Source organism: Leptidea sinapis, chromosome Z (assembly GCF_905404315.1).
Source record: "Leptidea sinapis chromosome Z, ilLepSina1.1, whole genome shotgun sequence".
In the NCBI taxonomy this organism is placed as follows: Eukaryota; Metazoa; Arthropoda; class Insecta; order Lepidoptera; family Pieridae; genus Leptidea; species Leptidea sinapis.
This window is the reverse complement of record NC_066312.1, coordinates 22,786,579-22,908,055: the sequence shown is the minus strand read 5'-3', so window position 1 is coordinate 22,908,055 and position 121,477 is coordinate 22,786,579. Positions and strand designations below refer to the sequence as shown.

The window sequence follows — 121,477 nt, the reverse complement described above, 5'->3', positions numbered from 1 at the left end:
ATTGAAGTTTTTTGTGTTTCGCATATAGTTTCCGGACGATTTGGTCAACCTAATACCTATTTTAGTTTGTGTCATTCTACTGTCTTTATTTGTGTCATACAAGTACCTACCTAATAATACAATGTTTAGAAATGTAGGTATTGCAAACCAAATTAAAATAAAACAATTTTAAAACTAGTGCTATAATTATTTAGGATCTTAACGAGGTCGGCACTGCCTAATTGCCTAAATGGAATGCGTGCCCCTGTTTGTGGCATCAAGGAACTACAACTTTGTCATAAGATTTGTACTTGATCATGTCATTAGTTACATAATTATTGTGGAACACAGGGCTTCCATTGCTGTTCTTGGAATCATCTCCAGCAGTCAGCAGTATCTTCAAACCGATACAAGTTAGGGGATAACCTTAGAACTTAGAGAGTATACATTCCCTATGTCAAAGACCGCCAGCGCAAGACCTCTTCTATTGTGAACATCTATGGGCATTGGCATATTGACATTCCATCAGGTGGAAGTAACTCGCTAGGTTGTCTTTTCTAATAAAAAGGGGGATTTAAATGAAACATAAAACTTGGTGGTTGGATGATGTTTATTTACTTTTCATTGTTTCAGCGAAATATTCCTACACAAACGAAATTCCAAAAGTGCCGAGCTGTTAATAATTTACGTAAGTGAAAATATTCATAAATAAATTAAATTAACAATAATATTTATTCGTTGCATCATATTTATTTACTTTTCCACTCAAGACTGATATTAGACTTACAGGTGGTGATAAGTGACTGTTACACCAAAATTTTGCTTTATAAAATTAAAAAAAAATTACAAATGTGTTGTGAATTTGACACCGGTTATCTTACGTGAGCAGAAATATTTTGAAATAACTGGGTTGTAGACTTAGATTAAGAAATGGTATCCGCTGCGCTCCAACTAGATACCGCAGGCGTAGTCGCAAAGTGCGGCAACTAATACGACGCCCAAGAGGGCGTTTTCAAGCCAGTTTCGAACAATGTGTTCAACGTCAAACATTGTTCGAAACTAGCTCGAATGCCACTTGTTCTGTTAAACCTTACTAATAATTAACACTAAAATGCCGGGTTGCGTAGTAAAACTTTGTTAAAAATAATACTACAAGAAATAAGAAAGACACAGGAATCACAAAAATTGGTATTATGCAATTAAGTAAGTATTATGCATTTTATTAATTTCAATGAAAAATAAGAAGAAGCGTATGTTACAAGATTATAAAGATGCCACTGAGTGTTAAGATGCCACGCACACGAGCATCTAATAGTTGCCGTAATAAAAAAAGCTATTGTTCTTAGGTAGTGCGGTATCTAGTTGGAGCGCTGCGGTGACCAATCCTAAATATTTTTTTTCCCAGTGCGATTGCTATGATATACTTGAAAAGATTAATAGATGTGCTATTAACAGAAAAGAGACCGACCATTTCGAAAAAAATATAGCAAGGTAATCATTTTAATTTGTAATAAACAAAATTTTAATATATTTGATCATACAGTTGTTAAGTGTTAAAAATAAATAGTTTGTATTACTCATGCGGGAAAAGTAGTGGATATCTTAGCGGTCGCTGTTGCGGTTGAAAAAGGGCCGTGTGCCCATTTGAAAATTATGTGCGTCCATTGATTTGAAAATTCTTTAATATCATAATTATTGCAGTTGTATATTTCCAGTGTACATTAAAACCTAAAAAAACAAGTAATAACAGTACTAACACGTTTTTAACAGATATCGCCTGTATTACAAATACTATTTACAGGAATTTAAAATTACAAATACTTAATGTATATATACTTAATTATTATAAATAACAAACAGGTAACTTATATAATTATATGTATGCTTCAGTTGAGTGAGAAATGAGAATCAGGTTTGTAAACAACAGTGCTACGCAAGAGTGGACGATCCGTCGTTGTCACTCACATGCCACCAGCACCCTAGGTATCTTCTGCATACGGGCGATAATAGCTCGCGAACAACGCAGACAGTGCTTCGTTGTTCGTAACTGCACGAGTAGATGTGCCTGTTGAGTGATGACTCATAACTAGACAAGTCCAGTTGAGTAAGTGTTGGGGTTAAATATTTCGTATTTATCGATAAGGGGGCGTCCATAAATTACGTGAGGTGTTTTTTTGAATTTCCTGTATGGTGAGATGTCGTGAGATTTTATTCAACCCCCTCCCCCCATCCCCCAATCTCACGTGAGATTTTGTGGGTTTCTTACGTAAACGCGTTGGATTGTTATTGTAAAAAGAAAAAAGAAATTGGTTCGTGCTTTTATTTACGACTAGTTAAGACTAGTAATCAATATTGCTAAGAGTTATAAGTGTTAAAAAAAATTAACAATAGAATACTTTAATCGTAACTACTGTGATTAAAAAAGGAATATCTACTCTAATTCAGTCCATGGAGAATCATGCGCGGTCTCAAGAGAGACTATTGGAACCAACATGTCCATATGATTAAATGAATGCAAATAGTATAATTTTTTTTGTTTCAATCAGAAAAAAATTGCGTGATATTTGCCGAGACCCCCCTCTCTCCAACGTAAGATTAGATGAGATTTGACTCGACCCCCTCCCTCCCTCAAACATCTCACGTAATTTATGGACGCCCCCTAATGTTTAATTTTTTTGATTTTTTTTCTAATGTTTAATTAATTAACTTTTTTTTTGGTTGCACCTACCTATGCTGGTGTTGTGTATGCGGCGTGTGCCTACGCAATATGTTTAATTAAACGACAGTGCGTCTCGAGCAAGCAGTTGTTTCACTCGTGTCCTCATACTTAACAGCTGGTAATTAACTAATTATTGTTTTTAGTATTGATGTGTAGGTAAAAATTTTGTGAAACTTTGTGTATATAATAATATACGTTAGGCAAGCCAATATTGTTACATAATTTAGTGAGATTTCTAAACATTGGGGTATCGTATGAATATTTACCGCTTTATTCTGGATAACTCGTAGCTTTTTAAAATTGGTATTACATGTACTGCTCCATACGGGACATGCGTAGGTTATACAGGGACAGACTAGGGTGCGATAAATACTTATTTTAGTTTGGCTGCTTAGACAAGATTTTCTGTTGAAGACTGGAATTAAAGCGTTTATGGCCTTTATACCTTTTTCGCAAAATCTTGAAGTGTTCGCTGTCCAGTTGAGTGTTTTATCTAAGGTAATACCTAAGTATTTAACAGACTTGCTCCAAGGAATTTGGTAGTCATCGACCTTAATTTGACGTGTAGGTAGTTTGCGTTTTCTAGTGAAAAGTATCGCTTCTATTTTTGACGTGTTTATTTTAAGTTTCCATCTTTTGAAATAGGCAAAAAGTAGGTCTATTGATAATTGGAGCCGGCTAACTATTAAATCTATATCGTTTGATGAGGTAAAGGACGCTGTATCATCAGCAAAGCATGCGATGTTTGTGTGGTTTTGTATGGGGATGTCATTCCAAAGATAAGAAACAGATAAGGTCCCAGGATGGAGCCCTGAGGGACTCCCAGCAGGTACAGATTTTGGAGATGAAGAGTTTTCACCAACATGAACTAAAAAATGTCTTTCAGTCAAGTACTATTTTATTAAGTTCGCAAGCATAATTGGAGTATCTAGGCTAATCAGTTTACTCTGCAATAAGTCCAGTAGGAACATTCCAGTCGACTTCTTTAGATTTAAGTTGTGTGACACATATTCAGTAACCCGCGATAGTTGTTGAACAGTTGAGTGACCTCTCCGGAAACCAAATCTAGTCTCTATCTATCTCAGTGTCAATATAAAGAAAAGGCCAACATGAGTAAATGGTATTGGTAACTAATTATTTTAGATACTTTACACGTCTAGAATCTAGATAGAGCCTATTATTATATGTAATAAGTATATAATATGAAATAACACGGGGCCATTCTCGATCAACAGTCTTGCAACGGTCATCAAACTGAAACTAAACTACAACTGCTGTTAAAAATAGAACATTGTAACGATTCAATTATCTGTTAATACGGCTCTTAACGTCCCACCTCTTGGGACATTACCCCGAACCTACCACACTCACCCTGAACCTTCGAATGGTCCAAAACTAGTCAGTACCGACACCGACAAAAACGTGAGTAAAGTCATATTAACATATAATAATTTAATAATGACTCACGAAAGTTTTCATAATTTAATTGTAACGATTCGTCACATTTTGAGCTCCACGATGTTTTGGAAATGGTTGGTCTCCTTTATATTCTTATTAATGATAGGGTTGAAAAATAAATCGATTTAAATCATTTTTTGCATCAAAACAATCGAAATATGCGTATTTGGATGCACCACAATAAAATTCACTATTGTTGCTATAGTATTATTGCGTTCCGCAGGCTATTTATTTGGTTCCCAAGAGTTTGTTCTGAGAGTTTGATAGACAATAGGTACTTATACTAGCTCTACACACATCTTAAGATAAGAAACATGAATACTTATAATTATGTAAGTAATAACTATGCAAACACCTTATATTCTCCTTATTTATTTATTATATGTTAATATCTGACCCAGCAGATGTTGTATTGCCATCAAAAGTAATAAAAAAAGTAATTAAAATATTTGGGGTATAAAAAATTGATGACGACCGATTCTCAGACCAACCAAATATATAAAATGTATGTTATTACAATTACATTCGTATGACATCTTGCAACCCTATTGCGGATCCGTTTCCATCAGAACAGAATAATATAAAAATCGCGATATAAAAATAAGTTTAGATCGTAGATGGGTGAAAATTTGAAGTTGTATGTATTTTTTAACGAAACGAAAACATAAAAAAAATATTTAGGGGTGGGTCACCCTTATCATTTTGGGGTATGAAAAATCTCAGACCTACCCGGTAGGCACATAAAATTTTATACAATTCGGCTTAGCCGTTTCGGAGGAGTTTGGTAAGAAACACGGGACACGAGAAATTTAAATATAAGATAAATAATTAAGGAGAAATACTTTAGTAGTACGACCTTAATATATAACAACAATTAATACCTGAACACCAATATCACATATTTTTTTATAATTTTTTTTAAATTTTTACTATGCGAGAAACCGTGTATCCTAATAATTATTGTTATGCTATCTTAAGCTAAAAACATTGGTATATAGATACATAATAGACGGACATTTTACGACACCGATATCACATCTATTTTTGAGCTTTTATAATTTTTTTTAGTTTTTTTTTATTTTATTTTTTTATTCACACTTACTTATTTTAAGAACTGTTAGGCTATAGACATTCAATAGTTACTTTTCAGGAATAACTCTATTTATTTTAATTTTCTATTAATATTTATATTTAGCTGCTGTCGTCAGGTAAGTCGATGTAGATCGATTGACGGATAAAAATAATACAACACCATTATAATGCGGCATTGAACAAGCTCGACATTTTAAATGTACCCAAAATTTATAATATTATACATAATCTCTTTGCGTTCTAGGTGCACTATTTTAGGAAGAAACCAAATTTGAACCATTTTCAGACTTACTTAACCACTAAATTGTATTTAATAATTATAATAAATTAATTGATTTGAAGCTACCTACTTAAAATACTTTGTACAAAATAAAGTAATGCATAAATTAAAAGGTATAACCATTATTCTCAAAGTTAATTCGTTTAGAATTCTTTTTGACGTCATTTCTAACGAGCGATAATTGTTTCCGTAGTCACCGTAGGTGGTAGTGGTAGCTTCGAAAACAAATATCGCTCTGAGTAAGTAGAAGAAGAAGCGGCGCAAGGAACTGTACCAGTATTCTTTTTTTGCGCTCTTTTTAATGAAATATACAAAAACTAACATAAAACACAATATATTAAACTAACATACAGCATAATATGTTAATACTGTATTTATTGCGGTAAGAGCAGCGGTGGGTGTGGCTGAAAACCTAAAGTGGCAAAAATATGCATTACTCGGTGATGGAGACATATTTCTTCCTTTTGAGGGAGATTTTCTCTTGGAGAAGGTGGGTCCTTGGGGTTCATCAACAGCAAAATTTATGAAAGAGTTGTCCAGGTAGATTTGACATGTGATGCAAGGTCTAGAATAAACCTCTTTTTGAGGATTTATTTGGCGGCATAGAGAGGTAACTTTGCCAGCATCACAGGCACCTTACCTCCTGACTGCTATTTAAATGATTTTTTTTATGGAATAGGAGGAAAAACGAGCGTACGGGTCACCTGGTCACCTGGTCACCTGGTCACCGCCGCCCACATTCTCTTGTAACACCATAGGAATCACAGGAGCGTTGCCGGTCTTTAAGGAAGGTGTTCGTGCTTTTTTTGAAGGTACCCATGACGTATCGTCCCGGAAACACCGCACAACGAAGCTTATTCCACAGCTTTGTAGTAGGTGGAAGAAAGCTCCTTGAAAACCGCACTGCGGAGGATCGCCACACATCCAGATGGTGGGAATGATATCCTAACTTGTGGCGTGTCGTGCGAAGGTGGAATTCGGCGGCAGGAATAAGGTTAAATAGCTCTTTGGAACACTCCCTTTAAGTTGGAGTGAATTCCCCTGATGTTACAAGAGTCCACATTAAGCATGGAGCGGGGTGCCGTGGTGTTACTGCCCTGTTCATCCTTTGACATGCGCCGTAATGTGCCCTCCCCAGAATACGAAGGGCAGCCCGAGCGAGAATGCTCGGGGAGGGATTCTCCGGCTCTAGTAGAGCCGGTACCCTCCTGGAGTAATATCTCTTGTAGGACCACTTTCATAATCTTGTTGGAAGGGGGGGGGATGGCCAAAACACGACAACGACAACGACGACACGAAACATAGCGGCACTAGGCCGCTTCTTAACGCCGGTGTTCTGTGCGAGTGTGGTAAGTAACCCGGATGTGTCTGCCCCGATTGTGCTGACGTCATAAGACGGCAGCGTGACTCTCCCACTTTTAAAAAACCCGTAGTCGCCTACCACCTATCGCTATTTATTTAATGTAAATCATTATATATTTATTATAATATGTAAAATATTATACATCAATATTAAGATTATTCCTGAAAAGTGATTATTAAAAAAATTATTTTTTATTTATCTTCATCTCTAGCTCTTCAACCTTCTTTCTTAAGTCTTTAACCGTGCTCCTTAGGATGTTTACAGAGTCTTGCAGATCTTCAAGCATAAACTCATTTTCTTTCAACTGATCAGCAAGGTTAGCTTTTCCAATATCTCTCCGAACGCGATTATTTTCTAAATCAAAATTGTCATGACAAGTTTTGCAGTCCATCCAGTAGCGAAGGTCAATCTTTGGTAGATCATCACAGGACATAAGCCCTTCTTGAATTTCAGGAAGTACAAACACATTCTGGTTTATTGTATCAATATTGTCAGCATTGTCACAAATAATGCGAGCTAAGTTAGTCTTAAGTTTGAGTTCCCTCAGCTGATCTGATTTGAAGGTTGAAGGATTTTCATACCAGAAGCGATCACCACTTCGTAAACGTTGAAATTGTTCAATAAGGAGACACCGGAACAAAGGTCCAACCATACCACCCTCTACTTGATCTTCTAATATACCACCAACCCATACGTCGATATTAAACACGGAACCATATAGGTCTTTCAGCTTAGCTCTAACAGATGGATCCGATATTTCATTGGCTAAGTCATCGAAACTGTTGACCTCTGTCATATTACAAAAATCACGCCATTTAGTGTAAGCAGGGATACCATGATCACGCCCTCTTTGTATGTTCATGGCTGCTAAATCAAGAGCTACAGCGTGAGCAGAGTAAAACAGTTTTTCAGTGAGTTCAGAGTTTAAATTTTGCGTGGGTGTCTTGAGTTTCGCTGGAGTTACAAACATACCTCTCAGTAATGGATCCACTCCTCCTTCATCAACTAATCTCCAAGGAGAAAAGAAAGCATCACGTAACAATAAATGACCTTGAGGAATCGTTTCAAAGTTTTCGTCATAGCGGTTGAGAATCGGATTAATAATAGAATGACCAAATCTAAGCGCTGCTGTAGCAAATACGTTTGATATAGAAGGATTCAAATATGGGTCATACCCAGTATATTCCCCTAATAAAGAATATCCTTCGCGGCCCAGAATTATCGGTAACCAATGTCTATACGTTATGATTTGCATTTCTGCCCCCACTATCTTTCTAGCCTCTTGGTATAGTCGGTCCCCATCCCAGAAAGGATTTAATGTCTTTAACTCGGTAGCAATTCGATTGTGCTCCCGCATAAAGATAGTATGCATCACAGCAAGTCCGATTTGCTCATTGGCTCTAATATCTCCGGCAACAAAGCAACTTCGAGTACTTTCTTCAAGATTTAGCCTACAGTCCATTGCATTCAAGCCAGTTGTAGGTAAAAGTGGCTTGCGACCCGGAAATTTGGCCCCTACTCGCAGAGTACCATTGTCGTTTGTCAAATCACGTAAATCTTCAGCGATGTTTTTTTCATAACCATAAACCTGGGACGCATCAATAAATGAAGTTAATTGATTGATTTGTTCTCTTGCTTGAAGATTTTCAAATAAAACTGAAGTCATTCCTGAGCCACAAACAGCACTTGTCCTAATAAAATCAATACAACGACGATTTGTTATTCGGAGATCACCTTGTGGTACTTCAATGGGAAAACAAGGTGGTGCATAGTCACAAGTCTTTTTACAGTCAACCCCATCCCATGTTTGTGAGCTTACTGACGGGAGCGCATGATCTAAGTCGTGATCTAACCACTGACCCCATTGCATTAACATGTGGGTGTAATACTCACTCTGAGTTATATTCTTCGTTGTTATCACCGTTGTTGACACTAAACGCGAACTTGGCAATGTATATCCATTATATTTATGATTTACGTTCCATCCTATTGGCTGACTAAAACCGTTTTCGTATTGTGCAAACAGTATACGTCTAAAAGCGGTCAAGGAAGAACCCCATGTTGGAGACTCAAGGTTATTGCAGCTACCGTCAATGCTTCGATATTTAGTATGATAGCACATATCTGAGCAATCTTTAGCTTCTCTATGTACTACGCATCCAGATAAAGTTGCAATCACGTCCAAAAGTTTTTTGGAAAGAAAATTTTCATAATTAAATTGTCCATCAACTGTAACATTTAAGTCATTCACCATATACTCTCGTATAATGTATAATGCTCTGTCATAGATATCCGCCGCTTTTGCAATGTCCCGAGCAGATGCGTCAGGAAATCTAGAAATTCGATATAACTCATGGAAACTAGTACCTCTACGCTTATTATTAAATAATTCTTCAACAGTTCGAGCTATAGCTTGATCAACATCTCGGGTGGCTTGAGTTAAGGCTATATTGATATATTCTTCACCAGGTACTACACGATTTTTTACTGTCAAAAATGCAGCCGCAGTATCACGCCCATATTCATTGTGAACCGAGCATTCATAACTACCACTATCAGCTAACGTAATATTTTTGATAACTAAGCTACCAATTATTGTTATAGAAAAGCGATCATTCGTAGTAAGTCTGTTCCCATTTTTTCTCCATTCCACATTACCAGGTGGCTCACTCTCATATTCGCATGGTAGCTGTACAGACGTTTCCTCGAAAGCATCTAAATCTTCTGGGCGTAGCACAATTTTAGGAACAATGATTTTATTTTGTTCCACCTTTAGAAAAGCAGATATTTCCGTAAGACCTTCTGAATTCTCTGCTCTGCAGTGATAAATTCCGTCATCATCTCCACTGATTTCTGTTATTGTTAAATTTTGATTGTTATCGCTTAAAATGATGCTTTCGTCTGGAGGCAGAATCATGGTGTTTCTATACCAAGTAATTTGTGGTTTTGGCACTCCTCTAGCCGTACAAGTAAAATATACTGTATCTCCAAGAGCAGCTGTTTGATCCTTTGGTACCATTATAAACGCAGGAGGAACTGTAACAAAAATTTATATAGAAAATGGAACTGAAATAATATTTTTAATTATTAGTTAAATCACCTTACCCATTACTTCGAGGCTGCCTGAAGATGAAATTTTACCAAGTATGTTCTCGGCTTCGCATGTATAGTTCCCACTATCGTTAAAGTCAACGTTTTCTATAAAAATGGAACCATTGTGACGCATGGTGACTCGATCAGAGAGAAGCATTTTTTCTCCATTGAATAACCAAGAAATGTGGGGCTCTGGATTTCCGCGTGCAGTGCAGTCAAACCTTACTAAAGGTTGGTTGATGCGAACTTCTTGCTTGCGAGGTAAAATTGTGAAAATTGGAAAACCTGTAACAATAAATATTCACATTACGATATAAATTTTACTACTGAATGATTAAATTTAATATTGTTCACCAAGGGGAGAGAGTTTGCGATTGCTAACGGGTATTGAGTTTAAAAGCACTAGACGAAGTGGGCGGCCTCCATACATCTGGGTAGTGGATTCGATATTTTCTCCCTCGTAATAAATGCTATATAATACAACCACGAAGAAATAAAAAATGAATAAATAATATTTTGAAATAAACAGCAAATATTAATTTGAAAAGTTGGATGCACAAAGCTATTTAGTCTTTTAGATATACTTTATAAATAATTAAGACTGACTGGCTGACACGTAGTTCGTTTATAAATGCTTGTCCAATAAAGTTCTTCAAACTATTAAATACACAAACATCAAAACAAATGAACAACGCGTTAAAAATGGTTTTCCGTACAATTTTTCCGCCCACATATTAACGTATAATAAGTGACGCAATTTTGGCTTAATAATATAATATAAAACATAAACGGCCTTCCAAATAAACTTGCTATAAGGTTATACCTGATAATAAACCAAGAATATGCAAAATGTTGACTGTATCGCTGACAACATTGTCAAAACAATGATTATTCTGAAGTTTACCGAATGTCAAGCAGCTTTGAAAGTAAACGCGGGAAATTTATACGTACGAATAAACCAATCATAAGCATAATATCTGTTTGTAAACTATTTGCATATTCTTGGATTATTCTCAGAAAACTATAATAACTTTAAATCGAGTTGCTTTGTAAAGCCGATTATTTAATTTGACACAGTGTAAATAATCACCATCTTTTTTTTCTTGGCTATGAACCATCATTTTTGCTGGTTTCGATCGTACTTCTCCAACTGAATTTTTTGCTTTACATTCAAAAATTCCAATATCATTTTCATCAGCTTCATGGACCATAAGCGATCCGTTTTCCATTATTTCATATCTTGATCTTTCAAGAGAAACAACAGTAGCATCACGGTACCAAATAATTTCAGGGGCAGGTTCTCCAGTTGCCGAACATACGAACAAAGCATTCTGCCCAAAATCCACAAGTATGTCTTCCGGTTCTTTTTGGAATTCGGGTTTTTCTGAAAATATAAAAAGATTAACTTACATACTCTTAAAAACTCTTATCATTTGCCCTACTATTCATTTATATTACTGAAAATAATATACCTTTATTGAATTGATTATTTGAAGATACCTAGAAAATACTTATTTCACTAAAAACTAAAATTCTATGATGGCATATGTTCAACGCTCCCTGGTACGAAATATGCACAAATCAAAGCCCCCCAGTACTCAATCAAAAACGAACACTGACTCAAATGAGACCCTGCAAGATGAGCAAGCAAATAAAAAACGATCCAAACGCCTAAGGCGAAATAGCTCCCCTATTAAAAAGTATTTAATTGATTATATCACGCTTGAACTATCTAATATTAACTTAATGCAATCCTTGTCCACTCAAACTACATTACTGTCAAAACTAGTCGGAAATATGGATGCCTTGAAGAAATAGAATGCTGAAATTCAAAAATCTAACCAAGATATACATAAAATAAACGAAGATTTTAAGAAATCTATTTCTTTTATGAATATTCAAATTGAACTCCTTAAAAATGAAGTTAAGGTTTTGAAAAAGAGCGGCAACAACAACAATATATTACAGAACTAGAGCGTAAACTTCTAGATACTGATCACAAATCTGGCTCGTCTTGTATCGAAATACGTAATATTCCACCACTTGAACAAGAAAGTGTTAGTAAGCTTAATGATCTCTTATGTAATATAAGTCAAGCAGTCGTATTACCGATTTCCCCAGGTGACCTTCGTGATGTGTGCTGTTCCTAGAAAAACATCCACTACGCGACCTATTATTGTGGAATTTTCCACAGTACTAAGAAAACAGCAGTTGCTATCCTTTGTACGAAAATTCAATAACCAATAATTGGCTAGTGATAAATTAAACAATAAGCTGATTGGCCTCCCTGGGAATCAGAAACGTGTGTACATAGAAGAACAAATACCATCAAGAACTAAAAAACTTTATCTCCAAGCCAGAGAATTTCGTAAGAAGAACAAATACGCTTTCTGTTGGTGCTCTAATATTTTCCTCCGGAAAAAAGAAGGAGATAAACAAATCATAATAAGATCAGAGCAGTGTCTAGTAGATTTGCAGAAAAATATATTGTGACTTTTGTTAATAAAATTTCAAACGGACACTTTTAATTTTAAATCTAGTATTTTCAATATTATTAATGTTAAATTGCTACTGTGTAATAACAACTCACACATACACTACATACACAATATAACATATCCCACAACTTAATCTACTGACATTCAAAACACACAATCTTAATCTCAAGTTAGTATTATGTTAGGTAGAAAGTCAATATCATTTTATACCAATAAGTTACATGTGTATAGCTACACTCCAACTACTCTCACATACGCCACACAACAAAAGCACTCTCATATGCATGTTCATATTATATACTAAAATGGCCACACATAGAACATCTGTGCCTTATGACTACCATTCACAATTAACTCACTATGGATAGTTTAAATAATCTGCACGAATTAGATGAAATACAAACTGCAACCTCAATTAAATGTGATATTCAAGATCTATCTAAAAATGTAAGTAGTTCCCACAATAAGTTATATATTATTACTCAAAACATTAGAAGTATATACAAGAACATTGATGACATCCAGTCAACGTTGTCGCAACTTAGCTTTGAAGTTGATATTATAATCCTAACTGAATGCAGGCTAAATTTAGCTAAACCAATCCCTCTTATGACAAATTATACTTCCTATCATGCAGTTAGACTACTTAATCAGAATGATGGAGTGGTGATTTATGTAAAAAGTAACCTGCAGGTCCAAATACTAGAATTAGCTCTTTTTGAAGCAACTGGACTTCAGATTGTGACCTCTAATTATACTTTACTTGGTATTTATCGATCCCCATCCTACAACAAAGCTGATAACTTTATTTCTTCCCTCAATTCCTGTCTTGAATCTATCACGCATCACAGAAAAATATTTATTCTAGGCGACATAAATATTGACCTTATACCTACTCAGACTGGAAAAGCCCATGAACGTAGGAATAGACTTGAATATTTAAATGTACTATCTTTTCATGGTCTCTTACCGGGCCATACTACATCCACGAGAGAGAATAGCTACATGTCATTCTCAAACTACAAAGAACGAAAATAAAGCTTATGTACTTGTACTAAATACTACAGAAACAGACCACAACATGGTGGTGTTGACTATATCGAGCACATATGAAAAAGAGTCAACACGCAAGATTAAAACTACTACTGATTTTAATAAAGCATATCGCACCCTTATATCCACAGACGTTACTAAATTAAATATATTTTATGACCCTAATTTATTTTCAAATTCTTTAGTAGAAATGATCAAATCTGTCTAAGTGTGTATCTATCCAAGTAAACACTAAACTCTCAGTGATATCGCACACTAAAAGAATATTGAAGCCATTGATAACGCCTGGAGTTTTGCGATGCATCAAACTTCGAAACAATATGCACATTAAACTGAGATTAAACCTACAGACACTTATTCTAAAATTAACCTACAAACGTTTCCGAAATTATTGCACTAATCTCATAAAGAAGCTTAAAATAAAATACAACAAAGATGAAATAAATAAGTCCCTAAGATACCCTAGAGCTCTCTGGAGTAGTATAAATGAAATAACTCATTATAAGCCTCCTAAAACTAAAATCATCGAGCTACTTAATATTACTCCTGACCCACAAAAACTCAGTAAATCTGATTAATAGACTCTTTGTTGAAAATGGACAAAAGCTAGCTAAAACAATTATTGAGCAAACTGGCTCCTACCAAAGTCCTTCTATACATCATTTTCATTAATCTTCTTTTGTACTATTTGATACTGATACTGAAGAGATTAACAGCATACTTATAAGTCTTGACTCTAGAAGCGCTCCTGGCTGGGACGGAATTTCAACGAACTCTCTAAAGATTACTTGATTCCACTTATTACAAGATTGGCTAATCTCTGCTTTAAATCATGAATTTTTCCTTCCTCTCTAAAGCGTTCCATTGTTACTCCTGTGTACAAGAGTGGGACTAAAACTGATGTAAACAATTATAGACCTATCTCTGTATTGTCTGCTATTTCAAAAATAATAGAAAAATTAATTAACAATAGACTTCTTAAATACTTCACAGCACAATGGAAAATGTGAAATCTGGCGTACCGCAGGGCAGTGTCCTTGGCCCGACACTCTTTTTAATCTATATTAACAACCTATGTAACCTCCAGATCGACGGGGCGAGTATATTCACTTATGCTGACGACACAGCCATTGTTTTCTCTGGTATCTCGTGGGAAGCCGTACAGAGGAAGGCTGACGTGGGCCTTGAAAGAGTCTCAAATTGGCTAAACCAAAATCTATTGTCACTCAATATATCAAAAACAAACTATTTATTTTTCTCTCCACATGACAGATACAAGCCCGTTCAAGACTTCTATATCAGAATCAATTCATGCTCCAACCCACACGAATTGAATTGTAACTGTCCCTCCATAGAAAAGGTGAATTGTACCAAATATCTCGGCATCATTTTATTTGATTTATTTATTTATACTTTAATAAAACGGCGTAAGCCAATTACAATATTAAAGTAAGAATTAATTACAAACTAGACATATTACACAAATAATAGTTAATAAATACAAAGTTTACTGTAAATAACTAACAATTAATTAACATCCAGATACCGTTCATCCATTCCTCTCACAAAAACGCAACTATATAAACTTCGCGAGATAGTTGATTCGTATCATCAGTTTCGAAGTAGGTGTCATCCGTGCCTTGGGAATCATTTCCGACGGGGTTCTTCTTTCGAATTGTTATATTTGAGCTATCCATGCTGCTAGTAAAGTTGCTCAAATAAATGAAATGAAAAAGAAAATAGAATAAAAAACAAAAAAAAATGAAGATTCCGGTGGCTCGATCGCCAAACTCCGCGTATCAAGGTGTTACAACTAAACGATTGAGCTAACCGTGATTGCTCATGATGGCTCGTGTTTGACTAAAGGTTAAGTTGGCATTCATAACCAGGATGAGAAAACTTATGTGAATTTTTTAATCTCTGCGGCACGTTATGAATAACACAGTGCTTAATAAAATATACATTGCCTTGGCTCAATCAGTGATCATCTACTGCATCCCGGTATGGGGCGGTGCAACTAAGATAAGCCTCTTAGAATTGGAAAGAGCTCAAAGATCACTTCTCAAGGTCATGTACTTCAAACCATTAAGATTTCAACGACTGTTTCGCTCTATTTGGCTTGTAATCTTTTGAAAATTAGGAAACTTTATGTTCTTAACATCATTTCAGCCGTCCACAGGTCACTTCCGCTAGATTACGCCAAATTGATCAGTAGAAGAAATAATAAAGTAGCTCCCACCATTACTGTTCGCACTACTTTTGCTGAACGACAGTTTAGCTGTCAATCAGTGTACTTATATAATAAAATAAATCGTGTCTTAAATATATATCCTATGACATTACATCTATGCAGAAAAGCTTTAAATAATTGGCTAACTTGTCTTGCTTATGATGAAGTGTAAATCTTCTGATCAGACTGACATGACAAACACACGCATTGTATAGATGGATCCAATTAAAGGTCCAATTCAAACCCACATGCACATACTCACTCACTCACTCACTCACACACACACACACACACACACACACACACAATTAATTAAATTGTAAAATTTGGTTTTAAATCATTTCTGTTTATTTCTATATTGTTTACTAAATAAAATGTATTTGCTAAGGAAGTTGCGGCATATTCCCAATACAAGTGTCCTAAGACAACTTACTGGGAAGACTCAACCACTAAAAAAATGTATATGTAATCTTTGAAATAAACGAATTTTATTTATTTATTCATTGTACAGGGTATGCATTGAATTGTTTAATATTTTAAGTAAACCACTTACTGCATTGAAAATCCGATTCTTTCATAGCGGCTAAAGGCATCCCTGCAGCTCCCGAAGGCTCATAACAAGTTGCTGCTACCGTCATAACGCTGTGTTCGTTAATCATTTTAACAAACCAAACCATGGAGCAGTCGCATTTTAGAGCATTGCTATCCAATCTAAGCTTTTGGAGTTTTGGTAAACCACTGAATGAACCCAGTGGAATTGTCTTCAGGTTGTTGTGGTGAAGAAACCTGAAAAAAAAAAGAATTTTGTAAGAAAATACAAAGTTTATAATTTTGAGTTGTTCTTTAATTATTGTCATTGGCAGTGCCGCAGCCGTTTGTGGGAAGAGCAATTTCATTTAAATTACAACTGGTACATACAGTACTTACTACATTTTAGTATAAGAAAGAATTAGGGAATTTCATAAAATTTTACTAAAATTTTCAATTTAAATATTTATTCAGCTAATGAGAGGGTCACAGTTCGTTTATAGCTGTCTGTTTGTTTGTTTTAACAAAAATTTATTTATTTTAAAAAATATTATTATTTTTATTTAATTTTGTTTTCTTTATTAGGGATGATATTAAACAGTTGTTAAAATAATTATTAATCACTAAATTACAAAATGTATAAAATTAATAATTGTGAAACCCACACAGTTAGGTAAGTGTTACACGATTATTACTTACAGGCGTTCCAGTTGAGGTAAGTTTGAAAATGTCAGAGGGTCAAAAGAGTGTATTTCATTGACGTGCAAATACCTGAAATAGAGAAATATTTTCTACGTTAGTTATTGTTGTAGAAAAATTTTTTTAAATGATTTTCTGGACAACTAATTAAAAAGACTATTAAATCTCAAATTAACAGTCACTAAATGAGGTTGTATTATAATATACACTATTCAGATCTTTCAGTGTGTTTGAATGTAACATACACAGCAAATGAACAGGCCTTCTCATTTTAACCACCAGCTTGGAACGTTCGACATATCTAAATATAGCTAGAGATGCACTGACCCAATAATAAAAATCGAGATCCATTACGTGAATAGTAGTAATCCATTTGAACTACAACAGCCATTTAAATATATACATTTTACAGTAATTTTACGTCAGCTGGTGCATGGTGTGACATGTAGCTCTAATAAGAAATCTTTGTAGAGCTGGTGAGAAGGTTCATTCACAATGAATTTATAACATGATGTATTCTATCTACAATACAGTGTTGTTATGTATTAAAGAAACACATAAGTTAGTAGCGCACTTATTCCGTGATTCGAAAGCCACCTAATTGGGGCGTATTTTGACACTTAGTAAGATACCTATGTTTAGACATAGTTTGATAGTGACAAGAACTATTGTGTTCTTTTGCAAGGTCTTTAATTAAACAATTATATCTTTAGCTATCGCTAAATAATCAAATTAATTGTTATTTTGAGTGAGGACTGTGTGTATTGCGCCCAGTGGAAGTATGTTCATTCCCTCTTTAAATCTGTAGGATTTACTTACAACCACATTTTTGTGTATTTTTGTGATAAATTATAGGTATAATATAGACACTGACTTCAATTTTACCATTTTTGTAATGTTTGTCTGTCTGTCTGTCTACCCTCTTATAACTCAAAAATGGCCGGTGGAAAAGTCTTTTCGTAATTTCGTATATGTGTATAAATTTGTAATAAAATCACTTTGCCTGTAATATTTGAATCAGTTGCTGGTTTCGATGACATTAACATGTTTACTTTTAAATAAAATTAAACAAATTAGTATAATGGTGGTTCCACTATGTTTCAATTATATTTCTTTCTGTCCAGCTGAGTAAAACCTCATGAAGAAATTTGATCTATTCTGAAGTTTTTTTATGAAAAAGGAAAAATGCAGCACTAGCCGTAAAAAAATTGCAAAGTTTTAAGACTAAATGTAGTGTAATATTAAATATTTTGAGTTCTAACTTGCATTGTTATCTTTTCAACGCTTGTAACAACCAACCGGGGCTCAACAAAAAAAAGCAGAATAAAATATAAAGTTTTTTGACCTTGAATAAAATATAAAGTTTTTGACCTTGAAAAAGACAATTATATCATTATCTCATAAGTATGGCTCAAAATGATCTCGATCCATTTTATGATTTGACTTATATTTTGGAATGGAGAGAAGTATTATTGGAGATCACAGGGGTATATCACCATTGGATACGATTTCATGTAGGTGGGTAATGACCCACCTACATGAATTCAGTGCACAGCATCCCCATAATTACCTAACACCAAAACAATGGTGTACATTGACGAATTAGGTGGTATAGTATTGCGTATCATATTTATATATATGGTAATGTTTTCTATAAGTGTTTATTTTTGTCAATACAGTTATTTCTGTTAATCTGCACAATGTTTTTTCTTCACCCAAGTTTGATCAGGAGAGCAATTTATTGCGCGATAAATTTTCAAGTCACAAGATGATTACCCATATTATTATCAATACTTTTCTGCATTGACTCTCTACTATTGAAAAGACTTTCAAAAACGTAAATTAAAAGTTGTCTCTTTATTTAGTAAAGCAGGTATGTTCAGCAAGATTAAATAAAAACTAAACATACGATGCTTAAAACAAATCCTCACAAATATCCCAATCAATTCGTCATAGAAATACGTCAAAAACAAAGTTTATATTTTAAAGTGAAAACTTCATTAGCATCGTTGTGATTTGAAAGTCGATGAAACGAAAAAGTGACAGTAAAGCGAGACAAGCACATGAATTCATAAGATTTAACGTGGGAGAAAATGAGAAAGGAAGCAGTGTACACAGTGTTTTGGTACCAGGCGATCATAGTTGAAGAAGAGATTTTCTTATCTATAACGCGAGTATACCTTAATATATTCTGACGTTATGCGCGCGACGTATTACTTACTACCTACACCAGGAGAACATAAATATGGTAGCGATGATAGTAATGTTTTTCATAGCTGTGAAATCATGTGTCATCCTAGCAACATGTATCAGGACTTCATATGCAGTTTAGACGTTCATGCACAAAGCAGGTTTCACTTCTGAGATGTGCACCTTATACGCACACATTCTTTTTTAATTTCATACACAAGTTCTATAAGGGTCCAATAATTTAGAGGATTGAGGAAGAAACTTATCGGAAACAAGAATACATAGCCTTTGAAAAATGTTGAAACATTAATAACTCAAGATAAAAGTACTCACAATTGCTGCAAATATTGCATTCCCTGGAATACTCCCGATTCAATACTTGTGATTTTGTTCCGGTATAAGTACAGGTACTTCACACGTCGGACCCCATAGAACATGCCATTACGTAATTCCGTGAGCTTGTTGTCGTTTAGCAGAAGTGATCTGAGTTTGTAGAGATGACTGAAGATCCCTGGAGCAATGTCATAGATGCGGTTGGCGTGTAAGTCCCTGAAAATAAAAATATATTAATTTCTAAACTGTTGTAACAAACAAGTTAGGTAGGATGCGATGTTGTACTGGTAACCTCGAACTGCAGGATAAGGTTGTGTCAAGAACTCCTTTAGCGAAACAACGAAGTCAAATCATTTCTATTTCATAAACCAAATATTTTGATAAAGTCAAATATTTTTAGAATTGAATAATAATTTTATTTGAGTTAAAATTAAACCTTATAACTTTATTTACAATACTAGGATTACATTAAATTTAAACTATCATTACGGTACCAAGAATACTGCCAGCATTTCCACGTTGAATAGCTAGGCTGATCTGTTGACCGAAATAGCTGCAAGCGCTTGGGTTTCCAGTAACCCTATTGAGGTGAGAAGATGATAGTACTTTGTACATTCTCCGCGCCTCTGGGCCCCACAGGCCAAGTGTATCGACACCAAACAGCACAAAGATGTAAGACTCATTGAGACCCACATATTTGCGTTGTTTGCTGTCTTCGGTAGTCGAAGCAGCAGTCCCAGCACCATCTAACGCCACTTGGACATTTTTACAATTTAAATAGAACAATGTATTCTCTATACTGCTAAAGCCAGTATAGTTTGACTACTAAGCCACAGAGTTTTGGATTCAAATCCCGCTAGGTGCAAACGTTCTATGATATTTTTTTAAGTTTCTACTGCATGGATGTTTGTATACGTATTAATGTATGTACTATGCAAATATTGTATTAATTATATTGTATTTCAAGTTGTTTAGTTAGAATTATAGCTTTTGACTGGCAATACACAAAGATTCAATAACCGACTCCTGAAATACTCACATACCTGACTAGATCACGTTTATTTTACTCTCAGATGGGGCACAATACATTGATTTCAATAATTCAATATCCATCATATTACGCTATTCACGCATTGGTGGTGTTTCGGGCAAAGTATAAAAATAACATCGGATTAGAGAATCTCCTGGTTTCTCCCATTCATCACTGTCTAACTCGTAGAAAATCTATCATCTAATTGTTTTCGCATATTATATTATTCATACACTTATCGAATTGCTGGTTCTGACTAAAACGTACATGATCCGGAAAACTTAGGAAAAATCTAAAAACATTAAAGTCTTTCTTAGATCATTATTATTATTACTAAAGGTACTCTCAATATTATATATTTGATGCCGATAGTTGCCGTTTCCATAATTTTGACTATAAAATTGGATCGAAATGTCGGCTTCAGACATACAAGGTGGGCCAAACGAAATCACCCTATTGGAAGATGCTCTCATTTTTGCAAATGGCCGCCAATATCAAAATTGTTTTGACATTTATGGACTAGACAGATGCAGAATACAAGTGAACAAGCCATGGAACAGTACACTCCCCAAGAACGTGGAATAATTGAGACAATTTTTTTGCGTAACAATTCGTCTGTGGTGTTGGCGCATCGCGAATTCCTTCGCTGAATCCCCGGCCGTCTGACCGCGACTGGGCAAACACTGCGCCATTTGGCCACCAAACTTGAAGAGTATGAGACCACACGAGACGTTGCAAGAGTGGGCGGCCCCGGAGCGCCCGTTCTGCCGAGAATATCGCCGCTGTTGCCGAGGATGTCGTGTAGTCGCCGGAAAAATCGACCAGACGCCGTGCCACGCAATTCGCCATCAGCCGGACGTCCCTAAGGCGAATTTTGGTCAAAGACCTGTGCATGTTCCCGTGCAAAGTCCAGTCCGTGCATCAGCTGCTGCTTGCTGACCGCCAAACCTGCGTAACCTTCGCCCAATCCATCCTCAATCTCCAAGAAGAAGTGGACGATTTTTCGACCAAAATCATAATGAGCGATGAGGCTCATTTCCACCTCCGCGTGTACGAGAACGATTTTACCGTTTCAGACTTTTTAGTGGGGTTTTTGGAAGTCCCGTGTTATCGAGAACAAGCCCGATACTCTAGAAGCCCTCAAGGACAACATTTGACACGAGTTCGAGAGTCTGTCGCCCGAAGTTCTCGCTGAAATGATAAAAAATGCCATAAAACGAGCCCGTTTGGCCAATTGTGACGGCGCCCATTTGGCCGATATCATCTTCTCGACTTGACCACTACAATTCTAAAGGTTCAAATAAACATAATCAAAAACAGAATCGAAGTTTTTCATTTAGAAAAAAAAGGGAGCCAAACAACATCGGATGACTTCTTTTGGCCCACCCTGTATTAAAATATCGTTAGATCATGTTATTCATCACTTTTAAATATGTATAGGAAACGGGCCAGGTACTCGTAGCCATCATTCCTGAATTTATTAGAAATTAGCACTCCCTTATCTGGACTATTTTAACTGCAAACTAGTAAATTTTCAAGGACTAAGTTTCTAAGCAATACGGCGATACTGAGATTCTGAATTCTCTCAGAGACAGCAGTGGGTACCTAGCGATGGCAACATTGCATAAATTGATAGATTTCTGGCCAGAAATTTTATAAGCCAATAATTCAAAAACGAAAGGTGTGCAATTTAAATGGAACTATTTTCAAGCTATTGGTTAAACTTCATTAAATAACATTTTTGTAAATAATTTGATAGTAATTTAATATTTTAGGTAGTTTAAGTAAAACCTGACCTAAGTAGACCTGAGAAGAACGGGCGCAACAAACTCAGCGGGCTTTTTATTTCATCGAAAAAATATGTTTACAAAGTAATACTGTACAATTAAACTTATTATTTAAAGCCTGAGGGCGGTCACTGCATTCCCAATCTGTGGTATCATTAAGGAAGTCATTTATGTTATAGTAACCTTTACCACACAAACGTTTGTTAAAAATTCTTTTGAATAACGTAATACTTTTGTTAGGAATAGGAATATTTATTTGTTGTCATTATAATAATGAGGAAGTAACTGTTTGTAAAAATATAAATATTTATACATTTAAGTATGGGGAAGTTTCTTCCCATTTTATATGAATATTTAAAACAATTTTCCTTAAGTCTATTTTCATTAAATTACAGAATAAATGTTTCATTTTATTCGACGTCGCCATCTTAGGCATCTTGTGGGTAGTGACAACATCCCTCCCGTTGCCGTAGAAATTTTGAGACTTTTGATAAAAAAAAAATGTGAGAAGTAGTTATGGCAATCCTCTCTTGATGTTTCTCAGAAATAGTATATAACAGTTAAATTATAAGTATTGCCCGTGTAATGAGTTTGTTGCGCCCATTCTTCTCAGGCCTGAGGCAATCATTTTAGAATGGGTGGTAGTTTTTTTCACTATCAATAAGTGGTGTCACATCCTATTTTGAATAAAAATATTTGAATTTGAATAATACAATTAATAAATTGATTACGTAATGTATGGCGCGGGGAAAGAGGTGCGCCGGCAAAACGGTTGCAAAACTCAGTTTTCGCTTATATAGTATACGGCTTCTTAAGCAAATTTTTGGACCAACTTTTGTTACCAAGTAAAGAAACAATATTGTGATGAAAGTAGACTTGATTTTTTGTGATATTTTCATGGACGTATTTTAAATTATGTTACGCTATTTTTTATTACGTAGTTTGTTATTTCCCATAATCTAGCCAGCATCGTGTGCAAAGGAGCCTCCCACTGGTATGGTAAACTATAAAGGGGATCAGTCATGCGTGGCTAACTTTTAACAACTTACGACAGTTAGAGTAGATTCCACTTCCTTTAAGCTGTATAGAACTCCATTAGAGATGTTTTCCTCTCTTATACGCTTTGCTTATCTCACGTCACGTTACGGTTACGCTTATTGAACTGTCATGTCGTCTTTGATTATAACAAAACAATATACGAATATATCACTGACCTGTATAATTACCACTGGACAGGCTGTTACATATGTTTGACAGCAAATTTTTTGTGGCTACTTGATGCGCCACTCGCGAGCGTCCAGAGAACTAATTTTGACGTATAATACAAATTGTTGCGAAGGAACGTACAATACTCTGAAGTATTTTTGCATTTTTAAATTAATTTTGTTCGTTTTCTGTGTTATTTATACTTCAAGAATCAAGGTATAATAAACTACACGTTATTTTTGTAAATTTTTTCTGTCGATGTTTGCTGTGGTTTGTCATCACTAGTTTTAGTACCGCAGACTCTCGCTACATGGCCAACAGCGCCAAAATGGCGAATATCAACTCCACTGAACTTCAAGATATTGACACTTAAATTAATATATAACACTGGACTGGCGGCTGTCAAAGTGCTTTTGTGCCTGTTTGATATTCGCCATTTTGGCGCTGTTGGCCATGTAGCGAGAGTCTGCGGTACTAAAACTAGTGATGACAAACCACAGCAAACATCGACAGAAAAAATTTACAAAAATAACGTGTAGTTTATTATACCTTGATTCTTGAAGTATAAATAACACAGAAAACGAACAAAATTAATTTAAAAATGCAAAAATACTTCAGAGTATTGTACGTTCCTTCGCAACAATTTGTATTATACGTCAAAATTAGTTCTCTGGACGCTCGCGAGTGGCGCATCAAGTAGCCACAAAAAATTTGCTGTCAAACATATGTAACAGCCTGTCCAGTGGTAATTATACAGGTCAGTGATATATTCGTATCAGGGATGTTGCAGATGCCGATATTTTCACATCCGCGGATACGGATGCGGATGCGGAGTTTAGCAGGCTCACATCCGCGGATGCAGATGCGGATGCGGATGTATAAGATATTATGTAAATAAAGTCTATCCATGAAGAATTAAAACAATGACAACGTAATTATTAACATTTTTATTGTAATCAAACATAATTAAGTACTTATTTTTATGTTAAAAATATAAGTCATGTATAATGTAACTGAACACCTTCTGTTTTTTATATCAGTAGTTGAATTTAAAAATAGGAGCATTATACTTGATGAAGAGTAGTATTGCCGCCTTTTCTGGTTCTAGTCTGTTACGCAGAGGTTCGTAAATTAATCCCGCGCTACTAAATAGTTGTTCGCTAGGAACACTGCCCGGTGGAGCAGATAAAAATCTTCGTACTATCGGCGATAATACCTTGAATTCCCCTCGATGTACACTCCACCAGTTTAAAGGATTTTCACTCACATTTATTCTTTTTTTAGTACGGTAAGCAAGTAACTCTTTTTTTAATACAGCTTCAACGCTACTATTTTCTGGCTCATCTTGACTTTCGTCTTCACTCGACGAATCTAACATCATAGCCAGGTCGTTTTTTAAGCATGGCTTTTTGTTGAAACCTGAAGTCCCTGGTCCTAGTTGTTCTGTTTCATTTTCCATGCAATCAGTTATTTTAGCCCTTTTGGCATTGGTATTAACTGATTCAAAATTGTCATTCTCAATATTTATCATTTTTAAAATGTCATCTTTAATCTTTTCTTCAGTCACCGGAGTGAAAAATTTGTGCTTATAGCGAGGATCTAAGTAGGTAGCGATGGTATATAAATTGTTTTCTCCCAAGCTAGAAAACTTTGTAGAAAGTTCGTTTTTCAAAGTCGTTACAGCCTGACGAATCGGATCAAACTCTTGCGATCTTGTTAAATATAAATAGTCATCAACTTTTTTTTCAAGCATTTGTATTATCGGTATCACAGATGAAATAAGAGCAGAAGAGCTGCTCAGTTCCCGTGTTGCTTCCTCAAAAGGTCCCAGTAATTGAATGAAACTTTCAATCATTTTCCATTCTTCTGGTAGAATAGGGTCAATTTCATTATCATTCATGTAAAGGCTCAGAGCATCCTTTATCTTTGAAAAACGCTCGAACATGTAGAATGTACTGTTCCATCGTGTTACACAATCTTGAAACACTTTCAGGTGCGGTTGATTCAGTCTGTCCTGAATTGATTGCAGTTGTTTCTGGGCAATGGTAGAGTGATTGAAATGGGTCGTAATTCTCTTACATTTTTGTTTTAGTATTTTTATGTTTTCTTGAGAACCTAAACAACTACGGATAGCCAGTTGTATCTTGTGAACAGTACAGTCTATATCATTTAATGCTGCTAATCGCGCGGCTCGTTTCATATTAGACCCTTCATCTCTGATTAGGCAATGCAGTTGTTGTTTTTTAATGTTCCATTCAGAAAGCATGTTACTGAATTTTTCAGCAACTATGTCACCAGTGTGACGGCCGTCAAATGTCTCACATTTCAATATTATCGATGATCTATCAAAGTTTTCTGCAATTCCATGGCAAGTCAGGCTAAGCAAAGAAGCGTTTGAGCTAGGATCCGACCAAATGTCAGACGTAAACGACATGTTATCAAAATTTTCGATTAATCCTTTAACTTTTTGAGCCACTTTGCTATATAATTCCTTGCATACAAAATCTGTAAAAAAATTGCGTCCCCTAAAGTTATATCTTGGTGCTAATTCTTGCATCAGTCTACGAAAACCTAGCCCTTCAACAAAATTAAACGGCAAATTTTGAAGTGCAATCATTTCTCCAATGAGTTTATCAATTTTTTTAGAATTCAAGTTATTGACGTCCCACTTCTTTTCTTTTAGAACCATTTCCTCTAATGAAAGTTGTTTCTTTGATTCTTGCAGAGGAGTGGTAACTTTATCTGAAAAATACACAAATAAATAAAAATTTTCGTTGTAAAAAACTATTTACTTAAAAGTAATTAAAAAGTGAGGACATTTTAAAACACCAGAAAACCTTTCTATCAAATGTCCAACTTATATTGCAAAAAATAAAAATAAAAGGAGTTTATTCCTTATAAATATTTATAAGAAGGAAGGATCCCTAATGTTTTCTGGCATTAACATTAAATATAGCGTGAAGCTAAACTACACTAAAAAGAAAAGGTACACTTTTTGATAGTGATAAAATTTTTGCAATCAGCCGAATAGTTTTTGAGTTAAGTAATTCACTATTCATATTTTAATATCATATTAAAAATATACATTTATGTACAGGTTGTTTTATTTTGAAACAATAAAAAAGTAGATAAATGAATTACATATATTAGTCTTTTTACAACTGACGTTTTATATGACAGCAAATAACTATAATATTGAGTGGAAACTTAGCCAATAAACCACAACTAAAACTATTCTTTTATTAAACTAACCAAACAATGCCTCAAGTAAATATTAATTAATTAAAACTATTAATTATGAAACTTACTTGCGTCAGATTTCATCTGTTGTAATTTTTTTTCTTTACTAATGTTCTCAAATGTAGAAAATTCTTCTGAGTGCATCGACTTAAGATGGTTTTTTAAAGACGACGTGGTGCGGCCCTTGCGAGAGTAGCTTTTTTTGCATATTTTACAATCAGCTTTATCCTGGTCTTCTTTATTTGGTTCAAAATAATCCCATACATTACTTTTGGTCGGTGGTGACATTGTTGACTAAATAGTTAGATAGATAAACTATCAATAACGGGAATCACACTGGAAAAATAACGAATTTCGTCATAAAACGATATTTTTTCCTACAATAAAACGTATTACCGGCGTAATATAATAGAAGTTACCCTGTGATCTTATGGATATTAGTCTTAAATAATATAAAGTTTTCTTGTAAACTCTTCTTATTTACACACTGTATCACAATAACATTAAAAATACCTATTTATCTTTATGATACGATAAGTAGTTCACTTTCACTTCACAACGCAAACAAACACGTATTTATTCACTTCCACTTGCAAGGAAAGGAACAAACAAATGATGCACTAGCGAAAACAAACAAACGTGTCGAATCTTGTCACTAATTTCTTCGCTCCCATTGGTTATTGTCACGTGCGACCGGCACGCGTCAATCACCGGCCCCGCCCAATTTCTTTCTTGTCGCTACTTGTATAATATTCGCATCCGCATGAACATTCGCATTGATTAATGCGGATGCGGAAGCAGATGCAGATGTCCAAAACAATGCGGATGTTCCGCATTTGCGGATGCAGATGCGAATGTTCGCAACATCCCTGATTCGTATATTGTTTTGTTATAATCAAAGACGACATGACAGTTCAATAAGCGTAACCGTAACGTGACGTGAGATAAGCAAAGCGTATAAGAGAGGAAAACATCTCTAATGGAGTTCTATACAGCTTAAAGGAAGTGGAATCTACTCTAACTGTCGTAAGTTGTTAAAAGTTAGCCACGCATGACTGATCCCCTTTATAGTTTACCATACCAGTGGGAGGCTCCTTTGCACACGATGCTGGCTAGATTATGGGAAATAACAAACTACGTAATAAAAAATAGCGTAACATAATTTAAAATACGTCCATGAAAATATCACAAAAAATCAAGTCTACTTTCATCACAATATTGTTTCTTTACTTGGTAACAAAAGTTGGTCCAAAAATTTGCTTAAGAAGCCGTATACTATATAAGCGAAAACTGAGTTTTGCAACCGTTTTGCCGGCGCACCTCTTTCCCCGCGCCATACATTACGTAATCAATTTATTAATTGTATTATTCAAATTCAAATATTTTTATTCAAAATAGGATGTGACACCACTTATTGATAGTGAAAAAAACTACCACCCATTCTAAAATGATTGCCTCAGGCCTGAGAAGAATGGGCGCAACAAACTCATTACACGGGCAATACTTATAATTTAACTGTTATATACTATTTCTGAGAAACATCAAGAGAGGATTGCCATAACTACTTCTCACATTTTTTTTTTATCAAAAGTCTCAAAATTTCTACGGCAACGGGAGGGATGTTGTCACTACCCACAAGATGCCTAAGATGGCGACGTCGAATAAAATGAAACATTTATTCTGTAATTTAATGAAAATAGACTTAAGAAAAATTGTTTTAAATATTCATATAAAATGGGAAGAAACTTCCCCATACTTAAATGTATAAATATTTATATTTTTACAAACAGTTACTTCCTCATTATTATAATGACAACAAATAAATATTCCTATTCCTAACAAAAGTATTACGTTATTCAAAAGAATTTTTAACAAACGTTTGTGTGGTAAAGGTTACTATAACATAAATGACTTCCTTAATGATACCACAGATTGGGAATGCAGTGACCGCCCTCAGGCTTTAAATAATAAGTTTAATTGTACAGTATTACTTTGTAAACATATTTTTTCGATGAAATAAAAAGCCCGCTGAGTTTGTTGCGCCCGTTCTTCTCAGGTCTGAGGCATTCATTTTGGAATGGGTGGTAGTTTTTGAATTTCAATAAGTGATGTCACATCCTATTTTGAATAAAAATATTTGAATTTGAATTTGAATATTTCTATTGTGATTCAGATTTTATATATATTTATATACAAGAATTACTCGTTTAATGATATAAGATTAGTTCGTAAAATAGTTTGTCATTTGCAAGTCACACTTCATTTGCTCGACCACTTAAGTTTCTGCGCTTTTTAAATATAACAGCATTCATATAATTCGTGACTCAATTAAAACATCAGCAGTAACTGAAGCTTTATTGTTCGTTGAGTAATTCAACCGTTTTAACATAGTGCAATGAAAATTAAATCGCGTAGTAATATTTTTTGAGAAAATCGAAAACCCTTTTGAAAATTCTATGAATACACAATTCATATGAAATAATTTATCATACACCAATTTTGAGAAAATCGTTAAGAATTGATCAATAAATAAAAAAATCATCCAAGGAAATACAGATGCGAGAAATGTTTAATCAATATTTTCGTTTAAGTTTTTATTACTTTATCTCGATATACTTTGCTGGTATTTTTATGTCACAAAAGGCAAACGGATAAATGGTAGAAAACAAAAAACAGTTTATATCTGCCTTCATACGTCTATAACCAAAAAACAGACAAAAACGAAATTTAATCTTAACTTTATTTTTTATGTTTTTTATAAAACTTTTTGTACAATATATTATCTAGGCGCCTATTTCTACCGTGAAGCAGTTTACTGTGTTTCGGTTTGAAGGGCGCCGTAGCAAGTGAAAATACTGGGCAAATGTGACTTAAAATCTTAAGTCTCAAGGTGACGAGCGCAATTGTAGTGCCGCTCAGAATTTTTGTGTTTTTCAAGAATCCTAAAAATAATGGGCAGGGCTAATAAAATATATGGAAGAGCGGGTTATTCTGACTCAGATTTTGTCACCTAAAAAAAGGTTAAAAGCCTAAAAAAAACCTAAAAACCAATTATATTATCACGTACTACTTTTGGTACCAACAAAGAAATTTGAATTTGATATAGCATATATTTCGTTATGGCATGTGTAATGGAATGAGCAATGAGCCCAATTTATATAAAGCAGCATCTTCTCCCCATAGCGATAGCCCCACAGCGATAGCCTCCGACAATAAAATATTTTAGTCGCAATCATATGACTGCACAACTCCGCACAAAACTTGATCCTGACAAATATATTCATTTACTACCTGACCCGACCGACGCTGTTCTATCAACAGAAAAACATGTGATTGGAAAATTTCTGATTCGGGATTAACGTAGAGTTTTCTTTCTTCCACGTACTACTAAGCTTTCTTGTGCGGTGTGTCCGGGACGATACGACATGGGTACCTTCAAAAAAGCGCATGCACCTTAAAGTCCGGCAACGATCCTGTGATTCCTCTGGTGTTGCAAGAGATTGTGGACGGAGGTGTTCACTTAACACCAGGTGACCCGTACGCTCGTTTGTCCTCCTATTCCATACAAAAAACGTAAAGTAAAGCCATTGGAAATAATATGTAATCTTTAATTTAATTAGATAAAAATGAAACAAAAACGTATTTATGATTGATCACACCCTTTAACTACCGTTTCTTGTTTGTGGTAGGCAAGACAGCGCGGGGTAGATCGCATCAAGCGATATCAAGATTAGGTAGGTATTCCTAATATATATTATCGCGTAGCAACGCTTCGACGTACATGACGAGAGTTGTCATACTTGAAGGCATTAATTTCGACAGCTCCGTCAGCAATACTCGCTTAGCGGAAGTGTTGACTTCAGACGCTGTAGACCCGGGTTCGATACATCTTCCAGTGTATGGATTTTTTTGGGTTTTGTAAAATTGATGGAATTTTTTAGTAAAATTTAAATTTAAAGATGGAATGTGAGAACCATTTTGAAACTAGAACAGATCCGAGGGTATAAGCCGTACTAAGCGTGGCCTACGGCAGTTTTACTTCAGACTCAAAATTGAAAAGGGAAAAGAAGAAATAGTGAAAAGTGGAAAGTAATTACGAAGAAAGAAGAAGAAGGAGATAGAAGAGAACTAGTGTTCGGTGCGGTATAAGGAATACTGTAGTATTTGTGATAACAGCTTTTAAATTACCGTTTATTGCCAATTTCTTAAAGTATTAAAATGGATATAGTATGTCATCCATAAGAGACAGTCATATGACACGTGTAATATAACCCGTACACCGATAATAAGATACATAATTCCCCGATACATTATATTGTTATATTGCACAGTGTTTTCGTTAAAAGCTCCAAGACGGATAAGTTTTTTCCGACACCTTCAACAAATATCGATACTGAACATTAAAAGTGTGCAAAAACTTAACAAATAAAACATTTCTTTACAACCAGTCTATCCATTGTTGAAAACAGCATGAAAATCGGTGCAGTAGTTTTTAAGTTTATCGCGGACAGACAGACGCGACGTACGACTATGTTTTATAATATGTTGTGTTTCTGATAGTTACACTAACAACACATCATTATACAATAACAATTATTATAGTATCAACATAAGACATAGTACAATAAGACATTCCTTAACAGTGATAATACCCTACTCACATCATTTGAACTGAAATACCTCCAACAGAATAAGTACACTACTGTTTTAGAGCAGAAAATTAATATCCCATACAATAAGAAAACAATGTAATAATCGACTGTTTTATAAGCATTGCCAATAATTTATTATAAGAAAAACTATTTCAGTTTGATGCAAATTATATAAAGCTCGCAATTTCAATAAATGTTAATGAAAGTTCTTGAATTTAATAATAACACACTCAGCACAACATCAAAGCTTTACAATATTAGCTAGGATACCTTTGATATGAACTTTCCGATCAAATACTAGGTATTCCGATTAAATTCTATAACTTCGTCGAGCCAGTCAGAACTCAGATTTCCACTACATTAAGTTTAATAACAAGCAGTTGCTTGTACCCGTCTATTGCGTAAAATTGGACGAGCAAGTTTCACTGATAAACGTTTATTATTATTTGTACATATTATTTAGATTTTCTGAAAAATTGATGTAAACACATATTATTTCTACGGTTGGCAACAGTTTATTTACTTAATCGTAGTTTTGTATTGGGATCTCAAATTTCGACAAGTCTTGAGTGCAAATACATAAGTATTAGCAATTTTTTTGAAAGAAAAACCACAAGTATCAACAAACTCACATTGTGGTCAACTAATTGGTAGCATGCATATTGGCCATTTTTATGAAAATTACGGATGAGATAAGCGCGTTCAGCTGTGATAATTGATACGCCCTGCCCATTTCAATGCAATGCAGTCCGATTAGAATTCTTGAAAGCTCCAAAAATTCTGAGCGGCTCTACAATTGCGCTCGTCACTTTCAGACATAAGATGTTAAGTGTCATTTGCCCAGTTATTTCACTAGCTACGGTGCCCTTCAGACCGAAATACAGTTATACCCATAATCTAGCCGGCATCCTGTGCAAAGGAGAATCCCACTGGTGAAGTGTTGTTACTAAAATAAAATTGTGTGTAATGTAATGTTAAGGACAGTAAAGTGACGAGATTCACGCAATAGCTGATTATGTTATATGATATATCCCGCATCGACCCTTAATTTTGGTTCAAATTAATACGTAAGTGTCCATCCCTGTGGTTCAAATAAAGTTTGTATAAGTCATATTGCATACAAATACGATAACATAGAGCGGTCTGGAGTTAGGAACCCAAAAAAAAAATTTTTTTTTTGTGTTTAATTTTAATGCTATTTTTTATTAGATATAAGTTCTCAAGTAATCCTCAAGACGGCACTAAAGTGCGTAAAGTTTGCGAATGTTCCACCGGAAAAACAAAATCTATGCTGTTCTCTTTAAAAAAAACTATATAAACAACACACTTAGAATGTGCAAATTTCTATCCCGAGAGATTTTATAAGACGAGCTAGAGCAACGAGCTTCTGTGAAATGTGATGAATACTGGAATAAGAGTAAACATGAAATGAAAGTGACTCTAATTTCATGATACCTTGCAGTAGAAAACATCCTCCCGGAAAATTAGGTACTTAATGAATTAATTGATAAACAAGATCGAAAAATTCAATACTTACTTCATATTTGTAGATCTAATTAAAAAATAAATAAAACCGCATTACATCTTACCACAAATTGAACTCTACAATCAAAAGTACACAAAAGTGAAATATAAGTCTGTGGAAAATCTACAGAAACAAAATAAACAGTAATAAAATAAAATGTATATTTTATTTTTGCATGTGTATAAAGTTTTATAAATATTGTCGAAGGGCTTGAAAATACTGACAACGAAAATGTTTATACTCTTTAATATTTAAGAACTGGACATACCTAATTCCAAAACAAAATTTTTAATCTATACTACTATTATAAAGCTGCAGTGTTTGTTTGTTTGTTTGAACGCGCTAATCTCTAGTACTACTGGTCCGATTTGAATGATTCTTTCAGTGTTGGGTAGTCCATTTATCGAGGAAGGCTATTGGCTATGTTTTTTTTGAAAATTAGGGATCCGTAATAAAATTGCTATTTTGTAACACAAGGTGTAAAATCGAAAACCTATTTTTGCGTGCGTTGCAAAAACTATTGACAATAGAACAAAATGATGTACAGGCTATAATATAGGCAATATTTTATTACTTATAAAACTATCGCGTGAATTATAATTTATATGGCAAAACAACGTTTGCCGGGTCAGCTATTTAATTGATAAATAGTTATATAAAAAATATAGTAGTAAAATAAATAATGTCATTCCCAGGGGTTAGTATTAAATCGAAATGTTATCTATTATCTATTCTTTAATAGAGGTTATAGAAACAGTATTGATATTTATGGTGTTATATCGGCATCATAGAGAAGTCTCGTCCAAGTTTGCAATCAGCAAAGGAATTTACGAGGCCTAAATTAGACTGCTTCAAATATGACAAGGGGGATTCAATTAATCTGGCTTTGACTTTGTCTAGTCCTATTTGCCATTTCAAATGGCAATAAAATAGTTACATCTGATAGCTTTATGGAACGGATCGAACAAAGAAAAAATAGTGCCATAGTTTTTAGCTTAAAATAGGTTTCTGTGCCGTAATATGAGAGCATTATTGTGTTTCAGTTTAATTTAGTGTACAACTTTTGTCTAAACGTGACGAGCGCAATTGCGATAGCGCTTACAGGTTTGGGTTCAAACAAAAAACGTGGAAAAAGTGGAATTTTGCTGAATGATTGTGTGAATAACTTGGGATTTGAACCCCAAATATGTGACAGAAATAATAAGATACCCTGCCAAGTATTATACATTTTATTTGAGTTACATAAATTTCATCACATTCAAGTTGATTTTGAGAATCGTTGAAAACCGCTAAAGGTTTCTCCTAATTTATCTAATCCAAAATAATGAAAAGTGTTTCAAAATATGTATATTACAGGTAATTTAGGCACAAGTCAAGTTTTTAAATATCATCAAATTAAGGAGTAAATAATTAAAATGAACTTGACTCTCGTCTGCGCTTTTAGTATAACATGTTATTTCTTTTAATTCTTTTACAACCTCAGTTCAAGTTATACCTCTTTGCAATTCCTTAAGAGGCTATGTTTGTTGACAACCATGTATAAGCTCCTTTTCTACCCTTAATTGGCAATTACGTACTGAAATAATTGTTATTATTATTAATTGTTGTATGTACGTTGTGTTGTGTTAGTAGTAACATCTTCTTATTTAGTTAATAATCATCCAGTTATTGTGTTTATTCCAAAATAGCGTTAATATCCTGACTTTTAATAATAAGATGGACAATATTAGTCTGTTGAAAAAAGAGCCTTATTTGTAGTCGTATAATTATGATGTGTAACATCTGACATGTTATCTTACTCTTTAGTCGATATTTTTTTATACGGAATAACAACATCATCACTTATTTAACATTCAATGAGTTTTAGCTTAGACCATTTAAACGTCTAGACAGTAGTGATAACGTCGAAAAAGATTGAGTTTAGAGTTAACCTATATTTTGAACAATTCACGCACATGTCATACAAATCGCGAGTGTAAGACGTAGCTTTTCAGGCACACTAAACTAATATTCCTGGCCTGTTTTCATCGGTTGTCTAGCGGCAAGAGACTTTATTTAGACGTATAAATTATCTAAGCACTAATATTATAATGACCATAAAAGATGTACATATCACTCAGTTTGGTAAAATTAGTAAATTTTGTAAAACATACTACAACTTAATAACAATAATGGTTATGAGATCAACTAAAGTAATTTAATTTTTCTATTTATATTATACTTTTCATTGTGAATATATTCTGCGCTAGATTATTATTACATCTCTACAAATTATACATTAATATTTAACATTAAGAAAATATTATAAGCTTGGTTATTTTTTTATAATTTGAAATAGCAGAAAATGAATATCACCCGTGTATTTTTTTTAAATCCAGGAACCTTTTTTAACAGCGAGGGGAATTTAGCCATAACTTCACTTACAAAAAATAGTTTTAGCGCTATTGCAATACGCGTCTTGCAAGTCGATAGCAAGTAGCGAACTCCGTAATGAGTTCAAATTCAAATAATTTTATTCCAAATAGGATTTAAAATACGTCAAAAACTACCCATACAATCGAAATAATAGTGTGCGTTAGACCCAATAAGAACGGGCGCAAGAAACTCAGCGGGCTTTTTTTTATAAAATTAAGGATTACAATGTAATATCGCTACCAATAAAAGACTTACTAACTTGATTTAACCGAGTAGTAGGCATAACAAGTTTATGTTTGTTCTTCAAGTTAATATTATAAGTGTCGCAATACCACCTTTTCTTTAATTATTATTTTTTGAAGTCATCAATCTAAACATGTGAAAATTGTAATTTTGAGATAATTCAGATTATGATTAAAGGTGCGATGTGAAAGAGCATGCAGGGCATGGACCCTAAGATAGTTGTGTTTCCTGTATTCATACTGTATTTGTTTAGAAATTTAATTAAAATTTTCAATAGTTTTATTTTATTTTTACATGTACCGACGGTGTATATGTTTTTAAATTTATCTTAAAGGCAACTACAATTAGACCAACAACTAGAGATTATTCAATTGAAACAATGACTACTTTTAATGTAACATTACTTATATTTAATACTTTATATCTATCTTAAAGGTTGCATTTTTATGCATTTATATTTGTAGGTTTGGGAGTTAAAGTAAATCCAAATTATCTGGGTTCAAAATACAAAACTTAAATTTGAAAAATGTATCAATATTTAAGATTTACGTCTTTTGTTAAATAATTTTGGGGCAAGTCGAGGTGTGGAGGATGATAAAGTTAAAGAAAATATAGTGCTAATTTGTGGCTAGATTAACCAATTGAAATATATTGAAATAGAATATGTTTATATATGCAGTAGCATATTTTAACTCCATAATATCTTGCAGTTACATATTTATTATAATGTAACGGGTGGCAGTGAACATGTAGAGTAATAGCTGTGGTAAAATAGCCTTAACACATGGTCGGATTTGGTACGGCCGGACCATCGGATGGCCCGGTGGGTCACTGTGTGCCTGCACCAATTGGTGCAGTGCAAATCCAGTGTCGTTCTAGATCCGACCCAAACGATAGTAATAATAATTTTGTGCGGTGAACATTAATAACATACCATCGGACGTGGTCCGCTACCGGACCACGTCTAATGATTCAGCCATACCAAATCCGATCATGTATTTACAGCTTAAGATTAATTCTAGCCCCGAGCGACACAGCTCGGATGTCTGACACATACAGCGACACTCAGCCGGGGGCCGGGATCAGTCTCGTACAACGTATCTCATGTTATGATATGAAATACAATCGTTGTAATATCCGACAAACCCAATAAATAATAATAATAATATTGACACACTTTAACACAAATTATCTTCCCCAAATTAGACATAGCCTGTGCTATCGGTTGCAAGACAACGATATATTTAATACAATATACTTAAACATACATAAATAAATACAAACATCCATGCCTCGGAAACAAACATCCATATTCATTATGTAAATGTGTGCACCTACCGGGGTTCAAACCCGGGACCTCTAGCTTTGTAGGCAGGGTCGCTAACCACCGTGTGGGTGGTTATTATTATTTAAACAATATGTTGAAGTAATGTTTTTTTTTAACCATAAATGTTTTATTTATTTCATGTTATCCTTATTTTTAATTATTTTATAACGATTGCCTATTAATTAATTTGGTTACTATGCAAAATTTCAATGTCATGATTTGAATTGAATTCTGTAAACTTTTTTCCATCGAGAAAATATTTTGTTATCCTATTTCTTTAGAGTGATGCTTTATACTGTTGATATAACTCAGGAAGGGTGCGCTCTGAATGGTGGTATCTCTATCACAAAAGGGCATTTCAAAGATTTTTTTTTTTCAAATAAATATGTTCATATTTAATACTGAAAAATTTATTTACTGTGTGTTATATCAAAATTACACCTCTTCACATGCTCGAAGGAATTTATTACACGAATATTAATTAATATTTAAATTGCTTCCTATTGCATATTTTCGAAACGGATGGACTGGTATTTCCGGGAGTTATTTAGCCTTCGTTTATTTCAGAAAATGAGCAAAGGTGCAGCACTATAAAAAAACTAATGAATTTATAATCAATATGCTATTCAATGGCTTTAACCACAGAACAGGTGAAACAAAAGACATAATAGTTTGTATATTTATATCAATTTTATAGGTTTACTAGATTTTGTAATTTATTTATTGGTTTCAAAGATTTTTCACGGAACCCCACTTCATTTGATGCTGTTCCTTTTTTTTAAGAAAATAAGGGAAGGCACGAGCAGGTCGTTCAGCTGATGTTAAATGATACGCTCTGCCCATAACATTGCAGTGCCGATCAGGATTATTGAAAAACCGAAAAATTCTGAGCGGCACTACAACCGCGCTCGTTACATTAAGACATAAGATGTAAAGTGTCATTTGCCCAGTAATTTCAATAGCTACGGCACCCGAAACTCAGTAATGCTCACAATGCTTCACGGCAGAAATAGGCGCGTTTGTGGTTCCCATAATCTTGCCGGCATCCGGTGCGAAGGAGCCTCCCACTACTCCCAAAGTAAACTCCCACTTTCTTGCCTTCTTCTGTTGATGTTGTTAAAAATCCCACTCAAATCGGATAAACGAAACCAACATTCATATCATATTATTACATAATTAATACAGAACAACTAAAAACCCGATTTAATATTTTGGTATTATTGCCAAATGCAAAAATACTAAAATCTTTTATCTTTTGCTAAAATAATGAACAATTGTCGGACTACTCGTTCACTCCTGCAATTGAATCACGATTGTCGCTGTGTTCGAAAATTTCAATTACAAATCCGTTTTCATGTTGTCGAGCTACGTACTCGTTCACTCTTCGAACAGGTTCACACAGATGTAATAGTGGCTGTTCTCGCAATTTTCAATTACAACATCCGTATTCAAATTGTCATTTGATATTGCTGTATTGCTTTGAGCGAGTCCTCGTTATGAAGTACTGAAATATCGAAATGAGACTGTGTTTGGATGGATTTCAAAGCTCGGACGGTGCCATTAGGATCGTAGTTAGTACAAGAATAGAAACGCGTTTTGTGCATTTTATGTAAATTCATTCATTTCAAAATTAAAACCATTCATCGTATATAAACTGCATTAATTTGCACACAGTTAAACACAAAACTGTATAATACTGCCTCTCTTTGAGTATTTTCCGGTTCAAAATAATGAGACTTAGTACTGAAATGGTAAGACTTAGTAATCAGTAATGAATTTAGTATTCAATTTTAAATCTATGCGAGTTAATGTTATGCCTTGACTTTATACAAGTCGTATATGTACGACATGTTCATACTTAATTACTTCAACATATTTACACATAATATATTAAATGTAAGTCTCTTTTTAGAGTGATGAATTTTAGTCAAATATCATTTTGACGTTTACAAATTTCTTTTATAAAAGTACTAGCTGACCCGAAACGCTGTGCTTTCAATAAAAATATATTAAAATGGATATAGTATGTTCTCCTTAATAGATAGATATATGCCATAGCGGACTGTTATGTAGACCTATTTAAGATTCCACAATTCCACCATACTTTATTATGCTATATCTCAAAGGGTTTAGGCAACACTTTCGTTGAAAGGTCCCAGACAGCTTATTTTTTTTCCGACAACTTCAACAAATACCTTTCATATATACAAAACAAAAACATCGAACATACAGACAGACAGACACAGCGGAAGACATTGTTTTATAATATGTTGTGATAATACTATCCAATTAAAAATATATAAATTGTAACCAAAAACATTTTAGTGTGACTTTTTTGGTCTCATGTACATAATACAACATTACTTATAATTGTTTGGCTGTTACCTTAATATTCCTTACATAGTTCGATAGTGCAGAATGTTTTAATACTTATTCTAAGAATATGAGTTGTATACGAGTACACCAGCGAGATAACTGCGACCATGATCTACGGATGTATTTGGACTCGACACTGATAAGGTTTGAGGTCATGTTAAAAAGTGTTATGTATCATTTCGGGGCAAGATATAAATAGTTTAGTTGTCAAATGATTTAATAATATTATAGTTTCATAATACAGCGAGGCCGCAGGCAGATACGTTAAATACTTTTATCTGTCATATTTTATGCGGCCACGACGAGTAATATAAGTATATACTTTATTAAGTCTTTAAAAAAGTCTATTATACTCTATGGCCTAAAAACATTGTTTACGTATGGTAAACAATGTTTTTTTACTCCGAACTATAATGTCGTCAAAAAAGCACAGTTATTTTAGGCGCCAAAGACAATTAAAATCTAGGTTAGGGTTCATAGAAATATTATTTAGTACATATTACATACATAACATTGTCAGCGATAGAAGTTTGTATAGAAATTGCAATTCACGCGTCCCAATATAAGGCGATAAGAATGACTTATCGGGTATATTGGGACGCGTGAATTGCTTCAGATTATTGACAGCTTATTACTGACAGTAGAAGGTAGTAATTTCTTTTAATGTCTCTATCTGTAGATAGTATATTGGGAACGGCCGAGTGGAATGCAGTAAATTTACAAATTGATTTCCAGACAGTTAAATTTCAAGCAAGTTTTGTGTCGTATAATTAGTCTGTGCCAACATTCTGAGGCTGAGAGCTATAGGGCGTACTTAGAGTTTGCTCAGACTTTAGTTACTTAAAACTTTGCCGAGTTTTATAAAACGCGAACGTCACTTTTTCATTGGGCTGTCTTTGCTTAAGCTCAGAATTATTTCAGCTGTCAAAGGACTTGAAAAACGAAATCAAAGTTTGTGCTAAGCTCACACTCATATAAGATTTACGTAAGTATAATATTTTTATAAGGGACGAGATGAGCTGGACTTCAGCTGATGGTAATTTATACGCATTGCCCATTACAAAGAAGTGCCGCTGAGGATTTTTGAAATACCCCAAAAATTCTGAATGGCACTACAATTGCGCTCGTCACCTTGAGACATAAGATGTTAAGTCTGATTTGTCCAGTAATTTCACTAGCTACGGCGCCCTTCAGACCGAAACTCAATAATGGTTACATATAACTGCTTCAAAATGAGCCTCCCACTGGTGAACTGTGACTGATGCCTATGCTCTCCTGACACAAAAGAGAAAGCCAAAACATCTTCAACAGTGCACCTTGTTCAGAGTGAACGGTTGCGTCAATTATTTTACGTCGTTGCTGACTCGACGATAATTGTAAAATAGAGGATTATATCATTGAGCATCTTGCATCAGTGACCTTTATTTTGAGAGATTGTACAAAAGAGATCTTGTTCCTGTCACCAATTGCCAGCACTGATCCCGATAAGTCCCGTCCATCTTCATTACAATTCCATTAAACGTTATATCTAGCGCTACTAAGCCTCCATCTTTGTAACATTTTTTATTTTATAGATAATTTCGTAAATTATATTATATAAGTAAATTATGTAAGCATATTTTAAAATATAATTACAATATTCTTACAAGATTAACCAAAAACTAAAATGAATCATAATTTAAAATAATTTTAGATATTATTAATTCCTCGTTAATAAACAACTGATCGTAAACCGTCAATATGGTGTCAGTCTACGTGGACATCTTACGAAGCTGACAACATCACTTTCAATGGCCAAACTTGTTCTCTGATTGCCGTCACCAGATGAAACATATTTCCTCTGCATTATTTAAGTTTTCAGCACTTTCTGCCACTCTACCTTTATGACATCGATTTGCTTCGAAACTAACAGCTATAATGACACCAGAGTCCTACCACGATTCCAGAGAATCAATAATACATTAACAGTTCGCCTAAATTAATTATTTGAAAACAAGCTGCATTTACCTTTAAGTCCTTGTGAAATATGAAATATAAATAAAGTCTATGTGAAATTAATAGCCCGTTACTCAAATATCATCATAAATTTCCAATAACTGGCAATGAATAAATACATTCCATTTATTATGAAATTGCATATTACAGTCCCTTTCAGCTTTGACTTATTAACTTGTGTAATTAACGAAAATATGTGTTTGAGTGATCTGTTAGCGCAGCGTAGCATAATGAATAAATTGCTCATCCGACCAGAAGCAATGCTTATAACAATAATATAAGTATTACAAACTATTATTCGCCCACGGAATTATCTGCGTGGACATTAGATAAATGTAAAATCAAAATACTATGATCGTACGATGCTGAATATTTCACATATTTCTTGAAGTCAATATTGGCCATAACTGCCGATTTATTTTGTACTGATTTTTTTTTATATATATATTGTGTTATCAGTAAAAAATTTTTATTAGTCACTAGCTGACCCGACAGACGCTGATCAGTCATTAGAAAAAAAACTATGCAAGAATTCGGGAATAATGTACTCTCATAAAAACAAAAAAGTACTTTTGAATGATATTATAATATTTTACTACATGAATGATATGAGATATAATATGATCAATATCGTATTTGTGTAAACAGCTTTTATATAACCGCTTTATAATTGTAATTGTTTTCGCTGAAAGCTCCCAGACGGCGCATTTTTTTCCGACACCTATAATATATACGTACAAAATATCGTAACAAATTATATATTAAAATCCACTCCGAGAATAACGCTATCAATTGGTCTGAACAACATAAAAATCAGTGCTGTACTCTTTGAGTCTATCGCGAACAGACAGACAGACAGACGCCGCGAATGACTTTATTTTATAATATGTAGTGATAGTGATTCTATTCATCTTTAACTAGAACTATACACAGGCTTCATTCATCGTGTTGCTCTACTGCTACCGTAAAGATGTATTATGTCTTACATTTAAGCAAAAGCTGCTAAAACTATATACAATATGGTTTATAGGCTTCCGACTAAGGCCATGTCGCTTAAGTCTTTTCAGATTTAGGTGGTCTTCGTACGCCAAATATTTGTGAAGGCATAAAATATATAGAACACAAAGTATTTCATTGTCGGTCGTAATCAGTCTGATAGCCAGCCACTATTTAGGTTGGTATGTGAGAGTATAAGTAATGACAAAATGATGATGCTTTGTCAAAGGCATTCTTCATCTAAATCTAAAAATTAGGTCAAATGTCTAGATTTATTCGTCGCGTGCTGCTGCGTTATTTAACAGTGATGTCTGATATTATGTATAGCTACAAAGCGCGAGTTTATACAGTAAAAGAGAGATAATAGAAATGTTTTCAATGTAAATCCCTATTATGACTATTATGAAATGTGACTATAATAATATGTCAAGGTGACGAGCGCAGTTGTAGTGTCCCTCAGAATTTTGGGTTTTTCAAGAATCCTGAGCAGCAGAATGCAGTAAGCATTGTAATGGGCAAGGCGTTACTACTACTACTACCATCAGCTGAACGTCCTGCTCGTCTTGTCCCTTATTGTCATAAAAAAATTACTCATACCCGCACGAGAAGACACAAATAATTGTATAAATTCAAATTCTGTACAAAAAGGCTCGGAAACAACGCGGTCATGACCTACCATCAAATGACCCGAATCTACGATCTTTCTCGTTTACTTTTACATTTTCTCTCTCTTCTTTTCTCTCTCAGTGCGCTATTTGTTTCCGAAGCTATAGTAGTGTCTAGTATATTAGAAATGACATCTAAAAGAATTTTTAAGGAATCAATTTTGATAAAATAAATACGTTTTTCGTAAAAAAAAAAAAACATTTTATATACCGTCTCGCTCGACTCACCTTACAATCTTAAAAATAAAGTAATTCTTAAGTATGTAATCAATCAAATTACTTGTAACATAAGAGATGCAGATGTTTCATGGAAATCTACATAAAAACATTTCCATCTCTGAGATTTAGTTCCATTTCTTTTGATTACGTCAGATAGGAATACATTTTAAATTGAATCCGTTTATAAGACGTCTGTCTGTGGTCCGACCGACAGCGCGATGCATTGTTTTGTTTGTGTTGGTTGAGGTTGTAGTTACAGCACGACGTTTCCTTTGAGCTATAACAGTGACCGAGGTCTGAGAAAGCATCCTATAATTACATAACCGATGAGGAATTTATAATGTAAACTATTTTTTAATAATAAATACTAGCTTCTTTATTTCTGAAATTTTACTATATTTCCCTCAAAATGATAACTTTTATGCAATGTCTAATGTAATTGGGTTTTATAATATTGCTTATGATAGAATAGTTTGTAACTTTTTGTTTGAAAATGGTGAAAAATTTAATAAAACTTTTTACAAACGACTTAATATACATTTTAAAGCTTTACTTCTTTTGCTGCGTTAGACGATTTCGATTAGCACACACTGACACCGAAATTTGACACCCTGACGTTAGTTGGTCAACTAGACCATTTGTTTCATACTTCAGTTACCATAACAGCTGCGGGGGCAGAAAATTGGCAACCGCACGATAAATCAATTTAAATTCAAATATAATAATTGACAATTAACATCATCTAGTTCTCATAAAAATAATTTAATGATATTTCAATTTACGTTATTTATCTAAATTACGCGGTAGGTATTACACTATTCTCATTGATTTTATTTAATACATTCCTTATAACAATATTGTTCTTTCCACAAACGTAAAATAGTACGAGGAACAGAAATTGGTGATCTTCACAAATGTAACTTTTAGTTTATAAAACCAAATACGCATTTTTTACGCAACTTAATCGTTCACTGATACACACAAGGCTATCGAAAATAATCATTTAGGGGACTTGGTGTGTTTCTATATGAAAACCCCACCCCACAAAGCTAAAAAATATTATGTATTCGTAAAATGTACACTTGTAAAAAAAAGCGTATTATAAATACCACAAAAGATTATTAAGTAGATAAATGCATGAGATAGAATTGCATATTTTTTTAATTTCACACATTTGATTCTTATGACTTGGAAAATATGATGTAATTATATTATTTCTCATGAACTATTTATCATTTAGTATACTTTCCCTTATATCAAAGTATACTTTAAGTTATTGAAGAGTACGCAGTAGTAATGTAGCTTAATGTAATTTTACGATTATAAATAGTATTTCCTCCCTTTCAATACGTTATACGCTAATTATAGATTGGTGCCAACATTCATTTCGATTTTTTTGCAATCAACGTTTTAATATAATTTGGGATTTTGATATTTTTCATGACACAGTGGCAAGTCTGAAAAAAAAAACTAAGAGCACATTACTGTTCGTAAATAATGATATGTTAGTTGATATTCAAACAAACAGTTTCTTCATTTTATTAATATCTATTGTTTTTAATAATTTGCTTCAAATTCTTGTCAAATTTGTTGGTCGAACTTTATTTTGTATTTAAATTAAAGTCTTCCAATAAGAGTGGTGTATGCACCAGTACCTGGCATTTATACCTGATGATGTACCTTTAAGACCATAATTATTTTAATGTATTGTATGTAATGCTGTTTGTCAGTAAATAAATAAATTTCAAGTCTCATATTGACTTCTAAATACAACCGTGACCACTGTGCACTTAACTTAGGATGTAGGAAACAAATTGAATAGCGATGTTCCTGTCAAAGGTTTCTATAAATGTTTACTAGACTGAGTTCAGTAAATTGTAAGCTATGTTAAGCTTTTGAGTGCAACTCTATACATTTATTGAAAATATATTTTCAAGATACTTCTGCAATGTGTACATATATATACATACGTACATATACAGCCAACTAATGTGTAAATAAAGTAGTGCATATTTAAATGAGATATTACATAATATTTTTGGTATGCTTTGAGGATTTACTTATTAGGTACCTGCGTGATTGCTTATGAATAACTGTTTTTTTTTTTAATATCATTACTATGTATCCAACGAAACCTAAGGTGCAGGTTAAAATAAAAAATAAGTGTTTTTAAATTACCAGAAAAAAAGATTCCAGAAAAGTTTTATTTAAATCGTTTTTTGAATAGTTGGTTTAAATCTTTTTTTAATTTTCGGTGACATATTAAGAACCACAATACCATTGCAAATATATTTTAAATGATAAATAGAACAACTAAATTCATAAATATAATAATTATTCATTCGTTCGTTACAATGCAGTTAAAAATAATTTAGTTATTGAATGAATCATATTAATTAAAATCTTGCTTATTAAATCTGCTTTGTTATCACACTACTGAAGATCTACTGCAATTAAATATAATTTACGGTATTTTACAGATTTTTTTATTTATATATGACTATTAATTATAGCACTCTAAATAATGAATCTGTTAATAAAACAGTATGAGCGTGTAATCTTTACGCGCGATATAACTTAAACCTATTATATATTCATTGGTAAAACTTAATAGTAATCTAATTTAAATAATAATTTGATACTAAATAAAATACGTTAGAAAATTTATGAATACATTTTAAATAATTTATCTATTTAAAATTTAACGGTTATAAAACTTTTTTTATTATTTTTTTCCTAAGTTACCCTCAAGTCGCGCCTAATCATGTTCTACTTCAATAAATAGTATAACAAGAGGCCAATTACAAGTTTATACTAATGTACACATATAGTGAAAGTATCATATAAGATCAATATCATATATTGTAGAGGAATCACGTACATTCAAAAATATTGGTTTTGGACCTGAGAAGCATTATAATAAAATTAATCCATAAAAATATATAGAGTCCATAAAGTCATTACCGCTATAGTTAACTTTATCACACAACCATTTTCAATGCTTTTTAATATCGCAACCAGTTGTAAAAGCGTAAGATACAAATAATTTACGTATTGAATGAATGTGTCATCGTAACCGTTAACTTTCAAATTTCAGAAAATCTTCTTGCAATATAAATGCAGTATATAAAACTTTAACATACAATAAGTTTTCCCGCAAACATATGCACCCTGATAATGATCCTTTTGCCAATAACAAAGGTTGACCAGCGGTTGAGCAAATACGTTCAACCAAATGACATTTGTGTGACTAATGTAATTATAAGTCAAAGTGATTGGATTCTCAAGAGGAGCCACAATGATCAAAGGGGATGCCCTGTAGTGAACAATATCAAGTTCACCCCTTCCTACTCGGCAGTCAGTTTCTCGATTGCGTTGAGTGTGCGCTTGAGGTAGGTCTTGCTTTTGTGCTTATTTGATTGTCGACGTAAACTCTAGTTTTAGAGTTATTTGCAGAGCTATATCAAAATGATGTGAGCAGATTATTCGATGATTAATTATAACTATTTTAAAAAGTTCAAGTCTTGTTTTATTGCACTAAAGTGAGTGAGAGTAAAATATAATTTTAATATAATATTTACTAGTGGGGGGCTCCTTTGTACAGGATGCCGGCTAGATTATGGTTACCACAACGGCGCCTATTTCTACCGTGAAGCAGTAATGTGTAAGCATTAATTGTGTTTCAGTCTTAAGGGCGCCGTAGCTAGTGAAATTACTGGACTGGATTAATATCTGACGAGCGCAATTGTGCCGCTGAGAATCTTTGTGTTTTTCACGAATCCTGAGTGGCACTGCGTTGCACTGGTCAGAGTGTTTCAATTACCATCAACTGAACGTACTGCTCGTCTCATCCCTTATTTTCATAAAAAAAAATATCAGTGTGTGAAGGAGAATGCAATACCTCCGTAGGGATTAACAAAAATAGACGTCATCGTTATCTTTCAGAACGAATACAACCAATGTAATGTGCTATAAACTTTTGTCCAGTGGAACATATGAATCTCAAAGTGCAATACAAAGCCCAATTACAAAAATATGGCCATTAAATATAAAAAAATCAATATTAAAAATATACAAAATCGATTGACTAACATTTGAACCAATATTTGAATAGAAACAACTAGTATACTTATTTTACTACTATACAGGTATTGCTACTGCTTTTTGCAGTAAATTTTTTGAATCCTTTTACTTTACACAATTGTTTTAAAACATTTTAATTTCTCTCGCACCACCATTTGATGATTAATTCGCGGCGGGTCCACAAAATCGAATACGAACTCTTAACATTGAATATTTTTCTTCGTTTAATTATATATAGATAGTCTGATGCTAGCTTAGGTAGACGAATAAAGTGTCGAATTTATAAACGTAGTATTTTAGGTATTGAGAAATCCTATAATTACCAGGGCCTGTTGAAACAAAATTGTGAACAAAACACGAAGCGAATTTCACAATCGAGATGTAAAGTAGCAAATTAAGAAATCGCTTATTAATTAGACTTTCATAAAAGTTTTTGGCAACTCAGATTTCACAATCACTCACCGCTATATTTATTTACCAGGTGACTAGTAGGCGGGTTGGTTTCACGACCTTGTATCTTATACAGTTTCATTTGACGCAACGGGAAAGTTGAAAAAAGTTTTTCTAGTATGAAATCTAATTACTTACCTTTAATTACGAAATTTATTTGAAATTCGTACAAATTTGAATAAGTCTTCTAAGTAACTAGTATTTGCTAGTGAGCCTTCTACAATTTATTAACAGAATATTGTTTACACTTTCATGTAAGCAAATGTAAATTTGAGGATGTCCGCTGATAAAATTTCAGGAGCCCATCATTGCTCACACCACATAAATCATAATAAATAAACTCTAATGAATTTTATAAATTCTGTTCTGAGCTGACCTTCACTCCACGATGAGAATATTTTTGCCAAATTTCAAGTCTCTGAGATTTATGGTTACAGAGATATTGTGATGGGTCAATGGATAAGTTGAAATCACTTATACATTATAATATATATACTCCTTCCCTTTGGCAAAAATGTATTACAATGAGAAGACTGTTACTGTCTTCTACAACTTACATAATTTATAATAGAGCATCTTGCTTAGACAACTGATAAAATCAGGCCATGTTTATTACTATAGTGTGCGTGACAAGCTAAGTCTTACACTCGCGATTTATGTATCATCTAGACATAAGTACGAGTATAAATAAAATTGGAGTGTCTGTTTGTAATATTGAAATATATATACAGCACATACACCAAAGCAACATTTATTACAATTTTTGTCTGTTTGTTCCGGCTAATCTCTGAAATGGCTGGACTGATTTTGACGGGATTTTTATTGGCAGGTAGATGATGTAATAACGAGTAACTTAGGCTACGTTTATTTTAGAAAATTGCATTATTTTACAGAAAATAATGTTGCAATGTCCAAGAAACGGTCTCACTCTAAAAATAATTTATATGGAAAAACAACGTTTGCCGGGTCAGCTATTGTGTATATAAACTTTTAAATATAAGTAGTTTTAAAGATCTAAGCATACATATCGACAGTCAACAGGAAGTGACTTCGTTTTATACTATGTAGAGATAATGTGAAGGTTCAGCATATTATTATAACACTACTAAAATATATTTTTTATTAGTTTACATGAATAATAAGTCTTATTTTGTGAGCCGAAAACGTATCCAACGTGTCATCTAATGTTTCCATGTAGTTTGATCGTTGTTGAAACACAGACGTGGTTCAGGTAATATGTAGAAATACAAGCTGATCATCGAAAATATTAAATACTTCCTTTATTAGACACACAAACAAAATATGATTATAATAAATAATAAACAACGAAACATGAAATATTACGACATAATAACTCATAGCTTAACTCTACATCAATCGACATTTATCAATCAATACCTATCAGGGAACTGTCCAATTATTTATTATTTTTGACAATTTGTTACTTGATCCTTCCTACAATTTACTAGTTTTATTCACAATATGAATGATGCATTGTGAATAGCAAACGATGTCTTTGATTCATATATAAGCCACAAGTAGCCACAGAGTAGCCACAAGTAGCCTATTATTCACATACAATAATATTTTAATACTATAATACATATTGTGAAACAGACCCTTAGGCTAAATTCACATGATTATGTGGCACGCGGTGAGAGATCACATTTTTAGTTTGATCGTGTACAGATTAGTTTTATGGGGTTAAAATCTTACCTGTAAATCTATAAAGGCCGCTTTCAATAACCTATCTATCCCTAGTTTAACTTACTAGAGGTAGACAAATCTATCCTTTTACGCTTACTTACATTTCAATAACCTATTGACAAATAGCATTGGTCTATAACTATATTGGATATAATTATGGATAGATAAGATCTTGAAGTTAAACGGTGACAGCAATGTATCCGTAAGTTAAACTAAGGATAAATAGGTTATTGAAAACGGCCGTAAATCGAAGTGTCTGTCTGAAATGTCTAATAAAAAAATCATTTAATTTGATCCATCTGTCATTCCGTTACTTTATCCATCTATTTTTATAGCACTGTAATGTGCTCATGAAAGTTGTTGAAAATGGATTCGGATATAAAAAAAAAAAACACCCACGAAATTGAAAAAAAAAAAAATGGGTTCAAGCGACAAATAATATTTAAACATGATCTATTCAAGGCGATATCGCGACTATAATAAAGACGATAAAAATATTTAAAAGCAATACAAGCTTTTATTCAATATTTAAAAAAGATTCGTAGCACAGATTTAAAATGAAAAAGAACGAGGAAAATTTTATATTTTAATATCAGTTTTATTATAATTTTATTTAGTTTAATTGAAATCATAAAAAAAATTCGTTTTATGACATAAGTAATACCACCATGGACTTATCGAATACTGAGGTAATCTATGCTAATAAATGAATAGCCGCTTTTTTCCTTCGGTTATACTGCGAAAACTAATGAACCGATCGGAATAATACTTCTACCATAAGATGCAGCGTGTTTTGACAAAGGTTTTGGTATATGATATGTTGGTGGTTATTTAACCGGAACCAAAGAGGATGTAAATACTACGTAATGAAATTTAATTTACTATGAAACGTGCAGCGATTTGACATAAGTTTGAAATGTTGTAATTATAGTATCGCGATTGGCAACAAAGTATAATACGGCTAAGTTTGAATGCGAACAGTTGCTTATAACGTAGTGGATTTCGTCTATCTCCTTTTTTTACAAGATTATACCCGTGATCCGTCAATCTGTCAACGACTGCACGTTTCATACAATCGAGTGAATAATTTTTCTCCTCAGAGAAAGCCTTTCGCTAGCCTGCCGGAACCTATATTTTCGACTTATAAATATGTAAACATTCCCAATACAAATAATTCAGTCAATGACAATTCATACAATGAGTGGGCGCGGAGTACTCAATTTTATTTAGCAAATAACGTTTGCCGAGTCAGCACTTGTATATACTATATATAGAGGCTATCCCAAAATAATTATAATGCCCAATATAATGACATAGGCCAACCAATTTGACATTCACATTATATAGGACATAGCCGCGGGACGCCTTGTGTTATTTATAATTACCGCGATGCAATACTATAATATTTTGACTTAATGTACTTTTTTTTTCAATTTTGCAACGCAACATATTTTGTGTTCGATTATAACATATGAGAAAAAAATAATGTCCACATATAATTAATAAAAACATAATAATATCTAACCATGAATTTAATTCTTGGAACTCACGACAACCAATAATATTTATTACACGGTGATAAGATAAGTGGGGTCCTGTTGAATGTTGTTATCAAGTATTCACTGCGGGCTGTGCATCCGGTCGCAGCTTCAATGACCAACATTAATATTTAAATTAACATAAAAATTTAATCTTGCCACGATTTTCATTATCCCTTCATCATGGTAACAGTTTCACAATTATGTATAATAATAATAATTCAAGAAATTTGGTTTATTTTCCTGTTTCTCTGTTTGTGATACTATTCTAAATAATAATTTAATAGTATTCTATCAAATACAATATCACATTTGTACGTGTCGTCATAATATCTTGTATGCTTTGTTCAACTCTCAGGTTGTGGCTTCATCTACAGGATCTACTTTACAGTTGATAACCTGCTCAACCCCAATATTTGCATATTAGGACATTGACATGAGATGTCGCTCTTGTAAATCTATACGTCACTCGAACGGATAGCTCAGTTGGTTAGAGCACTGGCACGGAACGCCAGAGGTCGTGGGTTCAAGTCCCGCGTCGTTCATATAATTTTGTTTTTCAAACTTTATTTGTGTACAATTATAGATATTTGTTTTTTTCTGTTGTTGATTATAAAAATATCTTGCCTATTTACTGCTTTACGCAGTACTTCGATCGATTTATTTTAAAAATGATTTAATTAAAGTAACTTTATTTTCATCCCATATATTTTTTCAGTAGGTACTTACATCGATTCAACCTCACCATGATTAAGTTAATGTAATCTAAACAAGTTGTAATTTTTAAAGTAATAAGCCTCACTTCTGGGATTAATTACACAAATTAAATTTGAAAACAAATTTTATGATGCGGGACTCGAACCCGCGACTTCTCATGTACCGTGCGAGCGCTCTTTCCCAGTGGACAGTCTGTAGTCAACCGTTCTTATGACGTATCGTTATAAATCTTGTATATCTTGTTCAACGCTCAGGTTGTGGAAGTGTTTAAGGGTTCAGTATGACCAGTTCCTAAATTATCTATTCATTTGATCGTGAATCTCAACCAGCACCAAAGTTATTTCATATGAAACAAGCTAAAGTTCGGTGGGATGGCGTTGCTTTTTTACAAATTATTTTGGCCACCTTCGAGTTCCATCATATCTTCTCTGATACCATATTACTACAATGTCACCGAAGACATACAAGTGAATTTTTATAAAAGCATATGATAATAATTGAATTTTGCCCAATTTTTCACATTTAAAAAACGAAGCCGAAATATTTCATGGCGCAGGGATCGGGAATTAATCAAAAAGTTTTACAACGGCCTCTCGCAGAGCATTGTTAAATATGAGCTCAATAGGGTTCGTCAAATTCTCAATAGTTATTCAAGCAGGGAATTTCGGGCACTATTCGCAACTGCAATTAGGGATATACGAGGAGGTGAGTTTACTAGCTGGTAAAGGTATCCGGCTTTTGGCTTTTTTAATTAGCATAAAAAAATGTAACTGCATATTTTTATTTAGGATATGGAAGTATTCAATTTATCGGAGAGTGTTGTCAAAAGAGATAAAATTGAATTGTTTGTGGTTATTAATTGATATGCTTAAACAAATAACGTCGAACATTTCATGCAAAAGAAGATTCTGAATGTTTCTTACTGCGATTTATTACCATGAATGAAACGTGTCTTCACCATTACTATTAAGAAACAAAATAAAAATCTGTGGCCTACCTGAAAGAGCCTTTTAACTCCAACCCATAAGAAGTTTAAGGTGAGACATTCAACCGGTAAAATGATGGGAGTAATTTTCTGGGATAAGGGTGGTCATGATTAAATTTCTCAACCATGGAGCTACTTATACTTTTTTTTTCACCTCTGATGTTTTCTGCCATCTTGGCGATCTGTGCCTGGCACAATAAGCCAATTTATTGTCTCTCTCCATCGAACTGATCTACATGTTTGCTAACTATCCGGTAGTGAATCTATCAGCAAGGTTAGGAATGCTGTGTCTTTTCAGTATGTTGTATATGACACTACCAGTGCCCTCCAGTTGGGAAGCCAAATTATTTATATGGCATGATAGTCGCAGCTGGCGACTTTATCGAAAAATTTAATTATATTTAATAAAAGTTATTACAATAAACGCATTCCCACTTTTTTAGATCATCTTAAACATTTTATATGCACTTTGGACTATAAATAAAACACACAATAAATAAAACAGTAATAATATCACTACGCCTTTTGAAATAAAGCCGACACTATAATTATACTAATTACACTGTGTGCAGCTCGTGAGCTGGTTTCAGGTCAAATTTCTATTCAAATAAAGTTCTATGAAAAGGTAAAAATCAAGCAATTATGTTGCGAATTAGCCGCTGCTATACGGTCCTTGTGAGTTTAAAACCGTTGCAATATGGAAGATGAAATAGAATTCACCTTAACTTAGGTACAAAAGGTATGTTTTTCAAAGCATATTTTACAAAGAGAGCAGATAATCATGTTTTATAATAAACCTTTTCCTTGCGAACAGCAAAATTATTAACTCACAAGTAGCCAATTAGTTTCATGTTGTGGATAATATATTAAATTTACCACCGGGCTCGACGGACGCAATTAATTTATTTAATACAATAGTTGTGCATTGTTCCGGCAATACAGAAGACTCCATACTTATAGCAAATAGTTGTCGAATATTAATTTTAAAAATTGAGCGTAGAGATGCTCGTCTTCTAATATTTTTCATCGGAGAAAAATAATTACCAAGTTAAAACCAATAATTAAAAAATACTAATAATATTATATTAAAGTTTAAAAAACACGCTAAAAAGGACAATATTCTCTTTGGTATTCAAAAATTTCCTAATATTAGATAATTCGGTTAAATATTCGATAATGGTTGAAATTTAAAATTAATATCCATTTCTAGCTTTATCGACGATAGATGAGAATTATATAAATTACCAAAAGTCTTATTTTATCAAATTAACGTATTGTCATCGGTCCTCGATAAATACGAAATGTGGCCGTAAGTGGCCCCAAATAGCATCCAAAATGAGTCGGTTACATACAAATATACATAAAGGTGAAGCTAATATAAAGCGTGTAAAAAGAGTGTCCTCCTTTGTGAGTCAGCAATTTTTTTCCAAAATTAATACCTAAATTCATCTCATAGGTAATAAATAGAGCTCCACAACAACTCCAAGGTCCATATACCGTCCCAATCCCATACGTAGTACGTGATCAAGTCTCTAGCTAAGAAGCCATAATCCTTAATATTCCTTATTAATAATTATTATTTTATTTCGGAGATATGTCGTGGAAAAGTTTAATGCAGAGATTCGCGCATAGTCTTAAATCACCTGGTATTCTTTATAAGAATGTAACATTTTAGGATGTATTTAAGTGTATATATACATATATATAAAATTATTTCACCAGAAAAAAAAGTCTAATATAACTACTTATCATTATTTGTTTCTTTTTAAATTATACATCTTCGCGTAAAATGCAACAATGAAAAAATAGAAAATATTTTAAACAATGTCGCTTTGAAATACTTGGCTGTTAAATAGGGCAAGGCATGTGTTTTTAGGGTTCCGTAGCCATATGGCAAAAAACGGAACCCTTATAGATTTGTCATGTCGGTCTGTCTGTCTGTCCGTCTATATGTCACAAAACCCATACGTGTGGGGTATTATGGGATTATTATTATTTATTATTAGGGGTATGGATAGGTCATAAAAATTATATTGAAGTTTCTATATTTTTTTTCTAAACTGAATTAATATTTTTATACGTCATAAATCGTTACAACGAACTACAAGAACTTTTATATTATGTTACTTGCTGCTATGTACCCTTCATGGGCGAGTCCGACTCACACTTGGCCGCTTTTATTACTTCTTGTATTATAAAATTCAAGATAAACTGACTTCAGTCAGAGTGATGAACTGATTAAAAAAAAAATTACAATCAATTATAAATCAATTGCTATTAAAGTATAAATACCAGCATTTAAGTTAGTTATTTAACTTCAGTAACTTACTTTCATTTTACTACAAATACTGATCATTTGAAGATGATAGTAACGGGGTGATCACTTAACATCCGGTTTCAGGCTTGATTGTCCTCTTCTTCTATAAAAGAAAACGCGACGTTTGCAAGTCGTCATATTAAACTCGGCACAATGTTAGGAGTTGAATATGTAGTAGAATTTAAAAAAAAAACATACTAGGCTGAGGATGGACAATCCTAAAATCCGCAAAGCCTCAGCTAATGATGACTACGATACTCAGTTGTAAAGGAACAACCACAGAGAGAGACACAATGCTTACTAACTATTCGCACTTTTATTTGAATGTAAATAATTTGTGACCACAACTCGGATCATTTATATTAAATGACAATTTATTGTCTACGTTGCATGATAGCAACAGTCTTTTCAATAATCTATTATGTAACAAAATCAAACTGCAAAATCATATTTAATTTCGAAAATATAAAATGTGAAATACAAATAGTAAATTTAAAAAACACAATGGCAGTTCTAGAGAAAATATGGTTGAAATTGAATTCTGTGTTTCATCAAATCTAGCCTTTGTCAATCTTTTTCATTAGTGCATGCCCAATTAAAAATCAGGTGCAGCATATATTTGAAAATTCGTAATTTCCTTTGTGTGAGACTATGAAAAGCTTTTGACGAAATGACTGCGTGTATTGTGAATGTTCCCTATTGTATTCATTGCTAATCTAGATTAAAATGAAACCATTAAAATGACCGCCATTGAATAATTTATCAATAGAGACAAAATCATTCAGCGGTTTTCACTATGGACAAAAATTAATCAAATTTATAAAACTTTTTGATGAGAACCATCGAATTATGAAATAAAGTAATACCTATGTCGTCAAAGCAAACGGCGTGACATTCTTATACCGTCATGCGCCCTCTAATAGGTTCATTGTTTCTTTCATAATGAGTTCTACATTTATCAAGTGAACTATCCACTTTTACTCAATGTTAGTTAGACCGGATATCTCGTGACGGCCGACTATATACGTCTAATATCTTTATATATATATATTTCTTGTGTGCGTGTGTATGTCACTGAACTCCTCCTAGACGGCTGGACCGATTTTGATGAAATTTTTTGTGTGAGTTCAAGGGGATTCGAGGATGGTTTAGATTCACAATTGAAATACCTCCTAAATGGCTGGACCGATTTTGATGAAGTTTTTGGTTGTTCCAGTGACTTTGAGATTGGTGTGTGTCTTCAGGTGGATTCGAGAATGGTCTAGATTCACTATTGAACTACCTCCTAAGCGGCTGGACCGATTTTGATGATGTTTTTATGTGTTCCAGTAAATTTGAGATTGGTTTAGATTCTCAATTCCGTCCATATAATATAATTCTCCTGCTCATGTGTATGTTAGTGAACTCCTCCTAACGGCTGGACCGATTTTTCAAATTTAAGGCGTGTGTACAGGACAACGTCTGCTGGTTTCACTAGTATATACGTATAATATAATATATACCAAACAATCGAAAAGAATTTGCTTTAACCATAGTTTATACCAATTATGAAAATTATGTCGTATTCAATAATGAGTCTGCATTAAAACATATATATATATATATATATATAACATAATATCCGCAATTGGTTTACAAAATAGTTCTGCGTTATTTTAATGAATAAATTTAAGTCAAAGGACTATTGTTTGTTACCAACATAAAGAAATCAGATGAAATCTTGAATAAACGTGCTTTATTTGTCGATTACTTACGTAAAACATAGCTGAGTGTAAGCTTAGCATAATATTTTATTTAGTTATTAAAGTCACAGCTCAAATTATACTGAACTTAAGCTAATACAGCCGAATAAATCAAATGTTCCATAAATTATTTAATGTATTTAATTTAGGATATTTTTAAAGAAAATAAAGATGTGTATCAACAATAAATCGAAATTCGGTGACTGCGCTACAGCAAGTCATTGGCTACATCAAGACATTCATAGGAGTAGAACCTGTCTTTATGAACTCTATGAGCTTAGGAATTTGAACATCGATCCAGTATTCAAAGCGCGTGTGCGCGTAATTATTCTAAAATATTTTTAAAAATTTGTGAAGATTCAAAACGTATCCATATTCGCAAACAGATTGTTTCTTCAAAAACAGGTTAAAATAAAACAAATAAATATTCTATCTATATTAAAAATGATGGAGTGGCAATCGAAAATAGTCATAATATCACTCAAACTTTTGATCACCTTTTTCCTGTTCAGATTATAAATACTTTAAATTTTTCTTCTGAACCTGTACCTGTGAAAGTACCTCAGTTCCAATTTCTTTTGTATTTAGGCACGTTACTACTGGTGAAATAATAAAAGTATTTACTCATTAATGTAAAAAAAAAAAACATATGACATATGGAACAGGTGTGTCACTATTATAGCAAAGTTTATCAAAAATATTGCTCAATTATGTTTAATTTTCAATAAATGTTGTGATACTGAAATTTTTCCAGATTATATAAAGTACAGTAAAGTTATACCAGTTTTTAAGTCAGGGGATAAGGAAGATACTAACAATTATAGACCAGTTTCTTTTCTACCTATAATTAGTAACATTTTTGAGAATATAATATTAAATTAACTGTTATTGCGTTTCTCTGGCAATAACATCTTACATTCTAATTTGGATTTACGAAAAGTCTTTCAAAAACACAAACGTCTTTCACATGCTGATATGGCGTTGATTCGACACATATTTAATGCTTGGGAGAGATGAGATAATGCTATAGGAATATTTTGTGATGTTTCGAAAGCATTTGATTGCGTAGACAATTCTACCCTTATCCGTAAGCTCAATAATTATGAAAAAAGAAGCAAATCACTTCATCTCATTACTTCATACTTAATAATAGAACCCAGAAAGTAGTAATTAATAATTAAGATTCATCTGAAGCTCTGATGCGGATGGGTGTGCCTCAGGGTTCAATTTTAACACCTTTCTTATTCCTCGTCTACATTAATGATTTGCCATTTGTAGCTTCGAAAGAATGTGAAATTGTTGTTTTCACAGACGATAAGTGAATAATTTGTCACTTAACGCGAACAAATCAAAATGTATTTAATTCTCCCTACTAAATGTAAAAGAAAAGTATCTAGCAGTATAATATTAAATGGGGAACCTTTAAAACTTGTAGATTCCAAAAACGAGACTACAAAATTCATTTGTTTGTATCATTTGTATAGTTAAAAAAAAGTTAATAAAATTCCAATTAATATCACATGTCTAACACTTTCTAAATTTAAAGAAGTTATAAAGAATTGCCTTATTCAAAAAGCCTACGATAATATATACATTTAATTATTTATTACCTTTCATGAAATAATTTCTGTTATTTAAACACTACTCTTATTTTTGATGCAGCACCATAAATACTATTTTTTTTATATAACACAGTACAGCCATTGTAACAAACTCTATTGGATTGAAAAGAGTGGCCGTTCAGTTTCTCACATGTTCTTCTCACGAGCTCGACTTTTTATGAACATAAAATCAGTAATTTAAAAGAAATATTCATAGTGACGATTCAAAAGCGCTTAGTTTAAGCCTTTTTGAATAAAGTCTGTTTGACTTTTTAACTTTGACTTTGAATACAAAAGTCAAGTTCGCGTTTTATCACACTTAGCAAAGTGTTACGTAAGTTAAGTCTGAGCAAAGTCTAAGTTCGCTCTATACATAGGTTAATAGTAGTTCCTTACATGGTGGAACCAATAATTCCCACTCTGCCTCATTATTTTATAAAAAGCATACGTTGTGTATGCTCTACCCATTTTAAGACGGATATATCCTCAAAGTTTACAATTCATACTTTAGTAAAATCATATTATAATATATTTCTCCTTATATTCGGCAGAGCGTGAAGTCAGATAACATTGCTAGCACTGAGTTTTCCACATCCATGACTTGTAAAAGTTCTGACAACTCTTAACAACGTCGTACTGCACAACCGATACCGGGCGACGACACATAATTCTTTTTCTTGCGAACACATATTCAAGGATGTTATAAAATTTTTCGTTATGATTTAGAATTTATCTGATAATTTCTCTGAGCATTTTCTTTTTTTACTATGAATAGTGTGTCTGCAGTCAAGCTGTCAGCTTTTTGATTGGACCCCACCAACAGCGAGACGGACAATTTCGTTCTTCGCCCAGCGCTCGCCATCCCTAGCTATAGGTAACGTATTTGAGCATATGGATTGCTGAGACAGTATTGTTGAAGTTATACTTCTTTAGGCGCGTTATGAAAAAATGATGAGAGTGAAATTTTAAGATGCCCGCGCATTAATGTAACACAAAAGTAACAGGTTTAGTTGGATCGTAATTTAATAATTAATTGTCAAAGCCATAGATGCAAGATTCTTACAATATTGTTCTTTCTACAAATGTAAAATAGCAAGCGGAATAAATAATTTTAAGGACTTTTGCTTTGTTACGCCAAAGAAGTATAACTTCTTGCGTGTATACATAAGTATACACACACTTTTTTCGTGTACTTCTTGAACACGCTGATGCACGGTTTTATGTGTGACCTTTCATGTTCAGTTGATGCGGTATATTCAGCTATGGCACCACATTTCACAGGCGTCCTTCAAAGACGATGCTTCATAACCGTACATTACTGCAGTTAGTATCTATGTGTTGTTAAAACAATGATGTCACCTGAGTCGGAGCTTTGTATACTCTGCCCATAAAAGTAATAGTATGATGTGAAACCGGCGTAGCGTAATGCGATATGACACAAATTACATCAGTATTCACCCCACCCGTTACAGCCGTGTTAAGATGGACTCAATAAGGACTTAGAAATAGGTGTACAGCCTCTGGGCTAACTCTCTACATACAGCTATTCGTCAGGTGTACGATTGTCCATCTCAAGAAGTATATTTGTTACTTTAACTGCAATCAGCCAAATAGATATGTTTCGGGTATTGGTACTACAGTTTTGTTTTTCCATTATTTCCAAGATTGTTTTGGGTACACCATTGTAAAAGTCCGGCAACGGCATATTATTCTTCTGGTATTGCAAGAGAATGTGAGCAGAGGATATCACTTAACATCAGGTGACCCGTTGGCTCTTTTATAATCCTTCGTTATGCTTTAAATTCATAAAAAAAAAACACAGGGCATTGGTAATGTTTTACTATATTTAATAACAAGTTGAAGTTTGACACATACAATATAAAGTAGTACTTGTTGTGGTAGGTTTATAGTATTGAAATGAAAATAAAATAATGATAATATTATCCAGGCTTGGAGATAATCCCTACCTTATTAGCTCCGCATTGTAAAGCGTTGCAAACGATGTCCGGTTTTGGATAATATTTTGGAAGCTACATACGAGTATTAATTTATATCAATTGTCTAGCAGTTTATAATAATACTTGATATATACACAGCTTGTAAAACAAATTTAGGGACATCACAGTTCATTTAATTTTTATAGGTATTTATCATATTATATTACCTAATAGTTTCTAGACTCAGACAGGTAATATGCAATATTGGATTTCCTAGATTAATGTCTCACTTCTCTAAGACTACGTTTTTCTTGAAATCGCATTTAAAATTATAATTTAATCGTTTAAACAAAGCTTTTATGAAAAACGATATGATGAAGAAAACCCAGACAGTCTGTAAGAAGTATAGGATTTCAGTAATAGCAAACCTTTTGTAAATTGCATTATTATTCTAGAAAGTTCTTGTAATTATAATATAAATGAAAGAGGTTTTGTTTACCACTCAGCTTATTAGCAGAACTTGGTAGAAACTTGATACAACAATATTATGTTCAGATTTTGTTAGCGATTGTTCATAGTTTGCGCATTTTGCTAGAGTTCTTGCCAATAATTAAGGATAATTAAAAATATATATGAAAGCGTAACGTTGAAAGCTCTGTGCCGTACGAGTTGAAAAAGGGCTAATTACAGATGGGAAATTTTGATAAACTAATCAAGTTGGTCATTTCAATACCTTAGTTGTATGCTGCCATATTGAAAGTATGAACGTATGATCTTAGTAAGGGAAAGAATTCGAAGAATGCCGTATGCCGAATGTCCGTAAGCAAAATATTTTATCTCGAAAGATGAAGATGTGCTATCTAGAACCGTGTCGCGTATTTTAAACGATGACTTTGGACTTGCAGCCTATAATAGACGAACTGGTCAATTCCTAACTGATTATTGTAAAAGGAATACAGTGATAAAATCGAAACAACTACTGTAGCTGTACGCAAAGGTAGGTCACAGAAAAATTTTGTTTACGGATTTATTTTTTTATTATTTAGATTGATTGGAATTTTTTAATAATATTATAATCGTTACTTTAAGTGAATGCATTGATTATAATATTTATAATATAATATGTATTTCTCTTATTATACATTTCTCTTATATACTATTACACTACAACACTACAGTTACAACTGCAGTTGTTACTTATACGTGGGTTACACTGAAATTTTTTCGAACTGGCCAGTTAGAAACATTTCTAGTGAAAACTTTTTCTGAATTTCAATTTTAGAACTCATTGGTCACCTTATGTAGTATACTGCATTCATTTGTCATTTGTTTTTGTGTATTGGCGGCAGATCTTGTAACACGTTAAAATGAACCTAACGCGAGAAAATTTTCAGTCAATGATTTATTATGACTTTCGTTGTGGGCTTACTTAACAACAATGCAATGATAGGCTGCGATTAGAAGACTGTTGAATATTTGACTATGGCAGGTGAAGAGATAATGAGTCATCCGCCATACAGTCCTGACCTGGCGCTTTGCGACTTTTATTTTTTCCCAAGAACTAAAGATGAAATTCGAGGTACTCGCTTTACGAGCCAAACGATACGAGCTCTACTGAACATGCGATGAAAGCCTACGTAAATGCCATAGAAGAGACCCCTAAGGAAGAATGGGCTCACTGCTTTTCTCAGTGATTCCATCGAATGCGACGATGTGTAGAGAAGAACCTAGGTATACCTAATATATTACGGGTTAAAGTGTGAAATTGCCAATTTTTACTGAAAAATGAAATTCGTTTTTTTTATAATTTAACATATTTAATTAATCACAATAATTACCATTGTTCTCTATGTATACATTGCTGCCATCAAAAATCTCAAACCATGAAGGTTCTATGTCAATTCGAAGTACTTATTACAATAAAACAGCAATTTCATACTTTAACCGCTATTATTAACGTCTTCCTTGCAAAAATTTAAGTTTTTGTAAATTATATAATGACATTCTGGCCGTTCAGTATTATGTCTGATATGTATTAACTATGATCGTCAGGATGTGCCTTTTGTTTGCGATTGCCAATGTTCACTGTAGCAGTGTTCTTTTTTATATTTGCAAACTGGTGCTCTTATAAAAATATTCAGAGTTGATTCTCAAATAACCGTTTAGTTGAAGCTGAGATCAAAGTGAAGAGCTCTTTATGTTCTATTTTTATTTCCTTCTAAATTGCATTAATTAAATAATTGATGTTTTAGCCACTCTGTTGCCTGTATTATATGATAATTGTTGTTGCTTTGATGTTTAGAGTTCTGAATTGGTTTTGCATCGAACCTACATTCAATATACCGACAAATGTTTAGGAAAATTTATTAAAGGAATAGTTATGTTTAAAGGGAAAATCTCCAAACTAAACTTCTTATAAAAATCTTTAGGAGATCAATATTACTTAATCACTTTTGAACGTCATTATTATAGTTTAATTTCATTTCAAATTCATTCATAATACATATGTTTCGATTTAAAATAGGGTTAGAATCATTTAATGATCGTCAATATGTACCATAAATTCGAAAATATAATATGCTCCCATTTGCAACTTTTGTCAGACCAAGGAACAAAATATAGGAATCTTGTCTTTATCAAACTCAGTGTTGTTGTTTTAAATATAAAATTGAATTAATTACTTAAAAAAAAATATATTTATTTCCAGATAATGCTTGGGTTTAAGGCTTATACTCTGGTTTTCATTGCAGGTATAATCGAACTAAAATTATACATAGTATTATTGGTTTAAAAACTAGAACCTTTTTATGACCAGATTTCCCCATTCAAACGGCATATCAAATAAAATCAAAATCACTTTATTCATGTATTTCAAGAAAATTACACTTATGAATGTCAAAAGAGTTCTTTTCTTTTTACATTTAACAAAAAAAAAGGAATAGTTTGAGCTTATTATCTTCATTTTCTGTTATATTCTTATTTCAATCATCATTTTAACGATAACTAAGAGCCTCTTATCCAACTGCTACGTCATAACAGTTCTTACAAGCATTTACAGGGTTTCAATTCATGGGTTTCAGAAATTCATGAATTTGTCACCGCATATTATGCGCATATTGCTGGAGGGCTCAAATAGGCAATAGTAACAATTATGCTTTTGTTCCTGTTGATTCCGCTAAAATTTCGTAATGCAAATAAATGGATTATATAATATAAGAAAGCATTCTTGACATCAACAGATACTGGAAGCACATCGGTATAATCTAAACTAATATTTCAAAGAGAAAAATTTGTATTTTTTTATGTATGTTTGTAATGTTTTCACACAAAAACTACTGGATCAATTTAAAAAATTATTTCACAAAAATATTACATTTTCAAAAAATAGTGATAATATCACCCAACACGTGAAATAAATTCTCATAAAAATTCTGTCATCGCGTGCGCTGCGGAAACTATTGATGATAGCACAAAAAATGTTCTACAGTATTATTGAACGTGCTAATATCTACAAAAAATCTGCGATACCAACTACTGTAGTTATGTCACTATAACTACTTATTTACATTTTAATAGTTAATATAAGTGCCGTCAATAATCAAACCATATTATTCACACCTCTGTAATAGTCCTTATTAAATTAAATGATATTTTATTAAAGATTGTTTCAATACATTATTATTACTGCTTCACGGCAGAAAAAGGCGACGTTGTGGCGCCCATTATGTAGCCGGTATCCTCTGCAAAGAAGCCTCCCACTGGTTAATACTTCCATTATTCGTAGCCTGGTTTTAACCATCTCTAGATTTTCAATACATTCTACCGATACACAAGTAATAAGAAACTCCTAGAATAATGATTTTGAAAACAGATTCTGTTATCATCATCATTCAAATCATTATTAAATATTGCCGCCAGCCAGTCTCTTTGTAACAATGATGTTAAGCTCGTCAAGCCATGATGATTACGATAGCATATGATATTCTTTAGTGGTACAGACAAGGTTATAAGTATATCAAAGTCGTTAAAGTATCATGTAAATAGATACATGTAATAACGCCTATATCCCAGTATAGTAAGATATAAGATACATAATAGTTTTAACGGTAAATGTATACACTTTTATAATAAAGTCCCAGCCATTGTTCAGGAGTTATCTATAAATAAATTTAAATGTTTTATAAAAAAAATGGATCAGTCTTTAATCCTACTACTCCACAGCTGAATATCTAAGTGATCGGACAGCGAGGGACTAGATTATCATTATTTTATAGCCATAGCAATGACAGTACAATATTGTATACTTTAATTAAAAAGAGCGCAAAAAAGAATGCTGGGAGAGTTTCTTGCGCCGCTTCTTCTCTCTCAGAGCGGCATTTGTTTCCGAAGCGGTAGTAGTGTCTAGCATATTAGAAATGACATCAATTAGAATTCTAAAGGAATGAATTTTGAGAAAATAAATGCCTTTCATGCCTTTTAGTAGGCAAAAATTATGAACATCCATTAGCTAAAGCTAAAAACTTCCTTGGCTTGTTCTTCTCGCTCTACCGAGATCAAGATTTAAAAAAATCAACGGTCTTCACTTTTGACTTTTTTAAAATGAAATGGGAATAAAAACGATAGAATGTCTCTCTTTTGCAGCTCCATAGGAATTACAGGAGCATTGCTGGTCTTTTAGGTAATGTGCATTCGCTTTTTTACAGGGTACCCGTGTCGTACCGGAAACACCGTGCAATAAAGCTCTTTCCAAAGACAGAGCTTAATTGACTAGTGCGTCACTGTAAAGAAATGCTGCACATCCAAATGATAGGTAGTGTAATGAGTGGTAGAATATATATATATGTCTTTGCATGGATATATGTATGCCCTGGCTAGAACAATATACGAGACGATTAACTCGGCTCCAGGGGAATAGAGGTAGCCTTCTCTACTCTCCTGCTGGGCTAGCTCCTGTCTGGCACAGTCCTAAGCTGGTCTTGACGTCAGATGGCAACCACCCGTATTTCTTCATACCTAGGCACTTCGATTTTCTTGACTCTTAAAACATGAAAGCACAAAATAAGTGAGTGAGCACTAATACTAGGGCGTCCCTCTGTGACAGACGAAGCAACACAATCATCTGATCACTGCGATTAGTAACCTGTAAAGTAGGTACCATGATGCGCAGAAATGCTTAATTAAGCAACATCTTTAAAAAAAATTAGATGAATGCGTTGTGCAAGGGATGAAAGGGAAAAATCAAAACTAATAGGTGATGGGTATAAACTCATCTATAGCGGGAATAATTCTGTATAAAAGATATGACAGTCCTATGGCTGTAAAGATAGCCTTAAACAAACAACCATTAAACTGGATAAGGTTCAATTTACCCCATCCCGCAACCTTCTCAAGAGGGGTCTCCATAGAAGACACAAGTTTCTCCCGGCACTGGTGGACGATTACCCGAGGGAGACCTGCATGTTCCATGTATACGGCATCACCAGTGGTGGCGTCTGCATAGCAAAGTATATTGTAGGTGTCCATCATACTATTGATATGCAGATGAAACAGTGTAGGAGATAGTACATAGCCTTGGGGCACAGCAGCGTAAACGGGCTTCGGATTCGAGCAATAACCTTCGACAACGACCTGTATGATAGGCCCAGTGAGGACGCCCCAGAAGGTCCACACGCATAAATTCTCGGGAAGCCCAATTAATGATGGAAGTTTAGAGAGAAGCGCCGTGTGCCATACACGATCAAGGGCCTACGCTATATCCAGGGTAACTTTCAGTATGTTAGGTACTTAATGTGCGAGATCAACATATTTCGCATTAGCATTACTATACATCTGCGCCTCCGACTTCGCGCGCGCATTTTTCGTAGTATTATTTAAATAAACTAATTAACATGTACGGGAAGCCGTAATACAATAGTGAAAACCGTGTATAAAACATCGGGCAAACTGATAAACAGAAAAAAGATCAAATTTAACTAGAATCTATATCTACAACATGTAATTAATATTCTATGTTCATTCGGACTTGATACTACGCCATTTGTTATAATATGTATAGATTACCAACTTCGAGATATTGTTCAGATTTTTATTCGTTATTTTAAAGTACTATCCTTCACTTCTTTGAATAACTATACAATCGTTCTTTAATGTTCTTATTATTCTTTAAACTTCTTGAACCTACTAAACTTACTAAATTGATTGGTACGTAACAGACTAGGATCAAATCACGATAAAAGAACTAAAAACTATCTTATTAATGTCTCGTACACATTAAATTTGAAACCAAAATTTAAAAACGATACGGGACTCGAACCCGAGTGGTAAGAGCGCTCGGACAGAACCTGAGAGGTCGAGGGTTCGCGATATCGTAAACGTCAGAAAATTTTAGGCACCAATTTCCACCTACTACTTTTGTGTTACAGTGATGCACGCACATCTTAAGATTTCACTCTCATCATTTTCTCATAACGCGCCTAAGTAAGTATAACTTAACAAAAAAATTTAGTCTGTTCGTTAGATATAAATAGACTAATAATCTATTTAAGGAACATAGTAGTACAACTGTAAGTAATCGGAAAAATTTTGCGGTTTCCGAATTCATATATACGTATATTGGACGCTATATTATGAGGTCGGCAACGCTCTTGTGATTCCTCTAGTGAGAAGAAGAGTCTTTGCTTATCACATACCATCAGGAAACTCTATGCTCGTTTGTCCTCCTTTTCCAGACAAAATCTTTTGAAGCACGCTTCTTTGTAATTTTTTTATATCAATAAGTATACTGTCTTTAAATACGATAATGTAAGCGATGAAACGAAAAAGCGAGACGATAGAGGCGCCGTTCCCAGCTATCTCGGATATAGTTCTCAAGGGTGCGGAGAACGAAATTGGAATTCGATATCAAAATTGCTGAAATCATAAATTTGCACGGCGGCCATCTTGGATTTTAAAAATTATCCCAAATTCGTTCTCTGCACCCTAGAAAACCTCGGATGTAGCTGGGAACGGCGCATCTATCGTCTCGCTTTTTCGTTTCATCGAGTTTTAAAAAACAACGATTCTAAAGAACTCCTTCGCTTACATTCAAAAATTGTTCCATAATTAAATTCTGATGTTTTTATTAAATTCTAATTTTATACTTTATTCCTTCTTTCTTCTTTCTATATTACATATAATCTAGTATTTCTTTCTATTTACTGATTTAGGGAAATGTCTATTCACTTGCAACATTCTGTCTGTGTGCGTGTTGGCGAATGTAAGTACGTGACGCTCACGCACACATTAATTATAATGTTACTTCTATATTGACAGGAACTATGAATTAAACCATCGTTCTGAGCGTTATTATTCTATGTATAATGATATGAATTTTTACACACTTCACCGGAAAACAAATATTTTTGTGTCAAGGCTTCTTCGAAACGGCTGGACTGAATTGTATAAATTTTTTAAATTGCATAACTTACCTACAAGTAGGTGCTGTAAGATATTACAGATAGGTCAGATGCCACGAAAATAAATCTATCTATATATATAAAAATGAATTGCTGTTAATTGGGTAATTTAGGTCTTGAATTATTTGTGGAAGTCCAAGGAAGGTTTAAAAGGTGAATAAATATGAAAGTGTTCGGAATTAAATAAAAACAACAATTTTGTTTTTCCTTTGATGTGTTCCCCGTCGTCCGATATTTGTTTTATATGGACATATTTTCTATGACAGAATTTATTGACACACGGGTTGACAGTTCTGCTGTAAAAAAATTTCATTACAACAACAGGGAGCATATTTTACGAAATAATTCTTGATGTTATGATATATTACTGACAAATTCATAAAAAACATTATTTTATTTATTATATTCAGAACAACATCTGTCGGGTCAACTAGTATAAAATAAATATAGTGGACAATCGTCAATGACGAAATTGAAAATAAAACATTGTTTCATAAAGAGTGGTAAAAAAATTAATATTTATTTAATTTTAATATTCACAGCACGACAGCTGGTTTTATTACAATATGTATTGATTAAAAATCTTCAACTTAATTGGTAGTTGGTGGTAGTTGTAGAAGTAACGAAGGCCCAAAGTCCCCGACGGCCGACGGAGATATAATGTGTCCGAGATGAGAAATTAAAAAGTGTTTTAATTTTCAATTTATTAACAGCGTCGGGGCTGCAAATAAACTATAAGAAATATAAGGACCCTGGAGAACAGATTACACATTTCGTACTCATTTTGTGAATGTCTCAATGTAGAAATTAAACTCGTTACAAATTCAAATATTTTTATTCAAAACGGGATATGAATATTATTGATAGTAAAAAACCTATTTGACATTTTACGCGTCAGACCTATTATATAGGATATATTGGGCGCTAGCTGATGTAATAAAAAAAATTAAAATCGTACATATACTACCTTAATAAAATTACTTACAAAAAATATATTTTTTAATATAAAAAATAGATCTGTGACCTACAAGTAATATCAAGGGAAAAGTTCACCGCCATTTTAGAAGTACGGCCCCGACTAATATTTTAAATAGAAAAGTACCCAAATTATTTCTATATAAAATGTTAACGCAACAATGCAAGTAAAACTACTTTAGCGCTTTTCGCATTGCTCGTAAACGATATAATTCGCACAGTAAACCGAGCCTATTATTGTAAAGACCGCGAAAATCTACAAGAAAGTTTTACTTACAGAGTTATGACTTCCTCTGGCACCGCCGGAACTGACGACAAACCCTGATCGGCGCATCGGACTATGTTACGAACGCACTCACAATTTATGGGGCATTTTGTTTCAACACAAATAAAATAATAAAAAAGAAAAAGTAACTTTAAAATACAGGGAACCCCCATATTGGAAGAACCGTCGCGGTTAGCGGATGACGCGCGAATGTCGTTGGCTGCGGGATGCGCGCCGTCCTCCGACCAAGCGATCTCAAGCTAAGGCTACGACCACATTATGGAACGCTTCAAGAGGTGATGTTCACATGTTATTACGGATTATTAATATATATTATTGTGCACTTAGGATAGATAGAGATATTGGTTTTATGGTAAAGGTATTTATTTACTTAAGATACTAAATTAATCTATGAAACTTGCTAAATAACTATAATTAATGAGTCTACTTGTGAGTACGCGGGTCTCTACTATTAATTGGTTAAAATGTTTACTCGGACCAGTCCTGTAATGGTTATAGACAAATGGTTAATGGTTATTAGGACCGGCCCGATCAATGGTCACCCGCCTACTGCCTTACTAAAGGCAACACATGGTTTTATTACAATTAATTTTATCTACTTAGCAATATTTGTAATATAATGCTGTTCGATGTTTTTACTTCGAACACATGGTTAAGGTTATGGTTATGAAAAAAGGAATGAAAAAAACGTTGCTGGCCTTTTAGGTAAGTGTACCTTGCTTGATTGCCCGCTGGCCGCTGCCCGTGACTTAATCCATATTAAATACGTTTCAAACTCCCGAGGATAATTATTGATAAAAAATGCCCTGTAAATCTGACACGGTCTGGGCAAAATTCCATAATTCGCTGTGTATATAAAGCGTAACAAGCCTTCATAAAAACAAACTCACATACAAATATTGTTTATTATTTTATCTTCTGAAATAAATACAAACATTATTACATTATATCGTATTGTGGCGAAGGCGGTCCTGTGATTCCTCTGGTGTTGCAAGAGAATGTGGCCGGCGGTGATCACTTAACATCATGTGACCCATACGCTCGTTTGTAATCCTTTTCCATAAAAAAAAATAATAAAGCTTTGCTATCATTGGGAAATAGGGTCGCAGATACCATTTCAACTGTATTCAGATGGCCCTTTGGATTTCATTGTTGTTTAAAGCATTTTTTATCATCATCGAAGGAATGTAGAAAATCTGAATTACCAAGTACGATGCGTTTCTCTCTCTTGATCCTACTTTTGGGCTTAGATAAATTATTATCACAGATATTCTACGTCAGCAATATAATATATTGATTGACCTATTTTGTCAAATAAGCGTAATAAAAATTGATATTCTTTTTTAAGAAAGTAAGGGGCTAGACGAGCAGGACGCTCAGCTGATGGTAATTGATACGCCCTGTCCATTACGATGCAGTGCCGCTCAGGATGCTTGAAAATCCCTAAAATTCTGAGAAGCACTACATCTGCGCTCGTCACTTTGAGACATAAGATGCTAAGCCTCATTTGCCCAGTAATTTCACTGTATGGCGCCCTTCAGACCGAAACACAGTAATGTTTACAAATTACTGCTTCACGGCAGAAATAGGCGCCGTTGACTATATGCTAAACCATACACTTAGAATTTACTAGCGAATAGACAACCTGACAGCTCGACTATGCGTGACCAATCTTGATTTGTTAATGCGTGTTTAAGCTAGTTTAATGTTCAAAATACTAAGGAACTAATTCCAAGCGTGGCTGACTGTTTACGACTTGTCAATACAAATTGGTTACAATAATATTAGACACGCTTTTTTTATCTTGCTCCATCTCTGTTAGAGGTCTCCTCTACCACACGCTTTGTTTGTCTTCACGCTTGTATATTGTGAGTCTATGTGCAAGAATAGCGCAAAACATATCCCGTGCGAGCTCCCGGTTAAAAAAAAAGAACATTACGACGTATCGAAAAGGACTCGAGGCAGAGCCGCGAGATACGGACTTCGCACGAACAGCATCATATCATAAATTAATATTGTAAGTATTAAAACGCAAGCATACACACCTACATACATGCATACATACATACATACACACTTAATATATATGAACTCGGGGCGGAGCAGTGAGATACGGACGCCGCACGAACAGCATTATATCATAAATTAATATTGTAAGAATTAAAACGCACGCATACACACCTACATACATGCACACATTCATACGTATATACTTACAAACACACTTAATATATATACACAGATACATACAATATCACACTGTACATCACTGCACTCGCCGGTTAGTGCGTTGTTTCTTTTTGTCAAAAATTCATCGGACTATCAGATCACATTAGATCGTAAGCGATATTCTGTACTACCACCGAACACACAGCCGGTCCGAGGTCCATAAAGTTCGTTCACGGAGTGTTGCAAAAAAATGGTGGCCACGTTTGTCTCCAAAACCGGCCATGTTGCGACTATTTCTCTTGAGGGACAAAGAACGGTTATGTGCAGAATGGTATGCTAGCATTTGTTTGCCACAGGTCGTTTCTGAACTCCGTAAAGAGAACTGCAAGCGCCGCATCATCCTCCATCACGACAATGCGAGTTCTCACACCGCGCACAGCACAAAAGAGCTTTTAGAGCAAGAAAACATAGAATTATTAGACCATCCGCCGAACAGCCCCGACCTAAGCCCTAATGATTTCTATACTTTCCCTAAAATAAAGAATAAATTGCGTGGTCAGAGATTTTCATCACCTGAAGAAGCTGTGGACGCCTTCAAAACGGCCATTTTGGAGACCCCAACTTCCGAATGGAATTGTTGCTTCAATGATTGGTTCCATCGTATGGAAAAATATGTCAAACATCGCGGAGAATACTTCGAAAAGCAATAAATACTTTTTAAATAGTAATGTTCTGTCACTTCCTTGATTCCCGAAATTTTCAGTGCCGCCCTCGTATCATTATATTTATGTTTGTTGTAATTTTCTACTTTAGAGGGTCGTATTATTTTGTATTTTGTGATGGCGTCCAGGCTAGTTTCTTTTTTGCTTGTATATTATCTATCGGTGATGAAGATATTTCTCTCTTCCTTGTATCATTGGTTGTATTATTTTCTTTTACTACAAGCTTGTCATACTTAAGGTACGCGAAATTTCCTTTCAATCTTTCTTCTTTCAATTTAGTTTGTAACATTTTTATCTTCTCTAGAAATTCTTTAGAATAGTCCACTGTGATGTATATATCTTTAACATTTATCCGGACTCGCATTACCTCATTTTTCTTCCATAAATTGACAAATGAAAGTTAAACCGGTCTCAGTTTTCCCTCTAGGCTTTTCTTTCCAATGCGATAAATGTTGTTTATTTCATAATCCCTAGTATAAGTTTTTATTAAATATCTTTTTCACTGTTCTATGAAAAATTTTTAACCCTTTTCACGATTATTGCAAGATAGTTGATAATTCCACAAATCCACAGCACTTACGATTGTGTTTTTTACTATTCACCATGGCCAACAACCCGTAAATATATTTTAGTTACAATAAGTTTGAGGACTTCCTTTACAGGTATATAAACGACGGAAGAAGGAATGAAGTAAACAAATTACTTTGAGCTATCTGTAAAAACTTCATCTTGCTTAATTGAAATTGGCTTTTTACTCTTGTTTTTGCTTTTAACGAGTACTTACTTACAGTACTTATACTTACTTTTCTTCGCAAAAGTAGGCGACGTAAACAATACTTTATCTCTGCGATATTCTCGTGAAGTGTTATTTTGTAATATAAAATTAATGGATATATATACATTGGTGGTAATTTAATTAGAAACACTTATAATAATTATGGTAGTATAAAATCAAAGGGCAAAATCCGTGAAAAATATGTAAATCCAATAATTATTATTAATTACAAAAATATTCAATTAAAAACCCTTAAAATATCGAAAATAAATAAAGTATACATATACTTTAAATTTTTTAACTAGAGTTCGTTCAATTTTTCAGTCAGTAAAAACTTCTTTCTTCGCTGTTTAAGCTGGCAATTTAACATCAAATTGGAATTTGGTAAATTTACAATAAGCTTGTAGAAAATGCGCAAAAAAAATGTGACGCTTCAATTACACAAATAATTGTTTTTATTTGCATTTCGGTGAAAAGTGGACGTCATAAAGAATAGTTGACCATTTGAAATGTTTTGTAATGACAGTTATTATGCTATTGACTATTATAAAAGACATGGTAAATTCAGACGGAAAGCGCTGTCTTAGTTCAATAGACCAAAGTATGGGAATGTTTTTCCGGAATGTCTGTTACCTGTATCTTTCTAAATAATATAGTACCCTAAAAATACGGCCAACAGTGTGTAATGTCTTATTAGGGAACAGTGTATTTCCGTCTTAGACTGGCCTGCAAATAGTCCGGATTTAAGCCCTGTTGAAAATCTGTGGTATGTCGTTAAAAATAAAGTCTCAAGCAAACGCAACTCCAGTCAAAACGAACTCTACGATGCCTTTGTGAGTGGAACTCAATCCCAATCGAAAAATGTCTGACATGGACTGACTTGAATAAATGTCACTTCGTTGCAGAGTTGTCACTGATAATGATACATACATATAGTAAATAATAATTATAACTAAATTTCTTAGATTAACGATTGGTCTACGTTTTACGAAAATAATATAATAGTGATAACTTATTCTTATTAATTATATAAATTTTCTCACGGACGAGTAAAAAAGAAGGACTCCGCGCCGTGATATTAGCAAGTGAAGCACCTTTATGCTAGTGTGTGTGCGGTGACGGGTGATATCAGTTACACAATATTTTCTCCCTTAAATAATCATATACGGCCACAAATACTTTTAAAAACGTTTTTACAATTTTTCACAACGCACGACCAATGATATTATAGTATTAAAAGAGGTAGATATGTCACTAGCGCGACGAAAATCAATCGCCTAAATTGAGTCTATTGGTTCCTTTGGTCGTAGTCGCTCTCTCGATACGAAAACGTTACACACGCGTTTGTTGTTGACAGAATTGTTTACAATTTGATATAGGTACATCAAGATGCACTAATTACGAAAGAAAAAAATATCATAGAATTACATACCACAGTTATGATAATATATGTAATATGTTATAATCATGAATTATAACATTTTATTTGATTTCATTATTTATTTAACAAAAAGCCGATCATAGATTAACGTACAGAAATGACAAAATATTGATGCTGTCTGTCTGAGGTAGAATATTTTAGGAAATGATGTAAAAAAGTCATTGTTTTTTTTTGTATGGAATAGGAGGACAAACGAGCGTACGGGTCACCTGTTAAGTGATCACCGCCGCCCACAATCTCTTGCAACACCAGAGGAATCACAGGTTTATTTTTATTTGTTTACGTAGGAGTTTTTTTCAATATATCCCTTGCTAACTGCAGAAGAATCAATGGATCATTTTCTTCTTCTCCCATTACCTTATAATTGTAATCTTAAAACTTTTTGGGAACTGTCGTTAGTAAAATTGAAAAAATTACTGGGACCCTCACTGTTTACGATAAGATACCTTTCGGTTTTGTTTTGGTGTCTGTATGTTTTTTTATTATTTTATATATAATTAATTAATATCATCTATGTGGCTATATATTATAATCAATATTAAATTGTTTTTTTATAAAATCAATGACACATTATCTACCTAATTTCAATGCAGTTTTACTACTTTATAGCTTTTACTACATGAACTTATGAATGAATCGTAATTTAGGCATAAATCACGGTGTACGGTAAAAATCATATCTGATGAATTAACTGCATTTTCTCTATACAAATACGAAGCAATTAGCAAATTAGAGTTATCTCTTTTTCGCTTGCAATAATTGCATTTACTATCCTTCTTTGACGTGTAATTGTAATGTAGTGTGCTATTGCAATGTTAAATTATTCATGTGTGCGTCAGTTAGTGTATCATTTTCAAACACCGAATGTTGTCTACGTAACCTATCTGTACTTTTAAATATCATTGCGCACGACGGCATTTTTAAATGTTTTATTGCGACGCAAATAGATCTGTCACAGACGATGGAAAATCTCATAATGGCGGCCCATCGGCTTGTATCAGTGTAAATGTTTGCGTGGGGCTATGTATTTACCGGTTTGTTTTGGTGCTTCACTATTATGCTAGGTAACACGGAGTCCTTCTTTTTTTACTCGTCCGTAGATTTTCTCTCTATTTTTCGGTTGTTTTTAATTAGGTGTCCATTTAATGTTGATCTTAAAAGGAATTCAGTTACCTGTTTGTAAGAAATTTTATGTTTAAGGAGCAGTTTTTTATCAGATTTTTGTTGTTTTTCTGATAGATAATAATTTAATAAACATATTTTGTGCTAATTGTTACTTCATTTTCAAATATTTAAAACATGTTCGCATAATACCTTTATTATATTTTGTCCTTCACAACGAAACACAATAATGCTTACACATTACTGCTTCACTGTAGAAATAGGCGCCGTTGTGATACCCATAATCTAGCCGGCATCTTGTGCAAAGGAGCCTTCCACTGGTGTACTTAAAAATTGTTAAGCTGAATTTTTTATAGTATCAAGTCGCGTTTACGTGACAGTGGACTTAATAAGGTTACAGGATGAACTCTGTAAAGCGTCGAATAAAAGATTTTTTCCAATGTTTTTAAACCGAAAACACACACGATACCCGAAATGTGTGTTTTGAGTGTAAACGGTTACCGAATGTACTTCATCTTGTTCGACCGGCACTACATAGACACAGATAATAATAATAACGCTCAGTTCGTCCTAATAATAAAAAGAAACAGTGAACCTACTTGCTGACATACATACATCTATCCCTGTTATCAAAAGTAGCAGTGAAACAGCCCCGACTCATGAATCGATCTTCACCATTATAATTGCTTCATTATAACGCGAGATACAGTACGAGATACCGCTTTAACTCTACAGGAACTGCAATTAGAAACCATTAGTCATCCCTCGTATTTGATTTGGACTATTTTCTACGTAATAATAAGTTTGCTTCTCAGGAGGTACACCACCACAGTTCTATCGCAAAGGCATGAATGACCTTCCTTGATTAAATATAATTATTTTGATGAAAAAAAAAAAACATTTTCAATTTTTCTTTACAAATCGGCAATTTCATACAATCTTAAACCCCTAATATGTTAAAAAAATATTTTTGAATTCGAAATATACTTTTATTTAAGTAAACAACTTTTCATTTTTTTTTTTTAAATCATTTATATTACTTTCTAGTGATGCAATGCATTATTTTTCAATTGCTTTTCTTAGACAACCCTAACTTTTAAAAGAGAACGCCATTTTTAGGCGGAGCCGTTGTTTGTAAACAAAATAAGGTAACCTACTTACTGACTTAAGAACTTAAACGTAAACAAAGCGTGGGTACGAACCTATTCTTATTTGTATTTTGTGCAGCTTTTAAACACTTCTGGAGTTTCACAATAAATACACAGAATACACCACATCACGTCATGTTGATTATGTTTTAGGTAGTTAGTTACTTAAGTAGATACTCAGTTTTTTTGTCACGAGTACCTGCAAAACAGCCCAGGAACATCACACATGATCAAGCGAAGCATCACTCCTCTGTCTTCCACCACAGTCAGAACTACAAAATGACCCAGTTGAGTGGAGCACAGGGCACCAACCTTCGGAAGCACGTGTATGCGGGAAGCATTTTATTCCGGTACCGACGGTGACACACTTCGCGACCGAATAAATATTTACGAATTTGATTAATTAATTAAATTTATTAAAAATACGCAATTATTTTATACTTTTTAGTGCATATTACATCTATTGTTTTGGAATCGTGTTTTTGAAGTCGGTTGTTTCTTTATTAATTAATTTTTAAAATTTTTATTTTTAGTGAATCTCAAGCTAACAAAATTGTCTAAATTTGTGTAAATGTACTAAATTTTGCAATGCAACAATGAACCTTCGTTAAGGAGTTAAATTGATCATCATATTCGACTTCGACAATTACTTGACTATAATGCCGTTACGGTAGGTGAGTGTAATATCCGGACAGCACAAAAAGTCGGCCGAGTATTGCTTCTAAGAATTGAAGAGTTTCGTTACTTTGCCATGGATCCCATAATCAGAAATAAATCAAACATCCAATCAATATACTTTCCAATAAGATCATCGAAATCGGTTGACGCGATATTGAGTTATTCATAAATCTGTCGCGCATGTACTTATAGCAAAATTAGGACTTTTATTGTTTTCTCCATTATCAGGTCTGGATCAGATTTCAAATAAAAAACAATTATCAAAATCGGTTCACCCATTCGAAACTTCTGAGGGAACAAACATAAAAAAAAACATACCGACGAATTGAGAACCTCTCCTTTTTTGAAGTCGGTTGATAATAACTTTTTGAATTATTTTAACGTTCAGATTAATTAATATTTAATATATTGTATGCCCATAAGTACCTACTTGTGCACCACAGAAAGACAGTTTGTAGTTTAAGTTGTAAATCATTTAATATTTGCTTAAGTATCGTGATAATAATTATAAGAAGTGTTAAATAAGTTTTATAAAATCAATAGCTATTGTATTCATAGCTATTAATGTTCTATAAGGTATTATAACGTCTTATAATTACAATATAGAATGTGTTGAATTAGGTAGGTTGATGCAATAAAGATATGATGTTATGTAGTTTCATTTACACCTAATTTGAAGTTCAGCATTAATGTTATTTAGTTCTTGTGTATGTATATATAGTTAAATTCAGTTAGAAAGGAATAGTTAAACAACAATGTGCAGGCTACATTGTTGTTTAACGGTCAGAAAGATCTAGTAAGATTCTAATAACATTCCAATAAGAAAATTTCATTCCAATTTATAGATGTACATAGATATTTTATGTAATTATAACGATGTTAGCTATACAATAAACTTAGCATTCGAACGCTCCCGTGCTCACGAACGACTGAGGGCGGATGGCGGGCGGCCGAACATATTTATACTCCGGAGATGCGGGGCAGGGCCTTATAAATATGCGGGAAGTGAAATTGCGCCGCCATATCGAAACCGCGCGTGAACAGGTGATCACCTCACCACCTCAGGATGTATCTCATAGGGGGAAACCCCATAAGCATTATATTGTAATTTGTACATGTGTATTTTGGGAAATAATAAAGAGACGGTGAATCGGGGGTGAGGTATCGATGTTCTAGAACATTCTATGAGAAATAATATAGATATAGGGCTATGACGCTAGGCCATTCAGGTCATTCTTTTCTCGGCCCCCGCCTAGAGCAGTCCACTACTACCAGCACCTGTGCTCACTCCGCTACGCCGCCAAGCTACGCCTAGTGCTACGCTACGCAGCTTCGCTACGTGTGGTACGAGGTATTCTACGTCAAGTTTCGGCCCGCAGCTTGTTTGCTGAAATTTTATTGTAGTGAGTTGCGTGTCATCGCGGTTGAGCTGAAGGAAACCTAACGGTGACAACTAACTCAGCTAACGTCGACCCGGTGCGATTCTCAGGCCTCCTGGTCTGAGAGAAACCGGACAACCCGATCCCATTGCACTTGGGCTTTCCCAAGGGTGACGGTTTGCGGCTATAAACAATAGGGATAGCCGGGTCATCTCCGACCCCGTTGCTCCCTGCGTTCGGCGAGGAGGTTTCCCTTCAGCATGGATCCATCAGCGGATCCGATGAACGCTGTCTTAGCCCAGATTTGGGCTTTGTTTAAAACCGCGAATGTCCCATTCGACGAGTCAATTCTCCTCTCTAGCTTCACCTCGGTCTTGCCCCCAAGTCGACCCCTCGCTGACTCCCCCGCGTCCCCCGATCAGTCCTACGCTCATGCGCTAATCCCTGCAGACATGGAGCTTTCAACTCCGCCTCCTGCGGCCGCAAGCGGCCAGTCCATTCTTCCTCGGAGGACTCAGATATGGAACACTCACTAGTTCCGTACTCGATACCTCTCTCCATCCCTATCGTCCCTCTGACGATTCATTTCAACTGGTTCAGTCCAGGAAGAAGCGCCAGTCAAAGCGCATCGCGTCCGAGAAGAATTAAACCTCCTCTTCCGCCCCAGTACCATTAATCCCCTTACCCATAAGTCCCCTCCTCTTGTCATCCAGCGACACGCTCGCCCGTCCTCCCTGCCAGTCTTTCTCCGAAATAAGGCAAAGTGGACATACGTGGCCCAGCTTTGCACCAATCACAAGGTGCGGTATACCCGTGCCTCAATTACAGGTGAGGCAATACGCATAGTCGTACCGACCACGGACGACTTTCGCAACCTCACTCTCCTCCGTTCACGTAAGAACGTGCCTTATCACACTTATGCGCTTCTGGAAGAGCGCAAGGTCAAGGCTGTCCTCCGTGGTCTCCCGTACGAGCTCTCTAATGAGCTCATACAGGAGGACCTTGTCAAGAAAGGCTTTCCGGTTGAGGCTGTACATTTTATGTGCAGCCGTACCGGGAAGAAATACCCGTTAGCGTTAGTCATTTTAACTAACGTCCCTGAAGCCAGGGAACTTTTCAAAGGAGAGCGCACCGTATGTGGGCTATCAAATATACGTGTGAAAGCCCCACACCAACGGGGGTACCCCGGTCAATGTCACCGCTGCCAGATGTATGGTCACGCAGCGACTACCTGCTACGCCTCTCCCAGGTGCATTAAGTGCCTTGAACCCCACAGCACTAAAGAGTGCAAACGCACTCGCGATGTGGTAACACCGCCCGCATGCGTGCTCTGCGGGCAAGAGGGCCATACCGCGAATTGTCGCGGATGCCCTAGTGCCCTTCGCTCCGCCCCGAAAGCTGCTAATAAGCAGACTTCCAGGCCACCAAATCACAGGCCACCTCCGGCCTCTAACTCCCAATCCCATTTTCCTCATATGAGGAATAAAACTTCCGGGCCCCAACTGTCCAGCTCATGGAGACAGTCGCCTTCTCAGGTATTCAATGCCTACTCCCGCCCCGCTCTGGTCACCTTCAGTGGCCCCAGGCGGGCAGTACCTCCCCAGGCTCAATCACAGGTGCAAAGCCCCGTGAAAGACCTGGAAGAGATCTACGCCTCACTAGGCGAAGTCCAGATCCAAGAAATCTCCGTCCTGGCATGGAAACTCCGAACGGCTAAGTCCTCCAAGGAGCGCCTCTTTGCGCTGGCGGAGCACCACCAATTGGTGGCCTCCTTGTAATACCTAAAGCGCTTAACGCTTACCACATTGTGCGGTACGAGTGAAGCCTAGGGGCGTATTACTCGATCTAACCAATCACTCCTTTTCTCCTATTTCAATCTTTCGTCTGACCTGGATTGACAGATACCAGATACATGTAGACTCACCTCCCATTTGTGATCATCCTTCTGATGTCGCCAAGTCCTAATTAGATAGCATCTTCTGTGCAATCCTAGCGAACACTCCCAAGGGCGTACCGCTTGCGCCTCTCTTCCCTAAGAGATGGTTGCCTCCGATGAAGGCTTAGAGGGCACACTGCCCAAAGCCAACCTCAGGTGGTGTTTAGTGGGTAGGCACTTAGGTTTTTACGTGAGTCCCACATAACCAACGCAGAGTTAGGCTGCGTTGGTATGCATGAACATTCACTACCTCCCTCCCGTCGTTAACCCGGAGGGTAGCCCTTTCCCATTGTCTGGACGCAAAAAAATAAAAAAATAAAGCTAGGCCATTCATTCACATTCGGGGCTCATTAGAAGAAACATGAAGAAACAAGAAAATGAAGAACTCTTCGTGGAAGAAAGAAACCTCGCGTTGGAAGAATGCTGGGAAGAATGTTGTGAGCACCTGAATTGAGTCAGCGTAAAGTTCCCCACGCCGGTACCTCGTACGTAAGTAGGTGTTGTCATTGTCCCCGTTCCTGGTTATTTTTCTCGCGCATATCCGGCTCGAGCTAGGATTCGCGGCGTCCCGTTCACTACTATATTTAAATGTTTGATCTCAAATCGGGCTGAAACCGAAAACTGTTATCAGTTTTGATGACAGTGGATTTTAGAGGCTGAGGTGAAATGTGCTTTATTTTGATTAATTCCTGGTTTTGTAATGTTTCACAATAAAGTTGTAGTTCGAATTATTGATTTTGGAAAAACAGAATGGATGAAAAAAAAGTAAAAACAATAATGTTATAAATATGGGGTAGGGCTACTAAGTAATGATGTCATTTAAAGATTGACAGTAGGGCTGTCACTTTTTGGCAGTCCGTTACTAAGAATTACGTGACCCGTTTTGTGTTCTTAACTCAATTTCGACATGATTGTGGTTTGAAACGTTTTTCTGGAAATACGTCATATAAGGTCATATAAAAGTTAAATAAAGCACTATTTTTTGAATTTTCAATCGGCAATAACTTTTGAATGAATGAGCCGATATTCACGCGGCAGTTCGACGCAGTTCTTTGAGCCTCATAAATAATTTTTGAGTTTCAATTGATTGAACTCGGAATTTCAAACTAATTTAAAAACACTTTTTTCGGTTTTCTTTCGCCAATGATAACTCTTGAACGAAGCAACTGATTTTACCGGCTTGGTGTCGATCGACGTGGTTTTTTGATTTTCAGAGCTGATTAGTTTTTGAAATTGATCGGTAAAGCAGTTTAAAAGTTAATACAATGAAACCACATAAAAAAAAAAACGTATTTTTATAGAGATTTCTTAAAATCTACCGGTCCGAATTCGGGTCTGAATTCGAATCTAAAATCTAAGTTTGTTCAACCCGTTTCGAATGGTTCCAATCACGATGAAATCGGTCGAGCCGTTCAAAAGTTATAAGAGGTTTACATACATACACACACGCACGCATGCACACACATACACATACACAAACACACACACATACACACACACATACACACACATATACACACTCACACATACATAAATACAGACGTACGGACATCATCGCGGGAATAGTCAGGGAAGCTTCCTAGGACCTTAAAACGTCGAGATCTGATGAAACTCGATTTACTAAATACCATAACTACCCGAATTATCGAAAATTTTAAATTTTCTTAGCGGAAAGTTAAAAAAACGTGCTATCCCCTACACTGTTTCTTCTGCATATCAATGATATGCTGCAAATCAGTAGTATTCATTGCTATGCAGACGATAGCACAGGGTTTGCTTCCTATACCAGCCGTGCCAACTAACCCCGGGATAGCGTCGACGAGAACCGGAACAAACTTGTGTCGAGACTATGCTTTGCAAAGTCTCGGAATGGGGCCGACAAAATGTAGTCCGATTCAACCCCAAGAAGACACAAGTTTTTGCGTTCATCAATAAAAAGTCTCCCTTTGTCTTATCCCCTTGATTTGAGATCACTCCTCTAACTGCCACAGCCTGTATTGGCATACTTAGCGACGATATATCAAGCAACGTTCAGTTCCGTGGTCACTTGGAAGAGAAGGCCAAACTGGCCTCTAAAAAGCTTGCTGTTCTCAGTACTTCACTATAAGCCACCACCTGCAACTTTATAAGGCGCAAATTCGGCCTCGCATGGAGTTGGTACTGTTCTTATCTCTGAGCGGGTGCTCCCCAGTACCAGCTTGTTCCATTTGACCACATACAACGAACAGCGGCTCGTATCATCGACGATCAAGTCACCTCCGATCGGTTTGATTATTTGGCATTGCGTAGAAATTTGGGTTCTCTCTGCATCTTCTACCGCATTTATCACGGGGCACGTGCTCAGAGGAGCTGTTCGGGTTGATTCCAGCAGCCGTATTCCACCACCGGACATTACGTGCAAATTACCACCAGCATCACGTTGACGTGAATTTCTTGCCTCGCACACCCACTTTGTGGAATCAATTACCAGCTGCGGTTTGCCAAAACAGATACGGCTTTACGGACCTTCAAGAAAAAAGGCATACTCCCACCTTAAACGCCCGTAACGCATTTCTTGACACCTTGTTGCGGATGTCTATGGGTGGTTGCCTCAACTCTCCCAATCCCGTAAGCCTCTTGCCCGTTTGCCCCCTGTACGATAATTGACACGGATTTTAAGTTGAATGCAGAGACACCACTGAAAATAAAATAAAAAAAATCAAAACCCCCTAGATTAAATGCAACTATTCTAAATTCTATATATGCCGTCTACTCGTCGCAAATAAAATAAGCTCAGATGAGGAAGATATTGTTTCAATTTGAGAAAGTTTAGACTTGATAACAGGAAAAATAATTATTTTATTAATTAAATGAAACGTCCAGTGGCGAAATTTTAACATTTATCAAGAATTAACAATAGAAGATCCGTTTGGTATGGGGAATTTTATTCGCTGCTCCAAATCAGAATCGATGAGTTACTCTCGATGACATTCTATACATATAGGCAATGCACCTCATACAAAATCAAAGCCGAAATATGGCACATGCTACAAATGACATCATAATATCCTTCGACTGCTGTGTCTATACATTTCTGCGTTTACTCCAGTTTTTTTTTAATTTTATTGGTCAATAAAAGGCATAAAAGGCATTTATTTTCTCAAAATTGATTCCTTTAGAATTCTTTTTGATGTCATTTCTTATACTACTAGATACTACTACCGCTTCGGAAACAAATGGCGCTCTGAGAGAGAAGAAGCGGCGCAAGAAACTCTCCCAGCATTCTTTTTTTTGCGCTCTTTTCATTAAAAATATACAATATTGTACAGTCATTTCTATCGCTATAAAATAATCACAATCTAGTCCCAGGCTGTCCGATCATTTAGATATTCAACAGTGGAGTAATAGGATTTACGACAGAGCTATTTTTTTATACAACATTTAAATTTATTTATAGAAAATGCCTGAACAGTGGCTGGGACTTTATTGTAGAAGTGTATACATTTACCCTTAAAGCTATTATGTATCTTATGAAGCCTACTAGAATTAGTTACAAGCAATCCCTTATTTCTAGTGTTATAATAATGAAAATCACTATTAAGAGCAAAAAGGTGACGATTTTTGTGGACATATATTAAATTTTCATAAATGTACTCACAATGAACAGTCATAATATTTATTTCTTTAAATTTTTCTTTGAGAGACTGTCTATAACCAAGCTGATATATAGCAGGAACAGCTCTCTTTTGCAGTGCAAACACTATATCAATGTCAGCAGCATGACCCCATAGTAATATACCGTACGTCATGATGCTGTGAAAATAACTAAAGTACACTAATCTAGTGGTCGCAACATTCGTGTACTCTCTAATCTTTCTAACTGCATATGCCGCAGAGCTGAGTCTATCTGCTAGATGGGTAATATGTGGACTCCACTGAAGCTTTTTATCTAACGTGATACCCAAGAAGACCGTAGTGTCCACAAGTTCCAATCTCTGGTCATTTATAAGTACGTTGGTTTGTACCTCCGCTGTGTTTGGTGTAATGAATCGTAAACACTTTGTTTTTTTACTGTTTAAGTGCAGATTATTCGTCTCAAACCAGTGCGTTGCGACAAGAGTTTTGGATTGTTAGATAGAGCAACCTTAAAAACAGGCCAGGTTTGATACTTTAGTGTGCGTGACAAGCTACATCTTACACTTGCGATTTGTATTGACACTTTATGTTTGTCTGCGTGAATCTTGAAAGTGCAGATTATTCGTCTCAAACCAACGCACTATCTTTGAGAGTGCATTGCTTACTCGTCATCAATATCCGCACGTCGCTTCACTTTAAAAATATGTGAAGTATCATTAGCAAACAATACAATCTCATGGCTATCATCTACCACAAACGGTAGATCGTTAATATATATAAGAAACAAGAAAGGACCGAGAATAGAACCCTGTGGAACACCTATTCCCACAGGTTTACCCGAAGACCGTCTGCCATTTACATCGACTTTCTGAACTCTTTCGCTTAAATATGATTTTAACAGATTTAGGGCTCTATTTTTCACTCCATAATGCTTTGGTTTTAGGAGTAAAGTTTCATGGTGGACGCAGTCAAATGCTTTTGACAAATCACAAAAAATGCCCAAAGCATCCTGTGAGTCTTCCCAGGCGTCAAAGATGTGCTCAATGAGTCTAGTACCCGCATTAATTGTTGATAAGCCCCTAGTGAAACCAAACTGATTTTTGTTCATTAATTTACAAAAATGCATTTGTAGCTGTTGAAGCAAAAGTTTTTCAAAAATTTTACTAAAAACAGGCGGCACTGAAATAGGTCTGAAATAAGCAGGGTCAAAAGAACTACCCGATTTAAACAAAGGTATAACTTTGCTGTATTTCATGAGGTCAGGGAACACACCCTCGTCTATGCATTCATTAAATATTATTGCTAATTCAGGTGCTATAATGTCAAGTATGTATTTTACAATATTAGTCGAATGGCCCCATAGGTCTTTTGTTTTTTTTTAGGTTTAAAAATTAATTAAAATTATTTTATTAAATTAAAATTATTTTAAATTATTATATCGCTACCTGTAATATACTTAAATTTCAAATCAGTGGAAGATACTGGTACGTGTAATTTAAGCATATCATATGCTGCTTTTGGCGAAGAGTTAAGGTCTTTGGTCGTGACAATTGGGATTTCGGAGAAGTATTTAGCAAATTCATTTGCAATTTCTATTTCCGATTTTATAACGCGATTATTAATTATTAAGTTACGGCAATTCGATCTACCAGTTTCATTGTTAATTACACTCCAAGTCGCTTTTACTTTATTATTACTGTTTTTAATTTTATCTGCAATGAAACGTGTTTTCGCTTCATGACAAACTACTTTAAAGAGCTTGGAGTATTTTTTTACATATATTTTAAATTCTTCACTATTATGGTAATGTTTCTCATAATAAAGGTCATATAAGCGTTTACGACTTTTGTGGATACCCATTGTTGCCAAATCATTATATTAGTATGTACTATTGCTAAGTCAATGCATATTAGAGAAATAATTAAAAATGCTTCAAATAAAATAAAAATGACTTGGAAAGTTATTAACTGGGAATCTGGTAGAGCGAAAGATTGCAAGTCTGAATATAATCTAATAATAAACAATATAAAAATCCACTCTGAGCAGGAAGTAGCTTCTGCTTTTGAGAATTTTTTCCTGACATTCCAGTTTCCATCTCAAGCACCCTTGTCTCCTCCACCAGTGTTGCCGAGTCAGTTCTTTTGGAAAATTTTAAGGAATGTAAACAAAATTTCAAATTCAGTGTTGTTAGCCCAGCAGAAATAATTAAAACTTTCAGATCCTTAGAAATGAGAAAAACTGCTGATATATGGGGCATATCTGTAAAAATAATAAGTTCTGTTATTGACGTCATAGCACCATATCTAGTACTAGTTTTTAATAGCTGTATTGAACATGGCGTGTTTCCTGACCTTCTGAAGTATAGTAAAATTACACCAATATGTAAATCGGGACTCACTTCTGACCCGGATAACTATCGCCCTGTTTCGGTGTTGCCAACCCTTAGTAAAATTATTTTAAGCCAAATGCTTACTCACTTTAACACTTAAAAATTACTTCATATAAAACAATTTGGCTTTACAAGGGGACGCTTGACTACGGATGCAGGTGTTGAACTCAACAGGAATATTTTTAAGGCCTGGGAGGAATCACAGAATGCACTTGGTATCTTCTGTGATTTATCTAAGGCTTTTGATTGTGTTCAACATTCAACGCTGGTCAGGAAGCTATGCCACTATGGTATAAGAGGATCTGCACTCGATCTTCTGATCTCATATTTAAATAATAGGATTCAGAGGGTCGAGGCAGGAGATCTCCTGGGACTCCTCTCGGTATGGGGGTACCACAAGGGTCTATTCTTGGACCCTTCCTCTTTCCTATTTATATAAATGATCTACCTAACCTTGTAGAAAAAAAACAAAAGGTGGTATTGTTTGCAGATGACACTTCACTTATATTCAAAGTGAAACGAAGCCAAGTTTTGTATGAGAGTAAACAATGCTCTATCTGACATCGTGTACAGGTTTAGCGCCAATAACTTATTGTTAAATAATCATAAAACCAAATATATAAAATTTACCGCGCCAAATGTCAAAAATGTAGATTTATTAAATGGAGAGGTGGTAAAACCAGTGGAATCTGCTATATTTCTTGGCATTACTCTTGATTCCAAATTGCAGTGGGGCCCCCATATTGAAGGATTGGCGAATAGGCTTAGTTCTGCAGCATATGCGGTTAAGAAAATTAGACGGTTAACTGACATAGATACGGCGAGATTAGTATACTTTAGTTAATTTCATAGTATTATGTCCTATGGTATATTGTTATGGGGCAGTGCGGCCGATATTAATACTATATTTGTGCTCGAGAAGAGGGCTTTTCGCGCGATTTATAACCTAGGTCCTAAAGAATCATTAAGAGAAAAATTTAAAGAAATAAACATTTTGACTGTTGCTTCTCAATACATTTTTGCTAATGTTTTGTATGTTCATAAGCACATTTTCTAGAAACATAAACTTGTTGTGCCTACTACTCGGTTGGATCGAGTTAGTAAGTCTTTTGTTGGGCGATGTATATGCTTCTACAATATGATCCCAGAAAATGTACAAAACAAATGTGTTACGAAATTTAAAAGAATTGTTAAAAAAACGTTTGTGTGGGAAAGTTTATTATAGCATAAACGATTTTCTTAATGACACCACGGACTGGGAATAAAGCGAACACCCTCAGGCTCTTTAATTATAAATGTTTATTGTACGAAATTACATTGTATCCATATTTTATATTTAAAAAAAAAGCCCGCTGAGTTTCTTGCGCCCATTCTTCTCAGGTCTGAGGCAGGTTCTTTTGAATGGGTGGTAGATTTTGACGTTCAATAAGTGATTTTAAATCCTATTTTGAATAAAAATATTTGAATTTGATTTAAAACTATGTTTGTTGTTTACTGTCACCGTTACTGGAGTAAAAATCCTGTCAAATTCCTCACAGAAGGAATTGAAGACTAAGTTATAGTGAAAATTAGCAGTTTCATCACAGTGTAAAAATGGTATCGTATTTACCAAATTATTTCTAAACCTCTCAAGACGGCTACCCGTAACTGGTATCATCGTCACCTTTTTTGGTCTGACATTGTCCAATCTTGTATTTACTTTTATAAATTGCCCACTATGGTCAAACTGAAGATTATTAATTATGAGTTTACTAGTAATAGTAACATCTGTAAAAATATTATCTAAACAGGTTGCTGTTGTAGAAGTAATTCTAGTATCTATCTTCACACACTATAGTGTGTGAAGATAGATACTATATAATATATATAATATAATTATAATTGACTTGCTAGTTTTGCTAAATTTTGATAGTACCTCCTCCATTCTATGCTGGAATTGTTCATATGATGCAGTGGGGGGGGTGGTATACACTTACAATAATACATTGCTCTAGTTCTATACAAGCTATCTCAATTAGTTGTTCTATAGAGAGATTAACTATATCTCTTTTATTTTTACATTTTAATCTATTATTAATAATGATTAGGGAACCTCCATGTATTGCCCTACTTCTACAAAATGAACTGACTACTTAATGTTCTCTAAAACTAAACTGGAGCTGATGACTCTCACGCCAATGTTCTGTAATACATAATATATCTATATTACAGCAGCTCAAAAACAGTTCAATTTCTAATTCCTTACTTGAGATACCTTGTATATTCTGGTGAACAATATTTATGAGCTTAATATTATGATTATCTATAGCAGTAACATTTATATTTGGTGAATGTTGCCTATTTTGTATGATATTGCAAGAGTTGTCCTCCCTTGTCAAATAACTTAATTTAAATTAATTGAAGAAAAATCTTCATTGTTATATTTTTGTACAGTAGTACTAATAGATTCCCCAATAGAGGCTTGTATGTCGATTATTTTACAATTTTGCCCAATAGAGGCATGTTTATTAAATAATACTACAGAGGAAGTAGTTTGTTGACTATAAGCTACTAAAGTAGCCAGCTGTCGCTCTAAATGGTAGGTATAGCTCTAAATGGTAGGTATAGGTTACCATTGATTATTTTGAGTTTATAATTAATGAATTTATTTGACTCTTTTGTTTTCATTTCTGATTGTGTTCTTTCATCTTCCATTTCTGACAAGCGGGTCTTGTCTGGGGACTTGTCAATAATATTTATAGTGGCTTATTGATTGACACACAGCTGACACACGACTAAGGAGAAAAGTGTGCTTAAATTGTTTGCACATTTTTTCCGTTCTGTTACCAGACTGCGAATGATATATCCATATGTATAGAACGTCATTGGTTACTCTCAATGATAACTTAGACAAGGTAAATAAGTACCTAATTGATTTTTACTATGCCCCGGACACCATGAGAGCTGTCCTAATTTAAAGATGTTAGTTACCAAGTCATAAAATTCCAAAAAAAGCAACCGAGTTGTCAAAATGGCAGATGTCATATGTGACAGTAATCTGTTATCTGCCCCACAACCCTCGCAAACTATTACCTATTTGTTTATGTTTGTAATTGTACTGTGGTTTGGTAATTATTGTAGTTTAGTACGTGTTTTCTAGTGTTTTGAGTTTTCGACAGGGCATGGAAAGTAATAACATTGGTATTGTAAAACTCGTGAAACAATTTTTTGTGAAAACGATTTCGTTGAATGTTTACATGTTTTTGTTGATTGTGTAGGGAAAAACACGCGCTGGAGGCTAGTGGCTATAAGATGATAATAAAATGGATTGTTTTTAGTGAGTCTTCAAGCAAAACAATCATCATTCCAAACAAAGAAGAGTAGGTAAGTACTAAGTATATATTAACACTACATTTAGTGAACATATCAGTTCTCAAATATATAAAGATATTTATATTAATGTGATGAGAAAGGATTTCAATTGATATACATTCAAATTGTAGGTAATTTCTTTTAAAGTATTGCCACTACACATGACTAACCCCCATAGAATATTACAAACCTAGTTCTATTAAAAATTATATTACATGTTTAATGAATTATTTGTTATTTATTTATTAATATAATTATTTTACAGCTACAACTGATCACAACCAAGAAATATTAAATGTGAATGCCAATATTTTTTTTTCAATTTATTCAAAATACAGTTATATTATGCTCATTTTCATTATTGGATACAAAGACATGAAAATGAAACCACAAACGCAAATATATCTTGTTTGTAATTTTTATTTTATTTAATTATTAGATTTTTATTATTTATTGTTTACCAGTGGTTATTACAATATAACACTTATAGTTATTGTAAGTTACTAAAGTCAGGTTAAATTGCCATTACCTTTTAAGGTGAATATACCTCGGTTTTTAAATGGGAATGCCCGCCTCACCCTGTAAAGAGCCTTGGCATATACTCCTCTCAGTACACGGTGGGAGTCCACATCTTTCAATGCCGTGGAATGAAAGCCCTTTTGATCCCTATTAAAAGGTCTTATGTAACACTTACCTATTACAGTTTTTTCATGCTATACATTTGTCTTACCTCTCTCCCGGACGTCTCCACTTTCACGCCTCATTCTCTTTAATCCTTCTATCATTTGGCGTTAAACAAAACCTGAACTCATCTGTGAATAAAACTTGACTCTAATCTTCAACAAATCTTTGTTGTTCCAATTTTTATCATTGCGAGCAAAATCAACTCGAGCTATTGGGGTATGTGGCAAGACGAGTCCTCTGGCAGGTAATTGTGAGTTTATTCTAGTCTTCTTCTAACAGTGCTTACTGTAACATCTCAAACTTCTTGGAGCTTCGTTCTTACCTCAGTAGAAGTCAAGGTTCTGTTTCTAAGCTATAAATCAGTCATCTTTGGTCAAAGTTCTCCGTTTTGGTGTATGCCCTAGTCTCGTAAAATGTCTGACCTGCCATAGCCTCTTGACAACAATCACAGATTTGGATATGCACATTGTTTGGGCCATATGTTAATAGGTACGACCAGTTTAAATTAAAGTTGTAAAATTGAGTGGCATTTAGATCTGGCATTCTCTGTTTATTTGTCGTAATGATTTGCACTTAATACAATAAGCAAGGCAATCAAAGCAAAATTTTAAAAATAACATTGAACTAATTGAAAAGTTGATAAAATTATTGCAATAGTACAGAAAAACACTACATACAAAATAATAAGTTTCTTTTATTTATTAAGATTTATTCACTTCATACGAAATATTAAGCATTAGGTAGAGCACAAGACCATCTGCTCAAATCAAAATACAACAAAAGAAGAATATTTAAATCACTTTTCAATATACTTGATTACAAGAAAAACCACCGTTAGGTTTATGAGCAAAAAAAATCTGTATCTATCACGATATAATTACATAAAAATGAAATAAAATTTGAAAAGAGAAACATTCTAAAATATATTTTTTTATATAATTTATTTATCTTTGTGGCCAGTATGCGTAATAATTATAACAAGTAAAACAACTTGTGCATAAGTTAAAATTATCCATAATAATTATAAATATTATTATAATTATTATCATGTATTAATATTATATGTGGGAGGCTCCTTTGCTCAGGATGTCGGCTATATAAAGGGTACCACAACGCACCTATTTCTGCCGTGAAGCAGTAATGTGTAAGCATTACTCTGTTTCGATCTGAAGGGCGCCGTAGCTAGTGATAATACGGGGCTTAAGCGAAATTGTAGTGCCACTTAGAGTTTTTGGGTTTTTCAATAATCCTGAGTGGTACTGCATTGTAATGGGCAGAGTGTATCAATTACCATCAGTTGATCGTCTCGTCTCGTATTGGCGTAAAGAAATCCAATAATGGGGATATGTATGTATGAATGGAAAATAAGTTGACTTCTTAGCATTGTTTTTTTCATTAAAATTTCATTTACTTATGCTGTTGTTAAATGCAGCCTTGGTAATCTAACATTACCAAAGCTGTTCAACACCGAACTAAGCCTTACTAAAGAAGTTAAATACCTGGGGGTTATACTGGATAGTAAGTTGCTTTGGAACAAACACCTTGAACACAAGCTGGAAAAAGCATGCATCATCTTTTGGCAGTGCAGAAGACTCATAGGCAGAACCTGGGGTCTTGCTCCAAAGATAAGCAGATGGCTCTATGCAGCAGTCATCAGACCAATTTTCTCCTACGGAGCATTAGCTTGGTGGCCCAGGACAGAGCTTGTGACAGTACAAACCAAGCTGCAGCGTTTCCAACGGCTGGCTTGCACAGCCATAACAGGATGCATGCGCACCACGCCTACTTCGGCCTTCTTTCGGACAGTATGGCGGTACTAACAGCGCTGAAGGGTACCACACACAACTCAGCACTAATACACGAATGTCACCAAATCCTGGAGCAAGCTGCCTCTTATAACCAGGTAACTCTGCAATGGATCAAGGGACATAGCGGTTCGTTGGGTAATGATGCAGCGGATGAGCTTGCAAGGCGGGCATCGGCAAAAATAGTGACTGGTCCTTTGCCACTTCTGCCACTGCCCTTCAGCCAAATGCGCTCATGGATACGCTCTCTCACCAACGACCTACACAACACCCGATGGATGAATGTCTCAAGCTGTAGACAGTCGAAGGTGGCGATACCTGCACTATCGCCCAAACTGACAAGTAGACTTATCAGCCTCAACAGACATGACATCCGTATAATGGTGGGCACCCTAACGGGTCACACATCACTAAACAAACACCTTTTCACAATCGGCGTAACGGACAGTCCTAAGTGCAGAGGCTGTCTGACCGAAGACGAAACGGTCGCTCACGTAATCCTGGAATGTGCGGGGGTGGCCAACCAACGGGCAAAAACCTTAACTAATACGAGGTCGCTCCAAGAAGTCTGTGAACACCCCAGGAATGTTCTGAACTTCTGGAAGGAGCTGGGCTGGTTGGAGTAACTGGCCATTACTGCACGCAAAATGGACCCATGTTAGTGGTTTTATTGCGGAAACAGGAGCCCCTATGCCATACCATACCATACCATTATGCTGTTGTTGTATACCCTTACTGGTATTAATTAACATTTCATTAAACATTGTTTTCATGAATTGGCTTTTGACATTTTTTTCATTCACTTCACATCACAAAAATAACTGTTTGCACTTTCTCAAGTAAATATTATAATTATATACAATTATCTTGGGCTTGAGTGAGATATAGCCGGATTGAGAAAATAAGCACTGTTTGTTATTTTGACGGTAACATTTATAAGCTATTGACTCAGTAATGTGCATTAATCATACTTGAACTCAGACCCGAAATCGGCACTAATTTGCAAAGTTTCTGTAATCATGTTTTCAAAGTTCATTAAGGATTATATATTAAATATTATATTTAATCAACATTAGAAAGTGTAAGCGGATTGATAAATAAAATTGTTGGTAGTATTCATACTATGAATTACCTATTATAATGTAAGAACTATAACAATTCCCTGGCTGTACGTAAGACTTATCGGATGGATAACAATACTCATTGCCCAATGGTTAGTGCCTGCCTGAACTGAGTGTGAGTTCGGGATCGAATCCCGGTGCAAGCATTTATATTTAGATGTTAAAGTATGTGAAATATCATTTTTGATTTATCATTGTCTTGCACCCACAGAACCTACAGCTTATGCCTAGACTAGGGCAAGAAAATTTGTGTAAAAATGTGTTAAGACTGTTTTCTTAAATTATGCTAATCCATTATTATTCTTTTTCCAGGATAAGAAGATTGAGAAAAATAAAGAGGGACAAAAACTATATCATTGAAAAACTACACGCTAAATATATTATGTGGTACGAAATTACGTAGATTGGATTAGCTTATTATTTAGGATTAATTTACACAGTAAGTTTTAAACTCTATTACATCATTATATTTAGGTAATTGTAAATTTAATTTGAATGTTCTTCCTGTAAGATTTTCCTTGAGACAAAGCGTTATGATACCCTAGTATAGGTTCTAATAAGATGAGCGGGTAAAAAATATCAGCGAATAAATAGTAATCGAGTACCAAACATTTAATTCAATTTAAAAATATACCTGGAGTTGAGGATTTGGAATTCTTTTTGATGTCATTTCTAATAACTACTATATACTACTACCGCTTCGGAAACAAATGGCGCTCTGAGAGAGAAGAAGCGGCGCAAGACACTCTCCCAGCATTCTTTTTTTGCGCTCTTTTCAATTAAAATATACAATATTGTACAGTCATTTCTATCGCTATAAAATAATCACAATCTAGTCCCAGGCTGTCCGATCATTTAGATATTCAGCAGTGGAGCAATAGGATTTACGACAGAGCCATTTTTTATAAAGCATTTAAATTTATTAATAGATAATGCCTGAACAGTGGCTAGGACTTTATTATAGAAGTGTATACATTTACCCTTAAAGCTATGTATCTTATGAAGCCTACTAGAATTAGTTACAAGCAATCCCTTAGTTCTAGTGTTATAATAATGAAAATCACTATTAAAAGCAAAAAGGTGACTATTTTTGTGAACGTATATTAAATTTTCATAAATGTACTGACAACGAACAGTCATAATATTGATTTCTTTAATTTTTTTCTTTGATATATAGCACGAACAGCTCTCTTTTGCAGAGCAAACACTATATCAATGCCAGCAGCAAGACCCCATAGTAAAATACCGTATACGTCATGATGCTGTGAAAATAACTGAAGTACGCTAATCTAGCGGTCGCAACATTCGTGTACTCTCTAATCTTTCTAACTGCATATGCCGCAGAGCTGAGTGAGATGGGCAATATGTGGACCCCACTGAAGCTTTTTATCTAACGTGATACCCAAGAAGACCGTAGTGTCCACAAGTTCCAATCTCTGGTCATTTATAAGTACGTTGGTTTGTACCTCCGCTGTGTTTGTTGTAATGAACCGTAAACACTTTGTTTTTTACTGTTTAAGTGCAGATTATTCGTCTCAAACCAGTGCGTTGCGACAAGAGTTTTGGATTGTTAGATAGAGCAACCTTAAAAACAGGCCAGGTTTGATACTTTAGTGTGCGTGACAAGCTACGTATTACACTTGCGATTTGTATTGACACTTTATGTTTGTCTGCGTGAATCGGTCAAAATAGCGGTTAAATCTAAACTCAATTTTTTTTTCGACGTTTTCATAGCTGTCATAGTCTATGTAGACGTATTAATGATACATATGTAAATGTAATTTTTAAAGAAAAATAACTAAATATTATATTTCAATGTATTTTAAATCTATTTCCCTTAACTTTGACTACTCGTACTATAAAAATAATACATGAAGCCCAGCAGGCAAGTTTAAGCAAAAGATGGTTAATTTCTAGAAGCTTCTAAAATGATATGAAGTCATGTACATCTTCGGTTATAAAATAATATTTTATTTTTTCCGATAGGAAACCCTTTTCTAAAACTTATTCCAACCTTTATTTGGACGTCATTAGTGAAATTTTCGATCGCAAGGAATCATTTTACTGTTTATTCTCTCGATGTTAATATTATTGCCGTTATTGTTGGTTTCATTATTTTAATATTTTCCAGGGCCTTGAGGTGTCCACTTATATCGGGGGAAAGGATATTTTCTCTCAAACTTGGGACCAAACTAATCATTTGTGTATTGTCACCGAAGGCTTTAAGAGAACTCTTCAATAGATTGGCCACATCTCCACGGTCTGTTTGGTGGTTCCGGTAAGTGAAATATAGTCCGATGACTATGATATGAATAAAAAATAATGTAAGAATACTTAGTTATGGTGTTTTCACGTATAAATTGATAAATTCTGCGTGTCCATATTGACATGCTATTATTGACTTTAAATTTTATAAGACAACGCCATGGATTTTGACCAGTGAGTGAAATTAATGATATTGTGCTGATCTTATAGGTGCTCGAATTTAAAAATATTTTTCATCGGCATGTTTTCCAAATGAATGAATAATTTATTTTTGAATGATAATGAGTTGGTACTCAATCACAACGCACTTAACACACAAAAATACTTCTATTGTGATAAATTATTGTATTTGGAATTTTTCAATTACCTGCCAAAACCGACTCCTCCGAATTTAGTTGGTAGAATAACGTTGAACGTAGTGTTTGAATTATCTTTTAATAACCTGTTGTATAATGTGACTGCGCATTGATAGTCCACATACATTTAAAAGTAAACAAAAGTCTTTATATTGTATCGTAGTTAAGTTAACGACGACATGGCCCAGTGGTAAGTGACCCTGACTTAATAAGTTAGGGGTTGTGTTTCAATGTTTGTTTTCGAGTCATGGATGTTTTTTTTTTTATGTAAATAAGGGACGAGACGAGCAGGACATTCAGCTGATAGTAATTGATACGTCCTGTCCATTACAATGCAGTGCCGCTCAGGATTATTGAAAAATACAAAAATTCTGCGCTCGTCATCTTAAGACATTAGATATTACGTCTCATTTGCCCAGTAATTTCACTAGCTACGGCGCTCTTTAGACCGAAACACAGTAATGCTTACATATAATATATATACAGTCGTGGTCAACTAATTAGGGTAGTTAAACCAAATTGTGAATTTATTTTTTATTTTCCAACGAGTCTAAACAAGATTTCATATCCCTTTCATGTAAGTATAATTAGTCATTTATGTGCCCGATTATACAAACAATAACAACTTCCTAAACATTAAAACTCTTTACAGACTGGCTTATAGATTATCACAGTGCTATTTGTTCAAAAAATGCTGGCTGGTCATTTAATTAGAGACACTGAGATATTGCGTTCTATTTTCAAAATCTGAATCTCAATATTTTTTTATTTCTTCAAGCAATCAAGATTTCTAATTTTAAGTTTTGAGAACTATTTTGAAGAAAAATGGGCAAAAATCATAATGAAGTCTGTCGAGCGTGGTTGGTCATACCGAGGGATAGCAGAATATTTAAAATGTTAAAAAAAACTATGGTGTGCAATGCAGTGCAACATTTCAGGCGCAACAACACAGCTTTAAATGTGCCCAGATAAAAAAAATCGAGAAAAACAACTCCGCAAGAAGATAAAATGATAACCAGGTTAGCTAAGAAAGATCCATTTTAGGCTCTGTTTTAATTAAACACGATGTGTTTGAGGCGGATGAAAGAGACGCTGTTACAGCGAGGACCGATAGACGACGTCTGATAGAAGCAGGGTTGTTCGAAGGAGTGGCTCGCAAAGTGCTTACATTGTTCAAGTATTTACATTGGACCTACGCCCAATGGCAACATGTATTATTCTCTGACGAAGCCAAGGTTAATTTGATTTCTTCAAATGGAAGGAAATACGTACGGCGTCCTGTAAAAGCGGAAATGAATCCAAGATTCACAAAAAAGCAGGTGAAACATGGCGGTGGAAACATTAAAATGTGGGGTTCATTTTCTGGACCGTGCGGACCAGCATCAATACAAGGCAATATTAGAGGAAACAATGCTTCCCTACGCTGAGGAACATCTCCGTATTATATGGACGTTTCAGCATGATAACGACCCGAAACATACCACCCGTTCAGTCAAGTCGTTAACATTCAGTCGGTATCAGTGCTAGATTGGCCAGCAAATAGCCCGGACCTCAACCCAATCGAGCACCTTCATCAAGAAAAAAGTGGCCACTTATCGTACCATATTCTTAGATGAACTTAATGAAGCTTTTTGTGAGGCATGGGCAAACATTCCTGTGGAAAAATGTCAGAAACTGATAATGTCTATGCCACATCGGTGTCTAGCGATAATTACTAACAAAGGTTTTGCTACTGGGTACTGAATTTTACACGTAATAAAATGGAGTTGTTAAAGAAAATAAATACTAGAAATTACTAGTTCTGTTTAACTCTATTTTTCATTTTACTTTACTTTCCTTAATTAAATGTCTAGCTACAGAATTATACCTTAAATTGAATACATGGTTAACTTTGGATATTAAACACTTTTTTCTATTTATTTAATCTTTTATTTACAGCCTTTTATTGCATAATATTTGGACCAAACTATGCAAATAACTGAGAAATCAATAGGGTTTTATATTTATATGTACATAACCGGTTATTTCTCTTCACTATCCTGAATGTCCCTTATTAGTTGACCACGACTGTATATACATATATATATATATATATATATATATATATGTATTGTTTAAGTATGTACATTTTGATTTAATCATTTCAATCTATGTCAATACACACAATTTATATTCATTATTATTTTTACAACATTATGATTACATTAGTTGAAAACTGTAATAAATTATTTGAAAAAAATGTAATCTGTGTTGTTAAATAGAGCATACAACTGATCCACATTTTAATTCTGTTTCAGACTATTTTCGCTGCAAACCAGCGCTTGCTGCCCCGTTCCAGCTTCAGGAAGTAGAACTACATCTGTACCAGTATTGGTGCTTCATAATGTTTTAGTATAGTATTTTCCCTGAGTTATATAGTTGCTAAGGTATTTATTGTTCTAAGATTTTGTCTTCTGCACATAGCAAAGCGTATTTGATGTCATTCACGGATCAATAGCAGAAGTGTGAAGTGACTGTGGAATAGACCAATATTGAAACAGTAAACTAATGAGTGATTGTCACTGACCCTGTATAAATACCACTGGACTGGCTGTTCCCTATGTTTTATTGCAAATTTTTTGCGCCTATTTGAAACGCCACTCGTGAGCTTCCAAATTTTGACGTATTATACAAATGGCTCCGAAGGAACGTACAGTACTCTGAAGTATTTTTTGCATTTTTTATTAATTTTGTTCGTTTTCCGTATTTAAACGTCAAGAATGAACGTAATAAAGTACAGATTTTTTTTTTTGTAAATAGTTTCCCACCATCTATCGATGTTTGCTGTGGCTGTCATCACTAGTTTTAGTACCGCAGACCCTCGCTACTTGGCCAACAGCGCCAAAATGGCGAATATCAAACAGCCACAAAAGCACTTTGACAGCCGCCAGTCCAGTGGTATATAGTAGAGGTCAGTGGTGATTCTATTCAAAATATAAACATTAGATAATCTATACGTCTAGATAGAACCTCTTGCTGTTAGACAACCGATGAAAACAGGCCAGGTTTTTTATTTTATTTTAGTGTGTGTGGCAAACTTCATCTTATACTTGCTATTTGAGACGTTTTAAGAGCTATCAAGGTCTATCTACAGGTATTAATGATCTTAAATGCAACTGCACTGTCTAAAGTTATTCGATACATTGTAAGCCAAAATTCAAAAGATAGTTAAGATAGTTGGCAGCATTGTTCATGTTCGCTTAATCAACTTTACATGCAAAAAAGATGACGACACTTAACTTATACAGAAAATAATATCAAATTGTTTTGCCCCCAATATTTTTATAATATTTTAAAAGTAACTAAAATTCAACCTTTTTAGAAAATTAGATCAGAAAGTTAATGACGCTGAAGGCGACGTGAATGGTATTGTACTATTTACAGGTTCTACCGGTGGCCCTGATGGATTGACAACCAAGCATCTTAAAGATCTGGTTTGTCCTTCCACAGGAATGGAGGTAGATTTGCTTGTAAATAGTGTGCTAATTCAAATTCAAATAATTTTATTCAAAATAGGATGTGAATGGCGCAACAAACTCAGCCGGTTTTTTTTTTCATCAAAAAATATTTTTACAATGTAATATTGTACAATTATACTTATTATTTAATTGACTGAGGGCGGTCACTCCATTCCCAATCTGTGGTATATTAAGAAAGTAATTTATGTTATAGTAACCTTTACCACACAAACGGTTTTTTAACAATTCTTTTGAATAATGTAATACTTTTGTTTTAAACATTTTCTGCGATCCTGTTGTAAAAGCATATACATCGCCCCACAAAAGACTTGCTAACTCGACTTAGCCGATTAGTAGGCACTATAAGTTTATATCTGTTCCTGGTGTTAACATTATGGTTATGACAGTTTCTAGCAAATTCACTTATGTGCCTCTGAACATACATTACATTATCAATAATATATTGAGAAGGAACAGTCAAGATGTTAATTTCTTTGAATTTTACTCTCAATGATTCTTTAGGACCTAGGTTATAAAAAGCGTGAATAGCCCTCTTCTGCGGCACAAATATTGTATTAATATCGGCAGCGTTGCCCCATAGCAATATACCGTAGGACATAATACTATGGAAATAACTAAAGTATACTAGTCCCACCGTATCTATGTCAGTTAATTGTCTAATCTTTTTAACCGCGTATGCTGCAGAACTAAGTCTGTTCGCAAATCCTTCTATATGGTTCTGTTAGTATATATCATGCTTTCTGGAAAAGTTGATGCCAAAATTTGTACGGTGGTAATATATGCGCTCTTATGACAAAAGATGGTGGTATGTCCCACGGGGGTTGCACCTTTCGAAGCCTTGTTACTAAAATTTACTGTAGACACATTTCTCCTTTTCTTTTAAATTCATCTCTACATAGTTGGGTTTCGCCCCTAGTCCTCTAAGATCCATTGAAAAAATCCATTGATGGATCTTAATCAAGACTGTTGTACATAATGGATATTTATGCACAAAAGAGTGTCAAAAAGTCGGTAGTAAGTAGGTGATATACAAAACTGTTAATTAAAATATTGAAACACTAGAAACTTCTAACAGACTAACGGCCGTACCCAATATTCAGTCTATCTCTTACTTGAGATAAAAATCGTAACTATCGCTGACTTTTCTGTCCCAATAAACGAATCGACGGTAACTCACCTTATCCGTGCACGCTTTCTGTCAATGGGATGAAGTATAATAGCCTAACAGCGATATAAAGTTTTTATGGAAATTGCAATTCACGCGTCCCAATATAAGCCAATAAGAATGACTTATCGGGTATATTGGGACAGCTTCAGATTATTGACAGCTAATTACTGACAGTAGAAGGTAGTAATTTATCTGTATCTGTAGATAGAATATTGGGAACGGCCGTTACTAGTCTTGGCCATATACAAAATATGTTTTGCCAATATCTAGCAAATTACATTTTCCGGATTGTTCTATCGTACTTGTCCAATTATTAAAAATAATGGCAACAGATATGAGAATGATAAGAAACGGTAAAACGGTTCTAAGTGGTGGTTTCAAATACCACAAAAAACAAGCTACAAAAGCCAAGCAGTAATATGGCGTTGCAGATAATGGAAGTCCAAACTTAGTACTGGAACGTTGACAATCAAAGACGTAATAAACAAAAAAATTTATGTTTCATTAGAATTCTGATAATTTCTAGTTTTAAAATATACACATGTATCCGGTATCTTAATGCATTTTTTCTTAACATACTATTATTTTAATTATATTTTATTATTTTTATTTCTTATTTAATCTAAATGACTCTTACGCTCTGACGCTAAGCTTTGTAAACCCAACCCGATTATGCAAGCAATGAAATTTTGTTGTCCATGGAAGAATGTTAAAAGGATGTTACCTCACCTAGAAATCAGCCTAACCCCACTTTTTGTAAAAATTTTGCACGAGATGTGAAAAGTAAAGAAAACTTAGTATCCCGTAACACGAATTATGATGTAAAAAATATTGTTTATATTACATTTTATTTGACTGTTTTTCATTTATAATTAACCTTGTAATAAGAGTGGTATCATTATAATCGTGAACTAAAGTTCTATCAACTACAATATTTTTACCTCCTAATTCCAGCTACGGAATACTAAGTCCAACCCATTACATTTAATATCGAAAATACCTACTTGCGATACAGTAAAAAGTGGACTTTATAAAGTGCGTAACTTGAATTTAGGCGTTAAAAAACGTTAAATGAATACCCATTGGCTGTTCAAATACCAGAAACATATTCAGACTTTTTTTAGCTGACTATAGCTATAAAGACACGCGCATTTTAGTTCTGTGTGAAAAAGAAACACGAAAAGTGCTGTCAAATATTACACATTTATTTGCTGTGACGACACATTTAAAAGTACACCCCCACTTTTTTATCACATCTATAGCTTACACGGAGATATTGGGAGTACGTCCACTACTAATAAAGTGGTACCACTCATATAGGAATATATATATATTATATAGGATAGGAAATATGAGTCATACAATGTGCTTATCCAAATTATAGAGTCACAGATTCCTGCCCTGCATTATAAACAAATAAAATTTTGAACTACCAGCTCTAAAGGCATTTAAATTAAGCCTTCTGACGCAAATATTGCTGGTTATAGGTTGCTGTTATAATTTTAAAAATAAGTATTAAAAAAAGGAAAACACTCGGCCTAACAAAAACAAAACATAAAGAATCTTATATCTGTGCCTTTGTTACCTTCTTCAATGATTGACTTATGTCTGGAAAGAAATGCGTAATAAACGTAGTTTTAATTAGATAATAATCGAAATACTATTTTTAATATGATAATAACCACATTTTATTTTTGCGTCCGGAAAGTTGCCTTTACAACCGGTAATTCAAAATCTTATTTAATTTGTTTAGGATGCAAGTCAGGAATTTGTGACAGAGAATTTTCAAAATGAAAGGAAGTTGAAAAAGGTTTGTGTGGTAAAGATTACTGTAACGTAAATGACTTTCTTAATGACACCACAGATTGGGAATTGAGCGACCACCCTCAGTCTATTAAATAATAAGTTTTATTGTACGATATTACATTGTTACAAGATTTTTTTATGAAAAAGGCGAAGTTTCTTGCGTTTTTCTCAGGTCTGACATACTTTATCAAATGGGTGGTTTCTTTTGCCTTCCAATACTTGTTGGAAGTCGCCCAGAGGCATGGAGAATGTGCAATCAATAGGGCTTCTGGAAACCCACGCACTGGCAGCTATTTCGTCTACGGATCAGCTCCTCCCCATCTCCAATCCAATGCGAAAATTCTGCAAGTATTATTGGTACGTTTCCCCGTAATCATTGTTTTAATTTAATGAAATAATAGGATTGTAAATATAGTTAAGATATAAATAATAATAATTTTAAGAAAGCTTGACTATTGTTGCGTTAATGCTGTAAAATTACAATTACAATTTAACAATACAAACACATATAAAGTTTACAATAAATATTGTAAAATTTTTATTACAATTTTATATATATATATATATATATATATATATATATATATATATATACGAACACTTAAATAAGACTGAAGAAATATAAGCCTTATGATAACATAAACATTACAATAATTTGATTTCAGATCGAACTATATCTTTGGAAGTTTTCATTCACTATAGTAAAGTATTAGTTTTTTTAGAGAGCATTGATGAGTAATGGTATCCTATTTAGCATGTAATGATATTCTAATGTAAATAGAAATTCAAATTCAAATATTTTTATTCAAAATAGGATGTGAAATCACTTATTGAAAGTCAAAAAAAAAATTACCACCCATTCCAAAGTGAATGCCTCAGGCCTGAGAAGAATGGGCGCAACAAACTCAGCGGGCTTTTTTTTTTCATCAAAAATATGTTTTACAATTAAAGTAACATTTACAAAGTAACATTGTACAATTAAACTTATTATTTAATAGCCTGAGTGCGGTCGCTCCATTCCCAATCTGTGGTATCATTAAGAAAGTCATTTATGTTATAGTAACCTTTACCACACAAACGTTTTTTAACAATTCTTTTGAATAACGTAACACCTTTGTTTTGAACATTTTCTGGGATCTTGTTGTAAAAGCATATACATCTCCCCACAAAAGACTTACTAACTCGACTAAGCCGAGTAGTAGGCATCATCAGTTTATGTCTGTTCCTGGTGTTAACATTATCGTTATGACAGTTTCTGGCAAATTCACTTATGTGCCTATGAACATACATTACATTATCAAGAATATATTGAGAAGCAACAGTCAAGATGTTAATTTCTTTGAATTTTGCTCTCAATGATTCTCTAGGAGCTAGGTTATAAATAGCGCGAATAGCCCTCTTCTGCAGCACGAATATTGTATTAATATCAGCAGCGTTGCCCCATAGCAATATACCATAGGACATAATACTATGGAAATAACTAAAGTATACTAGTCGCGCCGTATCTATGTCAGTTAATTGTCTAATTTTTTTAACCGCGTATGCTGCAGAACTAAGTCTGTTCGCCAATCCTTCAATATGGGGGCCCCATTGTAATTTGGAATCTAGAGTTATGCCAAGAAATATAGCTGATTCCACCGGTTCTATCACCTCTCCGTTTAACAAAACATTTGCATTTACATTTGTGACATTTGGTACGGTAAATTTAATGAATTTAGTTTTCTTGCTATTTAACAATAGGTTATTAGCGCTAAACCAGTACACGATGTCAGATAAAATATCGTTCACTTCGTCATACATAGTTTGGTTTCTTTTCACTTTGAAAATCAGTGAAGTGTCGTCCGCAAACAATACTACCTTATGTTTTTTCTCTATAAGATTAGGAAGATCATTTATATAGATAAGGAAGAGGAACGGTCCAAGAATAGACCCTTGTGGTACCCCCATACTGAGAGGAGTCCCAGGAGATCTCCTGCCATTCACGTCGACCCTCTGAATTCTATTGTTTAGATATGAAGTCAGAAGATCGAGCGAAGTTCCTTTTATGCCATAGTGGTATAGCTTCCTGACCAGCGTTGAATGTTGAACACAATCAAAAGCCTTAGATAAATCACAGAAGATGCCAAGTGCATTCTGCGATTCCTTCCAGGCATCAAAAATATTCTTGATCAGCCCAACACCTGCATCCGTTGTTGAACGTCCCATAGTAAAGCCAAATTGTTTCAAATGAAGTAACTTATGAGAGTTAAAGTAAGTAAGCATTTGGCTTAATATTATTTTTTCAAAAATTTTACTAAGGGTCGGCAAAACCGACACAGGACGATAGTTGTTCGAGTCAGAAGAGCATCCCGACTTAAATATTGGTGTAATTTTACTATGTTTAAGAAGGTCAGGAAACACGCCACGATTAATACAATTATTAAATACTATTGCAAGATATGGTGCTATGACATCAATTATTGAACTTATTATTTTAACAGAAATGCCCCATATATCAGCAGTTTTTTTCATGTCTAGAGATTTAAAAGTTAATTATTTCTCCAGGGCTAACAAAACTAAAATTGAAACTTTGTTGACATCCTTTAACATTTTCCAGAAGAAGTGACTCAGCAACACTGGTGGAGGAGACAAGAGTGTTTGTGATAGAAACTGGAATCTCAGAAAAAAATTCTCAAAAGCAGTAGAAACTTCCTGCTGAGATTGAATTGAATTATTGTATTGTTTAAAGAAATTGTGTATATTAATTATACATTACCAATACATTAAAGCAAAAATAAATATTTTTAATCACTTGGTGTATTAATATCCTTATAAATATAGATTAACTAGCCGTTCCCGCCCGCTTCGCGAATTTTAAAGGGAAGGAACGTTGGAATTCGAAAAATAAGCCATATAGGTACAATCTAGGATATATTTCGCATTGAATGCTGGTAGTTTCATGTCGATACGATCAGGGGTTTAGGCGTGATTGAGCCACAAACAAAGACCATTTTCATCATATACATATATATAGATGAATCAAAGTGAACATAAAAGTGGAAAAATATCTTACAATGGATCTTAGTGGACAAAGGGGTGTTTCGGTTGCAAATGTGGTTGCGGAGCTGTAGTCCACGCTGGGCGTACTTTATTTGAGAATCATTTTGGTAATGTTTCACTAAAATAAGATGTGAAAAATGCTTTTAACTACGTTGATAGGGAGACCTCTGCCGAGATAAGTCAAAAATTTCTTCAATGGATCATTATATTTGGCAATGTTATAGTGAACCATCCAAATGACCTAGGTAACACTGAAAATGTTTAGAAAATGAAAAACAGCTTAATGTAGAAAGTTGCCAATGCTTATTGTTATTGTTTTTCGAAGTAATCTCCGTAACTCTCTACAGATCGTCGCATTCGATGGAACCACTGAGAAAAGCAGTGGGCCAATTCTTCCTTAGGGGTCTCTTCTATAGCATTTTTGTACGCTTTCACTGCATCTTCAGGGCTCGTAGAGCGAATACCTCGAATTTTATCTGTAGTTCTTGGACTTCTTCTATCTCTTACTTGAGGTAAAAATCCTAACTATTGTTGACTTTTCTGTCCCAATAAACTTATCGCCGGTAACTCACCTTATCCGTACACGCTGTCTGTCAATAGGACGACGTATAGCTTAGCAGCGACAGAAGTTGGTATGGAAATTGCAAAGTTACGCGTCCCAATATAAGGCGATAAGAATGACTTATCGGTTATATTGGGACAGCTTCAGATTATTGATAGCTAATTACTGACAGTAGAACGTAGTACAGATAGCTGTAGATAGTATATTGGGAACGGCCGTAAGCTCACAATGAAAGTCATAATAAATCATTGACCGAAAATTTTCTCGCGTTAGGTTGATTTTCACGTGTAACAAGAGTTTTAGATATGCCGCCAATTCACAAAAACAAATGACAAATGAATGCAATATACTATATTAGGTTACCAAAGAGTTCTAAAATTGAAATTCAAAAAAATTTTTCATTAGCAATGTTAGAAACATTGGCCAGTTCTAAACATTTTCAGTGTTACCCACGTATTATTCAAAAGTCATCATATTTGGTTTTTTCTGTTAGTTGTCAGCAAGGCTCCGCCATACCAAAATTAAAATCAAAATTTAATTTTTTGAAAACAAAATTTTCGACCTCTCTGGCGTTCCGTGCCAGTACTCTAACCAACTGAGCTAACCGTTCGAGTGACGTATCGTCATAAAATCTTGTATGCTTTTCTTCAACTCTCAGGTTGTCGCTTCATCTACAGGATCTACTTTACAGTTATACAGTACATAACCTGCTCAACCCCAATATTTGCATATTAGGAAATTTACTTGAGGTTCTTGTAAATCTAAACAATTTGTTATGTTAAATTTTATTCATCCTAGAAGTGAGGGTCATCACTTTAAAAACATAACAAATTGTTTAGTTTTACAAGAGCGACATCTCAAGTAGAAAATCTGGCAGCACTTTAGTGGTGCACTCGTACTCCGGATTGAAGGACGTGGGTACTGGTGTAGTTACAAGTAAGTGAGCGATTCGACTTAAGTTATATATACATATATATGTTTTCAAAATGACTGGTGGAGGGAAGTTTTTTCATTACAATCGTTCTTTACTTCTATAAAAATTTCAATATGATGAATAGGCTCCACGTAACGTCAAAGATTCAGCGCGGTCGGAGATGACTTGATCTTCAAAGATTCCAGCTGCTTTTCGGTTTTGTGGAGGCCCTGCCTAGAGATGAGAACAAGAAAACATAGCATAGTACATAATATGCCTAGTAAGGCATATTTTGTTCTTAATTTCGACGATTGATAATGCTTTCTGCATGGCAGCGTCTGTGTTAGTCGCCAGCAAAAAGGTCTAATGAGAACTGTATTATACTCTTCAATACGAAGGAAATATTTGTCTGACGCATTCCTAGAACCGTCAAGATATGAAACAGTTTATTGGGTACTCCTTCCTGTTCATCTACATCAATTCAAGGCAGTATTTAGTCTAGATAAGTGCAGATGCATGCACACAGAGTCTGTGCAATGGTATGACGGCACAAGGATAACAAAACAACACTAATTGCCTAGACCTTAGGGTAATCTCAGGCAATTCGATGTCTGCGCTACGTGATGTAACCAACGTATGTAAGTTCTGACAGGAAATATGATATGCGATTACTTGCAAACCTGTTTTCTAACCTTGCGATTGAGTAATTTATATCGGGACAAATGAGGCCATGTATCAAGGAATATTGCTGCTCTCTGAGTTTATTACATTAGATTTTCATTGCCAATGTTACTTCATAGTAACATAAATTGATTGTATTCATTTCAAGTGGCTTGTAATAGTACGTTATCTAGCGTCACACATTCAAAGGAGATGAGACAATTCATGCTTTATGTCTTCTTCTTTAACATTTTCAACAAAACATGTCTCGAATCTCCATAGTGAAACGCATCCCAGAATTTTTTTGACGCTTCTGCATTCTTCATTTTTAGCCAGCCAAAATTTAGAATTTTACACACTCATAGCTGGACTCAATTATCATCATGCTATGACTTATTCAGTCGTGCTCACGTCTAAACAAGCCATTGGCCAGTGGCCTGTGGAGTTCTGAAAGAATCTGAATGCAGAGATATCATTGGTAAAAAATACTTAAAATTAAAAGCAGCTCTGAGGCGTGACGGGCATACCACTCGGCGTGCAGCACCTCTGCATGAAGCAGTTGACTTGAAAAACTAACTTAGCGAGAGAGGTGGAATTTATTTCTTCTTAATTTGTTAGATACTAATAGCCTGCAAGTACTAAACGATGGAAGAAGCCAATCATAATCGTTATCAGCAGTCAGGAAGTTTGATTTAATCACTTCTTATATTTGTATCCACTACGGTAGTCGGCTGATTCAATTTTTTTATTATTTCACTTATTTAACTTAATTTTTAAATAATTTATTCATCTTTAAAAAACACCTATTCGACAAGATAGGTAAGCTTCAGACATGATAAAAACGGTCAACAGGCCGCTTGTGTAAGATTGGATATACCATCTGGATGTGCGGCACCATTCTTCCACAGCGCATCTTCTCAGGAACTTTCTGTAACGTAACTAACTAGCAAACAATGCAATGAGCTTCCTTGCGCGGTATGACCAGATCGAGACGACGTGTTTAGTATACTAAAAAAGCACTAAAGTAGTGGTAGTATCCTATAAGCCTATCCTGTGAGCCTTTAGTGTTGCAGGGATGGGTGGGGCGGGGGGATGGCGATTATTTCACTTCAAGTTTTTTGTATTGAAGGGGAGACTATTCCATTAAAAAAGCACACACTGACTCATTGTATGACAAAGAAGATTGGAGATTTTACAAATTGAATGCGGAAGATATTGCCAACAGAATAATGTCGTCATGTACATATATTATCTTATCCATTAGGCAATTACACAATCTCACTACACACGGTCTATTTTAATCAATATCGCTCTAGCCTTTTTCACTTATAAAAGGACGTACAGACATACACACAATAAATTTATATATATTTACGAGTTTACTTGTTTGTCACGCATTCACGCCTTAACTACACAGGAAAACATGAAAATGTACCCACACCTTGGGTAGGAAATGAGCAACCTACATTTCATTCCAAAGAGTTTTTTAAATTTTCCGATTATGCGCGTTTTCGTATTGAATGCGGATGAAGGTGCGGGCAGAATGTAGAGAGGATGATTATTGCACACCAATTCATATCTAGGTCGTTCAAGCAGACATTACAGGCTGACAGACGAATAGCTAGGCTAGATTGACAAAGAATTGGTGTCAGTAGTCAGTGGAAAAAATAACAGTAAAAATAAAATTTATTTATTTACATACTTAGGCTAAAAAATTTTATAGTAGTATTGATTAAACATTGGTTAGTTATGGAAACATTAGCGGCCGTTTTCAATCTATCTATATAATCTATCTTTCCTTAGTTTAACTTAGTAGAGGTAGACAAATTTATCCTTTACGCTTACCTACATTTCAATAACAGACTATAATATAACTACGAAGGTCACACAACAACTTTTGCGTAACTTAAAAAAACAACATGTTATAAGCAAAATATTATTTTTATTGCTTTTTAAAATACTTTCCATTACATTTTAAACATATTTTCATACGATCAAACCATTTTTTAAAACAGCGGGACCACAAATCTGAAGGCATGTTTTCTACGTGCTGATTGAACGCTATCACTGCCTATTCGGAATTGGTAAAAGTGAAACCTATCATCAAATCTTTGATTTTGGGGAAAAAACAGAAATCACAGGGGTCGGGCCATGTGCAGGATGGGTGACCAGTTGTACTTTTTCTGACGCTAAGAATGACTTAGTTTTGTTGGCCATGTGTGAAGAAACGTTGTCATGATGAAGGAGAACGCGGCATTTTGCTCGTCTTTCGCGAACGTTTTTAACACCCTGTTAAATAAATAGTAGAATACCACTCGACATTAACACTCTATTGACCTTCAAGTAGAATTGTGCAGATGGGCTGTAGCTGAGAAAAAAATGCGAAAGATAATTTTTACTAAAGTTTCTTTCCTGCCTTATTTATACCTCTAGATAGGCTGTGATAGCTACGAAAACGTCGAAAAAAAATTGAGGTTGACGGTTAGATTACAGACAGCAAGAGACTATCGAGACGTACAAATTATCTTAGATGGAAACAAATGATAATGCTGCTCAAAATAGAATCATTATATTAGGTATTGATCTAGTAATTTACTTTAATCCTTTATATTAAAAGGGAATACTAGGGTAATATAAGTATGCAATTAATTGCGATTGAAATGACTGTACAATATTGAATATTTCTATTGAAAAGAGCGCAAAATAAATAATGCTGGGAGAGTTTCTTGCGCCGCTTCTTCTCTCTCAGAGCGCCATTAGTTTCCGAAGCGGTAGTAGTATCTAGTTTATTAGAAATGACATCAAAAAGAATTCTAAAGGAATCAATTTTGAGAAAATAAATGCTTTTTACTCGTATGCCATTTAATTAGCAGGTAATATAGGTAATAATAATGACGACCCCTATAGCCGAGTGGATAGTGCCCTTGCCTACTGAGCTAGAGATCCCGGGTTCGAATCCCGGTAGGTGCAATCATTTACGAATGAATATGAGTGTTTGTTTCCGAGTTATGGATGTTTATTTGTATTTATAATAATAATAATAAAGCCATTTAATTCCGAACTAAAAACATTTAACATTTGAATAACTAATAATCTTAAGCTAAAAAGTATAAACTATAAAATGTCTCTTAGTTCGGCGTGCCGATTGGCACAGCCTCCTCCAACGATTTCCACTCTTTTCTGTTTTGGGCAACTCTTCTCCAGTTAGGTCCTGCTGTGAATTTTATTTCATCTTCCCACCTTGTGTGCTGTCTTCCTCGGTTTCTTTTGCCATCTCTTGGGTACCATTCGGTGAGTCATTTGCTCCATTTCCTCACTTTATCTCGCATCATGTGCCCTGCCCATCTCCACTTTTGTTGGTCGATTCATTTGAGTACGTCGGTAAGTTTCGTAATTTTCCTTTGGTCAGTGTTTCTTATCTTATCCTGCAGTTTATAACCGGCCATACTCCTCTCCATTGATCTCTGTGTAATGGCAAGTTTCACTCTCAATGCTTTGGTAAGGGTCCAAGTTTCGCAACCATATGTAAGGCAAAGTAATATGCAGGTATTGAAACTTCTCGTTTTTATATACATACTTAAGTCTTTTGACTTCATAATTTCTTTTAACGACCAGTATTTTTTCCAACTTGTTGCAATCCTGAGATTTATTTCTATCGTTATTTGAGCTTCCATAGAGATAACTTGGCCTAGGTATATGTAATCTTCTACATATTCTAGAAATTCGTCTTTGATTTTTATATTGAGTTTTGTTGAGTTAGTCATTATTTTAGTCTTACTGGTGTTCATTTTTAGTCCAACCCTTATGCTCTCTTCTTCCAAATTGTTTAACGTGTACTCAAGGTTTTTAGGGCATTCTTCAAGTAATACAAGGTCATCGGCAAATCTTAGATGGTTCAATTTTGATCCATTTGTATTGATGCCAAATTTGTCCCAGTTTAAATTGCGGAAGATATTTTCCAGAACTGCTGAAAACAATTTTGGGGATAAAGGGTCGCCCTGTCTCACACCTCTTTGTATGCAGAATTCTTTTCCTAATGTTTCCAACTGAATTTTGGCCGTACTGTTTATATAAATAGATTTGATGATATTGGTATAGACCCTTGGTATTCCTTGTTGATCTAGGCTTTGCCATATATTTTCGTGATTCAGGGTGTCGAAGGCTTTGGCATAGTCTATAAAAGCTACACAGATTTTTTCTTATTGTATTCGTTGTATTTTTCTAATACCTGTTTGATCGTGTGGATATGGTCAATAGTTGAATACCCTTGCCTAAAACCTGCTGGTTCGACTGGTTGTTGTTCGTCTAGTAATTTGCTAATTCTGTTTAGTATAACCTTCGCAAAAACTTTGTATATATTTGACATTAGGCTGATTGGTCTGTAGTTTTGTATGTTTTCCTTATCTCCTTTTTTTAATAATAGGATAATGTGAGATTTTACCCATTGCTTTGGAATCATGCCGCTTATTAAGATTTCATTAAATATTTTTGTTAGGATTGGAGTTAGTTCTTCTATTGTTCCTCTGATGAGTTCATTTGTGATTCTGTCTGGTCCTGGGGACTACTCCATCTTTTGACTCTTAATTGCTTTTTCGACTTCACAAGATAATATAACCGCTATAGTTTCTGATTCTGTTTCGTTAGTTTGTTGGTTAAGTGCTCTATTATGGTAACTTGGGTCTTGATAGGCATACAGTTGACGGTAGAAGCTTGTTGCTATGTCGCTGATGTTCTCTTATCGTGGTACTCTTTGATCTTTTCTTGAGTTTAGGTATCCATTCCTTGCCTGTTTCGCGTAATGCTTTCAGGGCTTTCTTTACACCTCCTTTTCTTTGAATGTGGCGTTCGAAAGTTTCCAATTTATTGAGCTTACGATCTTTGCGTATGCTTGCTGTTATTTTTTTACTTAATTCTGCAATTAGTTTTATGTTTTCTTTTTTTGCGTGGTTAGTTATAAGCTCCTTTCTTTGTGCTATAAGTTCAAGGTATTTATTTATTTGTATTTATGTATGTTTAATTAAACATATTGTATTAAATATATCGTTGTCTGCACCTATAGCTAGCTATATATAGTACAGGCTATGCCTAGTTTGGGGCAAGATAATCTGTGTAAGAGTGTGTCAATATAATTATTATTATCTATTATATTAATTGTATTTTTACTGTCTATACAAATTTGTATAGATTAAAAATTTACATGTCTAGAATTCTAACGATTTAGACGAAATTAAACGTCGGGGCTTGCTATGTTTCACCTCTGAGAAAACACTTTTTCACATCGGACATTCAATAATTTATAACACTCGAATTTAAAATTAATCGAATGCACATTTTATTTTTCGCAATATTTTATCATAATGGCGGACGTGCTCCGATACACGTTCATGTAATATGTTGTTGACAAGACCTTCAGTTTAATTCCACTCTCGAAATACGCAGTAAGCTTTTTGTTAACATTAAGAATACAATGTTGCGTTGGAATATTTTGCATTTAAGGATATGATGTCTTCTTTTTACGGAATAATATACACAAATAAGGGTCGCATTAAAACTGTAGGTGTGTTTACATTATGCTTGAAATATATTAAATAATATTTCAGAAGGGACTTACATAATAAAGCAATTCACGGCTTAGCGGACCCTAATGTTCGTAAATTTAGTTCCGAGTTTCGTGTGGAGGCTAAATTGTACGCTATACAAACTGCATCAATCTACTCTAATCTAATCTTGACCGTTATAATAACCGAGCGTTATATTATTAAGGGTAAATGTATGCACTTTTATAATAAAGTCCCAGCCACTGTTCAGGGATTATCTATAAATAAATTTAAATGTTTTATTAAAAAAAATTAAGCCATTTGGCTCTGTCGTAAATCCTACTACTCCACAGCTGAATATCTAAGTGACAGCCTATCACTGGGACTAGATTATGATTATTATTGTATATTTGATTAAAGATAACGCAAAAAAATGCTGGGAGAGTTTCTTGCGCCGCTTCTTCTCTCACAGAGCGCCATTTGTTTCCGAAGCGTAATAGTGTCTAGTATATTAGTAATGACATCAAAAAGAATTCTAAAGTAATCAATTTTGAGAAAGTTTAATGCCTTTTATCCCTTTTTACCAATTCAATTAATTATCTGCGGACAATCTTACTTATTTGCATTCTTATTAAATTATAAAATCAGATTCTCGCCGACGAAAGTTTTCGAATAAGCAAAAACCGTTCAGTTTTCATTTAATTATAAGAATAATTTAAGTTTCTGACGTGCACTTCGTCGAAATATTCTCCCTTTTCCCGAGTTTGGCAAAAAAGAAAAACCACTAACGGACGCGATACTGGATAAAAGGGATAATTATTGTATACATGTATATGTAACATAACAATTTTTTAAATTTGTGATAATTTTAATGGATCAAATGAAATTTTAGTTTCTAAAAGTATTTTCGCGATACATTCTATATTATATTATACTAGCTGACTCGAGAGACGTTGTTCTGTAGATAATAAAAAAATACTGTTTTATACGAATTTGCCGATAATATTTCAAAACATCAAGAATTAATTCGTAAAAAATTCTCCCTGTTGTTATAATGAAATTGTTTCACAGCAGATCTGTATAACCGTGCGTCAATAAATTCTCTCATAGAAAATGTGTCCATACAAAACAAATATTGGAAATAAAAATAATTATGGGACCCAAATTGAAATAAAAACTATCCTATCTCTCAAGTTGGGCTAAGTCCAGGAAGTAATCCCCATTAAAATCTGTTTAGTAGATTAGGAGTCCATCGCGGACAAACAACATGTCACGTAATTTATATATATTGTAAGATTTCAAAGGTACTTTTTGGTTAGAACGACATAACTTCCAAATTTTATCAAATTTCACCATTTATCGTTTTTCACTAATTAAAAAGTATTGTGTTATTTCATTATTACTATTTACATTACATTTTTCTTAACATAAAAATTATTCCAAAGCATTTAAAAAACTGATATTCTAATAAAGAAATTAATTTATTAAGAGCTAATTAGGATGTCCAAAAAAGCTAAGCTCGCATCGACACTACATTAATATTTATTATCTACGACTTTTAGGGTTACTTCTGGGAATTCCTAATTATAATACTAACAATGACAATATTTAATGACAAGATTTATTTTTCTCAAATAGATTTACCAATTTGGCAATAAGTATCCAGACAATGTAAGACGCTCGTACTCGCACGTAAACCAGCATCATATTATCGTTGTGTCGTCGAAGCGAGACTTTTGTCCACTGTATTGAGTATCTTCTGATTTATTTTATTTATTTATTTAATTAAATTGCGTTACATGCGACTTAATCTTGTGTGTGTTTCAATGAACAATTATTATAAGTTACTAATCAAAAGCGGATATTAGATGCATATGGTGCATTTTTTTTTCTTATAACTGTACTACTTTAATTGCTCATTTATTCATCTTAAATTTGACAAGTATATTGTCGCTAACTTTTGCATAGAACGTGATAGAACTTTTAAATATACCTACTCAAGGAACTGAGCCAAACAATACTTTCGTGCAAATTTATCTAATGACGTAACCCACCTCGTAGCTCTTAAAAGAAACTTTTTTCGTATTTATCCATAACGAAAGCTTATATTTTATTATATTTTCTACATGGGTCGAGGCCCCATTGACCATGATATGTTTCTACAGCAATATACACAATTAAAGCAGAATCACTGAGATCGACATATTAGTATGTATATATGTAGTTTTGTATTCTTAACAGTAAAACCACCGCACCTGCATTGAATGAAGTACCTTAGTCACGAGAAGAGGTAGGTAGGTCGCTTGTGTACACACACACACACACATATATATATATATATATATTAAAAATACAATTACAATAAAAAATAACAAGCATTTTAAACGAGCACTCAACCTTGTTTTTGTTTTATTTTGTCCGATTCTCGTGGAAAATTTTTAAACCAGATTCCAATCTGCTTATGGAGTTCGAGATAAACAGCAATTAAGTATTTGCGTCGTTAAATATTTAAGTAACATTGAGAAACAAATTTTGTAGAGGCGCATTAAAATTAATAATATAGTTTGTAATACGTCTTCATGCATTTCATTTGTACATTTATGAAATTTTTATTATATTATATTGCGCGAATTAGCGTCTAGCCGTTGAATATTTCTATTTATCAATTTTTATATTCGAAAAGATATGTCTCTACACTTTATTATACAATTTATTTCCTTGTTTTTTTTTTAAGACTTGTAACACATTAGGCATAGGGCAGTATTAAATGAGTAAGTATTGTTTATAAAGTAAATCATAGTTTATTACTAAATAGTTATTTGGATTTAAAATAATTTTAAAACAATTGAGTTCTTTGTATACTGTCATACAGGCCGCTGAGGAATATTTTTTACTTTAATAAACCGATGGTTTTAAATTCGTTTAAGAACGATCTCTCCATTTTTTCGGCTCCGTTGTCTAAAGTCTCATACTACAATTTATTCACCTCTTTTTAATTTAAAAACACTTGCAGGTATAAGAATTAATACACAATATAATAATAATTAATACTTCTAATTAAACGATGTGAGATATGAGGCCAAAGCTGTGAAAATAATGTCACCGTTACTTGTATCGTCGTGTTAATATATCTATGTAAACCGGGCGTCTTAAAGGCGGTGTAGTCTTCGTCAACACATTCCGATTCATAAAAAGTAGATACAAGTGGACGCAATAACAACGCAAAAAAGAATAAAACAGTAGGGTGACATTCTTCGCCGTACCACGCTACGATCGAATTTCCTTGTACGGACTTACTTGGATGACATTACACGACCTTCAATATAAGCGTGTGTGCATCAAAATAAACTACCTGACCGGTAGTCTCCTAGATTCCTCTTTTTTTGCTCTTGCAACTCAAAGTCCATGTAAAGATTCTAGAGTAATTTATGTACCGATATGTGGAACTTAAACGTAAACACCGCTTAATTAGCATGTTTTATTTATAACGAATATTAGGTAATGCAGCCATATTTTATGTTTATGTTGATAGTTCGAGCAGTTATAGATTAATTGGTATTTACAAAACTGTGTCGTTCTATATTTGTAATGAAAATAAATTAAAATCGTTAATGGACGAATTAATTACCTTATATTTATCTTATATTCTGCGGGCTGTCAGATTAGTTTATAGTTTTTTATTTTTAAAACTGATTTGTGCCATACCTATTCATTCTTTCTATATTTATTATTTCCTTCTTCGGAGGTTATTAATATCAAGAAAGAATTTAACAATTCAGTGCTACCTCTAGAATTTAAATACAAACATCGGGCTGGATATAGTTTTAGTGAGATGACCAGTGGGAGGCGCCTTTGCACAGGATGCCGGCTAGATCATGGGCAGTATTATGTAAACATTACTCTGTTTCGGTCTGAAGGGCTTGTGAAATTACTGGGCAAATGAGACTAGTGCAGCTCAGAATTTTTGGGCTTTTCAAGAATCCTGAGCTGCACTGCATTGTAATGGGTATCACTTACCATCAGCTGAAAGTCCTGCTCGTCTCGTCCCTTATTTTCATAAAAAAATTGTTTGTAATGGGCAGGACATATCAATTGTTACCACGAGCTGAACTTCCTGCTCGTCTTGTTCCGTATTTTCATAAAAAAAGAGATGCTGTGCCGGTAGCCAGCGCCACTTCATTATAGGTGTGGGAATGTTCCATCCACGCCCGATGACTTTAATGTTTGATAACATTCCCTCGTCTTAGTCTACTACATTGTGAGCACTGTGGTGCAATCCGTCTGATCCGCTGCGTTTCATACAGGGTAGTGAGTCTGTACTATTCATACAGTTAGCAGGTCTCGGTACCAGATATGGTAAAAATCCAAAGGCACATAGCCTTTGGATTTTTTCAAGCATCCTAGATACCGATCCGCATTACATTCCATTGAAAGGATTTCTAAAGTGATTCTTTCGTCTATCTATCGCATGTCGCATTACAATCGGCCGCGATACTCCGCAGCTGATTCTATCCGGGGTGAAGTGTATCATTAATTTCAACTACTGCTTTCAAGTCAGGTTGGCCGTGCGGTCAAATTCTAAAGTATAGCGCCAGTATCCAAACTTTTTTGGGGTTTCTAATTTTGAGGTTTGAGATATTTGAGGTTTATTTCTGTAACATGTGTTACTTCTAAAATAAGAGAATAATAAAACTTAAAGAAAAATATAGTAAGTACATTACCCATACAAACCTCCACCGGAAATTCGTTGGAACGAGATCTAGTAAGTAGTTTTTTAGTACGTCATAAATCGTTAACCGCAATTTATGTTTAATTTAATCAACTCAAACATAAAACTAACATTTAATTTAATAAACATAAGAACTTTTATATTATGTTACTTGCTGCTACGGAACCCTTCTTGGGCGAGTCCGACTGCCCGCTTTGTTGTTTTTATCATTATATACAATGTTGCAGACAAGGATTGCCAAGAGCGAATTGGCGAGAGCTGTAAATTTTAACATATAACAAGTATCGCAGCGCCCGGCTCGAGGTCATATCGTAAGCCGCCACAAAAAGTTGTTTGGAGCCGCTCTGAGCACATTTTATACTGCCCGCCGAAAACAATAAATTGTCTGTATGCATGTGTGAGTCAACATCATTAAATTATATTTTTTTATGGTAGCACTTCACATGGCTCTTTGTGTTCGCTATTGGGTGTTTGTTGTATTTGGCAAAATATATGAAATTCAGGCAAACATGCAAATACAAACATCCACACATGGCAGTCAAATAACAAACACACAAACATTTGGAAGCAGAATGCAAGGTGCAACACAGACACAAAAGCACGTCCGGACAAGTTCACGGCGCGTAGGCTTCTAAATATGGCCATTGTGTGGACGGTTTATTTGCTTATTTGCCTATTTGACCCCTTTGATGTGCCTCGAAAAACCGACAAGCACACGGTAACGCGTATTTGGTATTGGCCTTATTTGTCAAATAGGCAAATAAGGCCAACACTTTGTCATATGAACTGTCCACACATGGCAATTATTTGCCAAATATAACAAATACACAAATACAAATAGCCATGTGAAGTGCCACCTTTACCGGTCGTCTAATTTAACCATTTAAAACGAAAGGCCTGTTCAGACAGATCATGTGCGGTGACATAACATTTTGACAAGTAAACTCGGGCTTTTAAAACCGAAACAAAGTATCTTTCCATGATTCTGTGGGATAATGTGGGCAGTGGTTATCACTTAACAGACGGCTTATAAAAAAGGCTTTGTTTTACGACATTTTTTCGAACTATTGTACTATTCTCAATTTTTTACTCATACTTATTTTCATATTCGAGAAAATATTTAATCATCAATTCTCTATATCATCATCATCATCAGCCGGAAGATTTTCACTGCTGGACAAAGGCCTCCCCCAAAGATTTCCATGACGATCGGTCTTGTGCTGCCCTCATCCAACGTTTTCTGGCGATTATGACCAGATCGTCATTCCGTCTTGTGGGGGGCCTACCAACACTATGTCTTCCGGTACGTGGTCGCCATTCGAGGACTTTACTGCCCCAACGGCCATCTGTCCGTCGAACTATGTTCCCTGCTCACTGCCACTTCAGATTAACAATCGTTTTAGCTATGTCGATAACTTTGGTTGTCCTACGGACCTCCTCATTTCTGATTCGATCTCCCAGGGACACTCCGGACACTCAAAACTTCTTTGTCATCTAATTTAGCAAGTAGCGTTAATGTTTGCAATTTTATTTTTAACAAGCTGACCCGGCAACCGTTGTTTTGCCATATAAATTATTTCTAGAGTTGTTGTACATTGCAATATTACTTTATTTTTCTGAAATAAAAGATTTTTACTAAAATAAACATAGCCTAAGTTACTTCTTATTACACCCGCTACCTGCCAATAAAAGTCCCGTCAAAATCGTACCAGCCATTTCAGAGATTAGCCGGAGCAAACAGACAGACAAAAATGGTAAAAAAAATGCTATTTTGGTTTTACCGTATATTCACACACACATACATGTAGTAAAAAAATGTGTTTTCAATATCACAAACAGATACTCCGATTTTATTATATGTATAGATTACTTTTAATACGTAAATGCTAGATAGAGCTCTATGTCTGTAAGGACAAAATTAACAAATATATTTTTGTGTTTGATTCCAATCTATTGTTTGCATTGATTTAGAATTGAATTTTAGAATTTGTTACAGTTCAACAATGCTTATTTAACAACAAAATTGATTTCAGAGTTTACTAAAAATTAAAATCCTATTAATATTATAAATGTGAAAGTTTGTATGTCTGGATGTATGTTTGAACTTCTTTAACGCAAAAACTACTCATTGGATTTTGATGAAACTTTACAATAATATAGCTCACACACCAGAATAACACATAGGCTATTTATTATTTATAAAACTATCGCGTGAATTATACTTTATATGGCAAAACAACGTTTGCCGGGTCAGCTAGTATAATATACAATTTCAAATTTATATATTATGATAAAGTCTTCCATTTGAATGGGGCATTGCCTAAATAAAATACCAAACATTACTTGTACTGCACTGTACTGTATCTCTACCATTTTGAACATTCTAAAAGTCACTTTTGTCGGGATTCTTACGCCAACTGCCAACATTTATATTTAACCGACACAAAAGATAGAACAATGGCCACCGGAACTTTTGAATAATAAGGTTAGAGACGGGTGGCGAGAAGATTAAGTTAGACTTTTATAACCACCCAACCAAATTGAAAGGGTTGTAAAAAAATAAACGAACTGATAAGGCGGCGAAGGTGGAACAGGCATAAATATAATATAATACAGGCAGCGGAACTCCTAGAACCATGCATCTTAACCGTGTTAAGTCATATTGTAAGTATCGTTAGACTCACTACCCATTTTAGTAAATAAAAGCTTAAATTAGCAAAAATATTGACTTCATTCGAATATATATTTTAAAACAAAGTGACCAATAATTTAAATATCATATTCGGTTAAAGGGCTCATTAAAATTAAATTTTCTTTTTCAAGCCATCACATAAAATGAAAGATTTTTAATGTGTCACAATCAAATATGTACTAGAATGCATAACACAACATTTCATTGTGAAGCCAAATCTACCTGCACCTAGTTAATAATAATAATAGACTGACGTGGAAGGTTCTTCCACATTGGCACTAAAAAAAACAAAGACCGTACTTGTTGGGTTCGCCGAGATTAATGATAGGGTTCCGTTCACATTATTAATCTAATCTTCTAATATATAAAATTCTCGTGTCCCGATGCTTGTTACCAAACTCCTCCGAAACGGCTGAACCGATTTGTGTGCATTTCGGGTAGGTCTGAGAATTGGCCAACATCTATTTTTCATACCCCTAAATGATGAGGGTGACCCCACCTCTAAATATAATTTTATATTTTTATGACAAATATTTTTTATTTTTATTTTATTATGATTCAGCATTGAAAAATACATACAACTTTAAATTTTCGCCCTTCTACAATCTACAACTATTTTTATATTATTCTGTTCCATCCACAAATCCGCTATAGGGTTGCAAAATGGCAATCGAATACAATGATTGTAAATAATCTATTTTTATACTTTTACCCCATTTTTTTTAATTACTTTATATGGCAATACAACGTTTGCTTGGTCAGGTAGTTTAAGTTATGGGGTCACTCTATGAAAGGCCTTCATTGCAAAAATATTAGAAACAATTACATCTTCCACTATTTAATAATATAATTATTGTTAATTATTTGAGAGCCGCATCATAATAGACCTTCTTGAAAAAGTAAATCTTATATAA

At 34.3% G+C, this 121,477-nt stretch overlaps 2 protein-coding genes and 1 long non-coding RNA gene across 5 annotated transcripts; 1 reads left to right on the top strand and 2 right to left on the bottom strand.

Annotated features, from left to right (window-relative positions):
• Window positions 1–571: 571 nt before the first annotated feature.
• On the bottom strand, window positions 572–69,084 carry LOC126978878 (peroxidasin-like). The gene is made up of 7 exons (XM_050827994.1): window positions 68,975–69,084; window positions 19,516–19,731; window positions 16,993–17,064; window positions 16,319–16,551; window positions 11,075–11,368; window positions 9,997–10,269; window positions 572–9,927 (listed from the first exon to the last, which is right to left on the bottom strand). The coding sequence occupies exons 2-7, from the start codon at window positions 19,617–19,619 to the stop codon at window positions 7,076–7,078; spliced, it is 3,828 nt and encodes a 1,275-aa protein (XP_050683951.1). The 5' UTR covers window positions 19,620–19,731; window positions 68,975–69,084; the 3' UTR covers window positions 572–7,075.
• On the bottom strand, window positions 23,370–27,651 carry LOC126978995 (zinc finger BED domain-containing protein 4-like). The gene is made up of 3 exons (XM_050828136.1): window positions 26,847–27,651; window positions 24,840–26,280; window positions 23,370–23,412 (listed from the first exon to the last, which is right to left on the bottom strand). Exons 1-3 carry the CDS (start codon window positions 27,064–27,066, stop codon window positions 23,370–23,372), a joined length of 1,704 nt encoding a protein of 567 aa, XP_050684093.1. The 5' UTR covers window positions 27,067–27,651.
• A 20,311-nt stretch (window positions 69,085–89,395) lies between the features above and the next one.
• Window positions 89,396–105,221, top strand: LOC126979194 (uncharacterized). 3 transcript variants are annotated; one of them, XR_007732775.1, is made up of 7 exons: window positions 89,396–89,537; window positions 89,615–89,720; window positions 93,631–93,757; window positions 95,450–95,596; window positions 98,237–98,365; window positions 102,604–102,788; window positions 105,028–105,221. It is a non-coding gene; the product is annotated as an uncharacterized LOC126979194 (long non-coding RNA). The 3 variants fall into 3 exon arrangements; XR_007732776.1 differs by having other exon boundaries at window positions 89,420–89,720; window positions 105,031–105,221; XR_007732777.1 differs by having other exon boundaries at window positions 89,421–89,720; window positions 98,237–98,330.
• The last annotated feature ends 16,256 nt before the right edge of the window (window positions 105,222–121,477 follow it).

Excerpts from the sequence above, each read along its gene's own strand:
- LOC126978878 (XM_050827994.1), bottom strand. The coding sequence starts at position 19,619 with ATGTTCTATGGGGTCCGACGTGTGAAGTACCTGTACTTATACCGGAAC. Across the intron at positions 16,552-16,992 it reads TTACCTCAACTGGAACGCCT|GTTTCTTCACCACAACAACC; the intron begins GTAAGTAATAAT and ends TTTTTTTTTCAG. Across the intron at positions 10,270-11,074 it reads TAGCCAAGAAAAAAAAGATG|GTTTTCCAATTTTCACAATT; the intron begins GTGATTATTTAC and ends TTATTGTTACAG.
- LOC126978995 (XM_050828136.1), bottom strand. The coding sequence starts at position 27,066 with ATGTCACCACCGACCAAAAGTAATGTATGGGATTATTTTGAACCAAAT. Across the intron at positions 26,281-26,846 it reads ACAGATGAAATCTGACGCAA|ATAAAGTTACCACTCCTCTG; the intron begins GTAAGTTTCATA and ends TGTATTTTTCAG. Across the intron at positions 23,413-24,839 it reads GAAGCTGTATTAAAAAAAGA|CTTAAAGGAAGTGGAATCTA; the intron begins GTTACTTGCTTA and ends AGTTCTATACAG.